Genomic DNA, 104,639 nt, shown 5'->3' on the forward strand with positions numbered 1-104,639 from the left:
CGAAATCAAATATTCCAAAAAATCATTTACATATTAATGTATTTTACAAAGAAGTCGATGACAATTATTTTAATCTATTCTAACCCAGAAGACGACGTATAGTACTTAACGACGTGATATGAACGAATTCACAACAAGTTAAAGACTGATATGACATTGAACAAAACCCTAGAAACTAATTTTAGATATCGAGAAAGAGAGACAGATGGACTAACACTGCTAAATCCATTTATTCTACTATACTTGACAAAATTATGAATGACGAATGTTTTCTATATATCTATATACCAAAACTTTGGCACATCTAAAGCTGAACCATTTCATGAATTAATATTGAGCATATCCGATTTTAAGACGATCGATGTCGCTATATACCTAAGTTATTGTTCTGTTCGTGGTAATAATTTTATGGATATTATAGAGCAAAAAATTTATGACACATTTTTCGTTCTAACGCTAATTTCTGATTCCTTTGAAATCATGCTTTGCTTCAATATTTTGAAATGAAGCGCGTGGAATATAGTATGGATTAAATGAAAGAAAGCCTTAACTTATACAGGAAGTGAAAAGTCTTTCTCATGATGAAAAAACTTGATTCTATATGAATGTGTTTTTATCGAAACTAATAAATATATTCTGTTTCAAAATGAATATATATAAAAAGTACATACTCGTTTTCCCTCGACCTTAAAAAGACTGGCGTATTCCTTGAACCCGAACTGCCGCTAGTTTTCTGCGGACTTACACGCCGCATGCCATTCGTAAGGCTGCGAGATCTCGGCATAGCTCCAGTTGTTGTAGGAGTGACAGCTTTCTGTGTGCGTCTCGTACGAGAATTCGTTAAACGTCCCATACGTCCACGCCCACCAGATCCCGTAACGCTTTCACCACTACTACCGCCGCTACTATTCAAATGCGGCACACTCGAAGCGCGTGTTACCATTACGCTAATGTCTTTTTGTCGATAACGATTTCTGATTATTTATTACTTTCTTTTAAGAATCAATTTATATTCCTTAAATATTTCGAATACATATTGTCATATTACTACGAATTTATTCCGTTCATTTATTCCGTTCACAACGCAGAGCTCTAATTAACACTAAGCATAGTGCATTAGAGTTTTAAACTTTTCTTGCAAAATTCGACCAGTTGCTATATTTTTTTTCGAGACCGCTTACTAACAGTTATTCATAGCTGAAGCTATGACTATTAGACTATTCCCGTTGTACCGTTTTAGCGCCCAGCGGCAAAAAATTCCGTTGTGTTAACTATAAAAATTTTGCTCGAACTGATTTCGCTGCGTATTTTGCCGCTCTTTTTATTCGTCAGACTGTGAACTTAATTGTAACGTCGTGTCGTTTTTCCCTATGTCCTTTGGAGATTTATGGTAATTTTTACTCAGTGGTCAACTATGGTTAGCCACATTATAGCGCAATGCATAAACCATGCACGAACTACGTAGTTGTGTGGTCGAGAGAGGCAGGACAATTAAGTGCGCAAGTAAAAAGAAAAAATGAAAAAACGATAAATATAAATATAAAAATCCACACGAAAGTTATGAACACACACACACACACCCTTAGAAGACGTATCTAGTCTGCGGGCACCTGTGAAGTACTAATGCTTTTGTGTTAACTGAAGGTCTATGCTTTTGGTATCGCTGGTGGTGGTGACACCTGACACCTCTATAACTGTTTTAACATTTAATGCGGTCGCTCTTAACACTTTACAGCTATCGAAAAACTCCCAATGCTCATTTTTTTTAAGGCTTCAAATTGCATTGGAACGAGCATACAAGTTCCAATAGAGAGTTTTGATTGATCTTCATTATCTATGCACTTATCTAATTTGAAACTTACATTGGTTAGAATCGGTTTTGTTTTTTTAAGAATATTAACTCTAATTTCGAGCGTTAATTTTTAGTATATTTCTATAAGTACTTTTCTATAAATAGGCAAATTCGTTTTTGTCTTCATCAGGAGAATCACTAGTTTTAGAGATTATATTAATGTACTAAAAATTAAATTAAATTAATCGAAATTAAAGTTAAAATTTTTAAAAAAAAATAAAACCAATTTTAAAGTTATTTCGACGTAACTCAAAAATTAAAAACATTGATTAATCTACAACTGAAGCTTTTCCACTACACTCTTCTTCCCCTTTTATTTTGTGTCATATTTATATTATCACTTTTGGATTGATCTGACAGATGTTAATGTTCTCAAAAGATTTTAAATAGAATGCAGGAAAATAATTAAATGTCTTGGTTAAATAAGCGCTAGACAGTCTCATCACACATAACTAACGATATGGGTAAAACAAATCACAAACCAATGGAAAAGTTCAAATTTCTAATCATATTCATTCCTAATCCTAAGCATAATCAAATATTGTATTTATTAAATTATGCTAGAAATTCTACATCAACTGACTTCATCATACAATTTCGTCCTTGTTTTATCCATCTCCTCGTCTATTAACAATTGTAACACAATATTCAGCAATGAATCAACTTTTCCTTGCAAAACTAAATAAATAAGCAATTAAAAATTATTTATTACTGGAAGAAGAAGTCGAGGAGAATAAAAGAGTTTTCTTTAATAGAGAGCCAAACTTAAGTGCTGTAAATTTGTATATTTATATTTTCTCACATTTAACCTATGAATTTTCCATGTCTGTATGTATATAATTCTTAAAATTGATATCTCTAACTCTCCTCAAAAACGACAAAGAAACATTATGATATCAAACCTTTAGGATTATTGGGTTCTAATCTGCCTTAATGTTAAACTAATAAATTCAAGCAATTCACTAAAGACTGTAGAAGAACTACCTACGATCCACCTTAACAGTGATCGTGGATTCGAACAAGTTTAACTATGGTAATAACTATCAGTAACGCAAAAGAATATTAGCTGTAAATGGAGTAGTACTTTTAAGTGATGTTGGTTGGGGGGTTATATCTATTGGAAGTACATAATTGATCGTTTGAAGTAAGCCATCATTTTAAATTCCCAGTACTTTAAAGAAAATTTAACTGATGACATATTTCATTTAATGTGTTAAATTGATATTATTCGAAATTTAAATAAACTAAGTTGTTTTGTGAAATTATAAAATGTATAATTCTCTCTTAAGTGTGTATTCCATTATACAAAATGTAATTATTTTTAAATTGTTTTTTTTTCATAACTACAACTGATGATATTGTTTATAGCAAGTAACTGTTAACAAATTCTTGCAACTGTACTACGTATATGGGTAGTATTTAAGGGTTGAAAAATTATAGAGAACCAATGGCTAATGAAAAAAAAAAAAAATAATGTAAGTCATGATATGTTTTCACTACTACGCGTAATTGATACCCTTAACGTTTTTAATTGTTCCTTATCTAGACTTTTCATTGAATGATAATTGCAGAATATAATTATGCTGGTAATAAAAATTATATAAAGATTAATAGCATTTTATATAGTATTTGAAATTAAGAATAATTTTGTGTACTATACCGAACTAGTTCATTTTTAAGTATATTGTCCTTTGAAAAATTTTTAACAAAAACAGCAAACTTCTGCCACTATCAAGATATGTTTTAGTCTCCTTCCCAAAAACTTTACCTAACTTACATCATGCGCAGATGAAAACTGCATTGTGTGACTGACTGTGAACTGCATTAAATAACATAGAATTTTGCGGCAACCGCTAAAGTTAAGCAGATTGAACTTTGTCGTTGCCGTGCAGTTGTTTTATGTGGTTGTACAATTTTTTAAATATTCTGCTTTCAGTCTCTCGTCTATTAAATCACATAAGATATTTCATTTCATTAAATTAAGAACCACTCAGTGAATATAAAATGGGTAATTTTTAACATTCTGCATTGTTGCAGTCTTACCACATGTGGCGATTAAAGTTTTTAATAGGAGGGCATAAAATAATACATAGTCTTAATATAAAATCCAAAACTCATTTGTCATATAAAAAAGTGAAGCACTTCGACATAGACTATCAGCAGTCACTTTTGTTAACTGGATTTAATCTATTGGCAATTTTTAAGTCAATAAAATAATAGTTGAAAAAAATCCGGGCTAGTAAGACATTGCTTTGTTATAGAAAAATATTCATTTTCAGCACTTCCTCAAAAAGTGTCCACAAGAATTTTACGCGGTTGCATTAACACATTATTTAACTAAGTTTTTTACAATAATATGGGCTTTATTACAGGCAATTATACAATCGTTCCAGTACTACAAATTTAAGTTTCTAATATTTACAATTATGTAAGCCTTACTATATACTTGTAAGTGCACATATATAAGACATTCATTCTTTTTTCCTACACATAGTTTTTCTATAATATATTTTTCAGTTACATATATACCTAATTCCGACATATAAACACATATTTCTTTTATATATATAATATATGCAATGTTGCTTAATGTAATTAATAACTAAGTTATGGAATAAATATATTAAAAATTAATTTTCCAAGTTCATTATTTAAGCTTAATCAATCTAAATTATTTACAATATTTTTTTATATGTTCAGTTAAACTTATTCTAAAGGCTTAAATAAATATTTAAGATAGATACTCCTATTATTATATACATTGTGTCCACATGATAGTAAGCAACGTAAATACCACGTATCATGTGTGTCATTACTAAGAAATGCACATCCTTTTTATTGTATTTCTTTAATAACTTTATGAACTTAAGTCCCAGAGATAAAATTTTAATTAGTTTTAGTTTAATTTTGTAAAAAAAATTGTTACATTTAATTATGATTTAAATTATTATTTAATAAGCGTAATATTCGTCTTAGTATTTATAACTTATATAGTTAATTAAGTGTATTTGATTTCATAATTCATAAGACGTTCTTTATATCAATGTATGTGACAAATTTGTGTTTGTGTTGAAGTTTATATTTTTATAATTTTATATTACATACTAGTTTTTGTGTAAAGTTCTTCAGAATACTGCGGCCTGCATTCTGCACAAAACCATTTACCTTGCGGCGCTACCATAATACCAACGCATTCAAAGTGGAACCATTCTATTAGACAACTTGCTCCATCACAGGCAATCATTTCTGATACTTCGTCATAAGGACAACGACAGTAACAATAAACTGCTTCCCCTTCGCGAGCTTGACGTGCACCGGCTGGTGGTCGTATGGGATAACGAATATTGTTAGCTTTGAAATATTGCAATGTAGGTAAATCAGGATTAGGTAAGAGTGCTGGTGGAATTTTGTGACGGAAAGCTTTTGTTTCAGGTGTAGGTGGAGGCGGTGGCGCACGAGGTAACTCCTGTTGCGCAGTGCGAAACATTGGATTCGGTGGTTTCGGGGGACCAACTGGAGTAAGCACACTAGTCGTCTGCGGTACATATTTTTGAGGCTCTTGTGGCGTTCCTTCATCAGTGCTGCTTTCGTCGCTGTTATTGTAACTAGCATTAATAATTGTTGAGTCAGTATTTGTTGTGAAATTATATGGTAGAGATTGCTTCTGTGGTTGATCCGGTACAGCGAATAAAGAAATGGTAGTTGTTCCTGTATCCTGATTCAATTGTGTCATTGGTATTTTTAAAGTTGGAATTGGCATTTGATTTTTTTTCTTACGTTTACGGGAAGTCTTTTCAGAATCTGGGTAGGAATTTCGCTTTTTTAGCGTCAATTTATTAACTAGTAAGTTTGATAAACGTGCTGGTTTACTTTTTATTATGCTCCTTGAAGGTGTGGGTAAATCTTCTTTGTGCCACGTTAATTGCGGTGGCGATTGTGGCAGATAGGGATGCGTTCCTTTTCGTAAGTTATTTGTTGGGTTATCCTCTTCAGATGAATAACCGTAAAATCTGTTTCGTCGACGTGAACGCTTAGAGCGTTTAAGGGCAGCATCTGCATCAGAACAGCTGCTACCTTCACTTTCACGTTTAAAGCCTATATGTTTTGCAATAAGTTGCGAAGGCGAAGGTGTCACGGGCGGTTGGTGGGTTCGGCAAGCAAGACCGAACATTGAGAATGAATTATGCAATGGAGTGGAAAGCGCCTCTATAATACGTTGTTCTGGGGTTTTTTTATTTGATTTTTGATGATTCGTTGATATTGCTAATTTTTCTGTTATTAAATTTTCTGTTGCTTCTTTTGTAATAGATATGATGGACTCTGAGATTGTTGATGCAGTAGCACCTACTTCAGTCATGGTATTTATATTTAGCGCCGGCGCTTCGGTATTAATTGTTTGACTTGCGGATTTACGTTCACGTTTTTTCTTTTTCATTTTGTTTCTCTTTCCAAATGTTGTATCATCAGTAAAGTTTGCTACGCCCTCATCTTTCATTGACACAGACGTATCTCCCACATTTAAAGCCTCACTCAAAAATCTAGCCCGAGCCTTTTCTAATAGCTCCATATTCATTTTTTGTGGATTCTTGTCATAAAAATCTTCATCAGTATCTGAATCTGTAGTCCACAAATCCGTTTCAAGAAATACAATATTTGGAGCAGGTGATTCATTTGGTTTTTCAACTTCATTCAATTTATGTTTGTTTCCTTTATCTTCTTCATTAATTAATTCAATCCCATTATGCGGTTTTTTTGGAGAAATACTTTCGCTTTTTCTACTCAAACGGTCTCTTTCAGACTTTTTGCGATAATTTTTACGTGAAGACGAATGTGACTCTTTAGATGAGTCACTATCATCTGAAGAAGAGCTACTCGACGTTTCACTTGTGTTTGAGCTACATGAGCAATTTGATTCACAACTGCAGCTGCTATCAGAACTTGAACTGCTATCACTTGAGCTAGATTCATCTGAATTTCGTCCTGATCGCCGATGAACTTTACTGTTCTTGCGTTTATACGGCGTGCTATATGATATGTTCATTGGTGAATTTATTGGAGTTTTTTCATTTTGCGATGGAAGATTTGTTTGAGCTTTAAACAATGAACAATAATCATGATCAGAAACAGTAACAGGTATCGGTTGACCAGCAATTGGATAGCCCAGATCACTACACTCTGACTCATTTCGAAGTCTTTTTAACGCTACCCCAAGTGCCGCACTCTTTTCATTCTCATGCTGTGATTCCATAAAATTTTTCCAAATTTCCAAAGCATTTCCAGTGTCAGAAATTTTTTTTGTCATATTTTCTTCGTTACTAGCATTTTCTGCGTCTGATAACGGTGACAGCATAGGCTGTGGTACAGAGTTTATATCAAAGTTTTTTACTGGGATCTGACTATCTCTATCACTTTCATTACTACTATCAGATTCGGAAAGATTCGGTACAACCAAATTAAGATCTGCAATAGATTCTTTCGACCGTTTATTTTTTTTCCTTTTTTTATGTGGAACTTCAGTTTCATCTTTTTCATTTACAGAGATTAATTCTGTAACAGTGTTATTTGCTTCCTCTTGTTTAGGCTCATCTTTTACTTCACTGTTAGGAACACCAACACTGTTATCAGTGGCCACATCCTCCTGTTTGGACATCCTTCTGTTCTCATTTTGATAGCATTTTTCTTCCAATTTGTTACCAACATCAGGCTTCTGTTCTGTTAACTCCAACGGTGGGTTATGAATTGTTATGTGTTTTAACATCAAACGTTTTGAAACAAATTTTTCACAACAGTTTTCTTTATCACACTGATATGGAAACTGGTTTAGGTGTTCTCTTCTATGTACATTTAAATATAAGGATTTACTGAAACTCATATTACATATTTCACATATAAATTCACTAGGCGGCGCACAAAAATGATATACATGTCTCCAACGTTTCTGTAAGCAACGCTTACAAATTATACTTTCAGTACCATGCTTCCAAAACAAATGCCTAGTAATATCAATTTTGCTACGATATGCTATACTGCAACGATAGCAAAAATGATTTAGTTTATGTTTCCATACGTGTGAAGCGAGTTTACTTTGATCCTTACAATCCTCCAAGCACACATCACATGAAACATGTTTTTTTCGCAAGTGCACTATTAATCTAAAGGCCGACGGTATGTTATTTAAATCACACAAACAACACCGATATTTCATATCCAGAGGTGACAATTTGTTTGATACTCCAGGACATATGTGGCAGAGTATTTCACTGAAACTAAAAAAATTTGTACGACACATAAAACAAAGTATAGCAGATTTATTGTGATTTTTGCGGTTGTGCATATACAATTCTTTGTAGGTAGTAGTTGCATAACGGCATTGAAAGCATTCGAAGGTACGCTCATTAAACGATTTTGAGTGCTCTCCATCCTCATAAGTACAATAGTTCGAAGAATTTAAATATTCGTTTTCTAATAATGGCAATAAACTTTTAAGTTTATCTACTATTTTTTCTGTTTTTAATTCTTCGGCAGTTATGCTATCTACAACTGCCGTAAAGCGATGTTGAGATAGCATATGCAGAGCAAGACTTTTTCCATTGACGGCAATGCGGCGCGCATAGTTACAATATAAACAAATTGAATGCACAGCGAGTAAACATATCCGCAAAAAACTAACAGAATTTATCTTGCTTAGTGGTTCGCTCAACTTTAACTCCACAGGCATTACATCTTCATTAGCAAGTTCTATACCATCACCCGACACCACTTTTTCTGGATCACTTACTTCTTTACATTCATCGTCTAACATAGTATTACAAACATCAATTTCTTGACTTTCGTTGTTCTCTGTCGAACTAGAACTTATAGATAATTGACTAAGAATCGTCTCCTTTTCTAGACATTCGAGATCAACAGATATTGACAGAGAAGTAGGTTCTACTGTAGTCTCAGTATTTATTGTATCTACGTTATTGTTTCTATCATCTAATGAAGTTGGGTCCTTTAATGCATTAGCTGTACTTATAGATATTACCCTAAAAATAAACATTAAACAAATAATTAACACAAAAATGTCTCAGTATTTACTTACTCTCTTTTAGTTATTGTTTCATCAATCTCCATTATTTCACTACCCTGACTGCATTTCCGATCTCTTAATCTATGAGGAGGTGTCAGCTGCTGAGGAGGTATTTGTTCACCTGACAACTGAATTTCAGTTGTGGGATCTATAGCTTTCAATTCGTCTTTTTGGGTTACCAAACGCGATGAATGTGGTGAAATTGGTGGAGTAGGTACCCAATGTGGTTCTTTTAAAAACTCACTTGAGCATGGCGGTGACTCTAATTTATTTTGGTTAGCGAGTTTACGCATCTGCTGTTTATGCTTCCTACGTTCAATATTTTGTTTGGTACGTTCAATTTCTTGTTGCAGTAACATCATTTGTGTACTAGTCTCATCAGGAGAATCCTCATCATCAGGAAGGGACATACTTTTATCATTATCATCTTGTGATAAAGTTACTTCGGCAGCTGTCATAGTATTGGAATCATAATCAAGAGAGGGAATAAAATCTGAAGTGGCTGCCACTGGTGAGTTATTAGAATGTTCACTAACTTTTGCCACACTCTTTTCAGAAGAATCTCTTTCTACCTCTTCTTCTTCTTCACTTTCCATTGAACTAATCGCGTCGTCTACGGATTTTTGAAACTCTTTTGGAACTCGTAATTTTATTTTAGGGACGATTAACTTATCTGGCACACTTAAAAGAGGTGGCACAAGAGGTGATGAATTTTGGATCGGAGAATTTATTTCGGAACTAGAAAGGTGACTTAATTGAGCTTTGTCTATATCTATACCCGTATCTTCACTAATGTGACTTTGGGTACCGTCTGTTAACTGAATTTGCGAATTATGGCAATTTATTTGCAGCTGAGGTTCAAGACGAGCTTTTATATCACCGCTAATTAAACCTATAGGGGAATTCTGCTGGTGAGAATGTTGAAGCCTAATAATAATGAAATGATTTAAATATATATATTGTAGTTTATATTAATTTGTTGTACAAACCTTTCAGATCCAAACATCGGTAACGGTGGATAAGAATTTATTTCATTCGAAGCAATTTTAACGGATGATACAGGTGCAGGTGTATTTTGGCTGAGTTTCGATACTGATGTATGTGGGCTTTCCAATATATTTGTTTTTCTGCTAATATTATGTAAGTTACGCGTTACTTCAATTTGTACCTGTGTATTTTTTAAGTTTTGAACCAAATTTTCATCTGCACTAGCAGGTTTAAAGTAATTGATGCAATCATGTTCTGCATAAAAATCGGTTGATTTAAACATATGTTGACAAGTACAACAAACCAGTAAAAATTCGTCTATTGGCTGACCATCACTTTTCACTATACTTTGTTTTAATACCTCATTTGAACTGAAGTGATTTTGCTCCATGTCATGTTTGTTTTCTAGATGCATAGCCAGTTTTTCTACAGTTATATACGTTTTTGTACAGTACACACAATAAAACTTCTTATGTTTCTCTCTCATATGAACAAACATTTTCCAACGTATATACACTGATTTGCAAATTGTGCATCTAAGCAAGGGTTCATTTATTATAGGCTGAATAAAATCCTCTTGATATGAACATTGGGTCTCAGGTTTAGATGAAAATACATCTAAATTGAGGTTCGATCTACAAATTGATCCGCGTGTGGAAAACTCTGGAATTGTGTTAAGTTGTTCCGTGTTCATACTTAACGATTCCAATTTTGTGTTATCTCCCGTGGGCACAACGGATGAACATGACATAGATGGAAAAGTAGTGTTTGCAAGTGTTCGTAAAGTTACTTCTGATGTTTGAAATATTGTTTTACGTATTGTATTAGTATCTAAACAAGGTTTTTCCAATTGTTGTAACAATATGGATTTTGTGGGAACTGTGCTGACACGAACATCCTACAAAATATAATATATTTAAATATATATGCACATTTATTAAGATACACAATTGACAGCTTACCTGACTTAAATCCGTTGGTTTCACTAACACTAAATTTTTCTCTGTTTTGTAACGATCATTACAAGTCAAGTCGATAGCTTCATTTCGAATATTTTCAATTAAGAACTTTTTTTTTGGTTGATTTTCTTTTTCTGTATTACTACTACCGCTACTTGTTTTTCGCTTAATAGTTAATTTTATTGGTGGTTGTTGCAATTCGTTTACCGGTGATGTCGGCTGAACTAATTCAACGTCTTGGTCATCTAATTGCTGATCAATAACCAATTGATGTGAAGACGAAGAATCCGTTGATTTACAAGACGACAACATTGACGACCGACTTGCTTCATTTACATCAACCATATGAACGTAATTTTGTGTATCTCTCCCCATTGCGTCTTCGTTAGATATAAGATTTGTATTTAGTTCATCAGTACAGCAATCTGTATTATAACTCTCAACAAAAGAATTATTAATTCGGTTTGATAAATGTCCTGATGTATTTGTGTTATCTCCATGTTCACCATTAACTTTAGAAATAGGTTTATATGGAGAACTTTTCGAATTTTGTGAAGAATTAGAAATCGTGCTATTTGAAAGTGTTCGTTCCCTATTAAAAGCGCTCTTTGAAATATCATTTAAGTCATGATGGCTATCATTGGTTTTAACAGATAGATGGTTACAAGATGCGCTGTTATCGTTAGCAATGTTAAACGGTTTTGCGTTCAACGATATTATGCTACTATCGTAAGAATAACTTGTACGACAGTTATTGGCTAAGCTGTCTTCAGTTTCAAGCACTTTATCTTCATTTTCTTTTGAAGAGTTTTCTAAATCACAATCGTTATTCAACGTATTAAAACAATTGCTCAATTTTTGTTTAATTATTAAATCTGATACTTGGTCATTACTGAAAGAATATTTTCGGTTTTTTATCTCTGCATTCCCGTTACTCGAATCAGTTTTGTTTGTGGTATCATCCACAATGTAATTGAGCTTGTTACATATTTGAGTAGACTCCTTTTCCGCCTCTATACTATATGCTTTTGAACATTCGTCAGTTTCATTATCTATACTCAGAGAATTACCAACGTAGTCGTCATCACTGAATTTCTCATCAAAGCTGATATTATTTGTATTAACTGCAAAATCGTCATTTTTGTTCTGCTTTCGAACATTGATAAATGGTGCCATCGATAAATTATTTGTTTCGCATTTGACAAGCGATTCATTTTTATGGAGATCATTTGGCGTACTAACTATAGCTGTCACGTTTTGATAAAATTCTCTACTTTCAGTAGTGTCATTTGGACTTTCAGATTGTGTATTGGAAATATCATTATAATTATTGCTATTTACTTCTTTTTCCAAAGAACCGAACGTAGAATTGTTAGATAAATTGGGTACATTATTATCAATTTTATTTGCAATAGTTGCTTCGTACCCTTCATTGTTTAATTCTTCATTGTTTTTTGCATTATTTGTAATTGTTTTTGTATTCAATGTTTGGTTTTTAAGGAACAAATCACTGGTGTTTGCATAAGGTGGTTCATGCTGCTCAGAGGATTTGTGAAAATCATCACCATTTTCCAAAGAATTTTTCTTACTATGTGTGAAAAATAAATGTTTAGAGTTTGAAGCATGTTCCTCTGATAATGCATTAACATTAGCTTCATTATCATCTGAATCATATGAAGAATTTCTTGACTGATTGGAAGATTCCTTAATGTTTACATTATCTCTTCTATCACCACCGGTTGAAGATGGTTGATTCAAAGCTTCCATCATTTTCTCAAGGATAACTGAAATAATAAAGACTAATGAACAAAACTGTTTTCAAATATTCACATATATCGTTACGTACCTTAACATCTTATTACTTTAATTGGTAAGGATATAATTGCCCACAATATTAAATAATGCTAAAAATGCAAACAAAGAACACTTGTTATTTTTCATTTGAGAAAAAATGTATATACATATAACCAGAAAGAATTCATCTTCAGTTAATAAGGAAAAACTGCTAACGTCTTAAAAAACCAGTTAATCACTATATTTGAAATAGTAAATTATTTCATATTTACACAATACGCAAGTGTAGAATAAAAACAAAAATATAAATTCATCGAAATATAAATCTAAGCTGATCCTTTAAGTATTAACAATATTTATTATAACTGCAGGTCTTCAAATGCAGAGCATATGTGTTAAGGTACACAAGATAGAACTGAACGCGAGCTAAACTATCTGTTCATATAGGGGAAAGATGATTCCGTCTTTTAATGGATAAGAGATTAACTGATTTTTAGTGAAATGTTTATTGAAACTGATGCTTTATGGATCATAATATCGCAAAGGAACTGTAGATCAACTATAAAACACTTTTAAACATTTAGTGCATGATTGGCTATAAAAATAGATATATGTTAAAGTGGCTTTTTAACTAACTTATCTACAAATCACTTTAAAGGGAATATATAAAGAAAAATTGATACTTAATGGAACCACCTTGTTATGAGCCAAAAGATTGTCTGAAATCAATTTGAACAGAATTGATCAAAATGAGAAGTGATGTGTTGTATTATGACAACAATATATCAACTACAATGTTGATGATCAGACAAAATACGGATAGACCTTACCTGGGAAGTTTTGATACATTTACTATGAATGCTGCACCATCAGAACTATTATTATTTATTCCAATCTACACTCTATTGTTTCCTGAACAGAGACATTAAGAGCAATAAAGTTGATAACGAACTCATTATATCACATCCCACAACATTTTTTATCGATACCGTAGATATTAAGAATCAATTAAAGCTTGTACATAATGTTCCGCAATGCTATTTAATCAAAGAGTGAGAACATATGGCAATGGCTTTGCAGCTGCAATGTGACTAAGTTAATTAACGACTTATTCCACTCAACTTATTCAAAACTAATCAATTTTCAGTCATCTTCCAGAAAAGAACTGGACTATAGATTCTCGGACCATTGTCATCTCTTGAAGACAAATATTTACGATTAAAAGTGAAACACGTGACACTCAGTACTAACCGAGTAATATTACATTTACAAATATAATAAAGTATTTTTTTTATGTAGTTTTGTAGGATCCTTAATTTGGCAACACTGTATTGTCACCTTTAGTATATCTTTATGCTGATATTTGCGAACCGATCATTATTTCTAACGAAGAGTCAAAAAACTGTGTGAATTAAAACAAAACTATAAAAATTATAGAATATAATCTGTTACAAAACGAAGGAACTCACAATATATAGTACACAAAAGAGATAATTTATAATAATGGCTAACATTTTGGTTTGGTACTATGCAATAATATTGGTGAGTTTAACGATCAGTAATAAATCACATTTTGATAAGATCACGGCCACTACATGACGGCGATTCTATGAGTATTGGATTTATGTACCGTTGCGCTCTATGCGGTCGGCAATTTGCGTAACCTGGACTTAATTTAATTCGAATTTTTACTTGCTTAGGCAAACTCCGTTTGCAAAATATTGAATCTATTATGACCTGACCCATCTTTTTTTCTTTCTTGTTTCCTATTCAAGGATTTGAATTCACTACAGAATCATCATACATGGTAGTATAAATCTTTTTTCTAGAAGAGATGGCTTTTGAAAAATCAATTATTTTCCTAATTTTGGTAAAGGATAACAAAAATAATGCTAGGCATTAACATATATAGTGAATCTGGCAGTATTAAGCAAATATATACAAGTTTCAGAAAAGAAAAATATGTGCTACATTGATTATAATACCAATTCCAACTCGGTAATGTTAAGTTATGCTAGAGAGGCATTATCAGAGGCCCAACAGAAGTCCACTTACTAATCTTGAACAATCCCTAAAAAAATTGTATCAACATAAGAAAATACTATTTTCCTAAAAATATTAATTTTATTTTAAACTTACTACATAATTATTAAACGATCGTTTTGAATTTCGATTCGTTATATTTAACTGAATATGCACTATAAGAAGCTAATTACTGCAATAGCTGAAGATCTGCAGAAGCTCTTTACTATCACAGTAAACAGCATCTGTCCTGTTGCTCGACAAATGCAATAGCATTCGTTAAATATCAGCCAACGAATTACTGCCGTGTATTTTGAAATTCATGGACTTTGGCAGAATATTTTTAACGTTTATTGCAACTTTTTCACTAAGAAACAAAAATAAATAATTAAAAATAAAAGCCAATATTTCACTTTAATTATGTTTTACATGCCGTTTTGCTTTGTTTGTATTTTGAAGCATTTTATCAAATTCGCCTTTTGTTTTTATTTTTATAGGCAAAACTATGACTAACAGCATTCACAGCACATGACGCAATAACATTTTTTATCAAATATCAACCACAGTTGAATACATTTAAATAAATTATTTTAACATAAACTCGAAATTAACTACCCAACGACTCTAAGCCATCACATCAGGAAAAGAAAACGAAAAAACAAAAACAAAATGTGCAATTCAACAAACATTAAAGCAAGAAGCTAAACGGCACAATCGCAAGACAATGTAAACAAATAAAAGAAAACGCGAGAAGAGGCACAAATGTAAAATTGAAATTGCGCCTTTTTCTTTTTGCTTATTTTTTGGTAGTAAAGCAGAAGCAGCAGAAGCAGCACTAAAATTACCAAAATAAAATGAAAATAATTGAAATTAACATTTTGCTCACAACGCGCAGCAGACGGGAAGGAGGTAAGTAACACAACATTCTCTAACAACAAAAACACATCCAGTAAATAAACTATTTAAAATAATTTAAACCATAAATACACAAATCAAATTATTCTAATATTTACTAACAAAGCAAAAACAGGTCTAGAAATAAACAATTAATATCACAGATATAACGTGAAAAATATTTTTACCTTTTTTCTTTACTTTTTAAACGTCAAAAAATTTGCGATTTATTTTTTATTACACAGCGTAATTAAAACAAACGTGGAACGAATCAAAAAGTGTTCCACCCTTGAAAAGGTTTGTTGCTTTTTTAGTTTAGGTGTTTGGATGCAGCAGCAGCATCTGGACGATTGTACTCCTTGGCAATACAAAAAGCGCACAATGCGGAATACAAAAAACAAATCTGCTCACTTCGGCGTCCGCAGTTACACTAAAACGAGTGCGCGGCAACGAGGCCGGCCGAGACTGTCGAGTGTTTCGCCAGCGGAGTCTCAAATACGCGAAGACAGCAAGTCTGACGAAGACAACCCCAGAATAATGCTTTTTAACCAAATTTTTTTCTACTTCGTAATTTCTATGCTGCTGCTTTTCTTACGTGCATAACATATCAATTTCACAATTTTATTTTCTTATTTTTGTTTTATTGAACAATATTCACTTTTCATAATCAGAAGCAGAATTTTTTCAACATTTATTATTTACGCAAGCAGTTTCCGCTCACTATACATATATTTTTAATAGTTATTCACTAATCAATTGCTTAACGAAGAATAAGTGGAAATAAATTCTTTTTGCTTTTTTGGTATGTAAAATGCTTGTTCTTAACTAATTTGCGCGTTTCTTGTAAGCAATAATGCTTGAATTAATTTATTATTAGCAATATAAAACACATACTGCTCTATCAAAAAATTATTTTTAAACACTTAAAATATCTGAAACTTAAATTAATTCTTTCTTTCAAATAATTTTTTTCATAAAAATCACGCACAAACAAAAATTCATGGATTGCTGGCCATCCATTTTCGTGTAGGGATGCCAACGCTTCATTATTAAATAACATGAATAACAAACACGCGGTTTCTGTGTTTGTTATAAAGGGCAAGTCACAATGCCCTTGTTGATCGTAGGTCTATGATATAGTAATAGAATGTATAATGTAATGTAATGAGATAATATTTTAAACTGAAGCCTATCGATGCAATAGCATAAATTTAATTCAATTGTGAGTTCTATATGACATTTAAACTTATAAGAAGTAAGTCAATCGAAAGAATTACAGTATGGAAGATATTGCATGTTCATCAAATTTTAAAAAAGTAAAAATTATATATATAAAAAATTAATTTCAATTTTTCATACAACCTGTTATATATATTTTTAATTTTAAATTGTTTTTTACATCTTTTGAGTACTCACGGTAGCTGTAAATCGTGAATGTTTCACAGTTCAGATTATGAAATATGATTCACACTGTTAATTTTATAACTATGCTAACTTACTTTTACACTAAATTATTTCTTGTTTGAATGTTTTTTAAATATGTTGCATTTGAATATTAAATCTATCATATCTTATTTAATTTGTTTTTTTACTTCATATCAAAAAAAAATACAAAAATAATATTTCAAATTTTGACAAAATATTCAATTTTCATTATTGATCTCAACTTTCAATTCAAATTTTATTAATATATAACATCATAGAAATAATTTACACAACTTGCAAAAGCATATCAAGCATTCCAAAAATATCATTTACGATATAAGGTAACCGTGAGTGTCATATCTAATTTTGTTTACCTGTATATATTAAGTTTTTTCATCACTAATAATAAAAAATTTTAGTTAAAATTAATGATTTTCAAATGTATAATCATGGCTATTAATCGATACAAAGAATGTTAAAAATTGCGACAAAAACTAAAGAATTGGTAAACTTATAAACGAATATAATTAAGCAACTTAGAACATACTTAGAAGTTTAGTCAATATTTTAATGAGTGTTGCAAATGTGATTTGCACTGAAGATAATTAAAGGATATTAGAACAAGCTACTTAGAACGAGCGGTTGTTTATGTAAGAACCGGTCACTCACTGATTGATTGCACAACAGGCAGTGGATTGTGCAAAAATAATTTGGTTGTACTTTAAGCGATTGATTATAAGCGAACGGAAAGGTTCGGTTGAACAATGAGCGATCAGTTGACAGCAAACGATTGGTTGTACAACGAGCGGTTGATTGGCAATTAGTGCTCGGTTGTAGTATAAGCGGACAGCTATTATCCAAATGGTCTATTATCTTTCGGTATTATTTTTTTTTAATAAAAAATTATGACAACGGAGCTAACAGAACAGTTGATTAAAACAGTGAAAATATAATAAAGTTGGTTTTTTTTTAAATAAATGTTTGAATTTAAAATTAAATTCAAAATTTTTGAATTTAAAATTAAATTTTTAAATTTTTGAAATAATATAAATTTAATAAGAAATATATCAAACATATACCTCAAACAGCACCTTGAACATATGCATATAGCATTATATTTTTCAAATCGTTATGAATTTTGTTTCGAAATGCAATAAAACAAATTCAACGAAACATTTTCGTTATTCACAGCTTGTGTGGTTTTTGCTTTTTTTTTGAATTTTTTGCTTTTACTGCTCAATATGTTTTTGGTCAACGTATCTACCCAATAATGGGAAGCAGTTTTTTTTAGTCTTTGAAACAATTAGATTTTTGGCACATGTACCGAAATTCTTTGAAAATCAACAAATGTATGCCGAAGTTTGACAGATGATGTAATGTTTTTTTTCTCAATTAATTTTTTTAGCTCAAAACACTAAAAATATTAATAACTTTTATGACAATTGAAATAATGCATTGAATAAACATTTCATTGCATACTCAATAAAGAAAGACGCAATAAATTAAATTTAAAGTGAGAATGAGAACTCGAAAACTGAATTAAGAATTCGATTAATTATAAGCAATGAGATAAAATAATATATATTGGTATATAAAACTGGTATATATAACTTTTAATATTGAATTATGTTCTGATACACATAAATATTAGTAATTCAACAAAACATTATATTTGCATTTTTTTAGCGCTTGCGCTTTGCCTATTTTGTATTTTCGCGTGAGTGTTGCAGAACGAGTCTCGAATTATAATATCATTGAAGACCGTAAAAATATACGTATATCGTATTAGCTTGTTACGATTTTCAATAAGATGCGTGCGAAACACAAAATATATGTACACAAGTATATGTGTTTATATATATATTTTTATTTAATTATTTGTTTGTTCAATGCTGAAAAAAAATATTTACATTTACTATATCGCAATGATTATGATTTTTTTGCAATGCCCTGGATATGTGAAAATCGTATACTATGTGCAATAAAATGAGTTTTTTAAATTTATTCATTAAATTTGTATTTATTTCACTTCCTTATGCAGTTGTTTGCTTTTAACTTAAAATGATTGCACCCTGTATGTGCGTCTCTCCTATAGTATGTTATTAGAGGTATTTAAATATAATGTTCCTCATTGAAATTGAATTGTGAAAATTGATTGAAGAACTCATGCCTTCAGCGACAGTAACTGTATCATGGATTTATCTGTATTTACTTTAATTTTTCTCTAAATAATCAATAAATTAACATTAAAACACAAGTTTCTACAAAACGAGTTAATACTAGTAGTTTTTGAAAATCTGCAGTATATTCAATAAGTTACAATCATAAACGCATCAACATGTTTTAAATTGGTATAGAATATGGCTATACATGTGATATTGAAGTCTGGTTTTAACGTATACGTGTTAACAAAGCATATGTCAGATGATTAGTCCCTACCACGGACCAACTTTTATGGAAAATGATCTTTAAGTTGATAAAATTTAAGTATTCCATTCATTTAAACTTTTATACACGATAATCTGTCCACCCATCGAGGCATGCCATGTGTATATCTTAGTCTTCCAGTGAGGGTATAAGTAAAATCAAATATAGAAGCGAAATAAATCATATTGCTTCTTCGAATTATCGCAGAGTATTAACAAAACGTTTTAATGTTGCTAAAAATATTGAAATGTTGCTGTGTGTGTAGCAACATTGTTGACAAAAAGTTCTCAAAACTATGCCACAGTCAATGTTTTTTTAATTTTTTGAGGTGCATTTTTCTTATTAAAACAGCAATGATATTTAATTAAATTATTTCTATTTAAATACCAGATTTTTTACAAAACAAAATTGATGACTTGAATAAAATACATATATTGTTTAATAAAATAATATATTTCGCTTAATCAGTTTGTTTTAAACTAATAATTGTGACTGATCACGCGATCTAAATCGTTCCAGCTGCACGAGTAATCAATCTGTAATAGTCCCTTTTTGCTCAATCCGAATTTGCTTGAATAAATTCCACCATAGAGCGAAGACGACGGACGACGTCCCAATGTGGTATTATATATAGATGTGCTTCCATATGTAGATGGACTGGCGTATATTAGCGATGAACGCTGCGCCTGCGATATGCACTCATAGCATTCCGATGCGATGCAATATGGCATTGTAGCGTATGGACTGCAGTAATCATATGTGGGTGGCAAAGGTGGCGGTGCTGGAAACTCTAACTTTGGTGCTGGTTTTGGTAAAACAAGGCCACGCTTGCGTGAGACGGCACCAAAGCCCGGTGTGTGCAGCATAAGTGTGGAAACGGATTCGTCACCTATTGAACTATGCGGTTCCGTAGAAGAAGATGAAGAGATCCCTGTTATACATAAAATATTTATCTATTGGTAATAATATTTGCTTATTTAATTTCTTACCACCATAGCCATTGTAAATAGTTTGTTCAAAATCCTCTTCTTCCAGTAAATTGGCTGTCATATGTTGCATATAATCAGCATATTTGTCATCATTAGTTTCATAAAATCCGTAAGGGTCATTGTAACGCCTGTGTAAGCTGGGCGCGCAACAGTCTAAATCACATTGGTAATGGGAGCGACGACGATTTCTCGGCATTGTAGACGACGACATCCGTGTTGATGTTATATTATCCTGTAAGTCTGTACGTGATTTGTAATAGTATCCTGTTTCAACAGGCTCACCAGCTGGACTTGGTGATATAGGTGCATCATAATAGCCACCATTATTCGAAGGAGTGGTATTCACTTTTCTGAAATTTTTCGAATTTATTAATAGGTCTTAGATGCGTACTGTTTGATCACTTACTTTCGTACATAATCATAGTTTTCAAGGTCCCATGGATCTACATAGCAGCGCTGTGTCGGTGATAATGTAGTGCCATAAATATCTTCAGTATTGTCAATCATATAGTAAGGTGACTCCATAGCTTCAAAATGTTCATCATAAATATCACGTGCTGGTAGAGGTAATTTTGGACCACGTCGGCGTGGCTTTGATTGACTGCGTTCTCGCATGATAATTTTTCAAAAGTATTCTGAAAATTTAACAAGAAAATAGGTTAATATATCATCTTACATATTTGTTTTATTTTATTGTTGTGTAATTGGATAATAGTTCAAATCATTTTAGTAACCATTAACCTATTGCACTGCATAGATTGTGAAGTAATTTGGATATTTGGTTATAGTTCGTCTGTTTCGTTTTGTTTTGTGATGATAATCTAAAAGTTACCTTAACTAAAGAAAGCTTATGACACATCTAATGTAAAATTTATGCAATTTAACAGACCTTTAGTCATTACTGATGAACAGACTGATAAGCTGTGACCAAATTACTTCCCTAAAAACCTGTTGCTTTTGGAAACTTGACTGCTATATTCTCATTAATCCTAAATAGTAACTATTTAAGATACAAGACAGAAGGAAAGCATTTTTAATGGATTTCAAAAAATTGGAAACAGAACTAATAACCAACCTATCATAATTGCTTTATGGGATTTGTGGGAAAGAATAGATAAATATAAAAAGAAATCACTCAAATCATATCCTCAACATGACTTTTTATGAGTATGTGCTTATAATAGTGTTTACATTAATTGTAGATATTATGAATTAAATACTATAATTGTTTTCCAAAAATTCCTGATATTAAATAATTAACTTCGATTTCTGGTTTCGAACCGAATGAGTGCTGTGAAATGTCGTGAGAAAATCTTGAGTGGCTCTGCATATTAGAGCCAGTAACTCCAACTGTCAATGAAACAAGTTTGATTTTGTATAAATCTGCACAGCGAATATAAGAGCCATAGCAACTTTAAATCACGTTTTAACCAACCCATGCCACAACTGACACTAAGTCTCCTCTGGCAGTAAAGCAAAACTGTGGCAATATAGTCGAATGCGTAAGAGTAAGAGACTAAGTGGCTTAATAGCATTTTTGCACGCTTAAATCTTGTTCGCCAACTTTGTTGCAGTGAGCGGAAACCCAAAGACGGAAGATCACTCGATGCGATTAGCCATTTGTTATTGATGTGGATGTTGCGAAACTTCTCTTGTACTATTTTGGTGGCGTCGATCAATTGCAGTTATTTTGCGTCTTTACATAACTCAGTTTCCTCGTTTAAGGAAGTTGTTTCCTTACAATTTGTGTTCGATTGTAACATAACCGAATCAGGACAGGTAACAACAGTGGACTTGTTGGTTACGCTTGAACTTGAATTGAAAGAATACGATCGTGATGTGATGGAAAATAAATTTGGAGAAATATTTTCGCACTTAAAATTTCCTCTAGTGGTGATGTTGACTATTGTTAAAGTATCTCATTGTTTACGTAAAATTTCACAGCTTAAAATTAAATTTAATTTTAAGATAGAGCATGTATTTTGATATTTTGATCTTGTCTACCATAGATAAACATCGATTTTACATATTGACTAAAACATACTTGCAACTCACATACTGTGTAATATTTTGGTTTAGACGCATTTAAATGTTAAGTGCAACCTAACACTCAGGTTTGTTGGTCAGTAAAATTTACCAATTCACTTAGACACTACTGTCGATTGTATTGTCACCTCTCACAACATGTGGCCTTAATTGTTAATTATGTAACCATTTAGAGATATATTTACAATATCCAATCCAAATCGGACTTTTAATAAACCAAACTTTCCCTTTGTATTGGTCCACTCAAATAATGATTAAATGAAGGAATCAAAGTAAAACACTAGGCACTACTAATAATTGTCAAAACTAATAATGAAAACGTTCTATCAATGGCGAAGTTAGGATTGTATCAAGGGTAAACACTAGAAAATATTTCTTATGAAAATACCTTTATCTTCAATGCTAATTCTAGTGAACTGATGTAATCTACTATAAGGGATCTTCTCTCTATCCATCTATTTACGATAGTTGTAAGGTTTTAACTGAAGCAAAGCATTCCCCCAAATGTTGAGAACTGAACGGCTGTGAATAAATATTATTACAATAGGTAGTGGGTAAACTTCTACTATCCTATGTCTGTTATGTAAAATATTGAAGAATGTAATATATAATTTTATTTAAAGCAACTGCCATATGTTTGCAAAATTTATAAACACACATATTGTCTTATGTAGTTATAAGAAATTTTATATTAAGTTTTATTTTCTCTTATACAACTTGGCTAGATAGCATAGTTAGTATAACCTTAATCCCATTTTCACCAATCTAAAATAATTTAAAATTCAATTACGAATGGCAATAAAATTGATTTCAAAAATGAAAATACTTAAATTTAGCTAAGGAACGGAAATTGATATCGAGCCTTCGTAAATCGAATGAACTGCCTCTCATGGTCATTTAAAATGACCACGCATGTGTATTCCATTGACCTAAAAGAGTTTCACTAACCAAAATTTTTATATAAAATAATTTTTTGCAAGGCTTTCCCTACCGCAATTAACTTAGATCAGAATGACTTCTGTAAATATTTAATAGTTAAGGCGTCTCCAAGAAGACGTATTAAAACCATGAACTTGGTACACCATTCTTCTTTAATTATTTTCTGTTTGTTGATTTTTATATAGGGAAACTGTATTTAAGAGAATTAATTCAAGGCAATTTAAAGATAGCCAAGTGTTAATATAAAATCACTGAGGCGTTCACAATGTATCTACACACAGTCAATGCAAAATGTTGGTAAACATATTTTTATACCACATAATGTGATTATGTGTTTGTTTGTAGGTAGTTTTCTTATGAAAACGATGAACTATTCGAATCTAGTACAATTATAAGATCAATCACATAAAAGAGGAGTGGAACGTGATTTATCTCAGCATTTAAGGCATAACAATCACAAGGGCAACAAGGAAATATAGATAAGACCAAAACGGTTGAATGTGATTGAAGAGCCATCGCGTCAGATCGAGAAAAATCAAACCTATACCAAGAAATTTTCGCGGAAAGCTTTTAGATAAAATGCTAGATCGATTATACTTTTGTGGATGGTGGATGTGGATGGACGGTGGATGGTTTTATCTCCTTTAAACCCCCAAGGTGACATGTCTGGAACAAATTGAGTACATTGATTTTAGAAGAACTTTGACAAAAGCAATTCGATAAATGATGATGTACAATTTGTTATTCATTTTCACCTTTTGTGGTCTGCATATACTTATGAACATTTACCATCTCTATTATATATTAGAGATAAGCACAGATAAAGTATAAAAAAGCATAGCAGATGCAGATTACAAGTGAAAACTAATTTTTGTCAGTTGGAAACTGACTGAGTGTAGACTATAGGTATGACAAGAAACTATTTGTTACGATAATTCAAAGACGTGATCAATTGAACTGAGAAAATTTAATATATATTAAAAAATCGGTGGAATAGAAGGGATATAGTCGGCTGCCTTTAAAGGGATGGTTTTCATGCATATTTTTTAGGCTTCGTTCCTTAAGGTACATAACACTTCCATTTAAAAGTCAATGGAGCAATTAAAACCAGTGAAAGTTATAACTTTTCCTCCGTAAACTCTTCTCTTCAACCGTCCCCTAAAACTTTAATAATGCTTTTCAATGAAGTACTTCTCCAAACGTCAAGCAAACAATTCAAATAAGAGCTATTAGGGAAAAGTATAAACATTAAACGCGCCATTATCTCTCTTAATTAATACATTATATAGTCTAATAAATCTTGAAATTTTTTGCATTTTCTGCTCACATGTAACCCGAACTGCACATGTTTTGTAAATGCCACTTGTTGCATAGATTGGCGCGCATGTAGTCACGAGGCAGCTACCGCGCCGTTACCGCGTTGCTGCAGCGTTGCTTTTCAAGTGCACGCAGCTGAGAAATGCATTTGCTGAAGGTTGCTTCGTTGTAATTTAATAGCAAACTGCAAAAGTATCTCGACTCAAATGCCAGCGATGCTTTGCGGGAAAAAACATAAAACCTCTGCAGTGAAATTTACTACCACCAGCCATCAGTGCCAATGTAACCTTACCTCACACGATAACAATGCTTTGAGATTTGCAATAGAGATACAAAAGCAAATAAAACGAATCGAGAAGATAGGAGATACCTGATTATTTTTGCAAATTAATGAAGTGTGAGTTATGAAATAAAATTCGGCACAAACAGATTTCATACTCAAAAAATGTTTGCATATATTTGCATATATAAGATATCGGCTTTTCAGATACTCTTACTTGTAGTACTAACGTATCTGTCTCAAATATTTGGTTTTGAATAGAAACCACCTTATGTTTGTGTAAAGAAAATATGTGACACGGAAGCAAATCTTGGAACGCTTGGAACTCTTGCAACAATTGCAGCAAATATGGAAACTAGAAACTCAATAACAATATTATGAGTGCGTTGAACTTATTGCTGGCTTGTAGCAATTGCTGCAGCAGCATTTGCTTCTTCGGGATAATAAAAATAAATAAAAAATATAAATAAATAAAAAACAAAAGAAAGCAATGGAAAGTTTATTGACTGAAATCAAAAGCTCACACGTAAAAATGTATGAGCGATTATTTATTTATAATAAATTATTTATATATAGTCAGTTGTCTTATTGAATACGTATATGTGTAGATACTCCAATTACAATTTCCTAAAATCAGATAGCTAAAAGAAATAATTGAAGTCTTGGAAGTCAAAATTCCAAAAATAAGCAACTAGTATATATTTTCAAAATGATAATATTTTGTTAGTTCAATATTTATCCTTATTTATTATAGGTGTAAGCTACAAAATTCAATAAATACCTTAGTATGTTATGAACTAGCTTACTAAGAACCCTAGAATTGTCTATTGTGAATTGCATATTGTGATACCAGATATATATATATATCGTTAACTCTTCCTAGTAGACCTTAAAATTGACAATTTGTCGGTTTAATGCCTTTTGTCTATAATGCCTCTGCTAGTGAGGTTCAGCTAACATTTCAGAAAAAGGGCCTGACTTCACAGTAGAAGTACGCCTTCTGATGAGTGCCGGACAATGACAGAGCAAATATGCAACACTTTTCGTATCTTTGTCTGATCCACAACTATGACAGTAGTTGTTAAGGGGAGTCCATAATTCTTGGGCGTGCCTGTTAAAGAGACAGTGTTCTATCAATATGGCGATAGTACCGAATACGTGGCAAGCAAGCTTAAATAGTTGCTCAAATCTTTTCTGGTTTTAGTGAGATTATGTCATAAGTATGGCTAGACAAGTTTATTCATTGCACCGTCTTTGGTTCGCCATTTGACTATTTACTGTACGGTTAATCAGTTTGACTATTGAATGTTGTGAAGCCGCAACTATTGAATGTGGTTTGAATGTGAAGCCGTATTTCGCTGCAGCCCGATTCATCGGCATTATGTCAAAAATATCCCTATGACCCAGAATCCATCTCAGGTTAACCATTGAATAGATCGACATCTAGTTCAACATTTGGATAGTATGTAAGTATTTCGTTCAATATTTCATTGTGGCAAGATAATTTAATTGTGAAATGTATAGCAGTAACTTCTGCCTGAAAAATACTTCAGTGATTTTTTCGTAGTCGAAAGGATAGTTTTAAGTTGAGTTCCTCAGAGAATACCACTGCTTATATTGTACATGTATTGTGCAAATTGTGCAAAGTAGAAGAGGCATGACACTAGTAAATGTTTAGAGGGATTATATCATCCATAGTGTGAAGTCTGATTGTATCAGTTTGGGTTCAATTAGAATGACGATTTCTGGATATTTTTATATAGGATTTTTGATATACTTTTTGCTATGTTTAATTTTACTTAATTAATTTGCAAAACGATTTAATGTGCTAAATAAACATAATTAGTACGTATGTTAGTTGTAAGTATATGATTTGCATATGAATATCATGCATAATTTTTATTATTTGTAAGTCGATTATACAAAAAATTGTTTATTAAATTAAAAATGTTAATATGCGATCCGATGTGCTTCATTGAAAAACATTTTTTTTTGCTTTGGAACAATGAAACCGAGTTTCTGTTTAATTCAAATATCTTGCCAAGTGCTCTAAGGTGTGTGCAAACGTGAAGGTTACTAAATGGTCATTTCTTTAATAAAAATATTCAATACTTGAAATAATTTTTCACCGCAACTTTTGCACTGGAATTTAATGACCATTGGAACCATTTGAACCATTTGAACACATGTGCAAGTGAATTACGTCGCAGCTGCAGTTTTAAATAAATTTCAATTGCAAATTCAGTTCAGGTACTTGCAAATCACATGAAATGGGACTTAATGTTACTTAAATATTCATTATCAAATATGTTTATGTAATTAAATAACCTCTTTCCTTACCGCTCCTGGTAAATATGGGCGACTTCAAATATATTAAAATATATTCCAAATTTCTACAATAATCAACTTTTTTGACTATTAATGAAAAACGGTAGGAACTCATGGCTTAATATTGTTTTTGAGATACAAATTGGATTATATTTCGTAAAAGAAAATGCCTTTTAAAATTACCTTAATATATAGTATGAATAGCTTCAGCCATTTGTCAAATATATGAATTTTATTAAGGTTTTATAAAGTCAAGTCAGATTTAGGATTCTAAGCTAAAAAACTATCAATTTTTATTTATCCAATAGTTAGCCGTAAGTTTTTTTTAAATATTTTTGGATATATAAAATAATTAGATATATAATTTACTCTAGTTTATTTGAAGATTAAGATTAGATTTGGATTCTAAAGCAACTTCTTTTTATTCAGAGTTTCAGGTAGAGTTTCATTTGTAAATGAACTTAGCACTGTAATATAAGCATAGGAGTATGTAGGGTATTGGCTTCCAATGGCTTGACTAAAAGATAGAAGATATCAACTTTTCAAATGAAGGGTAGAATATTACCTGCAAAAGATTTCTGAATATCAAACTGAGACTGTGGATAGAAATTCACAGTCTATTCACAGTCCTTTTCTTGGAAAAAGGATTATGAATACCTAAAAAAACTACTAGTATATGTAATTAAGTAAAATAACTTAATCAAATATAATAAATAATGACATCAAAAGCCATAAAATGAAACTGAAAAGGATTAGGATTATATACTAATCATAGTTGAAGATATAACGTTTTTTGAAAGCAAATTATGCTTCCAATATGTATGTTATTTCTATCCTAAAGATGCTCTTTGAGATACAATTTTGAATTGGGAACTATCTCACATACATGACAATGTTTTTTTTTTAAAGCAAAACCATAATATTTATGATTCTGCATTACAAACTAATTAATATTTAAGAAAAACCATTTGACTAGTAACCCATTCATAAAATGTAAATTTATATAATAAATTAATGACCAAAAAATTATTTCCACAAATTTTTTGCAATTTTTTTCTATCATTTCGCACAGTTTTATTGCAGCCTATGCCTTTGTATGGTATCTTTTAAGTTGAGGCGTTCAAAATGAAATTAAAAAATCATTAACCATTGCAGTAATTTGTTGATTTGCGGATTTGCAAATATCGAATCGAAATCATATACAAATAAAACCATAAAAGCTGCAGAAAAGCTGGCTTATGCATAAACTTGGTTACTCAATATTTAAATAAGCATCGGCACACATAAGGCTCGCACCTCAGACAAAATTGTAAAACTAATGCATAAAATTAATTTCAAAAAACTCAACAAAAAGAAAACCGCAGCAAAACTCGAATTCATAACTTGTGTTTTTTTAATAAATAGTTATAAACAAAAGCTCAAGTTAATGTACAAATTAGTGCCCATTTGTTTCAATCAACCACGGCAATTCCGACAATAACAACAAATGCAGAGGCGATTACAAAAGACCATGAGTTGAGCATCTTTCAGATACGAATTGACGCGTTCATCAAAAACGCCAGAGGTGAGAGTGGCATTCAAGAGATTTTCAGTTGTCAGCATAAATCAAAGAAGTGCCTATGAAGTTGTTGAATTGGTAATTAATTTGGTCAAGTGGAGGAAAATGTGTCTTAAAACTATTTGCCACTGCGATTACAATGCATTCCTCATAAATTAATAATAAATTTAGATTTATTTAGAAATATTAAGAGGCCAGTGGTTGACTTAAAGGCAGTTAACTTAGGAGAGTATCCGCGCTCCCACGTCATTAATTTTATACGAGTATGAATATAATTAGTTGCGAACTTAATAAATTAATAACTTTAAAATATAAAAAAAACGTCATTTTACTAACTTCTTTGCATTAAGCCAATTACTTAATATGTCTTTAAACGTTAGTTTTTTTTTTAATTAGAAACTTCATTTTTGAGGATTAAAAAAGTCTTTTTAAATTAAAATTTTTATTGTTTTATGAAGCAACTTAAATTGCTGCAATTTCCAACAATGAAACTTACTGGCAAACAAATGGACCAATAGCAAAGTAAGACCTATTTTTTGAGGCTGCTGTTGCTTGCAGTAAAAAGTTTGTAATTTGTTCACCAATTAATGTTAATAACAGTTCAACATAATTTTTTTTAATTTTAACTAATATTTAGGAAATTTGTATATACTCAAGTCCGTCGCATCGCTTCGTATTTAGGTTTGATGGGTTTTTGTTGCAACTATTAATGAATGACCTTTTATTTTGAAGTCAGGTGCTCTTATACAGTACATTTACAATTAAGTAAATGGATTATCATATTTAATGCATTAATATTAATTAGAGTTTTAAATATTCAAATATTATCTTTAATTTTTTAAAACTAAACTTCAATTAGATATAACACAATATATATTTTAAGTATCTAATAGTTATATTTTTATGAGAAGTTTGTGACAGTATGTTATTAACTTGAAAACCTTTAGAATAACGTACGATTTTTTACTATCAATTTTAGAAGTAATATTATGCACCGAACTTGAACATGCTCACATTCAAGAGTTCGCATTCAAGCAAAATTTTTGAAAAATAAGGGTGTTTACGCACGCTGTAAATGTGTGTCGCACGCTGTAGGTAAGTGTGTTAGTGTAAATACGCAAAAATATGCTCTTGAATGACGAATGCAAGTTTTTGGGTGACAGACTATCATTCACAACATGTTGGCGAGAAGATGAATGATGTTGGTTGCGAGTCAGTCAAAGGTGCAGACTATCATTTTTGAGTGTCATTTATGGATTTTCATTCTTGTATGACACTGAAAAATGATAGTCTGCATAGTGCTTTGATGTGAACAATAGTTGTAAGACCAAGAAGGATGCGCAACCGGGAAGGAGGCTTGATGACATGAACTTTATGTATACAAATATATCAATGATAAAATGTTGCTATCTGCAGTAAGTCAGATGATAACAGTCATTTTGAAATTTTTAAAGACTCATGGTATCTCTCAAAAATGTGAAGCCCAATGTTAAAAAAATTTAGAAATTTTTATATATATAGATAGATATATGCTAAAAAAATCAATTACTTCGTTCGAATTGAGTTGGGCGACTAAGGTCGATGCTGTAACTATAATGCCATGCTATACTGCAAAATCAGTTATCAAATAGCGATTTATATGTTATATATTTATATATTATATTATATCAAGTGAAGTAGTTTGATTTAATTTTCATCATCATTAAGGTTGTGTTGCAGATTTTATTAGAATTATAACCTTTTCGCAAGTTTAGTAGACCTCAAAACCTCAAGTTAAAGATTTTTTATGCATTTCTACAAGTGCTCGGATTCACTCTATTAACTTTTCTGGAGCATTGTTATTTAAATTTTGTCGGTTGTGTTCATTACAAAATAATTCGCACAAAACTTCATATTTTTAATTTTCCCACGTTGAGTTTAAAGTAAAGATGCATTCAATTCGTTTGTTTTCTTTGAAAAACACGAAAAAAGCAGTTCAAAATTCACACAAATCTTTGTCTTTGTAATTTTTTGTAATCTCACTGAAGAAGGAAACTAAGCAACTGAGGCAGGCGTAGAAGAATTGCATTAAATTTGTAATTGTAGCAAATTCGAACGGTGACAATGACGAGGCATCTCAGAAAAAAATACAATTGAAACCTCGAATAATATCTCAAAGCAAAAATTAAGGAATTCAAGAAATTTAATTTGATTAATTGTAAAGTATTTATATGTAAAATTTAAGCAGAGTTTGTGAAATTCAATGAAACCTATACCATTTACCTATTATGCTTTTAGAAAAACAATAGCAATGAAAATAAACAATGAAAATCAAAGGGTTGGATGTTGATAATGATCTTCGAGGGGCGACTGGATTCCAGAGGGCTACGTCTGAGACCAATCCGTGCCATTTATCAAGTTCTACGTATGATTTCCTTCGAATCACAATCTACCAATGTCTTTTGAATAAATATACATACATACATATACATATGTAATATGTAATTATAATATTCCTACTAACCGATATTCAAATTATCAATGACAGATCTCGCTTTTTCCATATGTGGTCACATGATAAAATGTACAGATTGCATTTTAAATCTACTCCAAGTAGATTTATGTATGTCGATGTAGCTACTTCTTCAGTATACAAAATAAACTTATTAAATTCACACAAAATAGTCCAAAGGGCCAAAAACATTATCGCTGCCACTTAAAATATAATTAAGGTATGGCTGCATTAGTAATGTTAACAGCATCTGTACTTTTACTACTGTTTAACTATACCTGCCTTGAATGTTCAGATAAAGCACAAAAGCACTTCCAATATCAGTAATTGCTTTTCACAACTTTAAATGCATCCATTTAATTAATTTAATGCTGAAATTAACACGAAACAAAAATACTCGTAATGAATGGTCAAGATTTTGTACCTTTTCTCTCTGAAACAGCATTTGCCTTGACTGAAGGTCTTCCAAATATTATGGAGTCTTGGGCTTAATAAGTACGTTCAGTCTTCGCAGTCGTCTTACGCTTCCCCACTCATCTGTCCGCCGATATGTCTATCGATGTGTCTGCCGGATTATTGTTATTTTATATTTTGTTTTGTTAGCTTTTATGATTATTCTATGTTGTTTTATTAGTAAAATTTTATAATTTAACAGCAGAAGATATTTTTTGTTACGAATTATTTTTTTAGTATCTAATGAGTTTATTGGGAAAAATACTAATCAGCCATGATACCACAAAAAACGAAACGATACGGAGCATTTGTCTTGTACGTAATTTAAACGCTACTTAAGATACATTTTTTCAACTATTGTATTTAAGTATTTAATAATTTTATGTTATTTTCATGAATTAATTTATGAGCTTATGTCTTATGTTAAGTATTTACTGAGATCAAGTCAATGACAAATTTGTTTATTTATTTTGATTTGCTATTAATTGCTTTGGTTTGCTTATAAGATGGATATGCAGCATGACAAAGAGTGTGTAATAAGCGCATGTGAGGCTAATGGCCCCTAAATACTTCCCATAGATTTATTATGGTTACGTGTAATTATATATTAATTTACTCTTTTAATGGCTATTTTAATATCGATTTTAGCAATCAGTTGCAGTGATTTTGGTGTTATCAGTGTGAACGCTTAATCCAACAATTAAAATATAAGTTTCAATAAATATGTGCTTTCAAAAGTGATTTAAACGTAACCGTATGTTTACAGACCGGAGGAGAATTCAAACTTATTTACTTTTAAGACTACCCAGCAAGCTATATGCAATTAATGTACTATATTTTTTAAATGGTGGTTGTGTAAATAACTAAACCAAGAAGAGAGTAGTAGTGTTTGTTGTAGTTCTTAGTATTTCATCGTCCAATGGTAATAATGGGAAGTACTTGGTTGTTGTGGACCAGTAATTCCAGAGCGTAGACCCGACTGTTTCCAAACAGAAGCGTACGCAGTTTAAGTTTTTGTTATTGAAATAAATAACTATATAGATGATATGTACTCTAAACTAAATTGGATTAGACTAAAGAGATGATTCCATGTCATAAATATGTTGAACATTTCTTTCATTTGTCTTTGCTTTGAAAATTGTAAAAAGAATTTATTGTGATGATAATAAGGGAAGCCTTTAAAGAATAAACCAATTCGTAAATTTACTCAAAGTACATTTGATTAAGTTCTAGTAATAGATATAATAAAGGATGATTTCTCTTCTTACTGAAGTAATCTTCTAAAATTATTCTAGAAAGTTTTCATGAGATTGCAACATGCAGAAGTATATTTAAATTTTACTGTTATCGAAATTGAACAAGTTTTACGTTTTTTGCTAAAATTGAATATTTGCACATAACTAATAATTTAATTGAAAGGGACTTACAGATTAAAAACCAAAAATAAAATAATATAATATGATAATTTTTTTCTCATAATAGATCGATTACCGCTAGATCTTCTGCAAGAGCCGTGTGACAGGAAATTCTCGTTGCGCTACTTAAAATCAGAAAAAGATACTTCAATGCTGGAAATTTAGTTATGTTATTGTATACTAAATTTTTTAAAATGTTGATTGATGTATCAATCGATGATATTCATCGACACTCTAGTATATTATTTTCACTGTAGACAATGACATTTTGTTATCGACGTATTTGTATATCTGTTAAATTCGGAAAGGATTTCAAGCTAATATCACCTTTCCTATGTCTATGTGTTTCTTGTAGATCGTGGCAGAACAAAAATTTCAATAAGGTAGTAAGTCCATTCTGAAAGTCAGGCTGAATCAATTTAATAATTGATCGTTTTATTTATGTCATGGCAATTTATGATCTTGGCGTTATCAGTAAAGTAACTTAATTTGTAATAAAACGGATTTTATTCAATTTCAATAATATTAGCATAATTTTATCATTTTATTTGGATTATTATTTATTGTATTTAAAATAAATTAATCTCAACTAAGATGCTTTCTTCTGGCTTCATGAAGAAAGTCATCACTTTCCTTTTCCGCTATTGTGTCAAAAATTTTCTTTGTATCGATTTCAATAAAAACTATGTCTTTAAAGATAGAAATGTTCAATTTATTAAAAATTACTACAAATAATGAAAATTTTATTGTTCTCCTTCGAAAGAAAGTTTCTTGCATGTTCCCAAAAAACGAAAAACTTAGAAAACAAACTTGCGATCGACGCGAGCCGCCATAATTGTATGTAAAATATTTTTTGATGTCTTTGCATATGAATGACATTCCTAATAAGACTGAAAGAATATTGATAAGATACAAAAAAAAAATGACAAAAAAAATAAAATAAAACAAAATAAATAAAAAAATTCCAATAGACACAAAATACAAGTGAATTCCAATAAAATATTTGACGGCCACTTGGCCTCATTTTGCCATTAATTTGTGGTTTTATTCACATTATCCATTTTCATTGTCTTGGATCGTTTAGAGTTTCTGTTCTTTTGTTTACAGACTAAGAATGATTTCGAACATGAAGGAAATATTTTGCATATTTATGTAAATATATTAAATTAACTTTAATCACGTTCAAATTAATTTTGAAAAATTTTTTAAAAATGGTGCAAAGCATGAAAAATATTTTTTATCTGTGAAAACTGCAAACAATTAAGACGCCCACATTGCGAAATTTATTCGAAACTTTTGATTTGGTACAAGCATTCGCATATCACACAGTATCAAAAATTGTTTATAATTTATTTGACAAATATTAACTCTTTAAATTCGGTTTATTAACAAATTTTGCATATCTTAAAATTCCGGTATATCGGCATGCTTTGCACCAGGTGATGTAATCCATAGCGCTTAAGTGTGGAGATTGAAAGATATGTCGATAATGTTTCTGCAGTGGTAAGGAAATTACGGTAACTGATTGATCAGCTATGAATTTATGAAGTTACGAAATTGATTATATCAAATTTTAAGCATAAATTACTTCAATGAATAGACTAAAGTCAAATCAACAGCGGTAGATATTAGTTTTAATGAATTTTATACTTTAATAATATCAGTTTTATAAGGGATAAAGGATAGTAACGCTTTTAATAGATCTTAATAGATGTGTTTTACGGATGTGGTTAAATGGGTTTATTCCAGTTTATTCCTATCATAGAGTAAATTTAAGTAATAATATAGAATATAACAAAAAGTATCTTCTATATTCAAACTGATATGGTGTTTTGTCACATCGAACAGCTCCATCTTGTTAAGATGGAGATGAGTTTAGATGATTTAACATCCATTCCACACTAGCGATAAAAACTGGATTCAGGTTTATTTTATTATGATAGTACCTCGTGCTAGAGTGCCCTGTCAGATACCAGGTAATGTTTCTGATATACGCCTTACCCAGTTCTAGAAGTTTATTTGAGATTTCTTTGGATGAATTAATGAGTCTCTTAGTTTGTCTTAGCTATATACAGTTCATTCTGTGCTTTTTAAATGGTTTCGCACCAGAATACAGAGTGGCCTGAAACCCTTCACAACGTAATAAGGTTGCTTTGCCTGAATTTATTAAGACGCGATGGACAGTTGTACATATTCCATAAATAAGTATTTACAGAATTTAAAGCCAGTATTATCGCTTGGCTGATAGATATTATGGTGTTTGTCGCTTTACTGGTCTTCTTTCTCAGACGTTAATGACGTATGATACAGTTATTGTTGGGAAAATCGTATTATTTATATATATTTGTAATATTTTATATATAATATAAAGTACTGCTGCGTATTCTATATATAAACATAATTCATATATGGATATGACTTATTCATTTTATATGAAAGTAAATGAATCTGTCAATTAATTACTTATTGATTATATTCATGTTAAATATTGATTTTGATGATTAATGTTATACAAGTACATTTTTACCTTATTTTATAATATAACTCAGTCAGTTAAAAGCATTCAAAGTAGAAAAGCATTGTCAAACAGACATATATAATAGTCTTAATTCTTTAGTGTTCCCACTCTTAACAAAGTGTAAGGAAAGGCAAGCCCTCTTTTGTAAGTTCTCTTGAATTTAAACAATATCCATAAAAAGTTACAATGTCAACATGAAGAAGCAACTGAAAATAATTGAACAAATGAAGAAGAATTCTGTATGTGACGAACACTTAAGCAACTGACATGGAATACTTAATAATTCTCAATGTACTTAGGCGTCTTAACTCAGAAATTTAACATAAAAACTGGCGAGTACCACGCAAAACTGATGTGTACATGACAAATTACATGAGCAGATTCACTGAAGATACCTCAAAACGTAATCTTCCGTGCCTACACTCATCCATCATAAAATGAGACGTTAAGCTTCACGCATGCTAATGATTCGAGCCTTAAATGCACAAACTCTGCTTTTGGGTTTGAAATATAATAACGAATCTCCTTTTATTTTGTTTTTCTTTAATAAAAATATTGAATATCTTTGCATATAAAAATCTTGTATTCACCTTCTGCTTCCCTTTATTGCAATTAATCTGTAAAATAATTTTTTGTCACGAGTATTCCAATATTTCAAGTGGAGAACGTCATTAAAACCGTAGCACGTCTGGAAAACGCCGTTTTGCACTCAACCGTTTTGGCTTTAATTAACCGTTAAGACTGCGTACCAATTCCACGTTTTTGGCAAAGGCACAATTTCTCCTTTGCAGGTGAGACACTGCAGTGAATCGAAATTTCTTACTGGAGAATTTGAAATCGTTAAGTAGACGATAGCGCGACTCACCGAAACCCCAACAACCGAAAAGCGCAAAGTTTGCTACGAAACTGTGGTTGCCGATGAACAGTTTTAATGAAACGACCTCAAACACTGAAGAAGTTCGAACTGGTTCGACGACGGTTGTATACAACATGTGCGAGTTGTTATTTTGTTTGACGGTTGAGTTTTGTTTTTGTTTTTAATTAGTCTCTAGAAAAACGAAACGTAAGAAGATAATACAACTATTAATGATAAAAATAAACAAAAAATTAATTAATTAAGACTATAAAATTAAAGAATAATTATAAAAATTATTTTATATTGAATAAATTTTACTTTATAATAATTAAATATGATGATGAAATATTTAAACTAAAATGTAATTAAAACGGATTTGGGAAAAAAATGTGCATAAAATGGCCATTAATGCTACTTACAGACATCTGGGTTCTTAGCGATACCTGTTGGAGATGTAACACTCCTTAAGAACTGCGAATCCAATTAGTGCGGGACTTCGTTAGTTACCAATGTAGACCTATTGCCCAATTTTTTTAATATATTTAGACGATCTTTCTGATTTTCTGTTGAGTTACCTGAAATATTTTAAATCCCTTACATTGTAGCATTAAATCATATCAATACGCGTAAAATATATTCTAGGGTTTCCTTTGGCCAGACATAATTCATTTCCCGCACTTGTCGGTTTTATTCAAATCCATCTTCTGGTCTAGTGTCCTTGAGAGACAATTTTACGATAGTGCGCTAAACGAAAGCAAAATTGCTTGATCCGTTGGATCACCGTTGGGAGACTTGCAAATAGTTTTAGTATTTAAGCTTCAACAAAGCCACTGCTAACTTTTTTGTTATAAGGTATTAATTTGATTATGAATTTTGCTGCCTAAGGAATTTTATATATTGCATTTTACGAAAATTTTATTTAATTTTTAAATAACAATTTTAACACAATCACAGATGATTGGTTTCGATGTCTCATCGTCATTATTGTTAACATTTTGCAACAAATACAGCTTCAATCTTATAATATATAATCGATTATAAAATATTATTGAATTTTTTGTTTTTATAAATTGCATCAAATTGTGAAAATGTAAGTGATTTGCTGTGACTATAATTGTTAATATTCATTGTTTGATTTCTGACTTTAAGCATGCTTGGCGATTTAGTAACTTGGGCCAGTTGGGTTAACACCGGTCAGGTAATGTCGCGCCATATGAAGGCAATTAAGCACGAAGTTGCACAATCGCAGTTCAAACTACACCACAAAAAACGCAAAAAACGCAAAAAACGCATGCATACTCACGTACATGCCGCCAACGGCCACATCAACAGTACGGCTAGTACGGTACGTAACTGAGGTAATGTAAGTTGGGTGAGGTTAGCATTATTAGCACAGAGGTTCTCTTCATTACAAATCAGAGGTCCGACGATCGTTTGGTTGGTTGATCGCATAGCCATAGCTGACGTACGCTCCGCGCATTTGTTAATGAGCTGCCGTAGCTTTTTGCTGCTGTCCATATTTGTTAAATTGGTCAAATTTCAGTAATGAAAAAACTAAATCGCAATTGTACAAAAAATAATTAAAGACTAATATTTACAACAACAAATACAGAAACACAACAAAAACTATTGGAAATTCAGAATATTAAAGAGTGTGAACGCACGAAAATTCCATCCATTAAACGTTAATGTTTAATGCAGGCCTTCGCACACTTTGAGAAATTACTTTCAATTTATTTGGATTTCATTAATTTTATTACATATTTAATGTGTTTTAATTAAATTTGTAGTTATTAAACAATTTTGAAATTCGTAATCGTACTATGAAGGTCTCGCCTATTTGACTAAAACCATTTCCTTAGATATCCACAAAACAAAGAGTAGTAAAAGTCTGTAATTAACGCTTCTTGGACTGGGATCGCGTAAAAATGTTTGCTGAAAAAAGAGATTAAAAAAGTAGATCTTGACAGAAAACAGTTTGAGTAAGCAGATGTATCAAACCAAAATGAACGGTAAGATTAATCACCTGCAGCAGCAGCGGAACCTGGACGCAGGTCACACCAATGGAAGTCTTAAATGGCTAATAGAGATCCTACCTCGAAGTAATACTAACGTAGTTCCGGGGTGGTTTAGACCGTACGAGTCGGGCACTCATTCTCTTTGCCGTAAAAAAAAACGCTTCTCTGGACAGTAAAGTATAAATTTTGTTTATTATTTTTAATTATATTAAATACATAATTAAAGTTATAGCTTATATGCAAATATGTTTAGTAATAAAAAGTGATATTTTAATTTTCGATTTTTTTGTAAACTTAGTCTAGGAAGACTAATTTTCTGAAAAAACTCGGTAGTATATTTAAATAACGCCCAAAGTTAAGTTCAGTAACAGTGACCCTAATTAAGCATTTTTACGAAGCATATTTCCTACGTGCTATATATTTTCGGTAGATCTCTAAAATGCTCCAACTCATTTTAAAATGAATTTGCACACAATTAACCTTAAATAAGATTATGTCATCACCAGTTTGAATATCCAGCCACAAATTACTAGTTTGGAGCACTGCATCAACGAATCCGAAATGAGAAAGAAATTAAATTTATTTATAAACCGTCAAAAAAGTTTGTGCGGTGAAAAGTTGAGATACATTTTTAACCAAAGATGCGGCGCCAACTCTCGGCCTCAATTGAATTGTGAAGAGAAAATTAAATAAAATGATGTGAACAAACGAAGAAAAGTGAAATAAAAAAATTGCGTAAGTCAACTTTAAACTTGAACCATCAAGACTGCATAGAAAACTGTTTCAAATGTTTCAGTCTACAACGAAAGCAACGCAAAGTCTGCTAAATGAAATGGGGGCCAAAATAATTGTAAATTTGAAAATGGAAATTGAAAATGTACTGACCGATGTAGTTCACTTACGCTAAGCTAAGTAGATAACTTAGCATTAAGTGCAAATGTAGATCGTCAGAAAGTACACGCAATCTATTTAGTTTTCTAACCACTGGCAGTTATAAGAACACTTCTGATAAGAGACGAGATGCTATTGGTTTTAACTGATACAACTAAACTGCAACAATTTTAGATAAACTAAGTGGTTGCTTACAGCACTTTTAACGTATCAGCTCAGTTGGTTCATCAGAAATACGCCATTTGATACATCGAACTCGTTTTTTATGCCAATGCATAAGATAGTTAATTTTTTTAAAAACAAACCTATTCGGTTAATAGTTTTCTTAAAAGATACAATATACAAATAGAAACTGCACATATAAAAATAACAGAGGAAGAATATATCAACGAAAAAGCAGCAATGCAATCTAAATGAATGCTTAATCAAGAAACCCTCCATTGAGCATTAAGCATTCTGCTTAGATGAGGATCAAAATAATTTCAAAATAATTAGATGATGATTTCTGAACGAAATTTACGACATTTGATGGAATCAAGAGTTCTAGCCACAAAATCCTATCTTCAACCCAGTGCACAGGAGATTAATTATTAGTATTAGTATTGAACACTTCCAATTGGTAATTATGTTGAAGGTAGATGAGTCAGTGTCTTCATAACTTCTCTCTACACTTTGACTGGATTATTGTTTACCACTTCATCAGACTAAGCAATAACTGACCTCAGAACTGCATACCTTCTGAGGAGCCTATAACTAAGATGAAATAGTTTAAAAAACAAGAGCTTGTAATATATATGGTGTCTATAATTCGAATCTAGCAAGGAATATAATGCAATATTCAAAATTTTGATCTTATGTTATTATTCACTATTCCAAAACTAGTTACTAAAGTATTTAGCTCATGAATAACGTGTTAAGATATAAGACCAGATCCACGTGTTATAAAATTGTTACACTAAACGCTAGGCAATCGCCTTTTCAATTGGATACTGACGTCGTTGGGGGTGTGAGACGATGGTGTTCATAATAGCATACACAACTTTCACTTTTAAGTCGAAAATTAATCTGAATGCATTTTATGTTTTTAATAATAGCAAAAAATGTGCACTTTGTTATGTTAGATACAGATTGGAGTAAAATAAATTATGTAGGTGTGTCAAAGATGTAATGTGCATGCAAAGGCAGGCAAAGAAATCTGAGAAACTGGAAGGCGCTTAGTGCAAACTTTGCAGCAGGAAATATTTTTGGCTTATGGATCTATTCCTTCTCAGATGCACTTCCTGCTTTTTTGGATGTTTACTTTACCGAACTGTAGTTGCCCTGCCAAATGCCGCCTGCGCAACCTGCTGAGCGTGCTCCAAATTACGACGGACGCTTGAATGAGCGCATGCGCACAAATCTAAAATTGGTTGCAGTTCAATTTATTTTCTTTGAGCGAAAAGCAAATCGAATTTTATTTATTTTAAAATTGTTTTTATTTTATTTTCATTAATGTTTAATGAGCATTAAAAAGTGTTTCAGGTGCTGCGCTTGACTGCCTTTTTATTTTCTTTACTAGCGATTGGCAATATTTTCTTGACGTGGCCGGTATGGCCGATGTTTGGTAGTTGCTATTCCTAATGTTGCAACAATTGCAGCAAATTTTAGTAATAAAATGTTATGTATGAATATTGTACAATGAAAATTATCCAAAAGCGTTTTTGAATTTTCGTTACAATCAATTTTAATTAGACGACTTTTAAACAAATGCTTAACTCTAAATAATCTCGTAACTAATCGCTTATTTATATTGTAATATCAGGAAAGATCATTGCATAAGTTCAGATATATTTTTTACATAAAATTGCAGTACAAAGTCCTTCTCCGGCCTCAATGTAATCCAATTACAATATCAAAAACAATGTTGTCTAAATTAAATGTTGATTATTTTGCACTGGTACAGCATTGCCAGTGAGATTATTTAATTGAGTACTTAAGTTTAATGAGTTTAAACACGAATTTGATTTGCTTAACTAAACAAATTTTACACATTTGCGAACAGAAACATCAATTTTTCTTTTTTAATTACTTTATGCACATGGATAAGTCAGATAATCTAATAAAGGCGTCAACTGAGATTATTAACCTCAATGATGCTTAAACATCTTGAAAGCTTCAGTTAAAAATGATGATATTTCGGTATGATATTTCGATACTAACTCTTTTAGTTGAATATTTATTAATATAAACATGCAATTGGCTTTTGTATCCAAAATAATTTCACGCATTTCATAAATAGGTCCTAACCATAATTTTACCTTATTTGAAAATATCTCATAGCTATGAGTATAAAAAATTCTAGGCAACAAAGAATCACAAAATACACCCGAGACCCGAGGCCACTAAAACCATTCTATAAAATCGTAAACCGATCCGTAAAAAATCGATTGTCTGCAACCAATTTCAGTAAACAAGGGAAAGGAGACCACATGTTTAATATTCATAAACACACATATCCTTAAACAATGAATGAGACTCCATCATAGGGTTTGAGTGGGCGTCGAGATACATTTAGGTCAAGGAAAGAGACATGTATGCTGATGATTTTTAAATTAGCGATTGGTTAGCGGGATAGAGAAACGGATACGTACCATTTCATTGAAATTGAAACCCAGGCATTTAGGATCGCTAGCTCTAGTGATTTAAAGCATATTAGAAGATAGATCTTCTATTTAAAGTTAATTGTGGAATCGATTATAATGATTGGTAAGATATCTGTGGATAAGGAATATATGTTAGTTATCGGTAGGTGGGGTGCTTGGGTAGTAGTTTTCTAAGCCTGGCTACCTCCATTGTCTTTTCTATACCTGAAATCCTTCCAGATATTTCTTTTGGCATTTCCAATGTCTTTCTTATATTGGTTATTCTTCACAAATAACTTTACAATTTGTTAGCTGAACCAGCTTCAAGGTTTCGCAAACGTAACTTCATTTTTAACCTAGTTTCTTGTTCCACAGAGGTGGTTGAGATCTACATTTACTACGCATTTAGGCGCACGAGATGTGGTAAGTTTTTGTTAGGGCTCTGGTGAGTTGATCAAGCCTAACTTCCAGAGCCAAGTGACACTCTATTCTCAAGAATTTTCCAAAATTTTTAGATAGAGATACCAATTCGTGAGTCCTTTCATTCTGTCACTGTTCCATAAAGAACGTTTTATCTAGAACGTTTTTCGAGGTCGGTCCTATATAAGTTGGATTCTCGTTAATGTCAATTCCAGTAGCGAGGCGTCAGCTTTTTGGCAAGGTGTTCACAATTTAATCAAAACAGAATTCCAACTATAACGTATTCCCCCTACTTCTAAATTTTGTCCTTTCCACAAGCAAATAGCGTACAAGTCCAATAAAACAATTTATTTAAATGTTCGCAGCCTGTGATCCACTGGTTTTTATTTACCATAAAGCTGTAGCTGTAGGAAAACGACGACTTACCATAGATTTCGACATTTTTACAACAGGTATCAAATTCTTCATATCTGGAGTTGGTTTATTCATTTTATGAATTAAAATCTTTTTTTCAGAAGATCGTTTAAAAAATGACATTGAATCAAATCTTTAATCACACATTTATTCATTTCTAAATATTATTATTCACTTCAAATTTCTTTAATTTCTTTCTTTAATTTTACCATTTTCTAGTATAAAATTGCAATAATGACTTTGTTTTGATTTATTTCCAACCTCTATATAAGAGTAAGAAACTCTCATGCATTCATTTACTCTTTTACTTTGTATTTACAATGCCCAGTTCAGTTTTCATACTGAACCATTTCCCCATATAAAACAGCAACCGTGACTTTGATTGTATTTGCACACTTTGTATAAACTTTTGGTTCAGTTTAGTGGAATGATCCTCTCGTCAAATGTAAAGCGATTTTCGCTCAGTCATTTCTTTTCTCTTTTGTATTTACTTTGCATAACATTGGAAGTGCACTTTTTTTATTGAACTGCTTGCACGCATTAATTTAAGAGTTAAGATTATTTTACGTACATATATTTGTTTGTATGTTTTGTGTTGTGTATTCAATATTGAACATAGTCCCAATGTGAATGTTATTTCATTTGCATGCTTTGTAAGCAACGCGGTGCAGTTTTTAATCTGCACCTTAGTATATTTCAAGAGAAATGTGTTTTCTCTTTTATTAATTATAAGTAATGTTGGGTGTAACTAACATTTGTATGTGTGATTTTGTTTGTATTATACGTTTTGTGTTTATGTTAATATGTTTGGAAAAGCTATTATAAAAAATGTTAAATAGCAAAATAGCGAGATTATTTACCTAATAAAAAAAAAATCTAAAAAGGAAGCTTTGTTAAGGTGTTCAGTGAACACTCTGAACCATTCGACGCCTCGCCTCTGGTCAATTCTTCCCCAAAACGTATGATGTGCGTTGGCGTCAGTACCGATAATCAGACCTTGTTTTCTTTCGTTAGCTAAATCTAACAACCTTTGGAACTCTTCGGATGGTATGTTTTTCTCGTATGATGTGTAACAGGTCACAAGGAGTAGGTTTCTGTTACCGTCCACTGCCACCACCGTTAGATCATCTGTTGAGAGGGAGGTTATAATATAAGAATTAGTACCTTTCTTTATCAGTATTACAGTTCTTATCTGTGTTACCCTTTGTACGATAGACGTGTTGTAATTTTGTGACTTTTATCCATTGCCCGGGTATCAGCACCTACGGGAAGTGTTTACATTGAGGATTTTGCCTAAACTGTCGACACGGAGATATCTATCTGAATCTGTCGACCTAATAAACAAAGAATTTTGCACGATTCTTTAAAGTACTTGGAATTGATATGACTGTATGTGCTTGGGAGCAGTTTTGGGGGTCTTGTCGTAAGCAACATTGTAGAACAATGTGATGATACTTGGTTTTAATATAAAGTATAACTTCACAAAACTGAAACCTTACCTCAATTCATTCGATCGATATACGAAATAAAGTTGTGGATAATGCAACTCCCAAGTAATTGAGCTGGTTAACAAGCTGAATAGAGGAAGCTCTAATAGTCGGCAACAAACTGAAGTGAATCCATCACTTTAATATAGTACTTTAATTATTACTAATGTTCGGCATGACGATCATAATTCTTCTGTTTTACTAATTGATTCGGTGAAGCCTTTCTTAAAGTATGGCTGAAGTAAAATTTTATAATGATAATAAAAGATGGTATATAAATTCTTGTACATATAAAATATACATAAACAAACTAATGAAGTGGTTTAAAAGTTGAGGATGTGAAGCAAATCTTTGTTATGTATCATAGTTATATATCAAATTTTTAGTACCATTGCTGGGTTGTCCATAACTTGATATTTAGGAATATTGAAATGAAACACTGCTTATATACATAATAGTTATACAGTTATAATGATGAATAAAAAAGTAGGCTCAACTTGAAACCGTAGTGAAGGATAAGTAAAACGTCAACATATTTTATTTTAGTCTTATTTAAAAAAAAAATTCATTTAGAAAATTAGTTTCAAGTTTGCTGGTAGACAAATATTGACTTATATATTAAAAATGACTGATATTACAAAGGTGCAATTAATAAAAATCATGCGGGAGATAGGTCCTCTAGTTCACTTTGATGAGCTGTTAATGCATACTCGATTACATGGTATAAAAAATGATCACGACATATATAATTTAATTTGCGCTCTAGAAATAGCAGTGGATGGGAATTATATCAAGAGAAAAAATTTTTATTTTTATTTCCCGGACTGTCCAGAAAAACAACTCGAACAAATCAGTGACGAGAAATCAAAGGTTGTTGACTTTTTAATTAATACAGAATGTAGTTACGAGGATGCTAAGAAAATCAATTCAGACACAGGTTGTTATTAGAATTCTTTCAAATATAATAATCTAACACCTTTCAATTCCAATTTAGAGCCATCGGAACTATATAAAGCAAAAGATAATGAATCGGAATCTTCAGATATTTACTCTGAAAATGACAAGTTATGCCAGCCAGATAATAGCGAAACTGTCGAATATACTCCCGCTAGTGTAGACAATGAACATGAGCGCACTACTATAACTATGGACGTAGAGACTACTCCAATAGCTCCAACTGCGGAAAATAAGCCGTCCAGTTCAAAAAAAAATTATAAGAGTAAACATGATGTTAAAAAATCGTTTTCTGAATTTTTACTTTTTAATGCTGATGATGACAGCACTGAAAATCCGTAACTATTTATGTTTTTAGAGCAATGAATTGCAGAGTGTGTTTACTCAAGTTTTTTATTAAAGTTGTGTTATCAAATTTGGAATAAAGTTTTTTAATATTTAATGCTTTTAAATCTTTCGACTACATAAGCCTTACGTACTATAGTCTCCTTTTCTTGCTATGTTATTCCAGTTTCTGAACCTTTTTCTTTGTATATATTGTGTTTTCTGTATATATATCTTCTACAGTTCCATAACACATTGAAGGTTGTTAACATTATCCAAATAAATAATTACTATTAAAGCTAAATTTTTACTGTATTTAATAGTTTTATTTTTGCGTTAATCTCAAACATTGACAAGGTAAATCTAACACAGGGTTGTTATTATTGCTGATATAGAAAAAACTTGTCCAATATTAGAGATTTTGTATCGCATGCCCTAAAGCAGAACTTTTGATGTCACCACTACTAATCCGATGTGGTTTGTCAAAAGTTTTCTTAAAGTCCACGACTACACGGCATAATCCTAATTCAATGCAGATGGTCTTTATTTGTGCGATTGCAAATATCTGCCCATGGATATCTCAAGTAAAAACGCTGATCAATTACCGTCAATCATAGAAATTCACAGACTTCTTTCAATAAAAAAAATAAAAATCAGTTTCATTTAAAAGTAAAATCTTGATTGTGATTTCATTGTTTCCCTTGCAATTCTTATATGGTGTGCAGGTCTTCTATTTCTTTTCATAATTTACAATATGACGAGGTGACTATTATTCTTTTATTTGTAAAAAGTATACCAATATTTTTGAATGATTTTTTTTAAAATTTCACACTTTCCGTTTTCTATTATTCGCCCCCATTCAGAATTAATGAATCATTAAAATTTGAAGATCTGATAAAATTTATTTTAATTAAAAAATAAAAAGTAGAGATATTTTTATTTTTATTGCTGCTATAATGTGGGCTCATTGAAGTAATGCCAAAATTTGGGTTAGAAGAAAAAGAATAAAATAATAATTTCTACATGCAAGTAAATATTTTGACTCAATTAGTTATTCCATTGTGTGGTTACAATTTAAATATTGCAAAACGAAGGTGGCGTGATTTGTTGAAAGTAATAAAAAAACCGTAAACTAAATCTAATTATCTGTAATTTCTTGTTAATTTTAGATTTAAAATACTTTCGAAAATTTATGGAATTGAATAGTTTAGTTTCACGTATGTACATGTGCATTTTTTTTTAGTTCCGTAATGACCCTTAATCATATGCTCAATGGGGCTTAATCATCTCTTAACTTCCTTTGTGACAATGTTTATCTTCCTGTCACGTCACTTAGGTTTGATTCGTGTGAACAAAAACTATTGTCCTCCAAACTATTTACAAGCCACAACACGCAATCCAAGTTAGTCACTTGCAGACAAATTACAGCAACTTTTTGCTCATGAGTGCAGCCTTTAAGTGCAGCGTGTGACCCAAATCTGCACACTTTTTACTTGCGTATAGAAAGAGTATCTATTAGATTGAAGTATGGACTTGTGGTATTAGGCATCAACATTCAGCGTTGCAAACTCTATGTTTAACTGCTGCTGATCTAATTACTTTGCTTGCAAAACTTTTCGCATTACCAGAACTTGTTGCTGCTTCTATAGATTTTGTTGTAAGCGCTGGCGATGAAATCAAGCGTACACAAGACTATCTGCATTCGAGTTGGAAGTTGCCACTTCCATAGCCGTAGGCTACAACACGAACCACAATGAGTAATTTATTTCAGTCATCGACACTCATTTCTTATGCGGATGCAATGATCCGATAGGTTTTTCTGCATCAGGTCCATGCAATTGTGTTCGTACTGTAAAATAAAAACTAACCTGGTAAATTTTTAAAAAAGGGGTTCAAATAATGGGTTTGGCAGCAATAGAATTACGACTAGCGAGAGAAAAGTGTGATTACTAAATTCGTAGTTATATCAACAAATTAAGTTTAAGTTTATAACAAACAGCGTTAAAGTACTTCCGTATGGTATGTATTTCCAGTAATGCATATATTATGATGATAATATATAAATATGTACAAATGAGTACATATATATATCTGTATATGACCAATAAAATAAAGTTTATTAAGAACAAAAGATATTAATTTTAAGTATTCAAATTTTTCGAACTCAGAAAGAAAACCAATTTAACAATTTTAATTTTATTTATAGTCTCCTAAGCAGTAGCGAGGCGTCAGCTTTTTGGCAAGGTGTTCACAATTTAATCAAAACAGAATTCCAACTATAACGTATTCCCCCTACTTCTAAGTTTTGTCCTTTCCACAAGCAAATAGCGTACAAGACCAATAAAACAATTTATTTAAATGTTCGCAGCCTGTGATCCACTGGTTTTTATTTACCATAAAGCTATAGCTGTAGGAAAACGACGACTTACCATAGATTTCGACATTTTTACAACAGGTATCAAATTCTTCATATCTGGAGTTGGTTTATTCATTTTATGAATTAAAATCTTTTTTTCAGAAGATCGTTTAAAAAAAGATATTTGAATCAAATCTTTAATCACACATTAATTCATTTCTAAATATTAATTTTCACTTCAAATTTCTTTAATTTTTTTCTTTACTTTTACCATTTGCTAGTATTAAATTGCAATAATGACTTTGTTATTGATTTATTTCCAACCTCTATATAAGAGTAAGAAACTCTCATGCATTCATTTACTCTTTTACTTTGTATTTACAATGCCCGGTTCAGTTTTTATACTGAACCATTTCCCCATATAAAACAGCAACCGTGACTTTGATTGTATTTGCACGCTTTGTATAAACTTTTGGTTCAGTTTAGTGGAATGATCCTCTCGTCAAATGTAAAGCGATTTTCGCTCAATTATTTCTTTTCTCTTTTGTATTTACTTTGCATAACATTGGAAGTGCACTTTTTTTTATTGAACTGCTTGCACGCATTAATTTAAGAGTTAAGATTATTTTACGTACATATATTTGTTTGTATGTTTTGTGTTGTGTATTCAATATTGAACATAGTCCCAATGTGAATGTTATTTCATTTGCATGCTTTGTAAGCAACGCGGTGCAGTTTTAATTTTGAACCTTAGTATATTTTAAGAGGAATGTGTTTTCTCTTTTATTAATTGTAAGTAATGTTGGGTGTAACTAACACATGTGTGATTTTGTTTGTATTCTACGTTTTGTGTTTATGTTAATCTGTTTGGAAAAGCTATTATAAAAAATGTTAAGTAGCAATATAGCGAGATTATTTACCTAATAAAAAAAAATCTAAAAAGGAAGCTTTGTTAAGGTGTTCAGTGAACACTCTGAACTATTCGACGCCTCGCCTCTGCTCCTAAGTATCTGTATAAGTAAGTGGTAGCATCTCAAACAAGTGGTTATGGAGATATTAAGGCTTACTATATGACATTATATTATTATGACAAGTGAAAATGTACTACTCGACGCAATTCACACATACAATTCACACAAGTCATCTTAGATTTAATAATCATCATCATTTGGCTATACAGATCTCAGTTAGCCTTGGTTGGCGCTCTCTCCAATTTATTTTTGACTCTATGCTCTATATCTATTAGTGTTTATCTTTTTATATGCAATCTATCTCACCTAAAGATAATTATATAGCGGACCGCTTGTTTCAAATAAGACGTTCTCCTGTGATCACTTCTGCTTGCTGTACAGATACTATAACTTTGAGTTTTTTTTTTCACACTACTCGCGACATAGAATTGATTCTAATACACTGGATTCCATACTTCCTTATATAGTGCATAGTGCGCGACATGAAAGTCAGAGTTGGAATTGGATGTGAAGTGCCGAAGTTCGATGTTGCATTCCAACATCAAATTTTAAGTAAATGAGAGCATATGAAAGAGTGAACATCCCTGTCGAAATTTGAAAATGCTACACTAACTTTACTCGTACATTTTATTACAAGTAAAATTTATGTTGATGTGTGAATCAGTTGTTTTGGTTTCAATTTAAATATTTGTATTGTTTATTTGCGCGGTACTAGTGTTCTCACCAGACTTTACACAAAGCTGTTACATGAAAATCTGTGTAAAAAGCGAAATTTGGCACTTTATTTGTGTTGCGCTCTCAGTTTGTACTTTACTTGCGTTTTACTTGAGTCTTACTACGAGTAGGTCATGGAACAGACCTATTACTAGTGCCAAGTTAGCAACGTTGCTATAGAAACTGGGTTGTTATTTATTAATAAATTTTAAAAAATAATTTATTTATTGAACTTTTTCAGAGATATTTAATATTTGAGTTGAAATATTGAAATGATATTTATTTAGTATATTTCTTGAGCATATTTTCTAAACTATGGAAATTGGAATTTTTTATAAAGGTTGATTTCTACTGAATTTAGAAGCTAAACTTTGACTTTAAATTTCACAAAATTGTACTACTCTAGATTTGTGTTCTTTACTGCCTTAATCTATTTTGTATTAGGAGTATTTGTGTTCAAATTGGTACCGTTTATATATTTTACTAAAAATAAACTTATTGATAAAATCAATATTTGATATTTATTTTTTGGTTGATTTGAAAAATACGCATTAGAGATCTATATAATGTTTATATACCAATCGAAATTTTTAAAATAATAATTGTAATAATTGTAATAATTGTCAAAATGAAAACCCGAAACGGTGATGTTAACGCTAAATCAACTTTAGCAAAGTTCGTAATGTAAACATGGTATAAACCCCGTATAAGTAACTATATTCTTAATTGTTGCCTTTCGACTTTTTTGCTGTCACAAAGCATTTCAGCAATTGCTTTTTGGAATGATACACGTTTTGAGCTGTTAGAGGATTTTGATATTCTGAGCTACATTCAGTGAACAAGTATGAATGTTTGAAGCTCGTTCAACGAAGTTATTTGCACCAAAAAAAAATTTTGTATCTTTAATTGATCAGTTTTCGTTAAACTCAGCAGTTTTTGCTGATTCACATTTTTGTGTTCATATTTGGAAAATTTTGGAGTTGAGCAAAGTATTGAACTGCTGTTATAAAACCGGCTTCCATATAAAGATTGTTAATATTGCACGTGTGCAATTAAAAGAATTTTTATTTCGATCGAAACGCAAACATTTATGGAATTCTATTGCAATAATGTTAGCAATAAAAAATTTACTTCATACCACAATTTTGTTAAACTCATGCAAAAATTATGTTTCTAGGTATAAAAATATTATTTTATTTATTATATATATATTATATTTATTCTCTATGTTGTTGTTTCAGGCGGTCGTAAGAAACAATCAATTTCGAGCCACATCAGACAGCAAGCAGAAGGGCTACCATATTGGTGCATAATTAATGATGAAATAATATGGAATACTTATTTGATGACAATGAATTTTGAAATTATGATGAAGTAATGACCGTTGGAAAATTTATGGAAGGAGAGGATACAGCAAGTATTAGCTATATCACCAAAAATATTAGAAACTTTATCACCTGAGTTGGATAAACCCACAAATCAATTGTATTCAAATTTTAGTGCAAAACAAAATTGCTCTCGAAGCTTTTGTCAGTTGTCTTTGTCATAATAGTTGTTGATCAACTAATGATCAATGCATATATATTTATATGACTCATACTCAGAATACTTAGAATGATAAAATTACCTGAATAAATGATATATTGTAAAAACAATAAATAATTAGGGGGTGAGAGGTTAGAGCTTAAAACAACAAAAAAAAGCAATACATGTCACGAAAATTATTGAGGGAAGATTCCTACTTTGGCGGCAATCAGCATTATCTTCGTAATATGGGATGGTAATGTTGCTACAGGGTAATTGTTTGATCGAATCAGGGATACATTTCTGAGGCAGTTATCAAGCAAAATACTTCCGAAAATAGGTTTGGCTTACCAGGTGAAATGAATCTTTACGACTCATCTTTACTGACAAGCTTCCAGGAACAGCTGACAACTTCTACAAGACATCACTGCATGAAGAAATTTTCACTCTCATTCTTCCTTTACTTGTATGTATGCATGTGAATGACTATATGAATGGTTATCGAATGGTTTAATTTCAAAATATTAGAGGATATATCTTTTGATTTGTGTTGGATATATATAAGTTATCTATAGTTATGTATTACATGTAACAGAAAGAAATACTTATAAAAATATCAATAATAAAGAAAAAAATTATTCATATTAAAACTGATTAGATTAGTTTTAATAAACATAACAAACATGAATCATAAAAAGGGCAATACCTTCTGAAAGGCAGAACTAATATAGGATATTCAAATTAATAATTATATTGATATAAATCAAATCAAAAATACAAATTTCATATTTAATTCAAATAAAATTCCTTGAAAAACATTTAATATTAATGGTAGTTATTCTTCCAAAATTGGCTTCACTTTCCAGACTTTTTACATTTTATCAACATTCAATTTGTTTAAAATCATAAAAATAAAAAATTATTATTTAAAGTGCGTGCGAATGCACAAAAAAATCAATGCGAAAACCTTGAGTGAAGTGCAATAATGTTTTGTTTTTTCTTGAAAACGAATTTTGGTATTTTATTTATAAATATTTTTATTTTGTATTTAATTTATATAAAATTAATTCAAAAAAGTTGTTAAAGAGACTTTAACTGTCTGGAAATGTCTTTTGTGGTTGGCAGTGGATACGCACGCGACGTGGCAAAGAAATTGAATTGGCGTATTGACATTGGGAGTTGATATGCGATATAAATAATTTACATCAATATTTAATTATTTTAAATAAAACTCAATCCATTACTAGTAAAAACGACTTAAATTATGTCTGCAATTAACTTTTGTCAAACTATAAAAAACCATATATGTTTATTGGTACGTTGATCCGAATAAGAGTTATAATGATTAAATTTTCTTTAAATTATTAAATTGACGAGGCTCTTAATTGATATACAAAATATAAAAATATAAAGTTTTAAGATAAGAAATTATATTGCCTACTGACACAAGAAAAGACCTAAAGAATATCCAGTAATTACATACAAAGTAATATCCAGTAATTAAAAGTTATTAAGATCATGTTTATTGAGATCATAAATATTTTAAAGTCTGCAATAATTACGAATAATATATCTTCTTACATTAATGTTAAACTTATAATGGCTATGTACTTATAACTTATAAAATTATTAATGAAAATGCCTTCAAATATAAGAGTTTTTATATAGATTGCACTGAAATTCGATATTTTTATTTTCATATTCTATCCACCGGATATTAGTGACTACAATCGAATAAGATTATAGTATCACCAAACCGGATATTAGTGACTACAATCGAATAAGATTATAGTATCAGCACTCTTTAGTCAACAGGTCACATAAAAGGTAGGCAAGGCACTGCACAATAGATTGGGATGGGAAGTGGGATAGAGTAAATTAGGAGTAAGGATAAAGAATCAAACAATTAACGCCGAAATCGCAACGGCTACAGGCACATACTTTTGTCAAGAGCTATAAACTATTGATTTGTGCGATCACTGATCATACCAGTTGCTTCTTGGGCTCGCTGCAAACAGCTTATGTCCATTTTGTTTAGACCACGACCACGATGACACCATGGCACATATTCGATGCTTTTGTAAAAATTCAGACTTGAAGTTCAGAGTGCGACGTTATAAGCTTAAATATCAGTTCCTCACCTTTTTAAAGGTTCTTTTTTTCATTTGTGTGTGCATTTGAAGTAGAGCTGCAGTTGGGACATATATTGGAAAAAGACATATTTATACGTAACAAGTATCCGATTACGATTAGGGTATATAGTGATTCCCAGAAATACTAAGAGTTACGAAGTAACTCTTCCTTCACTTCAATCAACATATAAAGTTCCAAAATTATAGAAAATGTATACAATAAAACAGCAATAAAAACAACAACAATAACAGCAGTGACAAAGTACAACAGTTGCAAAGTCTGAAGATTAAAATGATTTAAAGGAATAACTTCATTATCGAAGAAAAGTCCCATTTAGAATTGCAAAAATTATAGAATCACACGTTATTAAATTATTGTTGTTTAAAAGGCAGCTTAATTCCATGTTTACATTATATTAATTAAGATTAGATTTTACTTATATCTATTTACTATAGAAACTTTAGATTGGAAAACTTTAGAATACAAAAAGTATTTCTGGTGATCAACTACAATTGAGATAAAATATTGTAAGACTGGAATTGATATTGAAAAGAATTATTAACCGCTTACACAAAAAAAAATTTACAAAATTCCAAACTGCTTTTAAATATAATGCGACTTTTTTTATTCTAATGTACATTATCTTTTTATTACACTAGTACATATATTTCATATAATTTTTACCGCATTTCGGATTACTAATTAATTGTGTTTAATTAAAATAAGTCATGTTGTTCTACATTTGTTGCTAACTAAGATGAATGCAAAGAATTTAAGTGATTAAATACAAAAGAATAATAAATTATAAATTTAAGGTAATGTAAATGTTTAGTATATTTGTTAACGGTAATGCTAAACACATATACCAAAAAATCGAATTTAACAAAAAAGATAATATATAAATTCATTGGACGAAAATATTTAAGCACTAATTAAATTTTAAAAATAATGTGTTTTTAATCACTTAAATTGCAAGCACCATTTTATAAATTTATATATATATATATATATATATATATATATGTATTTATATCTTCATATTTAAAAGAGTTTAACTTGTAAATATGCATATATCGATGCATTTTAATAAACATGTTTATAAACTTCTAAATTATTTAATACTATATACATAACAATCTCTTAATTTATATATATTTCGTTCTAACCATTAAAAAATTTTTTATTAAACATTACGATGCGATTAAAACGCTTAAGCAAATATAGTATATTTTATTTATTGTTTTTAAAACTAAAATTTATAGTTTCTAGAGTATTTTATAAGCTCCAAATAACTTTAGTATTTTATGCATAAATATATTTGTTCTTTGTGATAAAATTTAACTTAATATTTAATACAAAACTGTTTCATTTAAAACTGTTCATTTAAAGAATAACTGAATTCATAAATAGAAAACATATTACTCTATCGCTGAGGGACGGTTACATAAATGTTAATTATACATATGTCATTAAGATAAGTAAGATACTTATGAATTGACAATTCAGAGAAATCTAATTTTTTAAGTATCTAAAAATATTTCCGACGATCTGTGATTATTTTTAATACTAATGTTAAATTTTGAATCCTATTATGAAGCGAGCACACTGTTCCGTTTCCGCTACAACATTTTGTATTGTGTTGCTCACAATGCGCCACGTAGAATACCTAATTAGAGTTTAAGTGGAGTTCAGTTGTCAAACGGTGGCGAAATGTTTTCTGAAACATTGAGAGGATCAATATATGAAGGCGAAGGAACAATATGTTCCTTACGTTGTTTTATCTGAAATCATTTAAAAAAATTCTTTAGAGTGTGCATGGTAATATGCATTTAGATGAAATCGTCTTAATTAACTCGATCGTTCTTATTGGAATGACGAAATGGAAATAAATAATAATTTTTTATGAAGTAGTTTCGAGTAACACTGCTGCGGCAAGTTCTAGACTCCAGCCAGTTTGTTGCAATGCCTGCTCACATTGTGGACGATTGGCCAAACCAAGTCTAGAAGACATTAAAAAAAATGTAACCATTAAAATTTATTTCTTTAGTATTTTTAATAATGGTATGATAATAATAAAAGAAAATAAAATAATAAAATATGTAATTTATAACAATGCATATAATAAGATTTACTAATATATATTTCTTGATATCTTTAAATAGTTTACTTGAGTTTTCATTTTGCTAATTACCAAAAAATTAGTCAATCTTTTTCAGAACTGAATTTGAATAGTCTTGACAGTTTGTTTTGCAATGGTTTTACGATTTTGTTTACCAACCTTGATAGTTGATCAATTTTGTAATGCCTTATAGCTAAATTGGCGTCTCCATTTGCCGCTCGTAGAGCATTGCGTACATCTAACTCAGCTGCTGTTGAACCTAGGTCACGTATTATCTGTTGTATTTTATCATTTTCGCGACCAAAATCGGTTGGTACAGGTGCATACAAATTATTGGCGCCATCCTGCTGTTGTAATTTTTCTAAACGCCTTTGTATTTGTTGTGCCGACAGTTGTGGGGGTGCTAATGGTGCGGGACGATGAGGTCGCAAATAATCATCAGCTGTTACTTCGTCATAAATTGCGGGATTTTGAGTATTTGTAAGCGTACCGTTTGTGTAAATCCCATTGGCAGTGGCAGCATTCAAAGGGATTTGTCCATAATAAGTAGATGGTGTTGGTGCAACTGAATCATACATTTCACGCCCAGCAATACTTCCATACACTGAACCAGCCGTAGCATATAGTTGCTGATTTTGTGTTTTAGGAGGTACAACACGATTTGAAACGGCTACAAATCCATGATTTTGTATTGATGAAATCTGTTGTAAGCTGCTTTGATTTTGATATATATCTTCGGGGGGTTGAGCATAATACACTGATTGACCCGCAATATGCTCATACCAAATGCGATTGACCGCACTTTGTGTGGGATTTACTGCTGTCGATACAGACGCTGCTTCTAAATTATTTTGCTTATGTGCCTCTTGACTTAGATAAATACTGTTACGCATTTCTAATGCGTTTGTTGTAGAACTGGCGGTTGCACCTAATGATAGTTGTTGCTGTTGTTCGAGATTTTTCATTTTTGGAGATACATTATTCGATGTTGGACTTGAGAGATTCGAGTTTACTGTCGAGTTTTTAAGTGGTGTTAAATTTTGCTTGTAAATAATTTCCTTATTCACGTACATTTGTGCAGAGTTACGTTCATAGTCATTTTGTCCTTTGTTACTGTACATATCCTTTTCAAGCTCTGCTATGAAAGATTTATCGAGCAATACTTTTTCTGTTTGTACACCGCATTTTTCTACACTGTTATCGCTCATATTTATATGGATAGAATCATCGTTTTTAGTCACTTCAGTATTCAATGCAACAGAACTGTTGTTTTCATCAGCTAATTGTTCTGGTATATTTTCTTTGTTTCCTAGTGACAGCGATGAAGCACCAAAAAGACTCCTTCTTACAGTAGGGCTGTTATAGTTTGAATTTGTTGTTACATTTCTAAAAAAAAGTTATTTCCTGATATTCTAGAAAAACATTGATAAGTTATGTATATATTATACCTTAGCGGAGTTTCTTGTTTTTCTGACTGTTGTTGTTTGTTTACATTTGAGTATAGAGGTATCTCGCTACTACTGCTTTGCAATATGTTAAGTTTAGTAACATCTAAGCTGCTGGTATCAAAAGGATCTCGTTGTTGTTGCTGTTGGTTTTGTTGTTGCTGTAGTGCGAATTCCATTGTGTTAGAATAAGTTGGTGGCATTTGGTAGGGTGGCGGTTGCAAACGAGAGGGTGAATTACCGAACTGAAATTGGTGTGGCAACAAAGGTGAAGGCGTTTGCGGCTCATTGCTGCTGAATTCTTCACCTTCTGTAGGGACATCGATAGGTGCATCAAGTATACAAAAGGAACTATCCATTTTTAAAGACGTGCTTTCACCTAAATGCATAAGTGGGGCAGGTGGTGACCCAGTTCCACCAAATTCAGGCGAAATATCTATTAATATGCCTTCCTGTTGTTGCTGAGGTGGAGGTGGCCGTTGTGGCCCTTGCTTATGTTTTGCTTTGCTACCCGCTTTGGAAAGCTGCGCTTGTTTTACTTCAATACCGCGTTCATTTACAAGTTTATTATAGGCAAATTGTTTATTTGTAATTGATTTTCTTTCTTTAGCATGATGAACTTGCATGTTTTGAATTTGCAGTGAGTTACATTTGCGGTTGCGCTCTGTATATTAAAAGAAAATAATTTTAAGTTTAAATTTGCATTGACACCCTACTTCACATACCTGCTTGAATATCATTATGAGCGCTGATGGCACCTGCACCACCCCAACAAAAACCAAAAGGCGAACCAGCGTGTCCGGTTTGCCTCAGTCCTTCATGTTGAGAACGCATCAAATCACTGTTTGTATGTTTCTGTTTCTCTAGCACACTACGTAAAAATACGCCAATTTCAAATGTGCGCTGATTTTGACCCTTCACCAACTTCAACTCAGGTCTTCCATCAATGATAGCAATAGTATCACCTAATTCGATTTGCAAACGATTGGTTTCATGATAAGAACGGGCAGATTTTAGCAGAGGTGGTGACATGCCCACAAGGAACTCTCTGCATAGAATATAAATTTAAATTTTTATTTGAAATGTTTTTATTATTGAAAACTAAACTTACTTTAATGCAGCAAAGGTGGGTCGTTCTGATGGCGTTTTCTCCCAACATTGCAGCATCATTTCATAAACATCTGGGGGACAGGCATCAGGATGGTGTAAACGCTCACCTTCACGATCAATTTTTCGTAGGATTTGTGAACCATTTAAACCAACCCAAGGATCTTCACCAAAAGAAAACATTTCCCACAAGGTAACACCAAACATCCACGTATCGGATGCATGTGAAAATTGCCGAAAACGCAAAGATTCTGGTGCACACCAAGGAAACGGTACTTTCTTATGTTCTGACATAACATAACAATCATCCTCCTGTGGCAGTGCTCGCATCAAACCGAAATCACCGATTTTAATTTTATTTCCAGAGGCAAGTAGGACATTTCGGCATGCCAAATCTCGGTGCAAAAAACGTTTTTGTTCTAAATACGCCATACCAGTAGCAATTTGCACAGACCAGTTCCATATATTGGTGAGCGGAGTGTGCTTACATTGTTTTCGTAGAGTATCCAGCAAAGAGCCGCGTTCGGCTAACTCTGTTATCATCATCATGGGTTGTGAGAGGACCACACCATATAGGCGTACTAAATTTGAATGGTCTAAAGCATGCATAGCTTGCACTTCACGAAAGAAATCATCAATAATACCCGGTTGTGTAAGATTATCAGATTTAAGCACCTAAAGAAAAAGAAAATATTATATTTAAAAATTTTAAATTGTAAAAGTTCTGAAACTAAAAGATGCAATTTAAAATACCTTCACAGCCACTGGCAATACTTTGCCATTTGGTGCCGTATTCCATTCGCCACGTCGCACTACACCAAATGAACCATCACCCAATTTAATACCAAGCGTTATATCCTTTTCATGTATCAAACACGTGAGTTGTGTGTTCTGTTGTTCTTTATTGTTTGAACTGGCAGACTTTTTGGAGGATGGCTGCTTACCACCACCAATTAATTTACTGAGTATATTTTTTCGCCATTGATGTGCTTTTTTTTTACGTACAGCCTCCATTAGGCGACGTATAGCTGGCTTGCCAAGCCCACAACGTTCCAAATCTTCTGGTTGCACATAATCGAAATGTGCTAAACGTGTAACTTGGAGTTCATCACGTATTCGTTCGAGAAATTGTTCGAGCTGCACTTCATGGAGTAAATCTTCGAGCCATTCAGTCTCTGAAGTTGTATCTGTATTATTAGGTAAAGACATTCTTACACTAAAGTCCTATAAGACTGTTATCTACTATCTGAAAAAAAAAAATTAAATAAAATAAATAAATTTAATTAAATACATCTTAATCATTTTAATTAATATCACAGGATAAATTGGTATTTGTTTTTGTTGAATACATTTAATTATTATTCAAAGTTGGTTTATTTATTTCAATAAAGTCATATCAATGTAAAAAGGTGAAAGTGGATAGCCGGATAATTATATATTTAATGACTATAGTGAGTTGTCTCTGAAACAAGTGATAAGTCAAAGTAATTTATATTATTATTATTATTAATGTGCTCATGTATTACTATTAAGAAAGCAATTCAGTAAAAAAATCTTCAACATTTGCTGAAGTTATTGAGTTATACATCGATAAAAATGTCACACTGTATTTTAATTACCCTACTAAACTGAAAGCTTATCAATTAAGAAATAAACCGTTTCACTTTACTTACGCAAGCAAACAATGCTCGGCTTAGCTCATATATTATATATACGTTGAAATGAACAAAAGTTCTAATATCATCCAAAAAGTGAAGAAAATAAGTAATATATATATAATGTGCAGGTTATTATAAGGAAGAAGACAAAAAACACTGCGAAACATCGACAATGTAATTGTAATAATAAGTTCCGAAAAATTATATATTTGTTTTTATTTATATAGATTTTTGTTTTAATTGTTCACATAAATATTTTCCAATTCAAATAAATATTCAGTAGATATTGATAAAGAGCAAATAACTCTAGCGACAAATTTTTTTTGAATCCCATATGTATTATTACTTGTTAAAAATCTGAATACTAGAGTATCAGATCCATGCTTGCTTTGCTATAACTATAACTATTGTTATAGTACTTCGGTTATGTCTGTCATTCCTGAAAAGTCTACTTATTTTCTCTTCTTTGTTAATGGGGGAAACTCTAATAATAGTTATGAGTGACACTTATTCATCGCTGGTTCGTGACTCTATAAGATCGGTCGCTCTTTTCGGTAAAAGTTAATACTATTCGAGAAGCTGACAATTATTTAGCTTTAGCTTAGCATTTGTCAATTTAACGTGACTGACCAACTTTCAGCTAAAACTATGATTCTATTCGTACAATATACTGATATTTAACATTGAAACATAGGGGTATTCATATAGCACTAGTTTAAAATGGAAATGACCGAGTGTAGTGTATCGCTCCTATACTGTTTAATAAATATTTGTCACATTGTTTACGGCATAGCATATAAGTCTTGCGCCTCAACTAAAAGCTTTCACTACCTTTTAAATACAAAACATCGAAGATTGTAAACAAAGTAGAAGACATCAAAGCAATATTAAATAAACATTTAATAAACTTGAACTACATTTAAAAATAAAATAAAATAAAATAAAATAAAAAAATAAAGTTTTGATTAATAAAATGTCCACAGTAAATGCCAACGACCAAAGGCATTTTTATTATTGTGATAAAAACTGATTACGTCAATTTGTTGACTGAACTCATAGGCTGGCACACGTTTGCTGATGCATAGATACTTTTGTATTTCACCAAACAAACAAAAAAAACTGAATTGAAGTAAACAATCCATTGCTTTGTTGCTAATTTGGTTTTGTTTGTGGAAAGTGCAATGTGGGTAGCGGAAGCAACAAATAATAAAATGAAATATTAATTTAAAGAATGAATGAAATTGAAAGCTCTTTGGAAAATGCGCTTATGTGCACCACATTTATCTTTATTGCATAATAAAAGTATTTATTATTCAACCTGAAGAACAAAAGTGAAAAGTGTGCTGAACGTTTTTCCCACAACGCAGTATTTTGGTCGCCCTTAAAAAAGCTCTTAACGAAATGATTTCATCGAAATGATGAATTTTTATTTTATTATTTTTATATATTTAATAACTGCAAAAATGATTTTTAAGTTCAAGTTCATTGTTCATACAACAATTCCGAAAGTGTTTTTTCGCGGTTTCTTAGGCTTCAAACTTTTAGAACTATTCCTCTGATTTAAGCATTTATAATTAGCAACTATCGCGAGATACAATTACGATTACTAATATTTTGGCAGTCCGAATAAAAAAAGGTTATAAATAATTTTAATGAAAATTGATGAATGTATTGTCAAATATTCAATGACATATGCTCTATATAACTCTAGAGCATATGTCAGTCGCTCTTTTGAATTAAATTTCTTTTGCTAAACATTTTTTTATATTAAGCAAATTATGATTAAACAAAATAGTTTGAACTTAGATATGTTATGACGCAATACAATTGAGAAAATACGTCTCAAGAACTTAAAAGATTTTATATTAATTGATGATAAGGCATCGTAAGCAATATTCAGTTTTCTTTCCAAAATAGTCTGGATTTATACAAACCGACTATTATAATTTATAAAATATTTAAATATAAAGTAATAATTTTTTATACACGTAAATTCGAAGAAACGCTTTTACAGAAATGAATAAATATGTTATATATATAGTATCGTACACTACATTACGTACAGAATATTAATGTTTCAATTGAATGCACATTCGACAGAAAGGCATACGTCATTATTAGTATACTGCCAATAACTTTATTATTAGATATTTATAATATTATTGTCAAATGTGAGTAATAAAAATTTTGTGGAATTCCCAACTATTATCTTTGATTTTTTAAACTGCAATAATTTTAAGCGATTAAAAATATTTAACAGTCTTAGATCATTGCACTATGAAAAATATTTAAACAGATTATATGAAATATTTTTATAATACAATTAAGATGCTGTTACGATACAAATCAAATTGGTATATGCATAATAATATTTTGTAAAAATATGCAATAATAATATTTGTAAAAATTGCCATTTTAAATAAAATCTAAAACAAAAGTTGAGCTCTTTAAATTATAAGAGTTTTCTAAGCCATTAACTCTAAGTCATTTTAAAGAGTTAATTAAACTGAATTGACACTAACCGTGACCTACAACATCACTCCAAAACGTGTCTATATTGTCATTATCTATACGCAGAAATTATTCAGAGCTTATAGCGAAGCAAGTAACTAAGATTTTTTGAGAGGAGTTAATTATTAAAAAATCTGCAATTATAGCTAACAAAAGAATACAACTTAAGTTGGAAAATCCCAATAACCCTAATGATCAAGTTAGTGTTGTGACTGCAGACGGAATACCAAATAACATCAATATAAATCTAATTAGCAATGTGGCATTAGTTAATATTTACTGGCTTTCATCGAAGCATGCAAGCACACAATGTAAAAAAATCTTCAACATCACAGTAGCCTCTGAGGGATGCACTTCATCTAAGCGTTTCGTATCAAACATAAATGTGTGTAGCGAATACTATAGTAAAATGTATCTTTCTTGGAAATTGCTGTTACTGTTGGCATGTGTATCTTTTTGTTAGTATCACAGACACATGGTTCGGTGCAAATTGAATCATATTTATGCTTGGGAAGCATAAAATGGTAATTTAAAATTACAAAATGTTTTGCTTGAGAAGTGAGGTAAGGAGAGACGAACAACTTGATACGGTGGGTTTATCACAAAGAGAGTTCATGCTACCGAAGATCATACCATATCGACTTAACCAATTGAGAGCAAATTAGTGATTATTTTATTTTTCTTCAGTGATCATATTAATAATGTTTTGAACTTATAGAGATACTATTCCTAAAACCAATATTTTTTTTTAATACGTATATATATCAATAACATATTGTAATTTAAAATTACGTCTTTCGTAGCGCAACTTATGCGTCATCTAAGCCAATTGTTTGTAAATATCTTTTCTTAAATCTAACACAACTGCTTTAAATAAAGTATCTATCTTTGTTTTTTGCAATTGTTTTCATTTTTATAGTTTTATTTTTAGGCTGATTTCTTGGTAAAGTTCAGCAATCGCTGACTACAGTCCAGGCGTTGACTTTGTAGCAAAGAGATAAGTAGAATTTTATTTTAATGCTTCGTTCTATTTCAATTTATTTGAATTCTATTTTGCTACCACTTTTTATTTCTTTTAGTACTTTTGCTTTTAAAAGCCTCTTCAAGACCATTAAGTGTAATTCCTGTTCTTGTTTAAATGGAGCAGTAGCAGCAGTAATGTACGCTTGACGAAGCAATGCCCTCTAGTGGCGGTACGTGATGTTCTGGCATAGATGGCGGCTTTACATGAGGGTTCAGTGTATTCATACGATTAAAATGATTCATATACAGACATTGAAGCTGGTTAACAATTTTTAATAAATTTAATTTAACACAAAGCAAATTGTCATGCAAAATCTGAATTTACAATAAATAATTTTGTGTTGCGAAGCAGAAGCGCTCATGTATCTGAGACTCATATATTCACGTGTTTACGGTCAGTACAAAACTTGTTTCAAAAATTTCCCTCGTCATTACACAATTACTTCATTGCAGTTTGTACGACATACAGATGCAGATGCACTGATTTCTGAGTTTTTTTTTTTTTTGATTATTTTTTGCTTATTATTATTTGTCATAAATTTAGTTTTATGCCTCAGTGGAGTCTGCACTTTAGTTTGTAGCGATATTGATGACGAAATTTGATATGTTTCGAGTAAAAGTGAATAGCTGAACGTCATAATGACGTTCTGCATTTCGATTATTAGACTTAGGTGACAGTCAACATCCTCAGTCACTCCAGAGGCTTTCGTATTCATGGTATATGTACGCAAACTAAGCAGGTGCAAATTTATGCCCATATGGAACACGAAAATGTGCTGCCAACTGTTTCTGAAATGAGATGATCATTTTTGGTGGAATCATATCAAATAATTCATTTTACAACCACTTTAAGACTAATAGGTTATTGTTATGATTCTATAGGGCACCGTGCCACATGCTCAAACTGTTATGTTTCAGCGATCCTGATATGCGCCGATTTATTCTCGTCTAAGTGTGAAATTTATTTTTAATATTAGAATACAAATTAAAAATAGAACATTAATCGTATAAATATCAGTATTTCAATTGAATAACGATTTTAAAAATTAAGTATTTCTGTCTTTGTCAAAAGTCTGTACAACAATTATAAGAAAACGTATTGATTACTTTTAAAAAGCAAATTACTTTAGGAATTTATATTGTATACGATGTCTTACTTTAAAGATTAATATCATACCTCTTAATCTACAACGAGATAAACCTATCTGAAAACACAGTGATTAGTTGGTAGTAAAACTAAAACACCAGAACAACGTAATGATATATTGAGCTAAGCCATTTTTGAGCATCAATTTCTATACAAAAACATAACATTGATTGGCCTGAGTTTTATCAATATGTGGAACAATTTAAAAAGAAATAAAAACGTGAGAAGAGGTGAGATAATCGCAAGGATGCATAGTGGAGTATATACAGTTTATCCAAATTCTCTCAAATGTTACTTTCTTCACGAACCTTATCATTAGATTGTGTAGTAATCTTAAATTATTCTCTTTCTACTTTAGGAACAATAAATTACATGATATAATTTTGAATGCATATATTCATATGGAGATAAGAATTCGTGTTTAAATAGAAAAACTTGCCCTTACAACACCTAATATATATACATATATGTATGATATAAATGATATAAGAGCTTATATGGCAGTTATAGATATATACTTTTGCCGTACTATACAGTGGAGATTAGTGATTTATAATTTACCAGTAAGTTTTAATATTCAACATCTAAGTTTTTGTAAAAATATCTTGAGTTATAAATATCTTTTTAAAATAATAACATGAATTTGAACTCTGATATTGTTTAGCAGCTTCTAACCGATTTAACCGATTCGACATAAACGTCAAATTAAATGCGTATTTATGATTATGAAGTATCAAATTTAAATTTAATATTTAATAAAGAGATATTAGATCTGATAATCCAGTTTATTTGGACTCCATGGGATATATATATAGCTATTTCGGAAATTATGTCAGTGCTGTTCACGAAAAAACTATGAGCTTCTAGAAGGTCATCAAAAACCGTTCTAGAACTGATCAAAAAACATATACAATTTACTGGATATTCGATGTCACCTTTTTGAATTTTGAATTGTGCTACGTTCATTTAGTTTTAGATAACACGTGGCCTTTAGCATATTTTGTTTATCAGTGTCTAAATATTTAAAAATGTTAAAAAGATAATATCGAACATTTAATGTGGCTTAACTATTTGGCTATACTAATAAATAAAATAAAAAAATTTGCTAATACTTTTCAACTTCGAGCATTGCTGATAAAAAGCGTGCCTCATAACAACCGACAGAGACGGACAGGCAAAATAATTGACAAATAACTAGAACCTCGAACTAAGGAAATAAGTCAATTATCTTTACTACATGTATTTTTTAGTTGCAATTATTTTTGCTATTTTATTTTTTATTACTTAACAGAATCACATTAGTCAATCTAATGCACATTAATATTGCATATGAATTCCTGTCACTTTCAGTTGAATTTGAATTCCATACCGAGTGACCGCAAAGCCAGAGCAAACAGAATGTGTAGTGTTCAAGAGGAAAAGCTCCATTAAGACAAAGAGCAGTTTCCACTTCCTGTTGTTTATCTTTATGGTGCTCATACAAACTACAACGAACAAGCAACACAGCTGATAGTGATACGCTATTTTGTGAGTTTATGAAAAGATATAGTGCAGATGCAGATGCGACAGAGGGTTGAATGCACACAGTCATTTCTGTGTAGTAAAGAAGAATAACTACGACGATGCAGATATTTGCCTTTGGGCACTACATGGCAACATGAGAACAGAGGACACACTTTAGAGTGGTTTGCGTGTTGGTCCCTGCATTGAGCAGGGTGCAAAGACAATCATGACACAGATACTTTACTCATGTTTTTGTTGTGGTATAATTTGTGGTTGCTTAGAAGGGGGAGGGTGCTGCATTGTGTCAAGTCAAAAGAATTAGATTATACTTTTAAGTAGAAAGTGCGTGAAACTGGTGGTGAAACAGGATGGGAGTTGATACATTGTTTAAATTGCAGCAGTTGCAAAATCTCCCATGAGTAAGCATTTTTAATTAGCACTTAAATTAAAAACACCGCACAAAGATTTCATTCCAGATTATTTTATTTATTTCGAGAAGTCTTTAAAAAATTAAGAGCATCTGAGTTCTGAAAATAGGAAAAAAAATAGTATTTCAACAGCTGCAAATAACAAAAGCAAATATCAAATATGCACTCAAATAGCGTAGACAAGTGTTGCTTGTTCCTTAAACTTCCTGTTTAGTGTGCCAATGACCAAAATAAATTGTCGCGAAACCTGATATCTTCGCAGAATAAGCAGTTAAATAAAAAAAATTATTAAAATCGTTTTTGAACTTGAATACCTGACAGTAAAGTTAGAAAATATTTTAAAAGAAATGCAAAAGTTCTTACTTTCAGAGACTTAAGACATTCTTATTTTAATAACAGAATATTTGTGGAGTGAAAATAATGACCCAATAAAATAAAAAGAGTGATTAGCGTTTCCTTTAATAAGATCGAAAACAGTAAACTCTGGCAAATAAATCAATAAAACATTTCTTTTAAAGGTTCAACTTTCATTGATTCAAAGATTGAATATCATACGTGAACTTTTGCAAAGCATTGATTTGATATTGAATTGAATGATATTGAATGTTATTAACTATAAATTATGTTTAATTGTAACTCACCTATAACATCAACGCGTATTATATACTATAACTAAATTTTGAAGAATGTTAACAAACCATATTAGAATTAGAACACTATTAGTAAAACTGCCACATAAGGGGTCACAGAATCGGTTAAATCTTCATCTCGGATCGGCCAAGTGCCGCTCATTAAATGGTTATAACAACAATTGAACGAATTTACTATTGGCAACACGGTCCTACAATTATAGAACGGTGTAACTAAGAGAACGGTAGAAGGGAAAAATGTGTAATTTTTTGAAACACCAATAACCAACATAAGATTTAATATTTAATAAATGATATCAATAAAATATATTATTTAAAAACCAACCTATGGTTCATACGATCTGTTATGAAAGGCTGAAATCATAGAAAAGGCCTGTGACAAAAAAGCAAAAGATATAAAATTGTTGTTTAAATTGATAGTTTATATATTTAACTTAAAAGAAAAATCTATTGCTCATTTAACCCTCGAATTTTTTTTTTGGAAAATGAAATAATGTTTCATGGATTTTCTAGAATAAAGTAATGAGCAGAAGGACATATGTATAACTAAAAGTATGTCCTGGGTTCGAAAAATATCTAAGACTATGTTCCAGAGCCACTCGTCGAGTCCGACGACTAAGTGCCGTTCGACACTGTCAAAAGGAACCACACAACGGACAACAACAACAAGTAAATCCTACATGATTATGTCCTAACATTTTATTTTTTTTGCAGGAACTATATACCAGATTCTAACATTCTAATATAAATATCTTTAAACAATGCTATACATATCTATATATATATATCTCAATTTTAATATAACTGACTTAAAAAAATCATATCAAAAATCTATGTATTTCTATGTACTATGTACAAAACAGAATCTGTAAGAATACAATTCCGAGTTTAGTTCCAATATAGATCACTTGTTTACACATATATACATATGTACACATATACAAAGCAATATATATATGGTGCATATTATTTTATGTCATTAAATCATTTATGTTCACACCAAATGCACTTTTTAATGAATTCCTATTTTATGTAATTCCCACAACAGCACAGAAGCAGGGGCGAACCTAACATATGTTCTGCAGTTTGTAGTGCACGAAAACTGGATTTTTGCAATGACGACAGCAGTTGCTCTGCTCTCCACTGTTCTGTTCTTTGCTATACGTAAAAAGTGGTTTGATTAGAACTCGCGCTTTGCAATTATGATGACGGAGATTGGCATACTAGGCCAACAAGCTGGTCGACAGGTTTTGCACATATAAGAGTGAATGATAGACATTTCTGCTGCGGCTGCTGCAACTGCTACTGTCAGGAACGAACCGCCGACAACAATTACTGTGCCGTCGAAGCCGTCGCCGACTACAATTATTACTTTCCAGTTGAGCGAAATGTGTTGATGACACCTTTTCGATCTTTTCAGGAATATTTTATGATGAAACTAAATTGCTTCTACTTTTATGGATGCAACCACTAGTTGTAAAGTTTCCACTTTCACTGGTTCTCTTTACTTAGAGCAAATTTTAGTAATTTTAATGTAGGTATAATAAAGTAAAGCATTTACATTTTGAATAATTTAACATTTTATATAAAAGTAAATACCATTTTTATTTACGCTTTATACACTTTTCCAACGAACGTTTTAGGAAGTTTGCGCACACACTCGCTGGCAACAACAAATTAGTTATGCACTTTTAGTATGTAATTACCTTTTTCACTTTAACAAAATTTTATGTTAAATACTTCACTTACACAATTTATACTACACAATCAAATTATCCAACCAACAAAAAACAAAGAAATTTTTTTTTTCACAAATGCCAAAATATGCTGAAAAATGACAGCACAAAGTAAAAAAAAATACCAAGAAACAATTTTTTTCATGAGCAAATGCAAAACAAAATCAAATTAATTACCAATTGCTTGTTTATAACACGTTATTGTAAGTTCAACAAATTATTATTATAAATTTACGTATAAAAATATAGATTCACTTAACACTAAAATCATTCTAATCTGTTAAACATTCGATAAAAACAAGGCTCCGCTTAATCAACAACATTTCACAAACCACCACTAGCGAAAGAAAAGAAGCTACTGACTACAACACAAATGTCACAACACAACGGCAACACTGTTAGAATACTTTGTGTGCTACTATTTATCACATATGACTAAGAGTGCTGCCACCTAGCGCATAATAAAATATTTAAATCATACATTGCAGATATACATCATATCAGATTTTTTATGAACAAAAGATGAAATTTACTGAGAAGTGAGAAGTGTACCTTTATTCCGCGTGAGTTAGGAATTTTTAGAAAACAAACAAAAGAAATTCGAAGTCTATTTTCAATGTAATTTAACATATTCTATTTGTTTAGAGTTAAGTGTTTTAAAGCAAATAATAAACTAATTATTTATATTATCACAAATTTCATCATTTCAGTTTTGAATTTATTGAATATAATCTAGTTAAGACGCAAAAATATACATGTTTGTGATAATTTGTTTTCATTTGCAAATTATTAGTTTTTAATTGATATATGCCTTGATTCGCAGCTTTATATCGTTTTTTTAACTTTCTCACAACCTTGTAACAATGATTTTCTCGCATATCTTAACATGGATTTTGTATAACTTTTACATTCTAAATGGTAAATTAATTAAACTCATTTAACGCTCTGATTAAATTAAAAACAACTTATTTTGCAGTTTACTTGTTATTTATTTGTCCACACAGAAACAATTCAATTTTTAGTCCATCCTTTTTTTATTTATACCATTATTCTGTGCGAAAATGATAATATAATAGGTCTGTTCCATGAGCTACTCGTAGTAACGTTGAGTAACACTGTGTATATACATGTGCGTTCCATCATCAAATTTTTGAGTATATGAGAATATTTGAAAGAGTGTAACATCCTTGTCCAAATTTGAAAATGCTGCACAGTCTTGCACATTTTATTTTAAGTAAAATTGGTGTGTTGTGTAAATCAGCTGGTTTCAAAACAGTATTCAATATTTGTATTGTTTATTTGCGCGTTACTCGTGTTCTCACCAGACTTTACACAAAGCTATACCATGACAATCTGTGTAAAGTGTAATTTGGCACTTTATTTGTGTAAGGCTCTCAGTTTGTTCTTTACTTGTATTTTACTACGAGTAGGTCATGGAACAGATCTATTACTAGTGCCAAGTTAGCAACGTTGCTATAGAAGCTGGGTTGTTATTTATTAATAAATTTTAAAAAATGATATATATATTGAACTTTTTCAGAGATATTTAATATTTGAGTTAATATAATGAAATGATATTTATTTATTTTATATCTTGAGCATATTTTCTATACTTTGGAAGTTGGAATTGTTTATAAAACTTGATATCTACTGAATTTAGAAGCTTGACTTTGGGTTTAAATTTCACAAAATTCTGATACTCTAGTTTTGTGTTCTTTACTGCCTTAATCTATTCTGTATTAGAAATATTTGCGCGCAAACTGGTACCGTTTCTAGATTTTGTTAAAAATAAACTTTTTGAAGAAATTAATATATGCTTTTTTTTCGTATGATTTGAAAAATACGCATCAGAGATCTAATGTTTATATATCAATCGAAAGACTTTTCAAAACTCTATAAACAATATGCATTTTTGTTAAGTTTTTTTAATTTTTTCAAAAAATATATTTTTCAATGTTTATATGTGAATAACAACCCAGGTTTCCATAATAACGATTCCAGCTGATTGCTCATCAATATTTTAAAAAATTAAACAATTTCCAAAATGAAAACTCAAAACGATGATGTAAATGCTAAATCAAGTTTAGCAAAGTTCGTTAACTAAAGTTGGTAATATATATCACCCCGTAATATTTAAAAAAATTGTACTTTTCCGTTATCTCAAATTTATCTTTTCCTTTAAATTTATCTTACGCGTAGTTGCATTTGAAATATTCCTTAATTTGAGCCATTGCTTCAACGAAATTAAGGCCATTTTCTTTAATTTCGTTCTAACGTTAAAATTGAATTCTGTATGGAAAAAACAACTTAATTTCGCTGATACGAAGATGATATTAAGAAATTAAATTGTGTCTGAATATAGTATGATGTTAATTATAAAAGAATTGAAAAGAATTGCAAATACATACACTACTTTAAATAATTTAAATAGTCAATTTGAACAAATCTTATTATTTGCATTAATATACTAAATACATATAAGCATAATGACTAATCAGCAAGTAATTTTCTTCAACAAAAGAAAATCTTATAACAAAATAAGATAACATTAAAACTAAGTTTTATAGAATTTATATTTCTGTTATATAATAAGAGTAGTCTATTAGAGTAGTCTTGTGAAGTTCATCACTAAGAGCCGCAATAATTCGGTTACTCTGTGCACTAAACAAACACACAGCAACCGGTATATTACAGTTACTTATTTTGGTAATTCGCATTTTCCCGCTGAGCACAACAATCGCTTAACAATTTTAAAAACATTTTTAAATACTGAGTGAAAATTTTTTGTCGTTTGGTTTTTTTATTAAATAAATATATGCAAATTTTATTAAAAGAACTGAGTTAAGAATTTCGATGGTGTTAACCAAAAATGTTATCATAAAACTTCTGCAGAAAGTTTCGACTTTTTAATGGTTCATTATTGTTCATTTCTTCACAATAATATTTGTACTCCTTCAATGTTTGTGAATCGAGAGGACCCCAATTGGGCTTAGGCTTAAATGCGTTCCGAAATCTTTCCCACCAAGTATTGCCAGGTTGTTTGCGGATTGTCGGTATAGCCCAAAAGATCAATTGGCTTATGCCAAACGCTGATAAGCACCAACCGAAAACTGCAAAAGAATGGGTTTATTGAAAAATTTCTATGGATTTAATATATTTGAATATAATTACCGTATAAACCGCTTGGATATGTGACGCCATTGTACTCTAATGGCTCATATTGAACAAGTGTGTAGATAAGAATGGCAGCCATGAATAATGGGGTAACTATGCCCCAACAAATGCGATAGTATATTGAAGTTTTGATTCCTAACATGAATTTAACGTCATTGCAAAGCCGTTTAACACCTGTGAAGATACAAATGAAATACATTTATAAAAGTGAAGTTTGATTTTTGACTTTCTCATAGGTACTTACCGTAGACCCAACCAACGGCGACTAATTCAAATATAGCTAAAACTAACGCTATAAATGATACACCGTAGAAGTCCAAAAAATTAAGTAAGAACTGTCCGCCCGGTGTGATATATATTAAACCGATACCATAGCAAACAACAGCGATGCATACAACGAATATCCAGTGCTTTGTTTTCGTGAATTGATCCTTAAGAACCGTCAGTATACAGGACGCCATGCCTACATTGCTACCAACACCGAGTACGAAAAGCATCAAAAAGAACAAAACAGCAAAGATCTATTTTTTATGTAATAAATTCAAAGAAGAAAAAGTTTGGTAAAAACTAATTTACATTGCGGACTTACCTGTGGCACAAAAGTAAACTTAGCTATAGCATCAGGATACGAAATAAAAGCCAACCCAGTACCGCCTTTAACTACACTTTTTATATCATCAGTATTATTTTCATAGGCTAAATTGCCTAAAATTCCAAATATAATAATGCCAGAAAGAAGTGAGGTACATGTATCAAGTGAAGTAACTATTGTACAGTCCCTTTAATGAAATGTTTGCTATATCAATAATTTGTTAAAAACTGATCAGTAATATATTTACCTATGTATATTGTGATTAAAGCGATTGTAGGAAGCATACATAATAATATTTCCAAAGCAAATAGCCAACGAAAAAAAGACTTGTGTAACAGCCGCGTACCATACCTTACAAAATTTTATTATTAAAATAAAATAAATTAAACAAAGGGGGGCAGTGAAACGTACCTGTGGATCGAGCAGTTTATCCCACTGTGGTGTAAGGAAGTATAAGACTCCATCAAAAGCACCAGGTAATGTTAAGGCACGTATTAACAAAATCAACATTATAACATAAGGAAAGACCGCCAGAAAATATGATGCTTTACCAGAACTTTTAATACCTTTAATCAGAATTAATGATATTATAACCCATGCCACAGCTAATGTCAAAACTAGCTGCCAATTAGGATTGCCGATACCATCATCTATGGATTCCTTCTCGCGTAATATTATATTCCTACAAAGAATAGAGAAAAAATGTGTTATCCCTTTAATGATAAAAACAAAAAGTGCCTTTCTTACGTAAAATAAAACTCTGCTGAAGTAGTTTTCACTTCTCCTGGTGCCGGTGTGGTGGTTTCTGTTTTAAGTTTAGAGTCAATACATTTATCACCCCATTCGTCCCTGCAATAACTCCATGGTAATGTAGGATAAAACGAGTCAATAAAATATCTCAAAGTGAGAGCCATCAGCGTGGCATAATAAGTAGTTATCACACCAGTTGCTAGAAGCTGTCCATATCCCACACCTGTACATATTATGGAAACAAACATTAGCTAAATAAAGTAATTGTTATGCAATGGCACTCAATTCATAATTACCTCGAAGTATTAGCGCAAAGTCATATACCTTAACACTGCCACGACTGGAGAACTGACCAAGTAACATTTCCATATAATATACTGGCTTACCAACTAAAAATAAGACTATAATATAAGGTATCACAAATGCGCCACCACCATTCTCCAGTGCGGTAAATGGAAAACGCCACACATTTCCAAGGCCAACGGAAAGTGCTATACAGGACATAAGAAATTCAAGATCATTACCCCAATTATCACGTTTTCTTGTATTCTCTTGGGATTCTACTGGTGGTAAGTCTGTATTTGTATTCTAAAATTAAATAAATTTAAATATACGTTTGGTTTTATTTTATTTTAGTGGGTAAGTGTAACATACTGCTTCCAAATTCGTATCCGTCGATTTTGAGTTATCCTCTGTTCTGCTCTCAGTGCCTGCATCAATATTACCCTCGTAGGCTGGATTAACATGACCAGAATCAGCCATTGTTGGGTGAGTAAGATTTAAACTTTTTACTGTGTTCTAAGAGGAATAAAATATTGTCTAAGGACAATATCATTATCTGAAAAATTTGATAAATTTATACGTTGTTAGCGGAATATAACATTTAAATACTAAAACATTCATTTATTTGATTTTTCCAATGGCCGCTTTTTGAAGAGAACATAACCCTAGTAGTGTGCTTTTCTAATCCCTTGCTTTGCAAAATATTTATGTATTATGCTTGAAACAAATTGCTTAATTCTGTTTAATTAGAAAAATATATTACTTATATTTTTGTTATCCTTATGCAATAATATCTCGTGTGAATGTGGAATGTGTGAATAAAATACAATATAGTAAAACGGACTGTAACCGTTATAGAGGTTTTGTTTTATGCTCTCTGCTCCTTCTTCCTCTCTCTCTCTCTCTTCCTCTATTCTCCCTCTCTCCACTCTCTATTCCCTCTCTCACTTCTTTCTCTCTCTCTCCTCCCTTTTCACCCATCTCACCCCTCTCCATCTCTCTCTCTAATATTTGCATTATTCTGTCTTTATATATAAGTTGGTAAGAAATTAATAACAAACTGAGTTTAAATAAGAATATTATTATTGTAGATTGCCTTTTATAAGTAAGTACTTTAATTCTCAAAAATTGCTAGACCAATACCTTGAATACTTCTTCTCTATTGTGTATGTTACCAACTCCAACTAAAACTATACTTAACAAAGTGCAATGCACTTTTCATTTCTAGCGTTGCACCGGCTGATGCAATCTGGCTCTGTTATTGACACACTGAGTTCTAACTTTTCGATGCGCTGACACACGCTAAACTGAACTTTATACTAAAGCAAACAATTATTTAAGTTATTTTTTTTAATAAATGTATAATTATATAAGTTGTCTTATTTGGTTTTTAAATTTCTGCACGTTTCTTTTGGAAAACCATTATATGAATTTTGTGGGATATGCATTTGAATATGAGACAAACTCTTTGTATTTTACAGAAATCGTTAATTGCTAAATTGAATATAAAAAAATCGAATATAAAAAATACTACTTGGTATTTTGTAATGATCATCTGCACTGAAAATTGCAACAAATACAAGGTTTTTTATTCACAACGTTAAGCACTTCGATTTTCCGTAGTTAGATACATTGAATTAAGTTCAAGGTATTGCAATAATTTGCAATGTAAATGTTATCATTTACTGGAAACTTGGGCTTTTTTTTTTAATTGTTCCGATATTTTAAATCCATGAAACATATTTCTCATAGAGTATAATCGTTAGTTGAATGCATGATATGGGACGGATCACCGGTATATATTTAAATAAAAAAGAATTTAATAATTAATAATTTAATATTATTAAGATAACTCATGCAGCTCTCATCAATTAATTGTTAATTAAGAAATTTATGAAGATAAGAATAAACGGAGCACGATCTCCCATCGGTTTGGAGCACAGGGACCCTGACTGATCTTCTGTGCTGGAAAACATATTAACAGATTGAAAATTCTCTTCAATGACACTTGCTGTAATTGTGAGGAAGATGAACGATAGTGTGACTAAAATAGTGACTGTAATTTTAGCAATTTTGGGCAGTTTAATTTTTCTCCTTACTCTGTTACTCTAATATGGAACTGCTGGTCCTATCGTAGTTAAATGTGCTCTTATATTCATTTTCGCTATGTAATGTATACTTTTGAGTTGAGTTGAAGACTGGTGTTTTTGTAGCAATGCAAATGCAAAAAGTATGTACATTTTTTTGTCCTTTTTCTATAGAAGCCTGTTTGTATGTATAAAATTCATTTGAGGTGCGAATGTGAAATAATAAATTATCTGTTGAAAATGAGCTATTTATTTATTTAAAGTGTACATATTTTAATAAAAAAGATGACATTAGTAATGTAGTGTATATAGTTTCTATTATTGGTTCACTTTCAATTTTTGAAATGTGATGTCAATTATTTTATTAAAAATAAATTCATTAAAAAAATCTTAACAGGTGGTAGTTCCTTATACGCTTTCATAACTTTATGACTACGTGTTGAATGCAGTTAATTGAATTGCTTCAAAGAAGAAAAAACGTGATCATGTTATGAAATATTGTATTTGCTTATGAAATATTGTTTTTAAATTTTTTAATTAAAATTGCGACCAAATTGAGTGAAATGTTTTAAATTCCTTTTATTGACATTTCTATAAAAATAATTATTATTTAACAAAACCGAATACTAAAAACGTATCATTAAAGAATTTAATATATGGAGTAAGAGGAGGAGAGTTCGCAAAATTGATAATGAATTAATACTGGGGTTCCAGGATTTATTATCATGTTTTTAAAAAATATTTTAAATCAATTATTGTTAAGTCTTTAGTATGAGTAATTAAGTTAATAATTCAACGGAAATGGTCTTTAAAGTTATAAACATTTTGCACTCTAGTAAACATTGTTGCGAAGAAAATTTATTTATATCTAACTATGGTATACTTGTGTAGATAGTGTTATCTTCTGTTTGTCATTAGTTAAAAATTCGCTAAAAATTTTATAGATTTAAATTATAATAAAACCTTATCCTTTTTTTATGAACATTAATAGATTAAAGATATATTTATTTGTTTTATTTCTTTATTACATATATTTTAATAATTGTTTATACTAAATTTGATTTTATCAAATCTGATGTCAGATTATAAAAAATCTTTTTGTTTAAGTTTCGACTATGGACTGTTAATTATGTTATATCGTCATTTACATATGATTTAAATTTAAAATATTTATACCGTCAAGCTTCCATAACTCGAAGAACCATTTTGCAAAGAAAAGGTTCGACGTATGGAGACTTCGAGTTAGAAAATTTTTTTTTTTTTTAGTTTTGAAAGAAACTAGAATCACATTTTAAGATATTTATATATTTGAAATCAAATACAGCACAGAAGTTATAGTGAAGTGAAACATAAAAAATTAGGATTTGGGATTTTAATTTTTTTCTTATTTTCAGTAAAAAAATATTCCAATTTATTCCAAACCTTATAGTAATCATCAGTGTGAGTATCATTCGTTTGTAAATAAAAATTCAGAATTTTGAAGAAGTCTTCTAGTTTATTCTTGGATGGCAGATGCACAATTTCATCCATCGAACCCTCATTATTACTTTCCGTTGCGCTTAGGATCGAATCCACTAATTCAGAGCTATAATACTTAATAATATCGTCATCTGTAGGAAAGCTTGATGTACAAATTTCAGTGCCAAGCTCAATATAATCGTTGGAAGAGAAGCATTGGAAGTTAATTTATTTACTTTAAAACACGCTGCCAGCGACTGGCAATTACACAAAGACACAACATAAGAAGAAAAATTAAACATTTGATTTGGAAAGAGGGACTTCCCCTGACACTAAAATGGATTCATACTTAAAACAAAAATTCAACTTATAGAATGCACTTTTCCACATTTTTATTGGCACGTGACAATATTTTTATTCGAGTTATAGAAGTTCGAGTTATTGAAGTTTGACTGTATTTTGTAGATTACCTTTTATTTAATTAATTAATTTAATTTTTTTGAGCGCTTTATTTAACAATTAGTGTCCTGTTTAACGTTTAAATGAGTTATTATAATTTAAAATCTTCAAATATAGGTTTGTAAATTGAAAATCTATAATCGATGGAACAGTGTTGTAACATGTGAGACTATTAGAACACTTTGTATATTTCCAAGTAAACATTATCGATGATTGGGGAACATGTAGCCAGAATGGGAATTTACTGTCGTACTGCGGCACTACTGCCAATAGAAGCAATCAAATTATCTGTTAGTAGTGAGGGAGTGGAAGTGACACTTACATTAAACAACCAATCAACTTGTTTTAAGTAATTTAACAAACATCAATTGATAAAAATGTAATAAATTAATAATTAATACTTTTTCAAGTGCACTCCACTGCAAAATAAAACAACTTTATTTGTATTAACTTAAATAATATCTCAAGTGATTAAGCATCAGAAATAAAATTATTTGAAATAAATGTTGACTTAATTAGAGAGAAATTAGAGAGGATTGATTTTGATTTAAATGAATTTCTCTAAATGCTATACGAAAAGAATTCTGTTGATTTTATAGAAATAAACGAACGTAAAAATAAACTTAAAAAAAATATTTTGTTGTTTTTCTACTCCAACTCTAAATATTATATTAAAATTTATAATATTTTTTTAATGCAAACATTGAAAATTATATGGAAAATGAATATCTCGAAAGCAAAGTGCATTAGTTCTTTGTTTATATTATCAGATTAAAATTTTTAGTTATCAATAATATCAAAATTAAATCGTAAATATTTTTATATATTTTTGGATTGCTATAGAAGATATAGATAGAGATATTCAGTATAACTCAACTGTAATTGTTGCGACAGTAAGCAGTTAAGAAAAATACACTGAATAAATACACTGTATCAAAAGCTACAAAGACTTTCGTTCTGATTTCCCGAATAATATTCATAATTTTAATTTCCGGTATACATGTTTTTTTTATGAGTTAGTTTTTAAATTTGAAATTGTGTTCTAAATATTGATTTTTTACATATATTACATATATATGTAAAACAGAATAGGAAGCAATAATGCAAATGCAACAATTATGCACACAATAAACAAAAACATATTTGCAACAATAACGCTGTTGTCTTGTTCACTATAGAAGTAAACATTCTGAGTTATGAATACCACTTCGAATATTTATTTTAAGTGTTATTTGTTCATAAATGTATCTATTTTTTTCTTAATTTATTCTAAAAAAAATAAAGGCACGTTTTTTTTTTAGCTAAGAAAATTTGTTAGCAAATAAATTTGATAAAATTGGCTAAAATTGATCCATAAAGCACAGCAATTTTTATTTGTTATTTTTTCAGATGACTTTAAGACATTGTAAACTTAAATTTGAGTTTATTTTCAATATTTAAAATTTTAATTCGTACAGCTCATTTTCTTAATGTCTTGTTTTAGATTAAAAATATTTATACACAAATTTGTTGTGAAAATATATTCCATTTTGAGTTTCGATATTTTGCTTTTTTGGTGTTGTTAGCTGGCACTTATTTTCAGTTTTTCGGCTTTTTGGTGGTGTTAGCTGACACTTTTATTTTTGTTTATATTATATAATATCAGAAGTATAATACACAGCACTAATATTTTCAATACATAATTTAAATATTTTAATAAATTTTATTGGAAATCTTTAACATATTTTCATTAATTTTATTATTTTCATTTTTTACATATGTATTTAGTTTTTATTTTGGTGATTTTACCTGTTGCACTTTGCTAAAATATCAAGAAATTTTTCCTGATATTATATGACACTTAAAAAGTAATAAAGAAATATTCAATAATTTCTAAAATTTATGGCACACTTCACTTGAACTCGTTCAACGGTTGAGTAGCTCTAAAGACTATATTATTAAACGCCGCCACACTTAGTCAATGCAATAAAAGTTATCAATCAATTTATTAACACTTGAATGTTTATTAAATCGATATTTAATAATTTTAACCTTTTCGCGGCGATCGTCAAACCGCAACTGATCGTTGACTGCGTGCTTTGCATGTAACTTGGCCCGAATCTAACTGAAATGGAAACTTATCATAGGACGATGCTTTAACTTGGCCGTGCCGCGAGCGCAAATTTAAAGACAGTTAGCAAGCGTTCGTTATTGTTTCTCGCTCACTTGTTCCCGCTGGTCGTAGTCTAGAACAGCTAAGAGTTAGTCAATGCCTTGCATTCTTACATTTTAGCCAAAATCGGTAACTTACCCGACAATGACTTGAACAATGACTTTATCTTTTGTTTGCATATTGTTTATTTATGTTAAATTTGTACCCAGTTGCAGTGCATCTTATCTACGCTGACTTGAATATCTTTTGTTGTTATTTATATTTTTTATCTTAAGCATTTTCGAATCTGGGTTATATGCAGTTTTATTATTAGCTATGTTTCTTAGGTGTTATACTGGTAGTGTCTTTACATCAATAAACCATTCAAACTTTTATTTTACATAATCTATTGCATTCCTGTCTAATGACTTTATTGCGTCTAGTTTTATTTGCATTGTATATTATTTAATAAAGTTTTGAAGTTTTTTTTTACACTAAATATAATTTCAAATTTTATGTATTTATGGAATAATTTTCGAAATAATTTGTTAAAGTAAAGAATTCATAGTAAAGTAAGTTTTATTGTACTTTTTATTGAAGCAACAGGGCTTACAGACCTACTCTAAATCCACAAGGGGGCACAATAGACCCGATGGTCGCAGTATCACATCCCTTAACAATAATAATAAAAAATTCACAAATAGAAAATGTAACACTGCAAATGAATTTTCCTTCTAAAATAAGTTAATATCAATGATCAATCATTTCGCAGATCGTGTATCAATTGCTTCAAATATATACATTTAAATAAATAAAACTCAAAGTACCAGGTAACAGCACTGTTAAAGTGAAAAAATAATAATAAATAGAAAATAAAAAGATCTTTAAACAACTTCGTGATAGGAAATATTAGGGAAATGGATGAAACACAAAATTAATGGATGAACAATCTAATGAATGTTTAAGAATTTATTAAATTCGGCAAACAATAAACAGAGTTGATAAAATTTCAAAAAGTGCAATTAACGAGTTGGAAGAGATCAGTAAGAAATATTTATTAAAAATGAAATACCAGAACTACATGCGTTTCGTTTAGGGAATACCAGAACTTGGCGACAATGGTTATTTTAATGTAAACAGATGTTTGATTATTTTTTTGAATTATTTGTAAAAAATGTTGTTACTCATAAAGAAAATTTTACAGCTATACAAGTTTTATTTAAGTTTTTAAGTCCAACTTAACCAACTTAACCAGAGATATTTCTATGATATTATAGTATTTCTTATATAGTTTAAGTTTACTTCGTATTATCCACAGTAAAAATATGAATGAAAACCAAAATAAGTAATTAAAATTAATTAATTGTTTCAAGTTTTATATGATTATTAACTGATGATTTCATAACCACCGTACTATTCTTGTATTTATCCAAACATTTTGTGTGAGCGCTGTGAGGTCTAATAAGGCGATCTAATGAGTAGTATTTTCTCATGTTATAGTTAAAGCAGGAAGAAACTTTTACGTTCTATAAATATTTGTTTTCAGTAGTTCAATGTATTTTAAGTGTTATCAGTGAGAATGATTAGGCTTCCTATTAAATTGACATATCGATAGATCAAAATATATTATTAACATTGTTATTAGAAATGCAGATTGTAGATTGTAGTATTGGAAGTCGATAGCTTTTAAATTTCGATTATTTGTTTATAAATTCAATTGAAGTAGAATCGACGCCAAGATTAGTTGATTACTACTTGTTGAACTGTTTGTTTTATGCCTGTAATAAAAGCATAATTATTGCCGAAATAAAAAGAAAATTCGAAGAAGTAATGATATGAGGCCTTATGGCCAATTTAATAAGTGAATAAGTGTGTATTATTATTAGTATTATATACCCTTCACACTAGTCTAAAAGCAATATGTTACTTTTATAATAGTATGCACAACAGAATAAGTAAAAATTATCTATGTGACTTATAAACACTTAAACTAGTTGAACAGCAAGGCTTTTTAATTGGCAAGTAGAAAAAATTAGAACGTGTTTACTAAAACTCCTTTAAAAAAGGAGTTTACAAAGCTATGTTGAAACTGGAAATCTATACATGATGATTTTATAAAATAGGTTTTAACATGATCCTTACGATTTATTCTCTTGACTTCCTTTTATATACAAATGAATATGGTTCAACCCAAATCCATTAGGTCTGTTGAATTCTATAACTGACTATTTGCAAATAACAACTCTGTATTGAAATTGCAATAAATTAAGCAGTTTGATTGAATTGCAATAAAAATTGCATTACTTTTGTCATAATTCATTAATGTCATTTATTACATAAAACGTACTATAAGTTAAAAACTATTATAATTATTTCACTTAAAACACATTTAATAAAATATCAAAAACTATTTCTCTTGCGTAGATGAGATGAATCTTTCTTATGTTATTTAACAACTGAGTTATTATTATTAAAGACCAACTCTGTAACCTGAATAGATTTATTGCACAAAATCAGGTTTTAGATAAGGGAGATGAAATTTCTCAAACTCTATTTGCGATTTAAAATTGATCAGACTAATTTAAATCCATTAACTATGATATATAACGTTCATTGAATGCAACGGGTAAAAACATCTGTAGTTTATTGCTAGGATCTATTTGCTTAAGATTTCCTTAAGAATTCTTGAAAGTTTTTTTTATTTCCTTAAATAAAATCATATCATTAATCTTTATTATGAAAAAGTTATAACAAGACTTTCAATTTTTATTATGTATGTTAGATGTAGGGTATTTGACTTCTTGTAAAGCTAAAGATAACTAATGCCACATTTTTTAGCAATATAAGGTTCTAGTATATAAGTATGGAAATAAAAGTACCTAATAGTTCCAGTTAAATTTACTTACCATCAAATTCTTTCTGTATCGAATGTGTAAATCTTTTCAAACTACTTGAGTTCAATAGTTCCTATTTTTGTACCATTATGAATTAGCGATCAGTTATATACGTAAATGATGGCAATAAATTTGTTTGTAAATTACTAAGCTTGTGGTCAATGTACAAGTACATGTGAGTAGATTACAGCCTTTTTACAAACATTTTTATCGAAGAAAACGGAAATCGAATTTAACGTGCAATTGATAAAATTAAGTGCGTCTATTGTTGCTGTAGAAGTTATCGTCTTGTCTGAGTGGTTCCATAAATATCACTTTTATATTGCCAAAATAAAGACGCTTTTGCATCTGATAAGTTTGTTTGGTATCTTATATATCGGTTTATTTATATTAGGTTCAGACTTTTTTTATAATAGGTTAAACGATAAGCTAACTATGCGTCAGACATGTGCTCGATGCAATAATGCGAATTTTAGGTTCAAGGTTTTCTAAATTCCTAGTAAATAAACAATAAAGTATTCTAAAAAAACTGCTTATTATAAGTATAAATATGTTTAAAATACGTAAGTAAAATAATTTAATTGCAAATGTATGTGCAAGATCTTTTACGTATGCACTCAATTTTTTCGTTCATAGTACGGCTACTATCTTAAGCGTTTTGTTTCCATATCTTTAATTTTTAAATATGTCTCCGATTATCCCAATTTTTAAAAAGCATGGTTGTAAACTTGTCCAAACATGAGCTGTTTAACGGCTAATTTTCCCTTAATTGCTAAAAATAATATAAGATTAATTTAAAATTTTTAAATATTCTGAGTATTTTTGTCTGCTTTGCAAAATATGATATTTCGGGGAAATAATTTTAAAATGTGGAAAAAAAGTTGTTGAAAGCCATTTCATTAGATAAGATGAAATGCTTACTAGAAAATTTACACTTTGGCAGTGTTTTTGCTGTGTATTATCTGTAGATTACAGTGTCGACGTGGTATCTAACCACTAACTTTCTATCTGAATACTGGCTTTTAAGTAATATTTTTAATAACTTTAATTAACTTTAAATTAAATACAAGAAATAATTTCAAGACTACTCTTGATGGTAATGCTCAAAACAGCTGTATGGTAAGCCAAAATTTTTGTTGTTGTGGTTCACTATTGTTCGAACCTCTCTACTGACGTTAAAATGCATTTAAATAAACTGTTAAGAAACTAATAATTATTTAAGAAGTTTGAACTAAAGTAAAGATTAAATTTATTCAAGTTTCTATTTAATGCAATTGATTTATAATGAATAGTTAATTGTAATGTATAATTACTGTAAGATATAAATTTCTCAGCATTTTTCATTAACATTTTTTTTTAACAGAGAACATTGAACTCTGCTAAATTTAAGCAAACTTGAAAGCAAATACTGTGTATCCAAAGCTTTTTTTCGAACAGAGAATTGTTTTTATTCTTGCATATTTTTAGGATTAATTTCTTTAGCTTATTGAGCTACACTAAGTGAATGAAAATCTACTATTATTTCAATATAAAGATTTGTAATTAAGTAGATTTTTTCATATAAGAAGATATGAATATATCCATGCTATCACTAATTTTAAGGTAAAAAAGTACTATACTGTTTGCAGTTTGTTAATCTTATCTTATAAAAAATAAGAACTTAATAGTGTATGTCTGGGGTAAAGTTCAGATAAAAATAATTTATTTATTTTAAATTATATTCAAATCAAAATATTTATAATTTTATTTAGGTATCACTATTTCTTTATTTATATCTTAGTCTGCAGTTTATCAAATTTATATATATATATATATATATATATATATATATATCAAATATCAATATCAATATATCAAATATATACTACATACGAGAAGTAATTTTAGAATGTTATTGATATTAGAAAAATAAGTATTAGAAAATCAATTTTTTATGTTTTTATTTAAATATTGTTTAGTATAATTTTTGGTGCATCCGTCTATATCGATACCCATCTTTATATGTATATTCTAGCGCATAATTTGAATCCAAAGATTAATTCAAGAGGATTTTTTATAAAACAAATCCACGTCCATATAAAAAAAATGTAATTTTGTGTATAACGGTTGATAATCTTTTAGGATGGTGGGGCTTGAGTAAACTAAAGCCTTATACACATTAAGAGTATTACTATATAGGAACTGTAAGTATATTAGGATTGTCATGGAGTTTGTAACGCTAGAAAAAAAATGTTTTCAGATTCATTTATGTATCTGTCTTTTAGTTTCTATTAGGCAAACTATTATCTCATCATCTTATCATCGTATCTTTGAGGTAATCAAATAAAACTTTATACACGAATAATATGTATATATAAAGCATTTATAATGTCCAATACCTTACTTGACTAATCTATAGTATTGAAAATAACGACTGAGATATGTAATCTTAGAAATTCTTTATGCAGTAAATAGTAATTAAGTCATCCCAAATTTAAATATTTTATATCTTTCACACACTGCAATGAAGCTTTATAAGATAATCAGTGAAAATAATTTTGATTGTAAAAATAATTAATCTTAACGTTGTTAAAAACTTAGAAGTTGTTAAGAAAATGACAGCGGATTTGCAAAGTTATGACTGCTTAACAATAAGCCAACCTAATGAAAATATTTATCTTGAACATTTCTAGAAATTTTTGCTTTATTAAGATTTTTATTTTGTTTTTGTGATTTTTTTAAAATATTGTAAAGTTTATGTTGTTTATTTAAATTATAATACTATTTGTTTAATAATACTTAGCCGTTGTTTGACAATTTTTTTTTTAAGTACGTTGTGGACGCTTAGTAACAAATGAAATTTTATAAATACCATCAAAATATTAAAAATTAAATTGAGATACGATTTATTTTTTAAATAAACAATTAACGTTAATCATATTAATTTTTATTTGCTCTCATCAAATCACAGATCAAAGTATATGCAATATTTTGAACATAAATGGATAAACTTGAACATTAAAAAGGTTTTTATAATTTTTATAATGTGGTAATGTGGTTATTTGATATATGATAAGTAACTAGTTTTGTTTTAGTATTTAAACACAAGATTAATTTTACTATTTGCAATTAGCTTAACCAAAATTTTAATTATTTACCATTGTTGGGAAGATAACTAAGAACATTCATAATTCAAATCATAACAAACTACTGCAATGTTGTGTATGATTGCCATATGATGAACTCCTGGAAGTAAAGCATCGAAATGTATCAATAATAGCTAAAACTTAGCACTTCGTCATTAACAGAAGTTACTTCCTAGCTATTCATTTCCTACCATGCGTTATAAAAGAGCAGAAGAAATACTTGAAGGCTTCTTCCTAGCCTAAATGGTGTAAGGTTGAGTACTGCAGTCGCAAACATCTTCTGTGTATTTAAGGATATATCTAAGCGTGGCTTTTTAAGAAAAGCCCTAATTTTACAAAAAATTTATTTTAAATTTATAATGAAACAGAAATGCTTAAAATTAGTTTTAAATGTACAAAATGTTATAGAAATTTCAACTTAAAATAAGTTGGATAAGTTCCAAATACCATAAAATGTTTAACGGCAATGCATTATTTATACATAAATTACAAGTAAAATTCCTAAAAATCTATAAAAAATAATTTATGAGAAAAGTTCACTCAGTAATAAATTCAAAATACAATAAAGTGTATAACTTCTGAAACTGCAGAATCTTACCAGCCCCACAAATGAATTCAAGTAATTTCTAGATTTATTTATTCAGATTATAAAATTCTAATTCTACGTGATTAAAATTTAAGTTAGTTAATTTGCAATATATATAATACTATAAGAAACTGAAGACATATAACCACACACAAATCAAATGCATTTAAGTTGCTACTTAAATATTACGTATAAATATTAAAAATTATTTTTTTATCTATAGATTGTGAGAAAAATGTTTAAGTACAAGTTTGGAAAGATTAGAGAAGTAAATTCATATATATTAGCAATAAAAAAAAATTTATAAATAAACTAATCACTGAAATCTGATGATATAAAAGATTATAGTTAAAGTTGCTTGACAAATGGATGATAATTGGGATCCAGTACGGTTTTTCTCGGTCCACAATATTGCGGACGGCTAAAATATTCAATAATTTTTGTAAGAACCGGTACCAATATCGTCAAAAAGAAAACCAAAAATAAAGTTGCTATAATAGGTATAAGTCGCAACACATCTTTAAATGAAAGTAATTATACGGAAATCAAGAAATATATAATAGCAAGAGATCTGTGGTGCTAATGGCGTGAATAGGCGGCAGAAGTGTAGATATCTTTCACATTCTGTAAAAGATGATTTATAAAGTTTATATCGCTATTACATATATTTAAATCAGCAAAGTTTTTAATAATAACTTTTTCCTTTACTTTAGTTTCACAGTATCAAATTTAAGCGCAAAAGTTGACTTGTTTAACTATCCACCGAATTATATAAAACACAAATAACAATCATAAAATATTATTGCATTATTATACATATCTAGACATATCTTTACCACATTTAGTAAATCAACTTCTTTCAGCGACAAATCATATCAATTTTTTTAAACTGACTTCTTCCAATCCAACAAAGTCAAAATCTTCTAAGTTGTTATGTATGTTATTTGTCTGAAAAACCGAATAATGACCATATATAATATGCATTCAATTGTTTGTTTCCAATCTCATTCTTACATAGAGGTCTTTAGTAACTACAGTCAAATCATTTACATACATATTTATCAAAAATTGATAGATTGATAGGTAGACTTAAGCAGATTGGCATTACTTCTTGTTTTGTTTCCATAACGTTTGTTCTTTTATAGCATATTTTCTGCCAAATTAGCCAGGCATGTGTCAACTTTGTTTTATCTACCAGTTATTATTAGTGTTATCAATTGAGACATTGTTATGCCTGATCGGGTCCAAAGTTTTAGAATTTTCGATACAGACCCCAACTAACTGTTATTCAGATATAAAAATATAAAAATTTGATATAGGTATTGCGTTATATTGATGTGTTACACGTTATCATCTCAACTTTCTAATGGATTGCTTTAACTTAAGCCTTGAGGACGTCAAAATAGTCGGATAATTTGAAGCCATTAAATATCGGATAACTGGATTGACACGTCAGTATTTAAAACTACTTATTTCTGAATCGAACCTAGCAGGGAGAAGAATTTGATGAAGTGCAAGAAGTGCAAACGATATTATTCCATATAAATGATGCAAAATCCACAATCTAAAAGTAATACAGATGCCAACGAGTAAACAAATACGAAATAAACTAGTGTCATAGTTTCTATATTATGGAAAATTTTTGAAGTCAAATCTATGCAATTATCTGCGTCTCGGTTTGATTTACTCACAGTAGACACAAAGCAGATACAATCTTAATCAAAAGTCAACACTTGTTCTGTAAATACGTTGTTGCGTTATAAAATAATAAACGCCACTTAAATTACGAGTATTTACTGCACTTCCCATAAACACTTCATTTTGTGGTAATTTGTATGAAATGGCAAAGTATCTTCGGTTGTAATTAGAATTTATTTATATACTTTTCTTTTATCTATTGGAATTTCTGAGTATAAATAACTACTTTCATATATTTATGTGAGTCAATGCGATTTGTTGTATATCGCAAATGATAATCTGGAATAATTGGTTGAGTAAAAATGATTAAACGTAGTCCAGTGTCAAGCGTTATCAGAAGATTGCGTATTTGTATTTCAATATTTTTTAATTATTTATTAAATTTGCAATCTTCGCATTTATCTATTATATTTTTCATTCATATTATGTTCATTGCCCTCAAACACTTTACCGCATTCACTTGAAAACTCACAGCGATGAAATCGAATATGCACCAATGACACTCATTGCAGTTGCATGTCAATTTCAATGCAATTTAGATCATTTCTACCGCAAATTGTGTAATTTATTTTAATTTTTGCGAAAATCTCGTTATTTGCAATTAATTAAATGTGTAATTAATAGTTGCTTTATATAGCCGAAATAGTCCTTCTCCATATGGAAATTGTAAAACTAAAATAAATGCTAATGCATAACATCAAAAACTTTTGCTATATCACATCATATTCATTTATACAGAAAACAGTTAACATTGAAAATAATCAATTAATAACTTAATTTATTCAACAAATCATCATTTTATCAATATTAGTTAATATTAGTAAGTTATAAATCAGTTGATAATTCTTTACAGATCTGTCATTAATTTTTATAAGCAATAATATAATATCTATAAGTTTATTTCTAAATACATTTATGGGTTATTATATACATTCATACATACTACATATTCGGAATGATAGATATCGAGTCTATATATGCGTATCCTCACTTCGGTAATAAATGCTTTGCCTTAACCCGTTTCTACTTTTTTAAATATATCTTGTTCTATTTAACTATAAATAGAAGCAATTTCTGACTATAAAAGTTAACAAAATATTATTTCCTTGAAAATATTTTATTTACGTTATTTCTGAAAGTTAACTATGGCAGTCTGTCTAAATGACCAACTCAACAGAACTCTTAACTGTGAGTTAATTAAGGAACTATATAGAGGCCCTAATAAAACACAGTCAAAAAGCTCGCTCTGTCTCTGCCTAGAACTGGTTGTAAAATAAGTGTTTTACTTCTATAATTTTAATAAGAGAAAACTTCTAGCTTAAGTGCGTATTTATCAAATAGTTGATGAGTTCGATTATACAAGCAACCATCTAAGATATGCCATCTCTATTTAGACCTTTATTGTTTGTACATTGTTTCAGTCAAATTAACCTAAACAGCAGATAACTATCTTTTATTGACCAATAAAAAAATATATGGTCTTGTTTGATTGTAAGCCGCTTTCCCGAACTATTACATCTTTTACTATATAATCTTTAACTAATACCTTACATCTCTAAATATATATGATATAAAGTATATAAAGTAAAGTATATAAAATATATAAATTATACATGATATAAATCATTGTATCATTATACATGATACAAGCGACAATCTTATAGTCCTTCCGTTGAAGTTAGATTGTTTACAAAAACGATGACACCTCTTGGGTTTCAACAATAATAATAATATGGCTCAACATATAATCAACGTTGGAACAAATCTAAGTCAAATCTAAGACTTAGATTACAATTTATTAAAACTAAAATTTATTTTATTTTTTATTAAATTTGTCTTGATTTCGAAATCAAGATACCAAAAAAAGAAAGTTCGTGTTTACATGGGAATATTCGCTAAATATTTGGATATTTGGAGATTTTATTAACCACACTATACCCCGTGTGATATTATCGTATGTTTAATAATCGTACGGCCTTTAACGAGATTTTATCCAGTCAAAAAGAATTATATCCAAATTCTAATTACTGATTTTTATTTATTTATACAACTTTAATGCTTTGAGTTACTACAAAATGTAAGTGTATTGTATCTGGATTAGGATTGATAAAATATCCAGAAATAATGCTTCTATAGTGCGGTTTAATTTTTGAATAATTATAGCTAACATTCGCTTAAAGATAATTTCTAGATAATTTTATACGTTTTGCCTTAGTTACAAATAGAGTATAATAGTATAATAGATATTTGATTTTGTATAATAAAGCAATTAAATCACTGTGCATCTTTAATGCCTTACAGCTTTTCAGAGGGTTGTGCTGTTATTGTTTACAACTGCCATAGATTCAGCTTCGTTATCACACACGGCTTTTTCGTAAAATAAATTTTTGATAAGACAGAAACAGTCGATAGCTGCTTCAAGAGTAAAGTATCTGTGAAATGAATTCGCCGCAAAATCGAAACTGAAGCAGCCGAACGTACTGACACTAGAAAAGCATATAAAATTGTTGGCAAAGATGAAAACACTTCAGTCGCAAAGACACAACTCGAGCAAACACTGAAGAAAGTGAAGAAGTTTTTAATCAAATTTTAATTTATAAAAAAATTAAATAAAAATTTTGAGTGAAAGTTGATTTTTAATTTATAATTAAAATAAATAATAAAAATTCCAACTGCAATTGGTTTTTGAAGTCAAAAAAAAAGAGATTGTAAAAAATACTAAGAATTTTCATAGTTATTTGATGTCTGCAGTTAAAATTCAAATTAAAAATAAAATCTTCTGTGCGGAAATGTCAGAAGCTTAGCACTTTCTACTTTAGAAGGAAAAATACGAATTTGTATAAAATTTTAATTATTTGTGAAATTAAAAAAGCAAAAAAAAAATTTTTTTGAAAATCGACAATTAACGATTTTTTCTTTAAATCGAAAAAATTTGCATGGGTAAAGTTATGAGAGTAAAACCGCCTACACCCCAGTCCACGAATTGCCACGCCACCGTTCAAAGCTATAAACTTGCGAATTATAAGCAAAACTCGAAATTGAAAAAACTGCAAATCTATTTTATGTTCAATAATTTGTGCAAGAGAAAAACTTTTTCAGAACAAACTTTACTGACATTAAACTTTTTCAAGAATTGTTCCGAGTGAAGTGCGTTGTTGTAGCACTTTTATTATTACAAAAACAAAGTGTAACTGCGAGTTTTGAGTTTTAAATTGCAAAATAACAAAAAATTTTCGAAAATTTCAATAAAAAAATATAAACAACTGTGGAAGGTGAGCTTATTGAATTCAAAAAACAAAAAAAAAAATTTTGTGCATATTTTTTTCATTAAAACTGCTGGATTGGCCTAGGATTTTGTCTTAAACTAAACAAAGATTACATTGAAAAACCACACTTTGATCAGTTTGATCAAAGTTTAATGTATTGTTAGTTTGAAATAATGGATTGAGGTTCTTAGTGTCACTATCGTTATATTGACTGTAATCTACGAAGTGACTCGTAGACTGCAGTCTTGCTTAGGATGCCATCAACGTATTGCCTTAAAGTGTTTGTTTACTTCTCATATTGATGTTTCTGTGATTAAATTTGTTGTAAGAGTAATGTAATGTTGCGTTAGTGCATCTGGACACTTTTACTCTTTGATAGCTGGGGGGTTTCTGCAGAGTCCCATCTATCTCATTGACTAATTCGTGTATTCCTCATAATATTCGTGATTATTCAATGACTGATCTAAGATCTGCGTACAGCCCCGTGCGGTTACTGATTACTCTGAGATTAGATAGTAAATCTGAAAATATAATGATATAGTTATATTTGCTAAATCCTAATTTTTTAAGCTGTAATTGTTTCGGTATGTTACAGAAGTATTGTTATTTTTGACCAAATTAGTAAATATGGTAAAGTAAATAACGGAAGAGATCTCTAAGATATTCTAACTAAACAATGAGTTTAGTTTACGCAATTATTGTAAAATTTTTTTTCCTGCATGAGATGAATTATTACCGTATATTGTAATCTACATAAAGTGCATTATTTAGATTTATAATATGTACAGTATATTGCTGATATTACATTTGAAAATAGCTTAATTCTCTTGGATTAACTGATTGTATTTTCTAAACGATAAAGGTTTTCTATCAGGGAATACTGGTCTATCTAATGCATTAAAAAATTCAATTTTTTTAGTTTGTTCTCACTAGTTCAAGCGGTTAAGGTGTTTCTTAAAAATGTAACAATTTTTTAATAAAATTAATTTAATGTATAAGTGTGTTTTCTCATTTTAAAATATCTTATATCTTGTATTTAAGTTTATTATAATATGTGAAATAATTCTTTGTTAAAATTTTAATTTTTTATTTTAATCAATGTGATCTATCTAACATATAAGTTTTGTATTTTCAAGTGTTTATATTTATAAGATTTTTAAAATCATCAAAAAATTTTTACATTATTTATTGATTCATTGTGAAATGAAAACTTTACTTTACTTACTTAAATTTGTGATCCATCGAACAAGCCGACATTTTACAGTTCGATGAAATAATTTCAGTTAATATCATAGATTATTGTTTTCTATATACTTGAACAACATCACGCAATGGATTATGTCTTCATAAGGCCCGAATCCTTTGCCTAACATTAGACCTAGACAGACCTGGGTAAATCCAAAAATCTTATTTGTGTACTTTTGTTTGACTAAATAGATATTAATTAATTTTAATCATTTTTAAAACACTATTTAAAAGATCGCTTAAGTATAAATATAAAAAGGCATTTTGTATTTTGTGAAATACAGAGTGGAACGTCCGCCCGTCTCATACGCTTATCTACTACGATTGTAATAAAATTGTTCTGGTATCTATCTGGTTTTCCTTAATTCACGCTCTATAGCTAAGAGATATAGTAAAGTTTATCAAGAATTCTAACCCTAAGGAAACTTTTCTTAGGGTTAGTGCAATATATCCCAAATGTCGCTTTGTGCCATCATTTTTCTAATAATAATAATAATCATCAGTTAATTGTGTTAAATATTTTTGAATTTAAATAATGTTAATATGCAGTTTAAAATTTATTTAAAAAATCAGTCATGTTCTAGTCTGGCAGTTCCAAAATAACTTCTCGATCATTGTGTAGTAATCAATTTGGTTTATAATTATATCAGGTACTTGCTATATACGCAATGTGCAATACATTTTTATAATTGAAGACGGACAGTAGTTTTTTTACGGTTTTGTAGCTTATCTTGATTTTTCCATATCCCATTTATCTGTTAATTTATAAAACGAATTGTGGAGGTTTGAAATCGTACTCACTGATTGCATCTTATCAGTGCATATTATACTTTCATTTATTACATATAATAGTACGCGAATAAACGCATATTAGCAATCACTAAGTGATTTCTGGAAATTCATATCGCATGCATTTATTTAAAAGTTTCCCACTTCAATTCCAAACCAAAATTAAGGGTTTGTTTTTCAATTGACTTACAAATTTGTTTCTCATAATTAATTTTTATTAGCATTAACAAAACTGTAAACTTGAAAACATCTATAAAATGTTAATTCAAAATTGGAGGTGGAATGCACAACAGTTAAAATCAGTATGGAAATCGAAGCTACTGCCTCCACAGATAATAGGTTTAATTGGCGCAAAATCCGTAGTGAACACAGGCTGGGCGTTTAATTCGAAACTGCTTCAGTAGAATAGGAAGTGGCAAGGCCTATTGGTCTCAGTGAAACAGAGCACCGCGACTATTGAAGACCTCGTGTGCTAATACTACTTGAGTTATTCTGAAAAGATTTATTTTCCAGTTTTCTAAAACTATTTGGAAGATTAATATTTGCTAATTGCTAATTGATTGGAAAACAGTTAATAAACTATTTATAATTTTGTGTTAATTTCTGTTATTCGTTTAAATTAAAACTACAATTTTCGCACATCATCCGAATGTTAACAAATGCGTGCTAAAATATTTTCAACTTGAATTTCTTATCATTTTTGCATATCTTAAGCGTTCACTAAACTCAAAGATTTCTGATTTGCAAAATTTATCAAAGGTCGAGCAGGTGCGATTAGTGATCAATGATTTTGCTTTGTATGCAAAGATATATTTGTATCTTAGGTAAAATCATTATCAAAAGATGAAAGTGAAATTAATTTTTTTTTCTTTTTATTTGAATAAATTTTGTACACGATTATTTTGCATCTTTTAAGCAATAATAATAATCCATATGCGGATTATTCTAAGCATGACTTCTAATTCTTTTGTGAAAGATATTCAATAATTGGTTGTGCAGACAGAAAATGTCTAATTTTTTGAATCAATATACTAACTCAAGGGTAAAATTTTAGTGAAAATTAACATAAATAACAATTGTGCTTGCTATATTTAATATATTTACTAAGTTTAATATTTGTTTTTGCATTGAAATGTTTAGTCGGATGACAGTCATCGCCTCTTTGGCTTGGAGTTATCGGAGCCGGTTTTTTATCAGTTAAAACTCAACCAATTACCTGTGTTAGAGGAATTAATTAATAATTAAAAATTAAGCATAATTAATTTAAGCAAAATATGCCGAGCAACAACAAAACGAAAATTTATCTATAAATACATGGTTGTAGTAATTTATTGACCTAGTAAACCTTGATTTATGCAGATGAGACAAATTTGTTCAATCCGCTGGTTTGTGGAAATGTGCACTACTTAAAACTATGAAGGATGAATCATAAAAAGTACATATTTTTATGTAATTTAATATAAATATGTGTGCTTCCAATCGTTAAATATATTGGACTTTGATTATATATATACATATATACATGTTATATACTTCGATATTTAAAGTTGATTTTTAATAAGAAAAATCTTTTAGAGAAAAATATATTGTATATATAAATATTTATAAAATATATTGTTGAGTTCTGATTGGAAAGCACTTTTAGACTAATTTAATTTAACTATAAATCCTTGAAGTCGTTTCAAATATATCATTACAATATATGAACAATGAACGTGAAGCACAATTTTTTCTCCCAGTTCATATTAATCTTCTTTTAATATATATTATATTCAACAAAATCAAATATACACACTTAACCCACAATGAAGTTTATAAAACATTTTAAAATACTGTCAATGATGAAGTTAAATTATATAGCTGTGATTTATACGTTTATTCTAATTAATAACACGGTAGACGCAAAGGTTATTTATAAATAAATAACAAAAATTGTTAAAACTCTAAATTTGAATAATATTAAATAAATATATATTATGTTGGCACATAAGTCCATGTTTTAAATATGACAGAGTTCAAAGTGTACAGGCCCGTGGGTACCTGTACACTTTGTGGTAATTTTTTAATTAAAATGGTACGGTTCGGTTGCCAAGAGTTACCTTTTTTAAAAAAGATCTAGAACAAATACATTTTCTCAGATTCTCGGATTAATTTATTTGATTTAGTTTGCAAATAAATTAATATATTATTTAGTTTTTTTCTTTTTTTTCACCAAGTCATAGCCATCTTTGTTGACATAAAAAATTTAAATTGACTAAAAAGTCTTTTTGTAAATAAATCTTTTGTTAAGCAATTATCAAGACATTATAACAAATAAAATACACACCATCCCCGAACGCCCAGTAAACGTGTAAATTATATCAATTAATTTTATCTCAAACATCCTCTATTGTAATCTTAACGTGACAATCACTCGCAATTACAATAATGATGTTGCTTCACATAATAATCGGCGCAAAAAATCGTGCTACAGTGGTTTGCGGTTGGAAGAATATAATAAATTGGATTACACTGTAGGCTATGGGAATGAAGTTTTTTTATGATAATAAAATGGTTCGTAAGTGCAGATTTGTTATTATTTAGAATAGTAATTTCGTTCTTGCATCTATTATATTTTGATCTGAACTTTCAAGAAAGTGAATGGAAAGTCAAGCAAGTCATCGTAGTTCATATGAGTATATTTCAGTTGTCAGGTGCTAATTAGTTGTGAAAAAGATTGAATGCTTTCGTTATAAATTAAAATTGTGTTCTCAAGAAAAGCACAGAGTTGTAGTTTTATAGTTCCGAAATGTTCCATAGTGTTTAGCGGATATAGGAATCACAATTGAAACTGTTCATTCTATTTCGTTAATAAATAGTGGTTCCGGAAAGTACATATGGTTACACCTCTGGAGTCAGTATTAGGAACAGTCATTATTTGCTGCTTTTACGAAAAACCACGAAACTACAGAAATAATATACTTTAAAGTATCTGACATCACTCTAACTCACGTAGCGTTTAAAATTGTCACCATTGTATCAAGCGATAATAGTTAGCTAATTTCAGTTGCACTTTTAACAAACAACTTAATTGACATCAGCTTAAACCATAATATCACTCAATTGTAATTACAGTTTGAGGATAAAATATTTTACAGGCCTGACATGCACATGTACTGCTCTGGTACTTTTAAAAATAGGGAAATCCCTTAGCTTGTATCATTGATCTTAGCCGCTGCTGATTGTTTCCAGCCTAAAAGCTTAAAATTGTGGGCTGGTAGATTCACAATCTTTCCATGCAGTTGAAGCTATACTATTGTCGTATTAAGTATTTGTTGTATATACTATATGAGATTCAAAATATTTTTAAGTTGTCTATTTTATTTATTTTTCATTTTGATTGCTTTGGTCAAATCGACAGATTTTTGTGTGGCTTGAGCTCAGTTTAGATTTGGTCACGCGTTGAAGTGGAGGTTGCTTTGAAAGCCGACATGAAAGACTAAATATGCCAATTGAAAATGTATACAAAATGTGAATGAAATTAAAAAAAAGCGAACATTTTAATAAATAAATAAATTAAAAATAATTAAAATATTATAAAGTGTAAATGAAATAAGTAGAATCGACAACAGTTGTGATAGTGTAAGGATAAAGCTATTTTACTCAAATTTCAAAAATGTCTTAAGCCATGACTGCAAAGATCTACGGCTGATAATTACTTTTTAAATAATTAAGTTGGGCTCTAAAAATTTCTTGTTATAAAAATTACATAGTTAAATAATTTAAACAAAATACATGCATCTCAATAAACATAAATTTTTGCTTAAACTTTTTTAATAATTTATTTATTTATTATTATTATGGTATCGACGTAAAACCCATTGATTATTTTTGCAATTTTCGAGACAATGATAAGCATTTTGACTGACTTACATTTATTTGATACAAAAATTAAAATAATTTACTTGAACTTGAAATGAAAGTATTTTTAAAAATTTTTACTTAAAATATAAAATATTTGTGAAAATTAAAAGAAGTTTACCGCTTTTGATCGGATATCTTTGGATTTTACCTCTTACGCAAAAAGTGAACTATTAGTACACAACTATTTATTAATCCATCACTTATAACTAATAATATACAATATATTAAAGGAAAACTTATCAGTTCTATTTTATATTAAAATAGTTTTCCGTAAACAAAAATATAAATAAATTAGATAACTCAGTGTTTAACAGTGGAATGAATTTATTTATTAAATAAGAAATAGTTTCATTAAAAAAACAAATTCAATAAATCTTTGCGGCAATAACTGATATTTACCAATAAAAAACAGTTGCCGCTTTTGTATTCAGTGGAAATGTATGACCTTTTTGGGATGTGGTATTTCGGTGATCGTAGCGATCTCATTTTGCTGGTTAGCACATTGTATTAATTGAGATTGAAATCATTCATTGCTTTTCAAAGGAATAACGTATAATTGCAATTGCCAATGATATCGAAATAACGTAAAGATCAGTTGTCGGGTGAAAAATACATTTTTGAGAGGGGAGCTCTTTTTGCAAAGTGGATTTTGCTTCAAAGAAAACAAAATAAAAATGCGGCTTGAACTTAATCACTCCTGTGCCGTGGAACGAAAGTTTATCAAAAGGACTGTTTGTTCCATAAAAGTAGAAGCACGAAAACAAAAAGCACAAATGCTAGTGAACGTAAAATCGATAGGGCCGGTCATTTACTATGACAACACAGCCCTACGAAGTGACACACTTCAAAAATTCGGATGGAAAAAAAACGAGGAATCTAGAAGACGGACTGATTTAAGACGATTAGACGTAAATGATTGAAAATGAGATGTGGACACCGTTATGTTTGGAAGATTATTATAAGGAAGACGATATTTTGACTGTAATGATAATGAGAGTAATAACAGTCTAATTAATTTAAATGCTCTCATTGTCATAGACTTAATTATAAATAGTATGAAATCAACTTAAGTCTTGATTCTTAAAGTAAAGATATTCAAAATATGATAAGGAAATTTTGTTGTATACTTTATTCTTAATCTTTTTTTATGAAAACGTATGTAACTGGTACTATCATTCAATTAAACTACAGAGAAACTGAGTTACATATTTATAACTATTGGCTGACTGATTGAAGTTGGTAAAAACAGTACCTTAACTTTTTGATGCAGTTGGGTGAAAACAATCAGATCAGGCGTTATAAGATGATGATTAATATATGAGAATCTAGCTCTCTATGCGAATTTACCATTCTGATATACTACAGACCTGCTAGGATTTTCTTCAGCCAAATGTTTTAACAAGTTTTAAGTTCTTTAATTTCAATTATACTGTTTTGTCCTTAGAAACAGCAGCGTAATATAGTATAAAGTAATAATAAAATAGATTTGAGAAGTGGGTTTGAGAAAATGAGAAATTTTAGTTTTTGAATGCTTTTCTGTTCACATATTTTAGTAAGTTATTCTATGATGTCCTGAAATTTAAGTTAAATTCTTTATTTATCTATTTAATTACAAAATATAGCAATATTTTAAAGAATTTTTTAATTAAGTAAATTTTTTTTAATAACTTTGATTAAAATTTCAAAGTACTTGTGGACGTTCCATAGTTAAATATAATTGTAGTAAATGTCAAATATTTATCTCTTGTCAGCTGATATATTTATATTTATGAACTCAAATGCCATGTACTTTATGATGCCGATCTGCTAAAACTAACTGTGATGCTCTGCCAGTTTATTATTCGATGTTTAAGACTAATATTAAACACAAATGAATACATATTGATTGCTATTAGAGACGTCACCAGCCTTACTCTATATGAATAAATGACATTGACCCACCCAAAATGCTTCATTGGTGACGATAATAGTGTCAGTATAATATATTGAGTGCTACGTAAACTTTTGATTGATTCATTGATTGGCAAATTGGTAATGAATTCTTGAATGTGAAATGCAATCAAAACAATAGACGAATACAATTATTATAAAGCATTGAATTGAATCAATTAATTTTTAGATTGATAACAATCATAACATAGAACTGTGAATTTATACTTTTGTAAACTAAATAAAAATTGTATTTTTAGAATGATAAAAGGTGGGTCAAAAAAGGCGGGAAGTAATTTTTATAGGAACGATGATATATGTACTATATAGGGGAATAGTTGAAAATAATCGAATATCTAAAGTTCTTGAGCACAACAAACAAAATCTGATTAATTATATATATATGTGATAAAGAGATTTTTAGAACAGTAGTAAACTACAACAACAAAAACTCATTTTATATTAATTTAATTAATTGAATTTTTTGCTGACAATACAGCTGTTTCGAGTATTGCCAAATACCCATCATCAGTGGTATATGTGTGATATATATGTATATATATACTATGTGATAATTTAGCAAAAATGAAATCTAAATCTGAAAAATTAGAGTTTTATCAATTTTAATTTGAATGTATTACCAGATTTGCTATATATGACCCGCCTCTAGGTAATTTTATTGACTGAGGTATTACAATCTATCTCAGTCTGAATGACGTATTCCGTTATTACAAAATTTGTACTCCAGAAATATCGTAATCTAGTACTGCATAATTGATCTAATGAAACAATGTTAAATGTTGTCAACTCTGTTTTTAATAAAAATAGTAAATTTTTTTTTGTTTGCTATGCAATTCTAAGAAGATATTGTGTCTTACAAAAGTATGATTGTAATTAATTAAATTAAATGCATTTACACTTGTAAACAGGAACTGCAGTTAAACACTAGTCACATAGACTAAGGCACGAAAATTCAATTATTATAAGTTATAGACGTTAATGTGCTAATTAGTAGCTCATAGTTTTTTTTTCATTTTCTAAACGAATACTCTCATTTGAAGTTTTGGACTTAAAGTCTTTTGGTTAAAAATATTCCACTATTAAAATTCAGATTCATCAACCCATATGAGGGGTTTTCCCTGTGATTAACTCAAAGTTATAGATATTCATTGATCAGAAAGATAATGCCAAACATATGCACTAACCAGTATGTGAAAACTGCATTGAAATAATTTCTAATTTTTTATAATTATTGTAAAATTTCCTTCTTTGCGTGTTAATAAATTCTGAATAAATCTATAAAATAATTAAAATGATGTTTGGATTAAAATTAATAATTGTAAACAAAACATTGTATTAAAATTAAAAATTTTATTAAATGCTTTTGTTATATTATGCATTATTTTTATTAATTTCTTTTTAAACGTTTTTATTTACTTTCAGCACATAAACTCGCTTTATTCATTCTTTTACACTTTTTATTAAACGCCACGCAAGAATGGTTGGTGTAGCTGCTAAGTCAGGTCAGGATGAGCTCTCATCGGCGAATAATCCAATGATTAAATACATGCTAAAAGCACGTGAAAATCATGCACGCGAGCAAAAGCATGACTACTCTCACGTGTTTCGGAAGAAGACGCGTTGGGAGCTGTTCCGCTTGTCGTCCATTGCGATGGCAATTGAATTTGCATATGCGGCTGAAACTTCGTTTGTATCACCGATCCTGCTGCAAATCGGTATTGATCACAAGCATATGACAATGGCTTGGGGTTTATCCCCACTTATCGGTTTCTTTGCATCTCCACTTCTGGGTTCAATAAGTGATCGTTGCAAGTTAAACTGGGGTAGACGTAGACCTATAATAACTTTGCTATCATTGGGCATATTCATTGGTTTAATACTTGTGCCATATGGTCAAGACTTGGGAGCACTGTTAGGTGATACGGGATATAATTATACAACGAATATACTAAACTTAAATTACACCTCTGATGCGGGTAGTGTTGCAGCTTTGATTGCAGATACCGAGCCACCGAGTGCAGGAAATTTTAAATATGCTGCTATACTAACTATTATTGGAATGGTTTTACTAGATTTTGACGCGGACACATGCCAGACTCCAGCACGTACTTATTTGCTGGATATGTGCACTCCAGAGGATCAACCACGTGCTCTGACTGCGTTTTCTTTACTTGCTGGTATTGGTGGAACCATTGGCTATGGTATTGGTGGCATTGATTGGGAAAGAACAACAATTGGTATGAAAGGAACATACATACATATTATTTCTGTTTATGATTACAAAATATAATCTCAATTTTTTTAGGTGCCGCTCTAGGTGGCAACATTCCCACAGTATTTGGATTGGTTACCATTATATTTGTTATTTGCTATTTAATCACAATAACTACATTTCGAGAAATTCCATTGAAGCTCATTGAAAAAGATGATATGTTAAGACCCTTATCAGCGGAGGATATTAAAAAGGAATTAAATAAAAACAATAATACAGTTTACTACATTAAAGAGGTGCGATTGTTATCTTTTGATATTTATTCTTAAAAGTGTGAAGATTATATTTTTATTCTATTTTCACTGTTGAAGTAGAAAAATTGTTCTGTACATTCCTTACTCCTTACGGTCCTTTAAGACTTGTTTCACTGCTTTTTAGTGAGACATATTAAATTGAAACTTTTATAGCTTTAAACATTTCTATATAATCTTTTAAAATATCTCTGATAAATATAATATACATGGAATACGGTAGATCTTCGTTTATCCGAATCTTGGTTTTTCTAGTTATTTCAATTATATTAGTATATGCAAAAGTTGCATTATGGCCCTTGTGGTCCGGATTGATCAGTGATTCGTTAATTCGGATCGTACGTTGTGAACACCTCGAATGTCACTTTACGAGTTATGTTAATATATACATGTATGTATGATAATATGCTGCCTTTGCTATTAGCTTATGTATTTCATCATTTATCATGTTAATGTGCCATTTAACTTATAGATTAATTTAATGAATTATTGTTCAGTTTTTTGCTCTTTCTGGTGCTTAAATGAATATATAAACATTTATAAGACTTTTTATGGATTTATGGATTAGTATCTATAACGCAATCCAAATGTGTTACTTATCCGGATTAAACCCAATTTTAATGGATCTGAATTAGCGGAGTTCTACTGTCAGTGCATTTGTATTTTGATGTTTATTTTAGTGCTTTGAAGAGCACAATTAATTATGGTTTACCAATACAATTATATAGTATCTGATTTAGTATTTCATTGTAAAAAGTAAATAAAACAAAATATTAAATTTAATAATCACTGTAATAATTTCAGACGACATCATTGGAATTACAAATTGCTGAACCAAGAAAAAGTTCTGTTACACCTATTGAAAGTTATCAAAATGGTAGTACACCGAGTTCAACAGCTGCAAGCCAAACTACAAAAGCAATAGAATTGGATGAATCAGTAGATAAACCAGTTACATTGGGACAGTACTTGAAAAGTATATTTGTAATGCCGTATTCTATGCGAATCTTGGCACTTACCAATTTGTTTTGCTGGATGGGCCATGTTGCTTATTGTTTGTACTTCACTGACTTCGTTGGGGAAGCGGTATTTCACGGTGATCCTTCAGTAAGTTTCGATTGTATATTTCAATAGAAGTTTTTAAACAACGAATAAAATACTGCAGGCACCACCAAATTCCGAAGCAGCTGATCTGTATGACGCTGGTGTGCGTTTTGGTTGTTGGGGCATGTCCATTTATGCATTTTCCTGTTCGGTTTATTCTTTAAGCGTAACTAAATTGATGCAAATATTTGGGTATTAGTTTTTAGTTGACTTCAAAGATATGTTTATTATGATTTTTGTATTGCAGACCAAAATTAGTTTACATTACTGGCATTTTATACTACGGAGTTGGCATGTTGGTACTTGGAATCTGGCCTACAAAATGGGGTGCATTATTCTTCAGTACGTCGGCTGGCATTCTGTATGGTACACTGTTTACTATGCCTTACATTTTGGTAGCACATTATCATGCCAAAAACTGCGTAGGTTTTTGTTGTGAACTTTAATTAGATATCCTTGCTTAATTAATTTGTTTTCTTTTAGTTCCGTATTCGAAATGGTGAAACAGTGCCATTGAAACAAACTCGAGGCCTTGGCACTGATATTGCGATAATAAGCAGCATGGTGTTCGTAGCACAAATAATTGTCTCCCTCTCGATGGGGCCTCTAGTGGATTGGCTGCAAACGACATGTGCCATTTTGTATGCGTCATCATTTTTTGCATTTATTGCTGCAATTTGTTCATTATTTGTTTTGTATGTTTGAGTCAAAATTTTAGAATTTCACTTAATTAATTAAAATTTGTATATAAAAATATATATATATATATATTGTATACGTATATATTTAAGTTTATATTGTATTAGCTTAATATGAATTTAAAATAGTTTAATATTGAGTTATAGTGAAAATGCTCAAAACATTATATTAGTTTAAGTTATTTTGTTAAAATAATGTTATTTTATTTAATTGTATAGATCATATAAAAAATATTTAAATATATCATATATTATATTAATAATGGAAATATATTATACTTCTCAAATGAATGTTTTAAAGTTTTTCTTTAGAATATAAATATCTTGTACATACATATAATCATCTGCGTATAAAGCTCGTGTCCATATAAAACCAATAAGAGTTCATAGATGCATTTACTTAAAACCAATTGTAGAAATTTTTAAGATTGCTGGCCAGTTAAAATATCGAATAGTTTTTGATTCAGCCTGTGACCCGAACTATGGGTTATAAATCTTCTGAAATTATTTCTGTATATTTCTTTAATATTTATTTGGAATTAACTGTGTTCATATAAACTTAATATTCGCATTTAAATAATTTATTTAATTTAATGTTTTGATTGTAATTTGTTCTAAATAGTTTGTGCCAGTAAATTTATGTGCATGAAGCTAGTTTTAAAGATTTCTGAAGCATTATTGAATCTCATGCATATTTTATTTATTTTATTTTTAAAGTTTGCTAAACGTCTTTGCTGTTTTAAAAGTAATTTGAGTATATGTTTCAGCCATTATCTTTACTGTCAGTTTAGAAGTATTTTTCTAAAAATATTATTGACCTACGATTTATGAAACCAGTCCTATATTTAAACAAGTATTGGTTAAATATAATATACTAATTAACATAAAACCTTTGCGATTTACCTGAATAAATCAAAAACAACTAGCTCACTTTAATAATCCATTTTGGAAAATTTATAAATGCTTGATTTAAAATTTTCAAAATATAATAAGAATACTTAAGAATACTTTAATAAAAATAATAAAGGAAAAACGGAATTAAATAAAATGGTATATTTTTCATAGGGAATAATGTTAGGTTGGCTTATTAGGTTGTTAAGACCATTTCAAGAACTCAACTAGACTTATAGGCACATTGCATTTCCGTAC

At 30.1% G+C, this 104,639-nt stretch overlaps 6 protein-coding genes across 13 annotated transcripts; 2 read left to right on the forward strand and 4 right to left on the reverse strand.

The window, feature by feature from the left end:
* Positions 1-4,179: 4,179 nt before the first annotated feature.
* Positions 4,180-18,377, reverse strand: LOC119682933. 3 transcript variants are annotated; one of them, XM_038096508.1, is made up of 6 exons: positions 18,085-18,377; positions 12,717-12,774; positions 10,874-12,654; positions 9,914-10,809; positions 8,937-9,851; positions 4,180-8,880 (listed from the first exon to the last, which is right to left on the reverse strand). In XM_038096508.1, exons 3-6 carry the CDS (start codon positions 12,638-12,640, stop codon positions 4,950-4,952), a joined length of 7,509 nt encoding a protein of 2,502 aa, XP_037952436.1. In that variant the 5' UTR covers positions 12,641-12,654; positions 12,717-12,774; positions 18,085-18,377; the 3' UTR covers positions 4,180-4,949. The 3 variants fall into 3 exon arrangements, with proteins under 3 accessions (XP_037952436.1, XP_037952437.1, XP_037952435.1); XM_038096509.1 differs by lacking the exon at positions 18,085-18,377 and adding an exon at positions 16,997-17,112; XM_038096507.1 differs by lacking the exon at positions 18,085-18,377 and adding an exon at positions 15,769-16,609.
* A 1,418-nt stretch (positions 18,378-19,795) lies between these two features.
* Positions 19,796-36,691, reverse strand: LOC119685354. The gene is made up of 4 exons (XM_038099610.1): positions 36,357-36,691; positions 20,828-21,056; positions 20,422-20,771; positions 19,796-20,363 (listed from the first exon to the last, which is right to left on the reverse strand). The coding sequence occupies exons 2-4, from the start codon at positions 21,034-21,036 to the stop codon at positions 19,912-19,914; spliced, it is 1,011 nt and encodes a 336-aa protein (XP_037955538.1). The 5' UTR covers positions 21,037-21,056; positions 36,357-36,691; the 3' UTR covers positions 19,796-19,911.
* Positions 36,692-44,973: 8,282 nt separating this feature from the next.
* Positions 44,974-45,972, forward strand: LOC119685355. Its single transcript, XM_038099611.1, has 2 exons — positions 44,974-45,410; positions 45,468-45,972. The coding sequence occupies exons 1-2, from the start codon at positions 45,098-45,100 to the stop codon at positions 45,767-45,769; spliced, it is 615 nt and encodes a 204-aa protein (XP_037955539.1). The 5' UTR covers positions 44,974-45,097; the 3' UTR covers positions 45,770-45,972.
* Positions 45,973-54,800: 8,828 nt separating this feature from the next.
* On the reverse strand, positions 54,801-69,143 carry LOC119677308. Of its 5 annotated transcripts, none has more exons than XM_038088587.1 (7): positions 68,954-69,143; positions 58,874-59,366; positions 58,125-58,795; positions 57,739-58,061; positions 57,017-57,677; positions 55,728-56,954; positions 54,801-55,449 (listed from the first exon to the last, which is right to left on the reverse strand). In XM_038088587.1, the coding sequence occupies exons 2-7, from the start codon at positions 59,327-59,329 to the stop codon at positions 55,350-55,352; spliced, it is 3,438 nt and encodes a 1,145-aa protein (XP_037944515.1). In that variant the 5' UTR covers positions 59,330-59,366; positions 68,954-69,143; the 3' UTR covers positions 54,801-55,349. The 5 variants fall into 5 exon arrangements, with proteins under 5 accessions (XP_037944515.1, XP_037944517.1, XP_037944516.1 ...); XM_038088589.1 differs by lacking the exon at positions 68,954-69,143 and adding an exon at positions 68,790-68,808; XM_038088588.1 differs by lacking the exon at positions 68,954-69,143 and adding an exon at positions 68,640-68,781.
* Positions 69,144-71,573: 2,430 nt separating this feature from the next.
* On the reverse strand, positions 71,574-79,664 carry LOC119681558 (sodium-dependent nutrient amino acid transporter 1). Of its 2 annotated transcripts, none has more exons than XM_038094792.1 (10): positions 79,367-79,664; positions 73,947-74,130; positions 73,589-73,880; positions 73,290-73,515; positions 72,954-73,224; positions 72,790-72,893; positions 72,540-72,729; positions 72,195-72,471; positions 71,948-72,124; positions 71,574-71,886 (listed from the first exon to the last, which is right to left on the reverse strand). In XM_038094792.1, the coding sequence occupies exons 2-10, from the start codon at positions 74,052-74,054 to the stop codon at positions 71,636-71,638; spliced, it is 1,896 nt and encodes a 631-aa protein (XP_037950720.1). In that variant the 5' UTR covers positions 74,055-74,130; positions 79,367-79,664; the 3' UTR covers positions 71,574-71,635. The 2 variants fall into 2 exon arrangements, with proteins under 2 accessions (XP_037950720.1, XP_037950721.1); XM_038094793.1 differs by lacking the exon at positions 79,367-79,664 and adding an exon at positions 74,718-74,881.
* Positions 79,665-90,563: 10,899 nt separating this feature from the next.
* On the forward strand, positions 90,564-103,504 carry LOC119681140 (proton-associated sugar transporter A). Its single transcript, XM_038094241.1, has 7 exons — positions 90,564-91,284; positions 100,588-101,402; positions 101,471-101,673; positions 102,493-102,795; positions 102,854-102,984; positions 103,040-103,214; positions 103,276-103,504. The coding sequence occupies exons 2-7, from the start codon at positions 100,643-100,645 to the stop codon at positions 103,495-103,497; spliced, it is 1,794 nt and encodes a 597-aa protein (XP_037950169.1). The 5' UTR covers positions 90,564-91,284; positions 100,588-100,642; the 3' UTR covers positions 103,498-103,504.
* The last annotated feature ends 1,135 nt before the right edge of the window (positions 103,505-104,639 follow it).

The sequence above is a fragment of the Teleopsis dalmanni genome, chromosome 2 (genome assembly GCF_002237135.1).
Source record: "Teleopsis dalmanni isolate 2A chromosome 2, ASM223713v2, whole genome shotgun sequence".
Taxonomy (NCBI): Eukaryota; Metazoa; Arthropoda; class Insecta; order Diptera; family Diopsidae; genus Teleopsis; species Teleopsis dalmanni.

Excerpts from the sequence above, each read along its gene's own strand:
- LOC119682933 (XM_038096508.1), bottom strand. The coding sequence starts at position 12,640 with ATGATGGAAGCTTTGAATCAACCATCTTCAACCGGTGGTGATAGAAGA. Across the intron at positions 10,810-10,873 it reads AACCAACGGATTTAAGTCAG|GATGTTCGTGTCAGCACAGT; the intron begins GTAAGCTGTCAA and ends TATATTTTGTAG. Across the intron at positions 9,852-9,913 it reads CCGATGTTTGGATCTGAAAG|GCTTCAACATTCTCACCAGC; the intron begins GTTTGTACAACA and ends CATTATTATTAG.
- LOC119685355 (XM_038099611.1), top strand. The coding sequence starts at position 45,098 with ATGACTGATATTACAAAGGTGCAATTAATAAAAATCATGCGGGAGATA. Across the intron at positions 45,411-45,467 it reads GAAAATCAATTCAGACACAG|AGCCATCGGAACTATATAAA; the intron begins GTTGTTATTAGA and ends ATTCCAATTTAG.
- LOC119677308 (XM_038088587.1), bottom strand. The coding sequence starts at position 59,329 with ATGTCTTTACCTAATAATACAGATACAACTTCAGAGACTGAATGGCTC. Across the intron at positions 57,678-57,738 it reads TCATAATGATATTCAAGCAG|AGCGCAACCGCAAATGTAAC; the intron begins GTATGTGAAGTA and ends TTTAATATACAG. Across the intron at positions 56,955-57,016 it reads AAACAAGAAACTCCGCTAAG|AAATGTAACAACAAATTCAA; the intron begins GTATAATATATA and ends ACTTTTTTTTAG.
- LOC119681558 (XM_038094792.1), bottom strand. The coding sequence starts at position 74,054 with ATGGCTGATTCTGGTCATGTTAATCCAGCCTACGAGGGTAATATTGAT. Across the intron at positions 72,894-72,953 it reads ATAAACTGCTCGATCCACAG|GTATGGTACGCGGCTGTTAC; the intron begins GTACGTTTCACT and ends AAATTTTGTAAG. Across the intron at positions 72,472-72,539 it reads AGTTTACTTTTGTGCCACAG|ATCTTTGCTGTTTTGTTCTT; the intron begins GTAAGTCCGCAA and ends CATAAAAAATAG.
- LOC119681140 (XM_038094241.1), top strand. The coding sequence starts at position 100,643 with ATGGTTGGTGTAGCTGCTAAGTCAGGTCAGGATGAGCTCTCATCGGCG. Across the intron at positions 101,674-102,492 it reads CAGTTTACTACATTAAAGAG|ACGACATCATTGGAATTACA; the intron begins GTGCGATTGTTA and ends TAATAATTTCAG. Across the intron at positions 103,215-103,275 it reads ATTATCATGCCAAAAACTGC|TTCCGTATTCGAAATGGTGA; the intron begins GTAGGTTTTTGT and ends GTTTTCTTTTAG.
- LOC119685354 (XM_038099610.1), bottom strand. The coding sequence starts at position 21,036 with ATGCGAGAACGCAGTCAATCAAAGCCACGCCGACGTGGTCCAAAATTA. Across the intron at positions 20,772-20,827 it reads AACTATGATTATGTACGAAA|AAAAGTGAATACCACTCCTT; the intron begins GTAAGTGATCAA and ends GAAAAATTTCAG. Across the intron at positions 20,364-20,421 it reads TATTTACAATGGCTATGGTG|GGATCTCTTCATCTTCTTCT; the intron begins GTAAGAAATTAA and ends TATGTATAACAG.